Source organism: Phyllostomus hastatus, unplaced genomic scaffold (assembly GCF_019186645.2).
Source record: "Phyllostomus hastatus isolate PE091 unplaced genomic scaffold, TTU_PhHast_1.1 phas_contig_17, whole genome shotgun sequence".
Classification (NCBI taxonomy): Eukaryota; Metazoa; Chordata; class Mammalia; order Chiroptera; family Phyllostomidae; genus Phyllostomus; species Phyllostomus hastatus.
In genome coordinates this window covers 20,989,391-21,109,368 of record NW_025333664.1, presented here as the reverse complement: position 1 = coordinate 21,109,368, position 119,978 = coordinate 20,989,391, and the positions used below count along the sequence as shown (strand labels likewise).

General features: G+C 50.6%; 4 protein-coding genes across 6 annotated transcripts; 3 read left to right on the top strand and 1 right to left on the bottom strand.

The window, feature by feature from the left end:
* The first annotated feature begins 3,670 nt into the window (after positions 1–3,670).
* On the top strand, positions 3,671–40,246 carry TTLL9 (tubulin tyrosine ligase like 9). The gene is made up of 15 exons (XM_045833488.1): positions 3,671–3,685; positions 6,629–6,672; positions 9,512–9,604; positions 13,325–13,436; positions 14,197–14,382; positions 20,984–21,052; positions 21,701–21,775; positions 22,962–23,052; positions 24,888–24,928; positions 25,788–25,875; positions 32,387–32,445; positions 33,267–33,463; positions 34,788–34,901; positions 36,100–36,224; positions 40,170–40,246. Exons 1-15 carry the CDS (start codon positions 3,671–3,673, stop codon positions 40,244–40,246), a joined length of 1,386 nt encoding a protein of 461 aa, XP_045689444.1.
* A 2,013-nt stretch (positions 40,247–42,259) lies between these two features.
* PDRG1 (p53 and DNA damage regulated 1) lies at positions 42,260–47,421 on the bottom strand. The gene is made up of 5 exons (XM_045833687.1): positions 47,268–47,421; positions 45,633–45,708; positions 44,513–44,587; positions 43,824–43,904; positions 42,260–43,223 (listed from the first exon to the last, which is right to left on the bottom strand). The coding sequence occupies exons 1-5, from the start codon at positions 47,352–47,354 to the stop codon at positions 43,141–43,143; spliced, it is 402 nt and encodes a 133-aa protein (XP_045689643.1). The 5' UTR covers positions 47,355–47,421; the 3' UTR covers positions 42,260–43,140.
* Positions 47,422–61,805: 14,384 nt separating this feature from the next.
* XKR7 (XK related 7) lies at positions 61,806–85,077 on the top strand. Its single transcript, XM_045833523.1, has 3 exons — positions 61,806–62,389; positions 82,628–82,830; positions 84,077–85,077. Exons 1-3 carry the CDS (start codon positions 61,806–61,808, stop codon positions 85,030–85,032), a joined length of 1,743 nt encoding a protein of 580 aa, XP_045689479.1. The 3' UTR covers positions 85,033–85,077.
* A 10,804-nt stretch (positions 85,078–95,881) lies between these two features.
* Positions 95,882–110,074, top strand: CCM2L (CCM2 like scaffold protein). Of its 3 annotated transcripts, none has more exons than XM_045833717.1 (10): positions 95,882–95,970; positions 96,475–96,639; positions 98,904–98,987; positions 99,084–99,267; positions 100,075–100,544; positions 103,650–103,785; positions 105,762–105,825; positions 107,523–107,652; positions 107,935–108,073; positions 109,008–110,074. In XM_045833717.1, exons 1-10 carry the CDS (start codon positions 95,941–95,943, stop codon positions 109,319–109,321), a joined length of 1,716 nt encoding a protein of 571 aa, XP_045689673.1. In that variant the 5' UTR covers positions 95,882–95,940; the 3' UTR covers positions 109,322–110,074. The 3 variants fall into 3 exon arrangements, with proteins under 3 accessions (XP_045689673.1, XP_045689675.1, XP_045689674.1); XM_045833718.1 differs by lacking the exon at positions 95,882–95,970 and adding an exon at positions 95,997–96,127; XM_045833719.1 differs by lacking the exon at positions 105,762–105,825 and having other exon boundaries at positions 109,008–109,143.
* Positions 110,075–119,978: the final 9,904 nt, after the last annotated feature.

Here is a 119,978-nt window from a genome sequence, read left to right as displayed (position 1 = left end):
CAACTCTCTCTGACTTCTGATTTTGCACAGGCCATTCCCTCCTCCTGGAACGTTCTTCCCATCCCCTTGCTCAGGCTAACTCCCATTTCCTCCAGGCTGCTTTGCAGACCCCAGTTAGAGCTGGTTAGACCCCACTGCTATGCATTCCCGAGGCACCCTCGACTTCCTCTGTCATGGTGCTGATTTTCTTTCATTGCTACATCTTGTGTGCTTTTGTTCAGAAAAAAATACCCCACCCCCCAAAAAACCCCAACAAATCCAGATAAGAATACTTTGACCTATTATTTGCTTCAAGTGCGTTGTTTAAATAAAACATTCTAAGTAAATTTGAAGTGTTGAAGTTCCCTCCCCCTCTTCTCTTCCCCAGAGGCAGCCACTGTTATGAATTTGGTGAGCAGCCTATCAGCCTATATTTTAAACTTTTAATACCTATATACCCATAAATATATATAGACCATACTTTTGCATGTGTGTTTATAATATAAATTGTAAATTTTAAAAGTATTTACCACTCTACAACTTTCTCTTATTTCCTCAACAATAGGTTTGGAAGATATTTCTTATTTATATTATATTTATATGCTGACTTATTCATTTTTATCATTGTATAGCATTTTATTACTAGGATCTACTCCATTTTATTCATTCATTACTGTAATAATGGACATTTATATAGTTTCTATTATTTTCCACTATTATAAAGAACATTGCAGCCCTAGCTGGCGTAGCTCAGTGGATTGAGTGCGGGCTGTGAACCAAAGTGTCTCAGATTTGATTCCCAGTCAGGGCACATGCCTGGGTTGCAGGCCACGGCCCCCAGCAACTGCACATTGATGTTTCTCTCTCTCTCTCTTTTTCCCTCCATTCCCTCTCTAAAAATAAATAAATAAAATCTTTAAAAAAAGAATATTGCAAAGAACACCCTTATACGTGTGACCTATGCACAAGTGTGAGAATTTCTTTAGGAAAGGTTGTCATCTTGCACTTTAGTGGCAAATGATAGGTAGTTCATGGGTTGTACTTGGAGAGCTGGTAAAATACAGCCAACAGCACAGGATTGGTGCTTAAATAGTGAAATTGGTGGGTTATAAGCTGTGTGCATTTTCAACTTTACAAGATAGTGCCAAATCACCTTCCAAAGTGTGAGTTTACGAGCAATATATATGGTTCCCATTGCCCTGCATGCTCACAAACTCTTGGCATTGATATATGTTTGTATTTATATTTAGCTGATCATAAAAATCACATCTGATCATTGTTTCTGTGTATATATCTCAATTTGCTTATTGGCTATTTAAGTTTATTCTGTTTGAAAGATCCTTATTTATATCTTTTGTCCATTCTCCTTTTCTCTTGAAGGTTGGAGGAAGTCTTACTTAATGGTGAGTAGGAGTTCTTTGAGTACTAGTCCTTTCTTATACATGCTGCAGTTATTTCCCCTTAGATCATAATTTGTCTTGTATTTGAATTTACAACATCTTCTGTTATATGGCAGTTTACACTTTGAGAGAGTCATAGATCAATTTTTCCTTTATGAATTGTGCTTTATTATTGCTTATCCAAGAACTCCTTCCCAATCTTGAGATCATAAAAATATTATATGTATGCATATACATATTTCTAATAGTCTGACATATTTATTTGCCATATTTATTCCTTAATCCACTTGCATTAGGCTTCTAGTTTTCATTCCCAGGAAAGCCAGTTCTTTGGTACCATTTACTGGGTCCTCCATCCTTTCCCCACTAATTTATGATGCCACCTCTATTGTACATCAAATTAACACACACACAGACACCCACTGTGTCTGTGTTTAGGATCCCCATTGTATTCCATTGATATTTGCCTCTACCTGCATTATACTAGGGCTGATAGGCACGGAAATGTCCCCAGCTTCCACACATACACTTCATTGTTTTGGTTTGACAAGAGGTCTCAAAATTCCTGATTGGATTTGGGGGAATACACATCTTGTGTAGACATTGAACCTTCCTATCCATACACATGCTATATTCCTCCATATATTCAGGCCTTCTTCTTTTACTAGTTCTTCTTTTTTTAAGATTTTATTTATTTATTTATTTATTTCTAGAGAGAGGGGAAGGGTGGGAGAAAGAGAGGGAGAGAAACATTTATATGTGAGAGAAACATGAATGGGTTGCCTCTTGCAAGCACCCCAGCTGGGGCCTGGCCCTGACCAGGTTAGGAATCAAACTGTCCCCTTTTCCTTTTGCGGGATGACATCCGACCAACTGAACCACACTGGTCAAGGCTATTTAGGGCTTCTTTAATGTCCTTCTGTTAGGACATCAGTAAAATGCAGGAGGAAAGTAGGAGGGGATCCACAGTACGCAACTTTAAAACCCTGTAACTTTAATTAACTGTCCCTGGTCACCTACCTGTTTTAGAGTGAATGACAAAAGTGGGCTGGAGTAGAGGTAAGAGTCTGGGTTAGCAGCCCTCCACACATACCTATGTTCAGGTGCTCATGTCTGTCCCTGGGGGAAGCTGACTCCGCCTTTACCCCTCAACCTATATGCAACTCCCTCACCCCCATCCCACAAACCATACAAGTCCTCAGGACAAAGGACCTGATGCTTTTTGCCCCCCAAGCCTATGCCTTTCACTCCCACTGTGGCCCATTCTCTTCCATGAGAACTTATCACTAACTTTGCTTGCATACTAACAGACTTGCTGATCTGTAACTCTTTACTGCATTGGCAGGAAGAACCGAGTTTTCCCCACAACACCTCAATGTTTTGTCATTTTCTCTATGAGAATATAAACTTCACAAGGGCAGATGCTTGTTGATTTTATTCACTGCTGTCTCCCCAGAGTCAGGAATGGGGCATGACATAGGGAAGATGCTTAATAAGAATTTGTTGTTTGATGAAATATCTTGCATACATTTTGTTAGTTGTATTCCTATATGCTTATATTTTGGTCACTATAAAGCAATAACAAAATTTTAAAAACTAAATCAGCCATGATTGGTATACAGATCCTGGGGTAGTGGGGGAGTGAGTAAGGGGAAGCACAGGAAGCCAGTGCAGAGTGGGATGACCAGTAAGTTGCCATTTCAGGGTATATGCAGGGGAGAGACAAGATCGGGTGTTGTTTTAAAGAGCCCTTTGAGTGCAGTGTGGAGAATGTTACGAGTACACTGGTTGGGCAGGTGGCGACTGCAGGAGCTGAGATGAGTGCTAGCAGAGTTGGCACTCAAGAATTACAGTCACTGGGAGAGAGCAGAAGTGACTGGGCCCGTTACCAACTGATTAGCAAATGAACGAGGTGACAAAATGAGGGCCCCAGTAAGGACACTTAGAACCATTCCGTTTACCAAAAAAAATGACAACTTTTCAGACTCAGCTCTCTTAGGTCAAGCGAAATTCAACTGGAAGAGGCGTTAGGCAATGAACGACTGCGGCAGTCTGGCCGGGAGGGCCCCAGGGTCGTGGAGGCACTGGGCTGCGAGAAAAACGTTGAGGGGGTAGAAGGGTCTGGGCTGGAGGCGCGCGAAGACTGGCAGCCGCTTGGAACTAAAGGAGTGCTCTTGGCTCATCCAATCAGAACAGCAGATCCCGCGCCCCCCTCCGTTGCCTTGGCAACGGGACGCACTGGCTCGCGCCGGCTAGGTGGCGGTTTGAATCAGGCCCTGGGGAATCGCTTCATGTCGCGACCAAAGGTAGGAGTGCCCCTGGACCCACGTGCTTTCATCGTCCCTAAAGAGAGGAAGGCAAGCTGCGGAGGGATTCAGAATTTGGGATCCTCGCGCAGAGATTCCGATGGAGTGGGAGAAAATGATCAATTCAGAGAAAAGACTACAAGTCCCGGCAGGCCGCGAGCCGCCACAGCCTCTGCGCGTGCCCATCGAACCAGACTTGCTGGAGGGAAATTTACGAAATTTGAGGATTATAAACTGTACTCTGCAGTGTGCGTGTCCCCAGGAGGAGCTCAGAATTTCGGATTTTCTGACTTGGAAAACCTCTTAAGAGATCTGTTCATTCCTTCTCCCATTGCCTACTCATCCATACATTCATAATCCACCCATCCACCCCCAAAGCATTAATTCTTTTCCAAGCGGAGCCCAGTGCTGGCCAACGGGGCCGCAGAGGTGAATCGAACTGCGAGAAGTCCTGACCTCTTGGAGCGCACAGGCCGCCTCCCCCACGTTAAGAGTGTGTGAAGGAAGGCCCAAACCCACTGCTTCTTATCCCGTGCTCCACCTCTTATGAATGACAACTCCTTTCCTTAATTCCCTTTTACAATTAAAAATGAGTGATCACATTGAGTTTACCCAGGTAACCTCGAAAAATCCAGAATAATCAATATTTTCAAGTCAGTTAGTTAGCAATCTTCATTCCATCTGTAATCTTAATTTCCCTTTGCCATAAAATGTAACATATTTATAGGTTCTGGGGAATAAGAAATGGACAGCTTTTGGGGGGGCATCATTCTGCCTACCTCTATACTGTCATTGATTTTAAAATAAAATTTTAAAAATACTCTTTACAATAGCATCACAAAATCAAATTCCTATGAAAATTAGTTTAAAAAGTTCAAGACATACACTCAAAACTAGCAAATATTGTGGAAAGAAATTGAAGAAGACAAATTAATGGAGAGACCAACCATATTCATGGATTGGAAGACTCAGTAATTTACTTCTCCTCAAAATAACCTTTAGATTGAATGCAATTCCAATCAAAATTCTAACATACTATTTTTAAAAAGAAATTAGCAAGCTGATTCTAAAATTTATATGGAAGGACCCCAAATTGCAAAGATAATCTTTTTTTTAAAAAGTGTATTTTATTGATTATGCTGTTACAGTTGTCCCATTACAGCCCCCCCTTCATTCCCCTCCAACCTGCACACCCTCTCCCACCCACATTCCCCCCTTTAGTTCATGTCCATGTGTCATACGTTCTTTAGCTTCTACATTTCCCATAGTATTCTTGCCCTCCCCCTGCCTATTTTCTACCTACCATCTATGCTACTTATTCTCCATACCACGAAGACAATCTTGAAAAAAAAAGTTGGAGAACATGCTACCTGATTTCAGATGTACTGGGAAGCTACAGTAATAAGAAGTGTGACAGTGACATAAGGACAGACAAATAAGGAAATAGAACAAAATAGAGACTAGAGATTGACCCACATGTAGAGAGTCAACTAAATTTTGACAAGTGCCAGTGCAGTTCAGTGAGGAGAGGAGGAAAGACTGGGGCAGCTAGGTAATCATACAGGAAATAGAACTGAAAACACAAGAGGGTATAAAAGGCATAATCAAAAAGGACAAGGACACGACTTGTTCTGGGGGAGCTGGAGGGCCTTGAATGGACAAATCAGACAAGATTGCACTTCCTTCTGTGGGGAAACTTGCTTCTGCCAGTTTTGTAGATATGTAGATACCGCTAAAGGCAGTATCCACATCTCCCTCCAGCAGCTCTCTGTGGCTAGAATGGTGTGGTAGGCAGAATTCTAGATGGCCCCCAAGATTCCCACCCCCAGTGTATACCCCTTATATAGTTTCCTCCCCTTAACTATGGGTGGAGCATGTGAACTCGATGGGATAGTTACTATCATAATTACGATGGGTTGTATGAGATTCCATCATGGCTGACTTGGAGGGGCAGGATTGAAGTCGGAAGACGTGCTCCTGCTGGCCTGGAAGGAAGCAAGTGCTCCTGTTGTGAACTGCCTGTGGGTGCCAGCACTCTCTAGGAGCTGAAAGCAGTCTCTAGCCAATGGCTAGCAAGTAAACAGGGACCCTAGTCCTACAACCCAAAGTAACTGAATTCCTCCAAATGATCCGAATGATCTTGGAACAGGACCCATGCCCTGGATGAGAACCCTAACCCCCCCAGGTCATTGCCTTCATTGTGGCTTTGTGAGACCTGAGCAGAGGATCCAGCTATGCCATGCCTGGCCTCCCGGCTCATGGAAACTGTGAGATACAAATTTGCACTGTTTCACACCATTAAGTTTGTGGTAATTTGCCATGCAGTAATAGAAAACAAACGCAGATGGCAAGTCTGCCCAAGCCGCAGAGGTCACCCTGCACAAGACCAGTTCCGATTTCTTTTTTCATACCTGCCATTAGGGATCAGTTACACCAGTGTTGAGGGCCAAGCTGTTTTGGACACGGTAGAAGCAAAGTAATACTCACCACCCTCTGAGGATTTAAAAGATCCAAATTGGATGGGAAAAATTAACTTCGCTCGGAGTCTTTGACCCAACCATCTCCTGGATCATGAATCTAAACACACATCCAAGGTTGGAGTAAAAGGTCTTCTTGCAAAGACTGTTCAGTTGGATGCTCAAGGCTGGGTTTCAGGGTTGGACCTTTGGAGCATTGAAAACTAGGTAGGCACTCTCCTGGTCATGCCTGCGGAGCAAGGCTACAGTGAGGCGGGTGTTGGACACTTGGGAATTCATTCCAAGGACCAAGTTGCTGGGCATATGGTGACTGATGAGAACTTGGCCAGACTGGACCTTACTGTCTCAGGATCTGGACAGTGTTGAGTCTGATGGTTTGAGCAGGTTAATATCTGCAGTAAGTTGAGCTGAGAAGGCAAGGTGGATATTCACAATTAGTTGCATCACTTTTCTTATCTTATTGCAGAATCAAAATTACAAGGCCTATGGATCATCCAAAGGAAAGGAACGGTGAGTGGTCCCACCCATTCCAAAAAACACAGAAATAGCTTCCTTCCTTCCTCCCCTTCATCGATCCCCTCTCCTTCTCCTTAACTTCAATGATCAGAATGATGATGATGATGATAAACAATAATTGAGCATTTGCCATGTGCCAGGCCCTGCACTAGTCATTTTACCTGTATTATCTCATCAAATCCTTATCACGATCCTTTGAAGTAAATACTACTATCATGTCCACTTTACAGGTGGGGAAACAAACCCAGAGACTATGTAACTTGCTCAGAACCATACGATTAGTCAGTGGCAGAGTTTTGGGACCCCAGAGCCCATGTTATATCTAACTATGTTCTCCTGCTTCCTTCAACGACCACGTGAAAATGACTTGATAACTCAAAGTTCAGCTCCATCCTGATCCTCTGTTTCATTCCATATCAATAACCTGGGAGTGAGCTCAGCCCCTTTTCGGACTTCCTGAGCAGAATCCATTTGCACAAAGCAGGAGTGAGCAATGTCGACTCAGCTGAAGATTTTTGTGGGGAGTTAGGAGAGGTAGTTGACTTTGTACACACCATGGCAAATATTTTAGGTATTTCAATTCTTTATTTTTTTCATTATTTCTGTTCTCTCTCAAGTCCTTCCTGGCTACACCCCCATCGTGGGGTCTTCTTTCCTGCACTGCACGTCTTTGCCTTCTTTCGCTCCACACCGACCCTGTCCTATAGATTTCAGCTCTCTCACTCTCTTAAACAGAGCAGTGCAGCATTGTCCCAGATCCTGGCCCTCAGCTTGCACTCCCACTCCTACCCCAACAAAACAAAGAGCACTTTAGTTAACAAGACCCATCCATGTATTTTATTAAGGCAGAAATCAGTTAGAAACAGGAAGCCCAACTAATAGCAGCTTTAAAAAATGGTATTTCTTTTTCTCATGTAACAGTCTGGAGGGCTGGCATAGTGATTCAACTGTGTCAGAGCTAGTATCTGTGGTTGTCTTGACTTGTTGCTTATGGACACCAAGTGGCTGCTAGAGCTCCAGCCTTCATGTCACGATCCAGAAGGGAAGAACTGGGGAGGAAGACACAGTCAGTCTCTCTCTCTCTCTCTCTCTCTCTCTCTCACACATACACATAAAAAAAAGCCACAAAACTTCCCAAGAACCACTTTTCTCAGCAGTCTTATGTGTTTAACTTGTTGACCAAAACTGTGTGACATGGATACCCCTAGCTGCAGGAGTGGCTAGGAATATAAGTTTCATAAGTGCCATTATACTGTGATCATCACACACCCTGTTTTTGTCCCACAAAATCTAATTTTCAGTATTTATCATGTTTACACATGTAGGTCTGATACATTTTACTCCATACGTTCCACTGTGCACCACAAGGTATTAATCTATCTTCCTGTTAAAAGGCATTCAGGTTGTGTCTTAGCATTGGTTTCCTCCAGAAGCCAACCCTGAGACAAGGATGTGAGAACAAGTCATTTATCTGGAAGGTGATTCCAGGAAGCGCTGGCAGGGGAGTGCGGAAGTGGGACAGCTAAAGGAAGGGAACCAGTAAAAGGTACATTACTGACAGGTTACTCCTTGGGCAAGTGGGGCTCAGTCCCACTGGGGATTCATGGGGGATAGCACAGAACACACCACAGACTTAACTCAGATGAGAGACGAGAGAGCTGGACGACTTACCCATCAACTCCAGTTATACGCTGTTGGGGGAGGGCATTCACTCCCTGGTCCTCCAGATCTGCTCCAAGCGCTAGCTGAGCAGAGCCTGGGGGCCAGGAAAAGCCCTTTGGCCAAGAGCTGCAGGTGCTGGCGGTGGGAAGCCCGCGGGCTGGCATGCACAGGAATGATGAACGCCAAAGGGAAGTGGGCGGGCCACCAACAGTGTATGCTACAGATTAGTTCCGTACAAAGTAGTAACGAGTATAAATGAACTCCCTTGTACATATATTGCCTAGTACATACATAGAGTATCTACTACAGTATTGAACTAGGATAGAACTGTTGGGTGCCGGGTACATGCTCATTTATGCATATTTAGCTGTCCCAAATACTGCCTCGTGGATCTCCAAAGTGCCTCCTACCAGCAGGGGAGGGAATTTCTTTTTAGCACATTGTCGCCAAAACTTGGGCTTTGAGATTTTTGCCAGGCTAATGTGTATGAAATTGTATGGGATGACTTCAATATGCCAAATCACTCTCCAAAGGTTCATCCAGTTTACATTCCCATCACGACTGTAGAATAATTACTATATCCCCACATGCTTACGAACACTTGGCATTTGTCTGATATTAAATATTTTGTTTTTACAGCTGGGATCTACAAGCCAAAAAAAAAATCATGCAGAAAATTCGCCACTCTGCTGTTCCTTGGGGGCTAAAGCCCCCAGCTGGTCTACCTCCCTTTGTCCGTCTTACAGAGTCTCCTGTGTTTGTTTCATGTATAGTGCCCTGGGGTTTTTGTTGCACTTGTAGGAGGAATACAGAAAAGTGCATCTGCTCCATCCTTCCAGATGGGTGCCAGGAAAGGGGGGTTGCAAATTCTTACTGTGAAATAGTAGGATGAGGCAAGGCACGTGTAAAGCAACCAGGCCATGCCTGGCACGTCGTAGGCACTGAATGAAATGACTGCTATTACTTTTCACTGATTCAGGGTCTATAACTCTCAATTTGGTTATTTGAAGTGTTGCATGCTGTATGCTAAATTCTGAGATTCAGTAATTCTAATTTGGGGCATTTCCAGGAATGCAGTTTGACCTTTTTTCCTTCCCCCTTTTTCCCATCCCCGGACCATCCTAGAGAAATAGTTGGTCCTCAGCAAGCATACTGTTGCCTTGTCTTTCAGAGAGCAGAGAACATTGGTCCGGTTCAAGACCACGTTTATGAATACCCTTATGGATGTTCTTCGCCACAGGCCAGGCTGGGTGGAAGTAAAGGAGTAAGATTCCCCCCTCCTAATCCTCTCCCTCCCCCGCTTTGTCTCACAGGCCTTTGTCTCCCTTGGTTTTTCTCCCAGTTCCCCTAGGCAGCTACTGGGACTTGTCCCAATTTGGCTGTGACAGGGGCCAACATTTATTTAGCACTCACAATGCATCAGGGACATTGTTGATGTCATCTCTGTCTTATTTTTAAGCATTATAAGCATCCAGCAAGATCTGATTATGTTCTGTCTGAGGTATTAAGCCAATTACTTAAGGTCACACGGCAAATAAGTGGGATTCAAACCCAGTTCAGTTATTCCACAGCCATGCAGAGTCCCAGGCTCATCTCTGCCCTGTTCTAGCAGCGTCCCATGGCTCTCTGTAAAAACAAGGAGTGCAGCCATCACAGACCTGCTGGCTTGAATGTCAGGTCTAGGTCATGTCAGGTCAAGTCCAAGGTCCGGTGATGTCAGGTCCAGGTCAAGAGCTGATCTTCCCCGACCACTTACTACTTCTGTAACTTTGAACAGGTTACTTGACCCCTAAGCCTACATTGCTCCTCCTATGCTGAGTCCTGAGGATACTGTGATGCGTAAGCTTGCAATGCCTGGCATGTAGTAGGTGCTAATATTAGTTACCAGGGTTGAGGTTTGGATGCATGTAGCAGAGACCCAAAGTAAAAGAGACTTTGATGCACTAGAAGTTTATTTACCTCTCTCACTGAAGTCCAGATGTGGGATGTTTAGAAATGCTACAGAAGTGTGGGATCCATGTGCTTCCCTCTTTACACCTCGCTGTTCCTTGAGTGAGGTCCTCATCCTCCATGGTCTGAGGTGAAGCCCCAGCCTTGCATCCACATTCCGAGAGCCATAGGTAGGAAGGAGGCAAGAAAAGGCATGCCCTGCCCTTGAAGAACACAACCCAGGAGTCCCATTTCAATGGCCAGAACTTAGCCATGTGGCCATACCTAGCTGCAAGGGAATCTGGAAAATGTGGATAGGTAAATGCTCAACAACAAGCACTAAGCCCGCTAGACACTCTGCAGCACTTCACGTACACAACCTCTTTGGATTATCCAGCAAACCTCTTATGTAGGTGCTATTATTATCCCCATTTTACTGATGACAAAACAGGACACAAGAGAGTAAAAAATGTCATGTTTGAGGTCAATCTGCTTGTAAGGGCTTGTGCTAGGATTTGTTCCGCACCTGTCTGCAAAAACCCAGGCTCATTTCTGCCCGCTTCCAGCAGCCTCAGAGACTGAAGGGACAAATGAGCCAGTGGATGAATCTGTGAACTCCACGGATGAATGGGATGAATTCCCATTGCCTGGTGTGATAGAGGATGCAGGAGGGGTTGGGGGTTGAATTAGAGGAGAGTGAAGTGACTGGCACATGGGGGTGCCAGGGGATTGGAAGGGGCTCTCTCCTGACTTCCTATGTGACCTCAGGCTGTTCCCAGTCCCTCCTCAGCCTTCTTCATGGTAGGTCTGAGGGTCTGAGGGTTTGTCTGGCACAGATGGTGCAGGAGACCATGAAGTAGGTTTCTTTATAACTGATCCCAGATTTCCTCAAGGGTCCTCAAATCAGGAAGGGCCAGAGGCCAGGGCCATTACATGGGACATGACTCTATGAATGTAAGGCCCCACCCTTTCAGACCTAACTGGGAGCCTGGGGTCTCCCGATAGAATGAGGTCTCAGTTCAGACTGTCAGCCTGCCAGGTCAGAGTGTGGAACAGGTATGGCCAGAGCTGTCCCTTCCCTTGCTTGCCACCAAGAAAGCCGGCATGACTCCTGGAACTGCAGCGCCCGTCTTGCAGCCCGGAAGTGACGAGCAGGAGGACATCACATTGGGGACGGCAGACGGGGAAGGTAGAAGGACCTGAATCCCTGCTGCCCTTCTTGAGCAGTTTAATGTCTTCCTGGGTGACCGAAGAGCAACTTGACTGTGATGATCCTGAGGATGGTGTACAAACGAATGAACTTTCAGAATTAGAAAAGACTCCACAATCCGCACCATGGGCCACCAGGCCCTTCCTGGTGGGGCCCTACCCCACTCTTCAGCCTCACCCCTGACCTCCCCCACTCCACTCACGCCTTTCTTCACGCCCTTGAACATGCCCTCTTCAACCCCAGGGCCTCACTTCCTGCCCTTCCCTCTCTTAGATTCCTCTCCCCACTGCTCTTGACCTGGCTGTTCCTCCTTACCCTCAGTCCTCAGTCAAAATATCACCTTCACACGGTGATCTCCCCACAACACAGGTCCCCCAGCTACCCTGCCTCGTGGCCTCCTGCTGGGTTACTCACGGCACATTTCACAGTTCCTCACTGTAGAGTCACTTATTATTTCCTTGCCAGTTGTTAACCTTCACTGCGGCATTATATGCATCACCTGGCCTGGACATTTGGCTCCTCCTGCACCCTTGCACCCAACACTGGCTCTGACAGCAGGACAACCTCCACTCAGCTGTGTTGGATGAATGAGCGAACAATGCATTACTTATTCATTCATCTATTATTTATTCATTCATCCACAACAAAAAGTCGATGGAAAAGCAGGTTGTAAAAGGACATAGTCAGGACTGGTGCCAACCACAAGCTTGGACTCAGAAGCCTGATGACCTGTATTCAAATCCTGTTCTGCAACCTACTAGCTGTATGAACTTCGGTGAGTTCCTCCACGTGTCCGTGCCTCAGTTTCCTCATCTGTAAAATGGGTTTAATAATAGAATTTAACACTTAGGATGGCCAGGAGGGTCTATGAGTTAATATTTGTAAGGTATTAAGAACAGTGTCTGGCAGTATTAGCTGTTAGAAAGTTTAAAAATATGCCACACAATACCATGTACTATGTCCAGATACACACATATGTACATATGAAATCTGTAAAAATACTCGTAGAAATGATACACACCAAATTCAGGCTAATGGCTTCCCCTGGGACAGGAGAGAAGATAGAATCAGGGAGGAATATACATGGGGCTCCAGTCATAGCTAACATTTTACTTAAACAAGTTAGAAGCAGTCATGGTGGCATTATTTTATTTCACCTCTTTTTCAAGCACCTCCACCCCAGCTGTGGTATCAGATTATATAGATTAGTCTGGTTTCTGTCCCTCTCCCTGGCACGTCGGTGAAAAATGAGGTCGGCATTTGGAGTCAGGCAGGCTGGGTGTGAATCCTGCTGCTGCCCGGTTCTGGGGGAGCAAGCCACCCTTGTCCAAGGGCTCCAGGTGTGAGCCTAGTCCCTTCCAGGGCTGTTGCGCTGAGGATTCAGTGAGAGGAGGGAGGGCCTTTGGAACTGGGAGGGGCTTGCAAATGCTACCTGATTCCACTGCTCGGTAATGTGAGCTGGGGGGTGGCGGCCCCAGGATGCTTCCAAGACCCAGGCAGGTAACAGGATCAGGTGAGGTTGGCTGGTGTCCTAGGCTATAGGGAGTGATGGCGGCTGTGACTGGGAGAGAGCGCCCCATCTGACGTGGTAGCTGTTCCTCAGTCCAGCCAATAGGTTCCAGGAGGATCTGGGCTCACCGGAGGCCAGCGGCCTGGATTTTTTGTAGCTATATTTCTCTAGTTTTCATTCTAGCCTAAAAAAGCAGGTTATGGTTAGTGATGGCCCATGCCCACCTCCTTGAGACCCCTACTAGACGCACTGCTGTGTATCCCTCAGCTGTACCTCCCTGGACCCAGCAGTGCTGAGGTCCTCTGGTCATGACCTTTGTCCCACCCCACCCCCAGCGAAGGGGAGTGGGACTTTTACTGGTGTGACATCAGCTGGCTCCGGGAGAACTTCGACCACACCTACATGGATGAACACGTGCGGATCAGTCACTTCCGAAACCACTACGAGGTGCGCTGGCTGGGCTTAGGGGACTGAGTCAGTCACCTTGGGTTCCTGGGTGTGGCAGTGAGCAGGAGCTAGCCTGGGGTTACAAGGACAGGAATGAAACATGTAAGGGGCTTTGGGATACGTGCCAGGGGGGGAGTATGTACGCTAGATGTATGGTGAGTTAACTAGTGAGAGGGAGTAAGGATCTCAGACCCAAGGAACAGGTTGTCTTGGGGTGGGGTTCCAGGGCTCGGGCTGGTGGGTGTTTCAGCAGTAGAGGTGCGAGGGTCAGGCTGGTGTGGAGTGCGAGGGCCAAAGGAGCTGGAGGCTTGGGCGCTTATGAGGACCTCAGGGCAGAGAGGGGTTGAGCAGTTTAGAGTCTAGAGACCAGAGGGAGGCCCAGCAGGAACCAGACCACAAAGATGAGAATGGAGAAGGCAGTGGTGGGAAATTTTAAAAGATTAGTGCAGCTTAGCGGTTTGAACATGAACTTCAGAGTCAGACAGACCTGAGTCAAAGCCTGGCTATGCCTCCCGTTAGCTGGCTAGCTCTGGGCAACCAACTTAACTTTTGTGAGCCTCAGTTCCCTCACCTGTCAAGTGGGGAGAATTGTAGAACAGCCGGCTAAAGTTACTCTTAGTCAAAATTACTCTTGCTGTTACTGTTAGTTTGCGGGCCAGAGTACGGAGGCTGTGGGGGCGGCTGGGATGGGTGGGGTTGGGAGGAGGAGCGGGGCTCTGGGCTGTGTGCCAACCGCCGGCCCGTCCATCCTTTGGCCCAGCTGACCCGGAAGAACTACATGGTGAAGAACCTGAAGCGGTTCCGGAAACAGCTGGAGCGCGAGGCAGGAAAGCTGGAGGCAGCCAAGTGCGACTTCTTCCCCAAAACCTTTGAGCTGCCGTGCGAGTACCACCTGTTTGTGGAGGAGTTTCGCAAAAACCCAGGCATCACCTGGATCATGAAACCTGTGAGTGCCCGGTGCCCGGGACTCGGGGGAGGGGGCTCCCAGGCACCAGCGCAGGGATGCTCCCTGGCGCACATCTCTGGACAGGACCCTGCCTGGTGGTTCAGCCTCAGACGCCTCCCTGAAGGGTCGATGTCATCTCCTCCCTTCTGCAGTGTGTGGGCCCAGCGGCTGTGAATACTAGTACGCAGTAGGTGCACAATAGGAGTTTAGTAGGTGAACAAGTGACCCTCAGGGCACCAGGGCAGGGAATTCAGGGCCTCCTCAGACCCCTGCCTTTCTTCCTGCCAGGAAGGAAACCGAGGCGGGCTAGGAGAAGTGCTGCACCCGCACTGCCGGGCTTCACAGTCCTTGGAAGGAGATCCTACCCCCCACCCCCACCCCCACCCCCACCCCGCACTGTAAAGAGGAGGAGCCCAAGACCTAGTTATTCCAGCTTTCCACAAACACTCATGGAGCAAAGGCTGAGCCAGGATTTACCCAGGCCTCCTGGCCCTCCCCTGGCGAGGTCCGCGGGGAGGCTGGCATCCCTTCCCGGAGGCACAGAGCGGAGGGCCCACGAGACGGAGCGGCAGGGCTGAGGCAGAAGAACACTGCAACCCACCTGCGGATTCCAGCTCCCAGCAGGCATTATCCGCTCAGACAAATGATAATTTGTGCTAATTGGGAACGAATGAGCAATCACACATTAAGCTGATTCCTGTCCCAGCCCCCGGCCTTCACAGCTGTAATTAAGAGGAGGAATCTCGGCTCTGTGTGCACGCAGGCGCCCGCCCTTGCCCTCCCTTCCGAGTGACTGAGGCAGCCTGTCCAGAGTGTAGGGTGCGGAGAGTGGGTGCCACCAGTCAGACCAGCCTGGGTCCTGGCTCTGTGTCTGCCTCTTATGTACAGCCCTACACAGGCCGCTCAGCCCCTCGGTCCATTTCCTCCTCCGTGAGATGGAATTGATGAGTGTGCCGCTGCCGCTGGCCCCCGAGCAACACTTGGAGTCATGAGGCTCTACTGAAGTCATTCTTGACCTTGAGAGTGCATCAGAATTTTCTGGAGAGCTTATTAAAGCGCCCCACTCCCACAGTGTCTGGTTCAGTAGACGCAGTGTGGGCTAGAGCTCAGCTGTCGCTCCTAGGGAATATAAAAACAAACCCAGTCTGGAGCTAAAGTGCACACACCCAGACTTTATTTCCATCTACGCATTCTCCCCTCCCGCCAGCTCAGCCCCTCTGGGTTGACAGGCAGGTGGGCAAGACCCTGGTGGTGGGCCCGCACTTGCTCCTCCAGCCTCCCTGGCGCGGCTGGGAGGCAGGTGCCGGGCTGTCAGGGCCCAGGCCTGTCCGCCAGTCTCTCGGGGACTGCAGAGCTGGTTAACACCTCCCTCAGGGTCGAGAACCTGGGCAACCCGTTTTAGGGGCCTCTTTCCAAATGGCAGGACAGGAAGAACCACATTTTTGTGTTCTGTTTTACGAGTTTACCCCAATCAAAACTTCTCACACTTTTTCACTGCTGTCTCCTAAGGGCTGGGATGCTTTGGGCAGCAAATAACAGAGAACCTAACAGCAGCTCAAACAAGGGGGCAGGGGTTCAGAACTGTCCTCATGGCCGGGGCCTCTTCAGCATCTGGTGAAATGTGAGGACCCTGGCACAGGATAGTGGTTATAAGAGCAAACAGTAAAGTGTATTTGATTATAAAAGAAAGCAGCAGTATGAAAGACAGTTATCAAACTGTGTGTCCGGGTCCTCTGAGAAACATGCCAACATAAGATCCAACTTGCCAGAGCTTTGCCTGTGAGAGAACAGGGCAGGGATTCAGGGAGGCTGAGAGAGCGGTTGGACCCCAGTGGAGGAAGGAAGGAGGGTTGGGGAGAACCTCCTAGCCTGCCGTGCAGCCCAAGGAAGTTCAGCGAGGCGGAGGGGAGGCAGCAGACCCATGCTGCCATCAGAGGAGCCCTCTGTCTCCCAGGCCTGGCCAGCCTTCGTGTCCTGCCGTCCTCAGCTGTAGGCTGGGGCCTGAGTATGGCCTGGCCAGCCCAGGGCGGGCATTAGCAGAAGCAGCCGCTACTCCCAGGCATTCACTGTCCTATAGTTAACTACAGGCCTGTGAGTGCGTGCTGACGGCCACCACACAGACTATTAAAACATCCTTTAGCTGTGCTAACTAATATGTGCTTTTCAGGAGCAATTAAAGAGAATCTGACAGCAGGCCCAATAGTTACCATAATTTCAAAGTCATCATGAGCACAGACAACATTTGAGATATCTGCAGCAATTATAATGCAATATGTAATGATAACTGTGCCTTCCTCTGAGAGCAGAGTCCCAGGCACGGCCAACATTACTGTGACTTGTGGCCTGTGCTCATAATAAAAGGAAACGCGACAATCTGATTGGGGGTTAATGACAATAAAGATGAGATTTTCTTTCTTGTTTGAGTTTGTGGACCCCAGGGAATGTCCTTTAGCGATGGGAGGTCGACTCCAGGGGTTGTTCATGGGTCACCCAGACGTCCTCGTCATCAGTTCCTGACTCAGCGGGCTGGCCGCTCTGCTGGGGCATGGCACGGCCGCCACAGCTCCCGCCTCGCCTTCTCGAAGCTTCCCCCGCCATGCGATCAAGGACCACCCTAGTCTGCGTCCCTTTTGAAGAAGACACAAACTGTCCAGAAGTCCCTGCAGCAGAGTCCCCTTGGCATCCTGCTGGCTGGAGCCTGAACCAATGGCAGGGGCGTGGGACCCCCGCGAGGGCTCGGACCTCCTAAGAGGAAAGGGCCCTAGAGGAGGTCATCCCAACAGGGTTCTGTGGGTAGGAAAAGGGGGCGTTGCTGGGGAGGCCACCAGCCACATCTGCGGCACCAGATAATGCTACACAGCGAATGCCACATGAGGAATGGCGCCCAGGGGCCAGGCAGGGCATGGCAGGGGGTGGAGGGCTGTGAGTGGCCACAGCTGGCGCAACGTCAAAGTAGGGTTTGTTCTAATAATCCAGATATTGTTTTCCAGTCCATACCATCTCTTCTTATAAAAATAACACAAAAATCGTTTCCTCGCAAATTGTCAAGCTAAGACTGTCACTCCCAGAAGTGGCACCATGTTTGTCATTTGATTTCGCGTGCTCCCTGGCCCTGGAGGGTGCATGAGCACCAGCCTGGTGAGGAGCAGATTTGATGAGTGTGTATTCATCTCCTGCTGGCTGGGTAACCTCGAACAGAGTGCTCGGCCTCTCTGTTCCTTGGTTTCCTTGGCTGCAAAATGGGAACCACGTAATGCCACATGTAGGGTCTCATTTTTAAAGCTTTAGTGAGGTCCTGTGTGTAAGTCCTTGAACCCGGCACATGGGAAACACCTGAGAGGTATCAGCTGCTGGTGTTTCTGTCATTACAGACCATTTTCCTACTTGGTGCTCTGGTCCTACTGCTGCAGACCAAACCCAGGGCCTCGAAACCACAATCATGTCTCATTTAGCCCATGAGCCTCCTGTTGGGCAGCACTTGACAGTGAAGGCTCATGCTGCTCCAGCATCTACTGGGCAGCTCCTCTGAGGGCTGCAGGCTTCGCTGTGCCAAGCTGGCTCACGCGCTCGGCTGCAAGGTGGGGCTGGCTGTTGGCTGGGAGCTCAACCAGGCTTGGGGCCTGGAGACTCAGTTGCCTGCTTTGTGGGCCTCTCCCTGTGACCTGGGCTTTCTCACAGCCTGGTGGCTGGGTTCCCGGGTGCCCCTCCCCGAAGAGAGAGCTGTGTGGATGCTGTATTGCTTTTTATGACCCAGCACTGGAAGCCACACAGTGTTGCTTTTGTCATACATAATTAATTGATACATCATTTAAAGGCTTACCCAGATTCAAGGAGACAGGGCAACGACTTTACCTGTTGACAGAGGGTGGGGGTAGCAAGGTCCTAGAAAAACACAGGGGATGGAAATATTGTTGTGATTGTTTTAGGAAACAGCAGTCTGTTGCAGCAAGATATTGGGCAACTTCCAGTCTTAACGACCCCGACATACACCACAGAGCACTCTTTCCCACTCTATGGCATAGTTCCCTTGGGAGATTGGTTACTAGCAATGCTTTGAACAATAAAGACATTTCATCATCTCAGATAACAAGGAACCTAAACTGGGAAGTTCTGGGTTTGGGGTGTGCTCAGCAATGCTGCTAAAAACCCAGGTTTCTTCTCTTTGCTCACTCTGCATCCTCAGTGCGTCGGCTTTGTGTCATCAGACTCGTCACCTCATCAGTGTGAGGCGGTTGCCGCAGTCACAGGCATCACCTCCTCAGACTAGTATTCGGGGAAAGGAAGAGAGAAGACAAGCATTTCTTTCTCTCTCCTCCTTCCCTCTCTTCCTCCCTCCACACATATTTCTCTCTCTCTCTCTCAACCTTTTTCTTCCTCCTCCTCCTTCCCCTCTTCCTTGTCAACCCCAATGTTTTTAACAAGGAGGAAAATCTTTCCCAGAAGCCCCAAAGCCCCACACAGACGTCTCCTTAGGTCTCATTGACCAAAACAGGTCACATGGTTTCCACTAGCTGCAAGGGAGGCTGGAAAAATAGCTATCTGGTCTTCCCAGCCTCCACGGTGAGAGGTGGGCTTGCCAGCCAGGAAGAGGAGGAAGAGGAATGGCTATAAGGAAGGCAGCCAGTGGTGGGAGTGAGGTTCCTAGATCAAAAGGTATGAGTCTTAAAAAACTTTTTAATTGAAGTTTAATAAAACAGAACATGTCTACCTTTCAGGGGTACAGCTTGATGAATTTTCACAAAGTGAACACACTCAAATAACCAGCACCCTGACCATAAGCAGAACATGACCAGCCCCTCGGCTGCTCTCCTCAGAGCCTCGTCCACTCACTATACCCTAGTCCCTCGGAACGCAGAACCGTAGAACCGTTTGCCTGCTTCCATACTTTATGTATAATCGGAATCATGTAGTATGGCTACATTGTGTCTGGTTTCCCTCCCTCAGCATCATGTTCATGACATGCATCCATACTGGTGTGGCTAACTGTGAATTGTTATTTATCATTGCTGTTTACTACTCCATTAAGTTAATATTTATCCATTTGGGGGTTCTGTGGTTGGAGCTGTTATGACTTGTACTGCCATGCACGTTCCTGTACATGTTTGGGGGCGCCCACGTGCACATTTAGGCACCTGGAAGAGGAATTGCTGGGTCATGGGGCGCCTGTGTTCAGCTTTGGTGGTTGCTGCCAATGAGTTTCCAAGCAGTGTACGCCCCATCAGCACATGTGAGAGTTTCTTCTTCCCCACATCCTCTCTGGCACATGAGACTGCCTGTCTTCCACTTTAGCCATTCTCAGGGGCTGTGGAGTGGTATCACATTCAGGTTTTCATTTGCATTTTTCTGAAGACTAATGAAGTTGAGTGCCTTTTTATTGTTTACACTGAGTAGCCCTCTTTTGTGAAGTGAATTTAAATCTTGCATGGCTGCGAACTCTTGTGAGCCCTTGATGCACACCGATTATTAGCTGCTTTCCAAAACAGCTGTGTGTGTGGCTTCCCCTGAGTCACTACAGGGCTCCACAGTCTTTTGGGAACCGCCCCCCACTCTGGGCACACATGACCCTGAACCAGGGTGCACAGCACAGCAGGCAGAGCAAGGCTGGGTTTCAGCTCCCGTTGCCCCAGAGACCAGGGTGGGGAGCCCTTCATGCAGTGGACCACCTGTACGGCAACGCCTGACAACTCTGCCCACCCCTACATTGTACAGAGGGCCCCACAGTGACCAGCTGGGCTATGCTCAGAGGAGACCAGAGAGAAATGAGAGTTTGCATTTGCTGGGTGCCTTTATGCTGGAGGAAAAAATGGCTCGGGGGCCTGCTCAGTGGCTGCAAATGACTAAAGAACCCAGGAATCAGATTCATGTTGGAGGCCCTCGAGGCCAAACCCAGGCAGGCAAAGTTTAGCTCAGTTCAGGCCAGGCTGTGAAAACTCCCCAGGGTCTGGATTACTGGTGTGGCATGACACCTGGCACACAGTAGATACCGACTATATACCTTTTGGATGACTGCTTAATAGAGCTATTCTGCAACAAATGGTCTGTGTCTGGATGCTCCCTGGCACTGTGGAGGTGCAAGGCCTGGCAGGTGACCGTGGCAGAAGACATCATAGGAGGAAGTAATGCTTTTGCTGCTGACTGCTCTGCGTGATATTAAAGATTCTCCTAGCCTCTAGACTCTGTGAAGCTATGAATTATCCATGCTGGCATTCAGCAGAGGCAGACCGATTTCAGTATTAGCTGAAGGAAAACCTAATTAGGAAGGCAAATTGATTTCCAAAAAAAGAATTGGATGATATGTTCCCAGGACTGTTAGAAATGGTTTTTTAATTGTCTGTTCTTTTGTATTATTCATGCAATTGATGCCTTTGTGAGCTAAGCTGGTCCTCAGTTTTCTCTCTGCTTCTCTCTCCCTCCTGCCAGGCTTAGAGCCTTCTCTGTTCCAGCCCCTTCAGGGCTGGGCTGGGCCTCTCCTCTGGGGCAGCTGGGGCCCCGTGAGGGAGATGGAGACAGAAATGCTGGGGGATGGCCCCAGGCATGGGGGTGAACAGGCAGCCACAAAGAGCTGAATGCTGACCTTTCTGCATCTGCCACCACCACTCAGGTAGCCAGGTCCCAGGGGAAGGGCATCTTCCTCTTCCGGAGACTGAAGGACATCATGGACTGGCGGAAGGTGAGCTTACCTCTCCCCCTTCCTCCCTAAATTCTCTGCCCTCACTGGGAGGAAGGGCCCCTGTTTCCCTCCCTGAAAGCTTGGAGGGCTGGCAGAGAAGTTCTGTGCACAAGTCTGCCCATGAGTACTAGAGATCTGGAAGCAGATTGCCTGGGTTCAAATCCTGACCTTGCCACTTAATAGCTGTGTGACCCTGGGCAAGTTACCTCACCTCTCTGTGCCCAAGTAAATAAGGGCTAGTAATAGCACCTGCTGAGAATGCAATGCGTTAACTGAAAACATTGCATTCTTCACCTGGACCTCCTACTCACCGGACAGGAGAGAGTTTAGCTAACTTCCACTAAGTCCTAGACTGAACCTGAGGTAGCTCCCTTCCTCCTCCTACCCCCATCATATCCCAAGACACAGATCAGTAGAAATCCTGGTTCTAATCCTGCTTCTACCACTCAGACGCTGTGTGGTCTTGGGAAAATTGCTGAAGCACTCTGAACCTTACAGATGATGACGGTGCAGGGTGGGTGAGAGAAATAGGACAACCAAACTCACGCACAGCCAGCACCTACTGCGCCAGCAGGCCCCTAGCAGGTGCTCAGTAAATTAATTTTCTCCCTCCACCATGTGACCTGATTCCTTCCACGAAATGGTCAGGGCACTGCTGGGAAGAAGCCCACCAGCTTGGAGGCCCAGCAAGCCCGGGGCGCTGTCAATCCTTCTGGCAGCCACGTGAGTATATGTGGGGGCGGCCAGTGTCCCAAGAAGAGAGGCCTGGCTGCCCCTGTCTTGAAAGAGCTTGGGATGGGAGGATGTCAGAAACCCCACCCTGAGGGCAGGAGCCCTGGGTTTCAGTGCCCCCTGCCACCGGTCTGTTCTGTGACCTCACCGAGTGTGTGAGACTGGACTTCGGGCCTCGGTTTGCTCACCAAGTTCCTCTGAAGGCAACCGTGCCCGGGGGGGTGTGGGGGGGGGCAAGGGCATGGCAGACGGTGAGGTGCTATGCATATGTGAGGCCCTCGCTGTCCTCCTGAGCCGGGCTGGCCGGCAGGGAATGGGCAGGCAGAGAAGGGAGAGGCAAGTCCCCGCGGGCCTGTGTGGGGCGCTGGGCAGCACTGGCCGGTGGAACTTTCCGCAGTGGGGGACTTGGTGAGCATCTGTGCTTTCCGACATGGTGACCACTAGCCTGTGTTGACACTGAGCCACTGAAATGTGGCTAGTGCGACTGAAGGACTGAATTTTTTTATTCGTTTCCTTTTTATCATGGTAACTAATATGTAGTATTTACAACTTAACTATATTTAAGTGAACACTTTTGTGACACAGGTCACCCTCGCATTGTCATGCGACCGTCACCACGAGCTGTCCTCACAACCTTTTCATCTTCCCCACGGACACTCTGCACCTGGTTACACGCTGCTCACTGTCCCCACCGCCACCCCCCCAGCCGGTGGAAGCCACCAGCCCACCTTCTGTCTCTATGATGTGACCGTCTAGGTGCCTCACTTGAGTGGAGTCACACCCTATTTGTCCTTTCCTGTCTGGCTTTTTTTACTTAGCATTATGTCTTCAAGGCTCATCTGTGTTGTAGTGTGTAAGTTCATTCGCTTTTAATCAATTTAAGTGTGTGCAGCCGCATGTGGCCAGTGGCCGCCCTGTTGGGTTAAATGCCCAGGTTCTAGACCCAGTCTGCGTGGGTCTACTTCCCAGCTGTGCTACTGACCAGCTGTGTCACCTTGGGCAAGTCACCCCCCCTCTCTGTGCTTCAGTTTCTCATCTGTAAAACGGGGACAGCAGTACTTCCCTTATAGGGCCAATTTAAGGATCAAATGACATACCCCAACTAGCGTGCCTAACACAGAGGCTCATACTCAGGATGTGCTCCATAAATGTTAATAATTGTTATTATCACAACTAGGACTCGAGAAGTTCGGATGACCAGAAAGAAGAAATCCCCGTGGAGAACTATGTAGCTCAGCGTTACATTGAAAACCCCTATCTGATAGGAGGTGAGCTGGCTGTCCCCGCCCCCTGCTCTCCCACTGGGCAGTCCAGTGGTCAGTAGGCAAGCACTGACGAGCAGCCTGCTGTGGGCTGGGCATGACACCGGGCGTGACGGGATGCAGAGATGGAGATCCACCCTGCGCTTGCCCACCTCCTGGCTGTGCCCGTGCAGCTCCTCTGCCTGGCATGCCCTGCCCACTCCCTTCTCGGTTCACTGTGGTTCCCGGCATGCTTCATGAGCCAACCCGTTCATGCCTTTCTCCTGCAGATATTTATAAAGAGCCTGCTCATGGCCAGCCCCTGTCCTGGGTGCTGGCTGCCCACCCTGCTCTCACGGAGTGGAGACCCCAGGTGAACAGAGCAATAAGCCAGACGCAAACAAATAAGATAGTTCCACAGAGTGTTATGAAGTAAATCAAGCTGGATGGTGGGAGAGAGAGGGAGGGAGGGCCTCTCTGAGGAGGTGATAGGTGAGCTGAAACCCAAATGACACCTAGGAGTCACCTGTGGGTAAATTTGGAGGGAGAGGGAACAGCGAGGACCTAGGGCCTGAGGCGGGCTGGCAGAGAAGCTGTGTTTGCAGGGCTGTCGATGGGTGCAGGGTCCTTGAAGCCAGACTGCCTGGGTTCAAATCCTGACCTTGCCGCTTAATAGCTGTGTGACCTTGGACAATTTATTCACTTTGCCTGAACATCTCTTTTCCTGTTCTTTAATAACAGCTTTATTGAGATATACTCACATACCACACAATCCATCCAGCCTACATATACAACCCAGTGGTTTTTATCATATCCACACAACCCAGTCCCTTCCTGCGCAGCCTCCACACATTTCCCCAGGGCGTCCGCATATCTGCTTTTCCCACACGGGGTCCAACACGCAGGCATGTCAGTCCGTGTGTGACAAGGGCTGTAATTCCAGAGGGTCTTGTCCTCTGAGAGGGGCCAGGTGCTGGAAGGGGCATCACTGAGTACCATCAATCCACTTGCCCCCCTCACCTCCCTGAACAATGTCCTTCTCCAGGGGCAGCCCTTGGGTCCCTTCTCCTTCTTCCCCTCCCTCTCCCAGGTACCCCAGCCTCTCTCTCTGTGGCTTTAAATGTCACCCCGTGAGTCCCAGCTTTCTATCAAGAGCTTGCCCCCCACATCCCAAATCCTGACGTCTCCTAGTCCGTGACATCATCCCCTTCTGGGCCTCTCCCGGCAACTCAAACCCAAATGCCTAGAATCCAGCCCTTGTCCTCCCCCGACCTTCTGGCTCATTCCCCAGCCTCCCCATCTGAGGGGACGACCCCACCACCCCCTTGTTGCTCAGCCAGATGTCAGAGACTGTCCTCGGGGTGCCCCTCTCTTCCCCTCCCACATCCGTTCTTCCCCAAGCTCCCAGCTCTAGATTCTGTGTGGCCACCTCCATCCCTGTCCTGGCCACTGTCCTCTCCTCCTGTGCTGGCCTCCTCACTGGTGCCCACCGCTGCTCTGGTCCCCTTTGGTCCTCTCCAACACAGCAACCAGAGGCATTGGATACCCTTCAGCGGCTTCCCCTGGTGGGTGGAACAAAATCTAAAAATTGCACATGATCCAGCCCCTACTGACCTCGTCTCCTTCTACCCTGCTCTTGGCCCAAGCTCTTGGCCCTGTCTGGGGCTCTGGTCCCGCAGTTCCTCCTGCCTGAGGGCCCTGCCCCCTCTGGACCAGGAGGGCACTTATACCTTGTGTGGTATGTTGGGATTCATGTCTGTGAATCTGCTGGACCTAGCACAGGTCTGGGTATCTCCCAGACCTAGCACAGTGCCTAACAATCCATATCTGCTACATGAATTGAGTGTTTCCTTGCCTCACAGGCCGAAAGTTTGACCTGCGCGTCTATGTGCTGGTGATGTCGGTGAGTAACTGAAGCAGGCGCCCTCCTCCGGTGGAGGGTAGGGGCGGCTGGACTCGGGGACGGGGGCAGAAGCCGTTCTGGGCGTAACTGTGTGAGCTTGTCTGACTTTGCCCACCTGGGAGAGCCCAGACGGACATCCGAGCGTGGGTGGGGGGAGGCAAACAGATCTTTCACCATCTTAGATACCCCAGCATGTGGGTTTGCCCTCCACATGCCCTTTTTCATCCATGCTGTCATCTGTGGCAAACACAGCTAATGTTTACCGAGCTCCTACTAAGTCCCAGGCACTGGTATTTAGCAGGTTTTATCTCCTTCAGTCCTCCAATAACCAGGGAGATAGGTTCTATTATCCATTTTACAGATGAGGAAACAGAAAGATTGAGTGACTTGCCCAAGGCACACAGCTGCTAAGTGAGAGCTGGGATTAGAATCCAGGCAGCCTAGCCCCAGAACCTAGTCTCTTAACCAAGGAGTTGCTATACTCCCTCTACCCATTCATTCGTTCATTCATTCAACAGACATTTAAACCTTCACGATACTGGGCACAAGGAGATAGGCTCACCCACTGTCTAGTGGGTGCTGTGAACACACCCTGAAGTGGGGCAGTCACACGTGGGGGTGAGCAGAGAAGTCCCTTAATTTTGTTTTCTTCTGCATCTTGCCCCCACCCCCGCCCCTGGGAAAGAGGGAATAGAATCAAAGGAGGCTGGTGTTTGGGCAGATTCTTGGAGAGTGATGCGGGAAAGAAGGAAAGGCATGCCAAGTGGACGGAACAGCAGGAGCAAAAGCCTGGGGGTGTGAAAGTGCATGTACTTACTTTTTCCCATTCTTCTCTTCCTCCATTCTCACTCTGTCACAGTACATCCCCCTGCGGGCCTGGCTGTACCGGGATGGCTTCGCCCGCTTCTCCAACACCCGCTTCACACTCAACAGCATTGACGACCAGTGTATCCTGGGACCCCACCTCCCCAGCCCACTGGCGCTCCGCCCTTCTTGTCCTCTCGCTGTCCCGAGAGAGCACATCCATTCCACAGATTCTTTCTGCGTGCCTGCTGAGTGCTGGGTTCTGGCCCGGGCACCGGACGTGCGGCAGCCGTGAACAAGAAAGGCCTGGTCCCTTCCCTCCGGGAGCCGCCAGCCTTGCAGGGGCGGGAGGTCCCCCAGGGACCTGAGGAAAGCAGCCTGGCCCTTCTCGGGGCAGCTCATATCACACAGTCCTGCCTAACGACTGGGTGGGCGGTGTGCTTGACCTGCACCTTGATGCGCGTTCACACCCGTTAGAATTCACTGGATGGAACAGCCTGAGCCCCTGTGGAGAGCGTTTGCATTGTCCTTTCACGTGCCTTTTCTCCCGTGCCTGCTCGCTGGCTCCCTCCCTCACTCACATGCAATGCCATTGCCACCCATCAAATTGGCGGGGCCAGAAATGTGCTAAGACGCTGTGTTGGCAAGTCTGGGGCAATACATCCGTTGTTGGCGGGAGTGTACATTGGTACAACTTATTAGGAGGCGATCTGGAAAATGTCTATTGAAAGGCAAATGCACATACCCAGCAATTCTGCTTCTGGGACTTTCTCCTGCAGGCACGCTCACCACGTAGGAAAATGGAGGTTTAAAGGTTATATTCATTGTGCAACCTTGTTTGTGAGGGTGAAACAAATAGGAAACACGTAAATGAATGGTTCATTTCTACAATGGAATGCTGTGCAGCTGTCAAAAAGGAATGGAGCCTTTATGTACTGATGTGAAATAATCTCCAAGATGTATCATTAATAGAAAAAAGCAAAGCATAGAACTCTGTGAAATGTCTACTCCCGTTCATGTTAAAAGTAACTCTATTCATGTTTGTATCTGTGCATAGACATCCCTGAAAGGAGGTACAAAAAAACTGTGCACAGAAGTTGCTTTTGGGAGGAGAAATGGGTAGCTGGGAAGGGTTTGGAAGGAGATATTTCCTTATATACTCCTTATACCTTTTGGCTTTTGAACCATGTGAATATATTATCTGGTTAAAATATCAACATCAAAAGATGTGTTTAAGATTTTTAGGCCTGAGCATCGGAGGAAAAGGGGCAAACAGTGTGGAAACATATCGGAGATGAATCAGCGGGACCAGGTTACCTGCAAATGGGAGAGACGGAAATGGAGGGCGAGGCTGCCACGCTCTGGCTTGGACGGTCCAGCGGAGGCTTTTACCCAGTCCCCAGCCCTCTGCCTTGATTTCAGCATTTGATTAGGTGTCTGTCCACGGTAATGCATTGCCTCGCCTGCATGTCAGAATGGGGGTAGGCCCTCCTGAGAATATTTTATAATTTGGGGGGTTTTTCCTACTTGGCCAACTTCAGCATTTCCAGTGTGTTTCATTTTGTAAATCTAACAAGCATTTATGAGTTGCAAGTCATCAAATTTTAGTTTTGTTTTTGTTTTGCATCTCACATTTAAACAAATTAAAATTAAATGATGTGAGTAATGTCCTCAGAACAGTGCCAAGCCCAGGGCGACTACTCAGGACAAGCAGGGGTCCCTCCGCCATTCGAAGTGCTTGCAGACCTCGGGGCGCCGTGGGGTCTTATTAAATAAACCCAGGCTGGCGCTCGTTTCTATTTAATGAGGCTTTACTGTTTTCATGGTGAGTGACTGCATGTAATTTCCCACCCCTTCTTTTAATTGTTTTACATTTTTAATATTGAAAGATTTAAAAAAAAAATTTAAACTACAGAAAAGACTATAACAGAAATCTATGCATCTACCATCCAGAGTGAACAGAAATGAATATTTTGCCACATTTGCTTCAGATATTACACACCAACTTTTAAAATAATAAAGCAACCTTGAGTCACAAAATAGTAAGACACGTTTTTAACCTGACTTTAATAACTGTGCATTAAAATATATATAGTTCGATATGTATGAACATTATGTATATAGTAAAAACGTGCACACAAAATACAAAAATATTCACCTTAATACTGTAATAGTGAACAAGTAGAGCCCTGGCTGGTGTGGCTCACTGGACCGAGTGCTGGTCTGCAAACGAAAGGTCGCCAGTTCGATTCCCAGTCAGGGCACATGCCTGGGTTGTCGGCCAGGTCCTCAGTAGGGAGCATGTGAGAGGCAACCACACATTGATGTTTCCCTTTCTCCCTCCCTCCCTTTCTCTAAAAATAAATAAAATATTTTTTTAAAGAAATCTCAGAGTATTAAGCGAAAGACAACAAGCAAATTGCGGAAGTGGTGCATCAATAATCCCATTTTTGCTTTTAAGGAAGTATGCTTCTGTGTAGAAGGAAGTATGAAAGGGAGGGAGGGAGAAAGGGAAACTGGGAAGGATTAGATTCAGGTCAGGAAACATTTATTTTTTACTTTGTGCGTTTTCCTATATTATGAGTTGTTTTTACAATTGCTATGCATTACTTTAAGAATAAAAATAAAACATTTAAAGAATATAGCTTTCATAATAGTATAGCTCTTTAAAGATAGTCAGAAAAAGCAGAAAGGAGAAAAAAGACAAGACACTTGTCACATTTTCTGGAGATAAGTACTTCCTGTTGTGATGTATTTCCTCCCAGGTTTGTTTGTGCAGCTTTTTTATTGTTTACCATTGTATAGATATAACCTTTTTTTTTTTTCACTAAATAGTATATCAGCATTTTCCTTGTAGGCATTTTTTATTAGTTACAGAATATTCCACTGAGTAGATACACTGGTTTACTAGTCACCCATGCTGCAGGCATAGGGGAAGTATTCAGCTTATTCCTAGTATGACATACAATGCTGCAAAGAAACATATTTTTTAATAAAGCTTTTACTATATTTTTCCCCCTTTGGATGATGTCACAGGGGTGTAAGTACCAGGTTAAGGGCATCTGGTCAGACTGGTGTCTGGAAGATTGTTTTATATCTGTGCCCTTGCACTGGCAGGCCCCTCTCACCCCACCTGCCCGGGTCGATCGCTACCCAAGGTCGTTCCTGAAACAGCCGCACATCTGGGCGCAGCGCACGTGGATGCAGCGTACGTGGGCCTGTGCTGCCCTGTCCCTGCTGCTGCTCTGGGGGTGCGAGCTTTCTCCAGATAAAACGGTTAACAAAAATGTGAGTGACTTGGGGAAGCAGGGTTTTGCCTCAGAATTTCCCTCTCTTCCCATTTGCATTTTTTCCCCATTTCGCATCCCGTTAAAATGGTATTTTATGTCCCAAAATACAATTACTAGAAACCTTGGGCACTTTCCCAGATGGTCTTTACCAGTTATATTTTCTCTTTTATGTTTCCATATCCTTTATTTATCTATTAGGGTCATAAAATTTTATTGCTAACGATTTATGTGGAAGTTTCCTGTGACAAAAATATCAGCCTGTCGTGTTTGCTACAAATCTTTTCTCTGGTCGTGTTTGCCTTTCACTTCTGCCTGGATGATCTGATTATTTTTATTTTGGCATAGTTGATTCTGTCCACTGATTTCCTGTGGATTTTTACTGTTGTACCTAAGCTGTGGAAATTCTTTTCCCCCAACAATTTCACAACGAATAGGTTCCACTTCTCCAGGGACTGGTTTCGGTTGTTCGTTTACTCTTTGCTGCCTGGCTGTTTGGTCAGTATCTGTGCAGAGGGGAGGCTCGGAGGCCAGCTGAGCAGTCACCCTGTCTTCTCTCTTAGCCCCCCACGCCCACCCCAACTAGGGAAGCCCCTGGTTTCTCCTCCCTGCAGGCAGGGGCAGTATGTGAAGGGATGGGAACAATGCTCCCTCCGTCACAAGGAGTGAGGCCCCTCTTGACCCAGTAACTCCCTTTGCCTGAACATCCTCTTTCCCTATCTTTAATAACAACTTTATTGAGGTATATTCACATGGCATAGAATTCACCAAGTCGAAGCATACAACCCAATGCTTTTTATTGTATTCACACAAACATCCCCATGAACAGGCTTAGAATTGTCATCAACCCCCAAAAGGAACCCCAGACTCACGAGCTACTGTTTCCCACTTCCTCCACCACCACCCCTGCCCCAGACCTAAGCCACCACTTTCTGCCTATTTGCCGGTTCCAGACATTTAATATGAATGGATTCAAACAGTATGAGGTCTTCTGTGTCTGACTTCTTTCACTTAGCTTAATGCTTTCAAGATTCATTCATGTTGTAGCATTGATCAATGTTTCCTTTTCATTGGCAAATAATATTCCTTCTATGGATCTAACACATTTTATTTATCCATTCATGAGCTGATGGATGTTTGGGTTGTTTCCATTCTTTGGCTGTTGTGAATAATGCTGCTGTGAATGTTCATGTGCAAATTTTTGTGTGGACATGTGTTTTTATTTCTCTTGTGTATATGCGAGAAGGGGAATTGCTGGTCATGTGGTAATTCTATGTTTTACTCTCTAAGAAGCCTCTAGACCATTTTCCAAAGCACTGTACCATCTACATACCCACCAGGATGGTATGTGGGTTCCAGTTGCTCTACACTTGCCGACACTTGTTACTATCTGTTCTCTTTCTTATAGCAACCCCAGGGCGTGTGAGTGGTTTGTATTTGCATTTCCCTGATGACTAATGATGGTAAGCATTTTTTCATGTGCTTGTTGGGCATTTGTTAACCTTCGCTGGGTAAATGTCTACTCAAAGTCCTTGCCCATTTTTTCAGTTGGATTATGTGTCTTTTTAATTGTTGAGCTGTAAGAGTTCATGTATTTTTAATACTCCCTTCTCAGACACATGACTTACAAATATTCTCTTTCGTTCTGCGTGTTGTCCTTTATTTTTAAGGGCTATTTTTGTAGCAGTTTTAGGTTCAGAGCAAAACTGAAAGGAAGGTACCGAGATTTCCCATATGCCCTCTGTCTCCACACGTGCATTCTCCCCCCTGTTATCAACAACACCTCCCATCAGTTAGTTACAATTGACAAACCCATATCGGCACATCAAATCACCCCGAGTCCATGACTTACACTGAGGCTGTGCACTCGATGGGTTGGATAGGTGTACGGACACGTGTCTGTCAGTATTGTATTGTGCAGACTCTCGTCACTGCCCTAAAATCCTCTGGGCCCCACCTCTTCACGTGCTTGATAACATCCTTTGAAGCACAAATGTTTTAAATCCTGATGAAGTTCAGTTTATCCATTTTTTTTCTTTGGTCACTTGTGCTTTTGGTGTCCCATCTAAGGTCATGACTTTTCCCTGTATTTTATTCTAAGAGATTTACCATGTTGGCTCTTGGGTTTAGGCCCACGGTCCATTGGAGTTCGCTTTTGTCTATGGTATGAGGAGGGTTCCAACCATATTCTTTCACATGCGGGGGTCCAGGCATCCCGGCCCATTTGGTGAAAAGACTGTGCTTCCCCGTAGAACTGCCTTGGCATGCATTTCGTAAATCAATTGACTATGAACTTAAGGGCTCTTTGATTATTTAGTGGTTTGTTATGTGCTTATTCTTTTGAAATTAAGGTAGAAAAACTCTCAGATAAATGTGAAAAAAGAAAAATCTTTGGAAAGCTCCTAAGAAGCTAGGAGAAGCACCATGCTAGGATAATAGAGCTAAAGAGGATGCCCACCTCTCTCTTGAGGCCGAAGCCGCCTTCCCTGTCGGACACGCTACGGACATGGAGCAGCATGTTTTAGGGGGATTAGACTTGGGTTAGTGACCTAGAGCTCTACCTCCCCATCTTCGAAATGTCCCGACAAGTCCTGGAGAAAGTTACATCTTATGGTCATTTCATGAGGTTTGGGGGCTTCATCCTCCTCCGCTGTGGGGGGTGGATGATGAGGAAGGGCCATTCTGAATGGCTGTCCCTTAACCTCGCTGCATCTCAAAGGTCTCTTCTTCAAGACGGGGACGATCTGGGGAACGCAAGAGAGGATGCGTGTGAGCATGCCCTGCAAGCTGCAGAGTGTTGTGCGGGTCTCCCTGGTGGTCACCACGGGGATGGCAACAAAAGGCAGACTTTCAGAGCTGGGACATCAAAGGCTATCTTGACCCCGCCCCAAAGCTGGACCATCTTTCCAATGTTCCTACAATGTGGCCACCCAGCCTGAACCCCTCTGGTGACAGAGAGCTCCAGATGTCCTGAGATGGCTGTTCTGTGTTTAGTCTCTCTACTAGTTAGAAAACGTTCTCCTCTTGAGCTGGAAAATCATGATATAAGACCAGTTATGCTAGGCAACTGTAAGAGGTGCTTCTCTGCAGAATGTTGTCTGATTTTTCAGATAACCCTGGAGGCCAGTATACTATTAGGTACTCCCATTCAGTAGGTCGGGAAAAAGACTCAGGGGCCCAGTAAAGATGCGGGCAGGATTTGAACCCAAGCACCTCTGACTCTAAAGCCCATACACATGACCTCTGGGCTGTTTGTCGTCTTCCCCATCAATTCCCAAGGAAGGGCCTTAGTTTGGCCTCTGGGGTCTAATGGAGCAGGACTCACCCTTCTTGTCCACACTGATCCTTGACCACTGACCTCTGCCAGATGTGCACCTCACCAATGTCGCCGTGCAGAAGACGTCCCCGGACTACCACCCAAAGAAGGTGAGCATGCTGGGCTTCTGCCCTCCAGGTGCAGCCCCTGGGACTGGCGGGGGTGGCAAGTTAGCGAGTCAAAGAGCCCAAGACAGGCTGTCTGCCTTGCGCTCATAGTTCACAGTGAGGTCAGGCCCCCCTTCCCATTTGCAGGGCCCATGGCCGAGAGTACAAATGGAGGCCCATGCATTGTGTCTAGGTTTCTAAAAGTTACCAATCAAACTAACACACCCTCTGGCATATGTGTTACTATCCTCCTGCCTCGACAGATATGCTTCTATCTACCTATCTCTATCTATCTATCTATCATCTTCTATCTAATAACCTTCAAGGCCAGGTTCAGATTTAGAGTTCTCAGAATTCTCAGAGGTAACAGAACAGAGGTGCACCAGGAGAGCTGGTCCCCTGCTCACACCCACACAGTGGGGGCCTCCTGCACACCCACCGACCCTGCCACAAACAGCTGTTGATCGTCCCATGGGCCGTGGGATGCAGCATGGTCGGTGCGACCCGTCTTCAGGGAGGCGGCAGGCCCAGGGGAGGGGGCTGAACAGGACGTTGGTGCAAGAACTCCTGGGGCTATGGGTGCCCAGGCTATGCTTTAGAACGAGAGGCACACACACTGGACTGGCGCATCCCCTTGGGCATGTGGTGTCTTTGCCCCAAAAGGAGGGACATACTTGGGGTTCTCCTAATCACAGCCCTCAGGGATGGGCTCCCCATGTCCGAGCCTAAGGGCCATGTTGATGGCAATTGTCGGAGAGTCCTGGCCAACCAGGTCCCAGTTAACTGGGGCTCCCTCTCCCCGAATCCCAACACACGGGCCCCAGGGCTGCAAATGGATGCTGCAGCGCTTCCGGCAGTACCTGGCGTCCAAGCACGGGCCAGAGGCAGTGGAGACGCTCTTCAGCAACATGGACAACATCTTCATCAAGAGCCTGCAGAGCGTGCAGAAGGTGATCATCAGTGACAAGCACTGCTTCGAGCTGTACGGCTATGACATCCTCATAGACCAGGACCTCAAGCCGTAAGTGGATGGCCCAGTGGCCCCAGGAAGCCGGGGAGGGGAGGAAGTTTTCCACACTCCGCACCAGACTGCCTGGGTTTGATCTCAGCTCTGCCACTTCCTCGTTGGACACACTTTGTGTTGCCTCAGTTTCCCCACCTGTAAGATGGCGGTTGTGCTTGCAGGATTGTTACGAGGAATGAATGAGCTATTGTCTGTGGATCACTGAGCCTGTGCCTGGCACGGAGAGGCCTTTCCTGAATATCTGCTGAGTCAGGGACCCTCCCCTGGTGCCAGGCAGGAAAACCCCCCTGGGAAAGCCCTGGTGCTTTTGGGACGCAAAGTGTCTCGTAAGGGAGTATCGTTACCATGTAAATCCCTGTCCAGAACTGGGTGCACTCCCTCGGTGTCCATGAGGTTGAGCTGATGAGTAGAACAAACCTGAGGTGACAGGGACCACAGCGATGGCCCTCCCGTGAAACCAGTGGGGTTGTTCTGGGAGCTGGAGGTCACACAGTAAGTCAAGGGCAGAGCCAGGCCCCCGGGAACTATGACCTGAGCCAGCCCTGAGGCTCCTGGATCCAGCCCCTCCCCAGGGTCACTGTGTGGTATTGACGGGTTTTCTGAGCCAGAAGTAGGAGTCAGAGAGCAAGACTTCAGTCGGGCTCAGGTTCAGGAGGAACAGGGTCCTGGTACCAGTGGGTCTCTCTCCTGTGCCCCCTGGGGTAAGGTGTGGCCGTGGGCATCAGAGTGGACGCTGATGGGGGACACAAGCTGGGAGGAGGCAGCAGATAGTAGGAAGTGGGGCCCGAGTCTCCCACTGACCTGCTAGGGGAGCCCTTCTGTCTCTGTGCCCAGCTCCTGGCTGCAAATGCACAGGTTGCACAAAACAAAAGGTAGTAAGCTGGAGGCCCTTGGGTTGCTTTTGGTCCACAGACACTTCGCATCTGGCCTTCAGAACACCTCTTGTTTCTTCTTCACTGAAATCCAGTGACAATCTGTAAACACTGGCAGATCTGGATGTCTGGCTTTTCTGGAGAACTCAGATGATCCAGTGATTCTGGGCTCACACTCCCACAGGCAACCCTGCCCGGAAGCTGGCCTCAGCCAGCCCTTTAAGTCATGGAATGCTCTTTCCAGCGCACCTGAGCCGTGCCCCTGTGGGGACAACAAATCTGTGACAATTGTTTTCAAAAAGCTTTAGCCACTGGAGCCTTTCTTCTAATGGAAAGTGGAGGGAGCACTCCGGTTGAATAGAGGGTGGGGCCCAGGCCCCCCATCTAGCCTCTCAGTGAAATTCCAGGGGCTCCAGGGCCTAAGGTTCTCCACTGCCCTCCCCGCTCAGGTGGCTCCTGGAGGTCAACGCGTCCCCATCACTGACAGCCAGCAGCCCGGAGGACTATGAGCTCAAGACCTGCCTCCTGGAAGATACCCTGCACATCGTGGACATGGAGGCCAGGTGAGGGCGGGGGGGGAGGGCAGCCTCGCTCCTGCACCCCTGCCCATGACAACTGGGGCTCCCACCAAGGAAGAGATAGGACTCAGGGCCCCGGGACGTGGGCAGCCCGCAGAAATACCCGGCCTGCCCTGCCTCTCTACAGATGGAGCAACCACGATGGGCTGGCCACACGGGGTTCGGAGCCTGGTCCAAGGACTCAGCCCTTTGGGGGGTCAGAGCGGGGCCCTCCACCGCTTTCTGGGACTCGGTCCAGTAGACTTCCTTGACACCCCGACTGCGGGACCCAGGACCAGTCTCCTCGCCTCTCTGAGCTTCTTTCCTCCTCTGGAAAATGGGAAACATTGTGTCTGCCTCTCGGGAGTGTTAGGTTAATTTACCGAGATCATTTATTGTCAAGTGCCTATCAAGTGCTCCGTAAGAGACCATGTATTGTTATAACAATGTGTATACGATGGAAAAATCCAGGGTCTGACTTTGGTCAGTATTGGTTTGTCTGTCTCCTCCCTCCCTGCTTCCCTCTCGTCTCTTTCTGCTCTATTAGATGTTTATCAATTATTCCAGCAGGAGTTTGAGGGCTGACTTTCATGCTCATGGGTAGGGACTGGGTCACATGCCCATCTCTGAACCAATCACTGTGACTCTGATTGACAGGCCTAAGTCTCGTGTCCACCTCCCCGGGGGGGGTGGGGTCAACCTCCCTTGAGCCACATGAGTGGGAGAGGGAGGAGTGGTCCTCAGAGGAAACACCGAGGCACCCGTAGGCTGAAAGAAGGTGAAATGGATGCTGAGCAGAGGGAACATCGGGTGCCCACTATATCTACTATCCCTTATTCATTCAACAAACATTCGAGCCCCTACTGTGAGCCAGACCCTGTGCCACACACTGAGGACATGGTAAAGGACAGGACAGACCCATCCCTAACTTCATGGAGTTTATGGCCTGGGAAAGGCAGCACAGTTTAAACAGAAAGCAGAAGTAATGAGGGCAAGTACTTGAGTCAAGGGACGAAAATGGGGGATGACCCCTCTGAGACCTGTGTGGGCGCCCGGGAGACAGCCAGTGAATGGGTGGAGAAAGGAGGGAGTTCTTACAGTGTTGGAACCCGCACGGTGCTGGGGTGAACTGGGAACCTGGCTCCGGTCTTTGGGCCACGGCCGTGCACCTTCCTTAACCCTTTTCTGTCTCCTGCCGGGCCAGGCTCACAGGAAAGGAGAAGCGAGTGGGAGGCTTTGACCTCATGTGGAACGATGGCCCCGTCAGCAGAGAAGAGGGGCCTCCCGACCTGTCAGAGACGGGGAACTTTGCGACCAACACACACCTCGGTAGGTGGGGCCAGGAGGGGAGCGGGCACTGAGGATACGTCGGTGGGGGGGACGGTGCCAGGTAGTCTAGGACTGGTAGCTTGGCACAGCGGTATGACCTTGGGCCATGGACTTAAATTCCTTGTTCCTCATCTGTAAAATGAAGATTAAATAGTTTCTATCTCAATACATGCCTAGAACCCTGGCTGGCACATAAGGGAGAGATATTATTAATCTGTCAGGAGGTAGATTTCAAAAGGCTCAGAGAAACCACCAAAAAAAAAACACCAGGAAACCCTGCATGACAGGTTAAGAGAAATTAAGGACTTTGGGGCTTGACTTTAAACTTGGTGTTTAAAAAAATGAAAATTCTCCCTGATTATAAAAATTATTCACACTTATTGCAGAATATTTAAAAACTAAAGAAGGAAATAAAAAACATTCCGACATAACCATCTTTAACAATCTGGTGTATTGCCTTGCAGTTTTTAAAAAACGCACACGCTCATCCTCCCTCTCGCACAGAGCTGGCACAGGGCCGCGGCTCCGAGTCCCGCTTCCCCACGCAGCGCTCCTCACCATTCAACAGTATTAGTAAGAGCCTGTCTTTTGGAAACACTTGTTTGCCAGGTCTAGCCTAAATATTTTACATACTTAATCTCATTTCATTTTTAGACAGCTTTCATGATCAGTTTACAGAGGAGGAAATGACCTCCAGATGCTACACAGCTTGCTTAGAGCTGGTGAGCTGGGACTCGAACTCCCATCTGTCTGATTCCGAAACCTGAATGCTGGACTGCTAGGCTCTCCTGTCCCTTGGCACAGTTAGAAACGAAATTACCACATGGCTACAAAATATTCCAGCTTGTAAAGATGCCAGGTTTGCTAAACCAATTTCTTGTCATTGAGCACATGGCATGATTTCAACTTTTCACCTTTATAAACAAGGCCGTGGTCAACGTCCTTTCACAGAAAGCGCAACTGAAAAATCTGGCTGTTTCTTTATGACAGATTCCTAGAATCTAACTACTGGGCCAAAGGGATGGGCTTATTACAGCCAAATGGTTTTCTAGAAAGATTACACGAATTTGCCAGCTCTGAATTAAAAAGAAAAAAAAATTAACAACTTGTGCATTGCACTGATTACTGGTGAGGTTTCAGATTTTCAAATTTGCATTTCTTCTTTTGTTAGTTGTCCATACTCTGTTTTCCAATGGGTTTACATTTTTCTAGATGTATAAAGGCCTTGGATAGTGATGTTGAGGATATAACCCCTCTGTCGAGCTCATTGTAAATATTTTACTGAGTTTGTAATTTGATTTTAAATGCAGTTTGTAGCATCTTTTTTTTCTTATGAAAGGTTTTAAGTCTTTTTTCAGTGATTCAGGATTGGGCTGGCCACAAGCCACAAAACAGCCAGCTAATAGTTATCCAGAGAGGGACTGAGTTGTCTTGAGTCACAGGAAGTCTTGGGGTTGGCTGTGCAGGGCTGACACAATGGCAGCAAGATACCCCCAAAGACCCAGCTCTTCCTTCTTTTTGCTTTGCCACACTTAGCAGGTTGTCTTGGTACTCGTGCTTGTTGCCTCATGGTTGCAAGATGGCTGCTCCAACTCCAGATACAATGTCCTCATCCCAGGCAGAGAGAAACAGGAAGGTCCAAGGGCCAAAGCCTTTCCTTCAAGCTTTGACTGTTTATTCCAGGAGGGAAGCCCTCCCGTGGACCTCTCCTGACCTTTTATCCATCAGGCCTGGCTCACGTGGCCACCTGAGATGCAAGGTTTGTGGATGGCTTTTCCACAGCAGATCCCTAGTGTCTGCCACATTATGTTCTTGGAGGATGACAGCATAGTGCTTTCAAGCTGTGCATACAATCACCTGGAAATCTTGTTAAAGTGAAGTTTATGATTCTGTGGGTCTGGCATAGGGCCCAAAACTCTGCATCTCTGGGAAGCTCCCAGGGGACGCTATTAGTTAACTGTTACTGTGTTACGAACTTTCCCAAAACCTGACAGCTTAAAACAACTATCTTATTTGCTTCTCATTCTTCGGATGTTGTCTAGTCACTCATAGGGCTGCAGGCACCTGGCACATTTACTGAGATCTGATGGCCTAGGACAGCCTCACTGACATGTGGTGGCTGATTCTGATTGTTAGCAGGGCCTCTCCTTCTTGGTGGCCATTAGTCCTCTGGAAGTGCTGCCCTGGCTTCTTCACGTGGTGCTCCCAGGGATCCAAGGCAGCGAGAGAAGACGTAGCAAAGCTTTGAGGGCTAGGCTTAGAAGACCCACAGTGTCAGCCTGCCACAAAGCATTAGTTAAAGCTAGTCCAGCCCAGATTCATGGGGCAAGAAAATAGACTCCACCTCTTGGTGGAAGAAAAGCAGTCACCTTACAGAGAGGTTTGCCTATAGGCAAGGGAGGAGCCGTTGCAGCTTTTTTGCTAACAGTCCACCTCAGAAATCGATGCTGCTGCTTTCTGGACCCTGTTGAGCAGCAAAGATCCAGAACAGTGTTGCTCCACCTCAGCTGCATTTTGGAATCACATGGGAGCTTTAGAAAACACTGATGCCTGCTGGAGAAAAAGATACGGGTGGTCTGGACATCAGTGCTTTCTAAGATCTCCCAGATGACTCTGAAGCACAGCCTCAGTGGAGAGCCGCTGCTCGGGAAGTCTCTACGGAATCATTGCCAAGTACCTAGTGGAGTGCCTGGGCATATGGTGGTGAATGCAAGGGATTCACCGGGGGGGGGTGCTGGTGAAATGCATCATGGATGCGTTGAGGGATTTCCCGGTAAGAGCAGATACCCCAGAGACGAGGGTAGAACTCCGAGAAGAGATCTGCGTTGGATGTTAAGACTTGGGAGTTACGAATAAGTCAATTACAGCTAAGGCCAGGGTTCCACGGAACCCTGGGGAGGTGTACAGTGGGCTCGTAGCTCAGTGAGGCCTCGATGAGTGGTGAGTACGTGGGAGTTGGAAACAGGGCCTTGGGGTGCTAAGAAAGATGGCCGACGCTGCCAGATCAGTAGTTGTGGCCACATGAGCTCATCACTCAACCAGCAGTTGGGAGTGCCATCAACATGCCTGGCCGGGTGGTTCAGCTGGTTGGAGCATCATCCTGGACACCAAACCGTGGCAGGTTCGATTCCCAGTTTGGGTGCACGGAAGGCAACTTGTCAATGTTTTTCTTTCACATCGATTCTCTCTCCCCCTTAAACCAATAAAAACATACCCCTAGGTGAGAATTGAAAAAGAAAAGAGAATGACCATGAAGTTGTTCCATGAATGTACCTGGAGAACAGGTGTCTCAGAAGCTCATGTTGGCCTCTCAGCGTGGACTGGCCGGGGCACACTTCCATGAGAGTAGGGGTCGCTTGTGGGAAAGATTCATCCCTTACCCAACTGCGCCTGACACAGGGGTTGCATGGGACAAGAGAGCTAGCATTTAGCCTATAAGGTACCAGGCACCTGGCTAGCTTTCAATGCATTGTCACTGAGGCCGGAAGAAAAGCAATGTGGGGTAGTGGTTAATAACTTGACCTCTGGAGCTAATTAGTTTGGTTCAAACCCTAGATCTTCTGCTTAGTGTGTGATTTGGAGCAAGTTACTTTAGCCTCTCTGAACCTGTTTTATCTTCTACACGTCATTCTGATGAGAACTCAAGTTAATCTACATTCAGCACCTGAAGTCCCTGGGTTAGTTCCCAGTGAAGGCCCCCTTCCTCTGATGACCCGTACACTGGCCCCATAAAGCAGGTACCTGGCTGACAGGTGAGAAAACTGCTGCTCCAGGAGGGAAACAGCCTGAGGGCCGCAGCAGCTGAGGGTGCAGACCACAGGCCATCCTACACACCGCTGCTGTCCCCTCCTCCCACCAGGGAGTGGGAGCCCAGGCCGCTCCACTCTCCCGAACCCCCTGTCCTGAGGACAGGCCTTCCCAGCCAACACTCCACTTCCCTCCTAGGTTGCATCAACGATCGAAAAGCACAGCTGAGGCAACTGTTTCGCTCCCTTCAAAGCCAGAAGAAAGCTTCCAGCTAATCCCAGCCATGGGACCCTGGGAGGCACCACGCCAGCCAGTCCTCCCCTCACTCCATTTCCAGCACCGCAGCACCTCCGACCATGCACCTCCCTCCCTCTGGCTGGGCCACAGTTGCTGGCTGCTGCTGGGCTGGGCCCCCTGGATTCCCTGCCTGATCCCTGGGCATCTTTGCCCTGGGAGACAGCCAGGTCCCTGGACTGGATGGGTTTTAACCTTGACAGACTGGCTCGGTGAACAGGTCCAAAGAGGAAAAACTCAGCAAGTTCTACTACCCCAGAGATCACAGCTCTGTGTGCATAATAAATGAGTACAGGCCATACTAGTACTTGGAGTTACTAGGCACCAGGCTTGGCTCAGGGATGCTGCTGGCAGCTGGCTTTGACCCTTTGATGTCTCTCAGGTTAATGGTGAGAGTCCTGCAAGAGCGAGGATTCACAGGCTAGGAAACTTGTCAAGCAATTGTCAGACTGTGTTTATTGGGGGTCTGGAGGACTGAACCCTAAGTACATTCTTCCATCCTTGCGATTCCCTGACCTCTAGTGTCAGGGGAGCCCATCTGAAAGCCAGCAGGCCAGACTACCCCCATTTCTCAGATGGATATAGTAAGACCAGGGAGACAGAGTTGCTTAGTAAGGATCCCTGCAAAAGAAAGTGCCCTTATCTAAGTCACCTGGGTGACGAAGGTGCCTCTCTGGGCCTTCTTGCTTGAAGCTGGGAGCTGAGCTTTTTAAACCAGAAAGCCCTGGGGTGGCAGACACGGAGATGGCTTAAGAAGTTCGGTTAAGTGAAAGTTTCTGCATTTTCCACATCCCTATATTCCTACACTTCCTCTCGGTTTAACAGAAGCTCCAAGTGGGCTAGTGGGGTGCCTATCATGAGACCCCAGGCAGCTCCCCCTGCCAGTCTCCCTGCTTCAGCGAAGTTCTTTCAGCTGCAAATAACAGAATCTGACTGCCCAGGAACGGGAAGGGCTTTGGAAGGAACATACTGGCAAATCCAAGATGGGAACCAGTTAGCTTTGGGAAGGCGAGAAGCCGGGCCACTCTGGGCCTCCTGCCTCTAGAGCAGGGTGTTCCCCTCCATCCCTGGGGCAAGCCCAGACAGCCCTGGGCACGGGCCTGCCCTGTCCAACAGGATCCAATTGGCTTTTTGGCCTGGCATCTTCCCTGCCAGACAGGGAGGGGCAATATTCAGAGAAATTGTGAGCAAAGCAGTCATGCCAGATAGTACCTACCAAAGTGAATGCTGCTACTCCCTACTTTTTAGATTTTGTTTTAAAACATGCAATGTAACAGCAACATGCTCTTCCCTTCCGCCCCAACCATCCGGTTTCTGTTCTGAGGGAACCACATGGTTAGTGACTGCATGCACGTCATCAGTTTATCGGACCCCTGCCCTGCCCCTTGCTCTGTCAGTCCTGGGGCTGTCGTCCCAAATCGGTGCTCGGAGTGTGCCCCTATCCTTGATTGCGTGGCTCTGCAGTGCCCCACGACTGGGGCCACCAACTCCTTTTGTCTGCTGTGGACATCTGGTTTCTGTTTTTCTTCATTTAGTCCCCAATTCCATCTCCCTACTCTTAGGGTCATTGTGGGAAAAACACACAAATTTCTACTAAAAACTTAAAGAGGATGCAAAATAGTAGTTCTGGGCCAAATCAGATCCAGAATCAAATTTGTTCAGCCAACACCAAAGTTTTTAAAGACTTTGAGTCAGTAATATTTAAAAGACAGAAAGTTCAACTTAAAAATCCAAAGTGCCAGCTCCTAACAAGAAAACACAAGGTCTGGCTGGCCACGCCGGCCTGGGCTCCCACGTAACTGCCAGCGGGGCCCAAGTGTAGTGAGGGGAACCGAGGCGCGCCCTCTCCATTCCGCTCTGCTGTTACTGCCGGTCCGATCCTGCTGTCATTTCGGGCAACCACTGGCCCTTCCCAGCTGATATCCCCGACCTAAAGGGAGCAGTGTGCTCTCCATGGAGGACCAAACGAGGTAAAGACTAGAAGCTGCCATTCATTCATTTAGGTAACATTTATTGGGCCCTCAATGAACAGGAACGACACCGAGCTGCCCTCACAGTGCATTCACACTGAAGGTAAGGAAACTTGGAGCAGCCCTGGCCCTGCTCTCAGAGGTGACCTGGTGGTGGGGGCAGGGCAGGGCAGGGCAGGGGGCATGCTGAATGCAAGAAGCGTGTAAGAGGCAGTCTCCCTCGCCCGTCTCTGGTGCAGGAGTCTGCACGGCCTTCCTGACCAGAGAGCAGCTGTGGAGGGTTGACAGCAGCACCCACTCCGGGCTGTCTGGAAGCAAGCAGGAGAAACAGGCCGAAGTGGAGCCAGCGAGGAGAAACAGTATGTCTGCTCCACAGATAGTTGTGGCTAACCACGAGCACCGAGATTCTGTCCTTCCTTCAGAAACCACCTGTGAGCCTCCTGCTTTATTCCAGTTCTGTTACACACGCTGCCTGAAAACGTCTCGCTTTCTGAAAGGAATGCGGGAATGAAGCTCCCACTCTTCCCCTCTCCCTCCTTCCCTGCCCGGGGCCGTGCAAACAGCAGGCCACTGTTGAGAAGTGCCGGTTGCAGTCCTTCTCATACCCCCACCGGCGCTGCCCATGCCCACCCACTGGTGGCTGCTCGGGACTGTCAATGGGTCTTGTGTCTTTCCGGCCCCCGCGGACAGGCCCGGCAGACACTGGAAGGCTGAGGGTTCCCTCCCGCTGTCATGGATCAGTCGAGTACTACAGAAAGAGACTTCATACAGGAGCCATGGCCAGATGCCTGTCCCCTTGCAGGGCAGACACCATCTTTGCAGGTTTCAAAGGTTGGAGAGTTCTGGGTCCTACGTGACCCCAGGGGGGATTCTGGCATTAGGTCCCCTATGTTGGTTCTTGAACTTCATCCTTTCAAGATGATCTTGAGAGCTTTAAGCTCATCCTGGTTGAGGGGGTTCAGGTTGAAACCCTTCAGCTCCGGTTTGCCTAGGGGAAGAAGACGATCCATCAGCGAGTTCAGGCCTCCTGCTGGCCCAACTATGGGCCCTGGAGCCAGGCCTGGGAAAGGAGCTTACACCGTGTGCACGCTGCCGACCACCTGGCTTTGAGGTCTGACAGTGAAGGGCCTCACATCTGCCATGTACTGAACAGCACACATCGACACCCCTCCCGAGTCACCAAGAGCCTGCAGAATCATGACTCTGCTGCCCAGAAGCCGCTGAACTTCTGCCGTACCGGGGATCGGTCTGGAGCAGTGAGGTTTACCTAGAAATGCAGCTTTCTGAGCCAGAGCTATCCCGGTCCCCACACCATTCCCTGGCATAAAATGGAAGCTACCCCAGGCTGTCCCTGGAGCCTGGAAAAAGAACTGTGATAGGAACAAGACCCCACAAACTTCCCTGTCATTCTATCTCGGGGTGGCTAGGGACAACACTGCCCACTGCCTATAGCTTCAGTTCCACTCGCATGCAGTCCAGACCGCTGTCCACCTGGGAGGGGCTTCCCACCCTGCCCTCTAAGTCTGTGATGATGATTACGAACCCTCCTGGTTTCCTGTCTCCCCTCTCACCCAGCCCAGGCCAATACCTTGGGCCTCAAACAGGCGGTTGACCTTCACTTTAAGTTGTTTCCGGAGTTTCTCTATTTCTTTATCCAGATGATCCTGATCTGAAAAGTAAAGCAGGCAAACCGGATGAGGTTATACTATAGACAGAATGACCCAAGGGAGTTGGGGGTGCCAGCCTCTCCCTAGCCCCTCTGACAGCAAGGGCCCTTAGCATTCAGGAAGGAAAAGGGGACTTCAGAGACCAACTGAGGAAGGAACCAAAGGCTAGAGACGCAACGTGACCCACCCACCACCACTGAGGGAGCCCAGGGTCAGGCTGAGCAGACCATTCCCGATTCTCAGTCCTCTGACCTGTGCACAGGGAAGGCCACATTGGGACTTTAGGTCACCACTCACAGTGAAGTCAGGGAAAAGTCAACTGTTAGAACAGAATGAAGAGCCTACACCCCCACCTACCCGAAGATGGCTGGGAAATGGGTGGCTAAGGAATCAGAAAAGCCCAAGTCCATCAAGGGGTTTTCAGGAAAGCATGACTGTGGAAACACATGACCTAAACAATCAATGGGCTGGCTGAATGCTCAAGCTGAACCTGATTAGCCACGGTGAACAGAAAAGGCTATCCTACCTCAGCAGACTGCACCTGAAAGCAAACAGCACTATGAGAAATGGAAGCTACAAAGCTCAAGGATCCACGCCCAGGGAGTCTTACCTTTCTCAATCATTTCCTTAGTCTGAGGGTGAGACATCTTGATAAACATGTTCCCGAAGCAAACCATCACATCCTCTGAAATGACAAATGGTCATTCATTCAACAAACATTTTTAGCACCTACTACCTGATAGGCATTGTTTTAGATGCTGAGAACACAGCAGAACAAGACAAAGTTCCTGCATTCCTAGAGCTGACGTCATGGTGGAGGAGGGGGAATGAACGCGCAAAGGTATCATCTCTCAGTCCCTGACAGGCCCAAGCACTGTAGAGACACATACAGCAGGGCAAGAGGGATGAGGAATGCCCGAGTTGGCGAGGGGCTTGTTATTTATACCAGGTGGTCTGAGAAGGCCTCGCTGACTATTTCACATCTGGACAGAGATTTGAAGAAAGCGAGGGTGTGAGCCCTTCAGCAAAGGCTAGTAATGTGCTTGGGGTGTTAGGCAGAGCAAGGCCAGTAAGGATGGAGACAATGAGTGAGGGCAAAGTCGAGACGGCGTTGGGGAATGTAAGGGGGTCTGGAATCCACGGGGTCTTGCAGGACTCTGAATTTCAGTCTGGTGAGAGTAGAAGCAACCAGGAAGGTTTCAGACCTTCCAGTGCACTTTAAACGACATTCACGCTTCTTCCCTCCACTATGGCCTGGCCCCTGCCCATCTTCCCAGCCCCTTCACATGCCCTTCCCTCCTTGCTTACTGTGTCACCGCCACTTGGCCTCTAAGAGCCCCCATCCCCTCCTCCAACACCCACCCCACCCCACCCCCAGCCCCTTCTTCTGCTTTCTCACGATTTTCTATGATATATGTATGTTGCTCTGCTCAGTCGTAGAGAACAAGGCCAGGAACCACACTGTTTTTATGCCACCCTCCCCACCCCACACCCTCAGGACTCTCCCAGTACCATCAGTGACAAGCCAGCACCTAGTGGCCTGTCACGGAGGTGAGCAACTAAAACTGTGAGCCAGTCTGTGTCAGACCCATGAAAATGCCTCCCCTATCTCCACGGGCTATGTCACACACCTGTAGCTTCCTGCCTGGTCTCTAACAGGGACAAGGCAAAGACCTTAGAAGGAAAACTGAACAGGCCTCCTGGGCTGTAGTGAGGAAACCCTGACTTACCAGAGAGGCTGAGATCCTTCTGCAGGGCCCTCAGGCCCTCTCGGTTCTGATTCCTTTTCATGTCCAGGTCCACAATCTGAAAAGCACAGGGCAGGGGAGGTCTCAGCTACGTCTTGCTCCAGCCTGTCGCTTCCCAACAGACCCGCCTCTCTATTAGAACCGACAAAGACAACAAGGCATCGTTGCAGGGTTACTTCCAGTGTCCTGTCTAAAATGGACTGATGTGTAAATGTATTTCTTCCCCCATCCAGTTTCCAGGTCCTTAAAAACCACGCGTTGTGCAGGGGTTTCCCCCCAGTGCAGGTGCTGGGAAAAGGCTGACCAAACAGATCATTTTTCATTATCCGCTTGAGCGCCAGTTCTCCAGCTTTAGGGGATTTCTGAATCACCAGGGAGTGGAAACCTCTTCCTGGGCAAGCTCCTCCAGCTGATTCTAACCTAGTGTCCTGAGAGCCCACAATACTAGACTGGAACAGACAGGGTGGGGCACGGAGACAGTGGTACCGGCATGACAGCTACTGAAGAATGACAGGGAGTGTTAACACGCTGCTTCAGAGCACTGGCCCTGGAGTCCTAATACCCAGGTTTGAATACCACTCTCGCTATGAACCGTCCAATTTCACCTTTCTACTTACCTCTCTGCAAAATGAAGGTATGAACAGTACTTACTTCATAGGTTACTGGAGCAGGAATGAAATGAATTATTAACACAGCACCTGACACATGGTAAGGACTCACGAATTTTAACAGCCGTCATTATCGTGGCTCAGCACGCCTTCACGCAGCGTTTCATATTTCACAGGCTCTTCTCCCAAGTCTCATTAAATACCCGACAGACCAACCAGCCAATCCTTCTAACTGAAGAGGAGTCATGAATCACTCTTGTCTCCTCCTAGCCCCTCACCTCTGTATGTAACCGGAATCAAGACCTACCACGCTCATCTCCAAAACACATTCTGACCCATTGGCTGTCTCCATCACCTCCATTGTGGTCCAAGCCCATACCTCTTCTGGACCCGGGCCGGGGACGGGGTCCTTTTAAAACCGGAATCCAACTACCTCGTCTTCCGCCCCCTCCCCCCATGAACTCCCTTCAAACACTTGGCACCCGGAGTAGAACCAGACCCGAGCTCCGTGTTGAGATCTACAAAACCCGCCGAGACTAGGGTCCCACCCGCGTCCCCACCCCTGCGCCATCACACGCCACTCAGATCTCTTCGATGTTTCTCTTCTCCCCTCAGGGCCCGGACTGGGGCGGCGCAGCCCAGGTCAGTAAGGGAGCCCCGGAAGTGCATTTTGAAGAGGTTCAGGTAAAAATGGTTCGGGATCCGGGGGGCACAGTAAGGGACAAAGGAAGGACGGAGCGAGGGGATCGCTAGCACAGAGCGGGCGCCCCGCTAGTACGTGCTGTACAGAAGGGGGAAGCGCGGCGCTGTGCCAAGCACTTGCCCACATTACCTCAAATTACCGTATGTTTGTCGTCACCGTCACCGCTATTCGAGTACCTGCCCCGGGTCAACCCAATGCAAACGAGTGCTGGAACCAGATTCCGGGTCCCGCGCGCTCCCCTACGGGCCCCATCAACAGGCCCCAACCGCTGAACCCGGGTTCCTGCTCCGCGGACGCCCCTCCTACCTGCCGCTTGTCCGCCAGCACTGCCTCGGCGAGCTCCTCCACTTCCACCAAGTACTGCAGCACCCGCTCCGCCTCTGGTGCCAGCATGGTGCCCGGCAGCCCTGACGGCGTTCCTCCTGCTAAACTCCGCTCCAGCTCGGCCTGCGCACGCGCCGCTCTGACCGGGCTTCCGGCGCGCATGCTCAATTAAAAGAGGCCGGCGGCGAGCAGCTCTAACGCACACGCGTCAGCTGAACCCGAGACGCAGGGTCTATCTTTGGGGGCGGGGCTGGAGCGCCCCCTGCAGGCCCAGAGAGCATAGGCCTCGGGGCGACGTCTTAAGCTCTCCGTTCCTCCCTACATGCATTTCTTGAGTACCCGGCTATATGTCATGCACTTTCAGGAGTTGAGAATGCAACAGTGAACAAAACAGAGTCCCTGCCCTCGTGAAACTTCATCCTAGAAGGAAGGGCGACAATTAATGACCACAAAATTAATTACATACTATGGCAGACCGAGAGAGGTCTGAAGAAGTGTAACTCATTCTTTCCCTGTTTGAGGAACACCAAGGAAACCCATGGGGCACTGTGACTTATATTTAACCTCTGACACCTTAAGTTTCTAATTTATAAAACAAGAGTGAATAAAAGTCTCTCTCATCATCTCTCTGCAGGATCAGAAGGGGCAGGAATAATTTTTTATTCACTTTGACCAGTGCTTAAGGGCCCCTATGTTGGGCCCAATGTGGGAAATAGTGGACCTAGACCCAAGGCAGGTGCTGGAAAACCATGGGCAGTGAGCAGTGAAGTTCTGTAAGTACTGAAAGCAAATTGGTGTGGGCCGTAGGATCGGGGAGGACCTCCAAGAAGAGGCAAGTAGGGAAAAAGTTGCTGTCCTTTAGAAGCAGAGCGTTCCCTAGAGATCGTGCCCAAACCCCTCATTGTACAGCTGGAAACCAAGGCTCAGGGAACAGAGAGGACTTTAAAAAGTCAACAGCAGACCTGACACTAGAACTCTGACCTCCTACCTCCCCGAGTCCAGAGTTTTATTCCCTCCTTTTGGCCTCTTGTAACCAAGCTCTTTCACATCCCTTGCCTTGCTTGAATTTCACGACCTTTGTAGGGAGGCTTCCTCCTGCCCCATCCCACAGCTGCAAACTGAGGCCGGCAGCAGGGCAATGCTGTGTTACCCAGAAAGTCAGGAGCAAACGTGGGTGGAAAAGCTCTGTGGTCTCCATACCACAGCTGTCTCTGAGCCCTGAAAAAAAAGCCCTCCCTCCCTGATACTGTGGCCTTTCCTCTTTGCCTAGCCTTTGGCTGCCTTTAGCTGCCAGAGGCAGAGCTAATTTTCCCTGAAGCTGCCTGGTGTGGGGAAGAAAGGAGACTCATTAAGGGTTTCTCGCTGAGGGTGAATTTGTCCCCAAACCCAGGATGTTTTGTATAAACACCTTCTGGTTCAGAAACGCTGACACAGCCCTGGGAAGGAAGTGGGGACCGTTTACCAAAGAGGCATGGCTCAGCAGACATCCCTGGGGTGCGGACCCCAGAGCTGGGTCTCCTTCACCGTGCGGCCCAAAGATAGCTGGACAGGGTCAACTGACCACTGACCCCTGCCAGATGAACCTGGATGAAGAAAGGCTGATTGGAAGGAGGCTCCCAAATTGGCAGCTTCTTGGCTGTGACTGGCCCTTAGAGGGTACCCCTGGCTTTGGAAGTGTTGGGGTGGTCATATCCAAGACTTTGAGACAGTCAGACCTGGAAGGACTCTTGTTTCAGAACCACTTCTGTTTCAGAACCATCAATTACACAAATATTTATTGACTACCTTAGCCCTGTTTTAGGGATTCTGCCATGACCAAAACCAAACATGGTCCTTGCACTCAGAGGCTTCCAGTCTGGTGAGAGAGACAGACAATAAACATATGAACACATAAATATATCATATTAAGGCTGGTCCGAAGGTAGTGAGTTATCTCAATTGATCATCACAGTCAGTTACAGATTTAAATATATCATGTTAAGTGATGATAAGTACTCTGCAGAACAACAGAGCAAGGCAAGGTGGGGAGGAAATGATGCTTTGGGAGCTATTTGAGATAAGGTGGTCAGGGAGGACTTCTCTGAGGAGGTGTCATTGGAGCAGAGAGCAGAGGTGGAAGAGGTGAGAAATGTGGATTTTTGGAGGAAGAGAATTCAAGGCAGAGGGAACAGAATGCAAACGTCCTGGAAGTTGGAAGAACAGCAAAGCCAGTGTAGGTGGAACTGAATGAGCAAGGAAGGGAAGGCAGGAGCTCAGATCAGAAAGGGGAGGGAGGTGCCCTTCCCACACTGGCAAAACCCTCCCTGGAGGTCACATGGGGACATTGCTGTACATGCCTGCGGCTTCCTGCTTCTCTGCTCGTGGATGCAAGTGGAGTGAGGAGTGCGGCACGTTAACGCCCACAGCAGTGGCCCTCAACCAAGAAGAGAGAGGAGTTAGAGGCTACATGCCCCAGCTTCTTTGCTCCTCTGTGGGAGATCCAACGGGAGACTGCTGCAGTTACTCAGGGAATACAGGATGGTCGCTGGGCCAGGGGCAGAATGGTGAGCACAGTCGGGATTTTCAGGGACTTTGCATACACTCCTCCATCAGCCTGGATTCTTTTTCTCCACATACCCATGTACCTGTGTGACCACTGCATGTCTCCCACTTATCAGCTCGGTGTCACCTCCTCCCACAGGTCAGAAGTCCCCTATCACCCTGGCAGCTTCCTGGGCTTCCCCATCACTGCCTTCGCCACACCATCTTTTTTCTCTGGTCATCTCCCTCTCCTGTCAGGAGCTCCTCCAAGCAGGGACCTTGTCTGTCTTGTTTTCTTCTGTGTCGCCAGAACCTAGCATGATGCCTAGCACACAGTAGGTGCTCAGTGGATGCTGACTGAATGAGTGAATGGACTCAACATGAAGCAGAGCTTTGTACAATCCAAAGTATCCAAAAATGAACAGAACTAACTCAGGGATAAGTAGTTCCCCATCCCAGAGGTACAGGGATGCCACATAGGTGGGATATTGTAGAGGGTGAATCCCTCCGCTATCCTGGATGGGAGTGATACCTACTATGTCTTTCCTAATCAAATAAACTCCACTTGGTCACACTGGGGTACCCCCCCCCCCATCTTCAGCCACCTAAAGCCCAAGCCAAAAAGGATGTGGCTGCTGCTGGGACTTTGGCATTTGAGGACTAGAGTCAACAAGAGTGATGCTTCGCCCATTCCCCTCAGACCCCATTTCACCATGTCTGTGAGCCTTCCTGTAAGTGTTCAGTGACCAGCATCCACTTCTGTCCTCAGGGAGGACACCCCTCAGACTTCTGGAGCCCCCTGGGTGACTTACCCTCCCCACAAGCTGTACCCCATCATTTCAGGGATTTGAAGGCCCACCTTCCTTGCCTGGGCTGCTGGCAGGGGTGTGGGTAGATAACTCTGAGATATAATTACACTCCAGAGTGCCCTGTGGGATCGGGATGAGGCAGCCACCCACAAGACATCCACAAGCCCTGCTGGCTACCTCTCCTTCCCGGTTCTGCCTCTCCCACTCCCTTATGGCCAGAACCCTCCGACGCTCCCCACTCACTCAGTAAAAGCCTGACTCTCACTGAGGCCCCTGCGGCCACACATGAGTGTCCCTAACTCTCTGAGGCATCTCTAACCTCTCTCCTCACCTCCTTGCTGCTCTTCACGCATGCCAGGGGCAGTGCCCACCACAGGGCCTTTGCACTGGCTGCTTCCTCTGCCTGCACTTCCCCCTGATGTCACCTGTCTCCCTCCCTCCCCTCCTCTAAGTCTTTGCTTAAATTTCCCTTTCTCAATGAGGCTCACCCTGATCATCCTATTTTAAAATGCACCCCCTGCCCCTCTAGTACTCCTCCTGATCAACTTCCTCTGCTTTACTTTTTCTTAAAAAAAAAAAATAGCACCTGCCACTTCCTAGCATGCTGTTTAATGCATTTATTGTTGACTTCCCTCTGCTATAAAGGAAGCTCCACGAGGCCAGGGACCTTCATGTCATTTGTTACTGATGTATCCCAAATGCCTCAAATGGTACCTGGCCTATATTAGGTACTCAATAAACATTTTTGAATGGGTGAAGGGATGAGGAAAAAAGCCAGAATTCTAACCAAGGCAGATTTTCTCTGATGCCAGGCTCTTGACCCCCATGCTGGAGGAGGGGGCGGGGAGCAGAGAGGGGCAGATCAGGCCAGGCCTTGTTGGCTACGGTAGGGGGGTTGGCCTTTGTTTTCAGATCAGTGTGAACCTACTGGAGGGCTTTGAGCAAGCTCAGGATGTACGTGGGTTTTCTTTGTGGAAGCCCATTCTGGCTGTGGGGATAAAATGAGCTAAAAGGGGCAGATATGGCGTGGTCTTTGTGTGTGGGGGGGGGAGTGGGAGGGTGATGATGGGGACTTGGAGAGGTGGCAGAGCTGTGGCTGCACTGAGGCGGAGAGCAGCAAGAAGCCAGCTCATATTCATTTCTCCAGGCGGCCTGGGCGGCTGTGCCACAGGCTCTGGGCTGTGGGCAGTCCGGGCCAGCTGCGAACCACATGCCCCTGTCCCACAGATGGGCTGTTTGCTCTCCTGGGTGGTCCCCAGCTCTGCTTCCTTTGCACCCTCGTGGGCTTGGCAGGTGGTAGGAAGGCCTCCGCTCCCTGACTCCCCTGACCCAGAGAATAATCTCTTATATTCATGGGATTCTCCTTGTGTCCTCATTTCATCCTCCCACATCCCCTGGTAACACAGCAATCTGGTTCCCATTGGGCAGATGAAGACATTGAGGTCCGGAAAGGGGATGGGACCTCCCAAGGTCACTCGGCCAGATGGGGACTCCGGGTGGAGACCTGTCTCCCAACTCTCCACGCCTCAATTTCATCAGGCAACAGATGGCCCCAAGACTTGACTTGAAAAATCTTAAATGACCTGAAAAAGAACACAAGCCCAAAACATTCCAGACCTCCCTGAGCTGGTCTTTACCATTACCTTTAATACTAAATCCATTCATTTTCAATTCTATGAATAGATTCTTATCAAAAATGAAAATATTACAGAAAAGAAAGTTTCTTTTTGACACCCTCCCCCATCTCAGTTCCTTCCAGAGGCCCAGTTTGGGTGCATCTTTTCAGAACTGATATTCATTTAAAAACATAGTTAGGTCCTGGCTGGTGTGGCTCAGTGGACTGAGCGCCAGCCTGCAAACAGAGAGATCACTGATTCAAATCCCAGTCAGGCTCCGTGCCTAGGTTGTGGGCCAGGTCCCCAGCTGGGGGCAAGTGAGACTCTCACATATTGATGTTCTCTCCTTCTCTTTCTCCTTCCTTTCCCCTCCCTTTAAAGGCAAATAAATAAAATATTTTAAAAATATTTTTTAAAAAAGGGTGTAGTTAGAAACCCAGAGAACAGATGCAGGACAATTATGTGTGAGGCAGGGCAGGGAGCTGGGGTGGAGGGCCCTGTGCACAAATGTATCATTCTGCAGCCCGTTTGCTCCGGGACATCTTTACCTGTTCCTTTTCCATCTGTCTCCTACTTTCTTACAGCTGCAAAATGTTGTGTAGGATAAATACCATAGTTCATTTGTTTATCTAACTTTATACATTAAACTCTACATTTATTTTTCATGCACTAAAGTGCAGAGGGTTCATTAATCCCACCTTTCAGTTCTCACCATGTGGTCGTGAGATAGTCCACAAACACCCTCTCTTGTTCACGGTGTTCTCTCTCTCTCCCCACAGACCTACTCCATGCTGACCTCGCCGAAACCCTCTCTGCTGTGTTTGATATATATTGTTAAATGTTCGAGAGTTCTTACACAATGAACAGTAATTATTTTATGTGTTTGTGTATTTTTAAATGTATTAAGGTATAATGCACACAGAAGAGTGCACAAACAAGTATACACTTTGGAAGTTCCTAAGTGTACAGTTCATGAACTGTTGAAACCTGGACACATGTCACTAGCACTGGGAGCAAGCAGCAGAACGTCAGCAGCCCCTCAGCTGTCCCCTTGAAGTCCCCGCCCACTACTCCAAGGGTAACCACTGCCCCGACTTCTAACACCATACACTGGTTTTGCTAGTTTTTGAACTTCGTACAAATGGGATCACATGGTGTGTGCTCATTTGGGCCAGACCTCTTTCTTTCCCCATTTAGTTCCTGAGATGTAGCTCTGCCATCATTTGTTGCTGTAGATCGCTCACTCTCAACGCTGCAGAGTAGCCCGTTGGACACCTGCCCTACAATCAGACTGTGCGGCCGCTGGTGGACAGAGGGTGGTTTCCAGCTAAGAGCTGTTACAGATAGTTTGGCTTGAACACTCATGTGTGTGTCTTTGGGAACATGCACGCATCTAGGCATTTCTGCTGTGTGCATACCGAGGAATGGGGCTGTGGGGTGTGTTCCGCTTTAGTAGCTACTGATAAATTGGGTATGTATTTTTAATCCACATAAATATTACTGTGCTGGAAGTGGTGTGCATTTCCTACTTTTTTTTCCTCTTCTCATCCTGGCATTTCTCTGATCTATCCATGTACCCTGTGTGCCTTTCTCTGATTTATCCATGTACCTTGTGTGCCTTTAGTCCCTTGCTCCTGACAGCTCCTGAGAACCCAGAACTGCTTTCCCCACCCTTTGCTTGTCCTCTCCCTTGGTTGTGGATGCTTGAGTTCCCCCTTCCTCCCCCTCCCCACACATGGTCTCACACTGGACGCCCTGATGCGCTGTTTCCTGGTCGTCAGACATGCGTATACTTGTTTTTCCTAAGCACTGCCACAGTCCTCTCCAGAACGGCCGTATTCAGCTTCTACCAGTGCTGCGCATCCTCACCGACATCGGGTACTGTCCATCTCTCCACGGCCTGCCAGTGTGGTGACTGTCAGCATCACGGCTACCGAACACTCCCTGGTGGACAGACATCTAAGTCATCTTTGTCCTTCAGGACGATGAGGAGTGCCGCTGCAGGGGTCCCGCAGGGGCATGGCTCCCGGCGTTTGTCTGCTTGTCCTTCTCCACCTCATCTTCCGCCGCTGTTCTTGGACCCTAGTTCCCAAACACACTCTGACTGCCCCACTCTCAGCCTTTGCTCTGGCTGTGCCCGCTGCCTGGAATAACCTTGGCCTTCTTTCTCCACTTGCTGAGTGCTGACACCTCCCGGAAGGCTCCTCTTCCTAGAAGACCCTCCTTCCCTGATCTGGCCTCCCAGGAAGGTCACTATTTCTCAGATTTTCCAGAGGGACTTGGGTCCTGGTGTTCTCCAGGCACCCATCACTTTCCTCTTTTGGAATACTTTTTTCCCTCGCCATGATTTTGGCTTTCTTATCAGCCTGGGAGCCCACTGAGGCCAAGGGCTCCATGGGCTTCCTCCCAGGGTGCCCAGGACCCCCAGAGGATGCCTCAGCAGAGGTCTGCTGAACTCTGAGTGAGGCCTTCACCTAATCATGCCTTGGAGGGATTAAGGGTCCAGTCTGTCTGTCTCTCTGTCTGTCTCCTCTCCTTCTTTATCAGCCAGACTTCTCAGGAGTAATTCATTCCGCTGGAATGAAGGTGGAACATGGTGTTAAGACTTCCCCTCTCTTGAGAGGGGTGAGTGACTTGACCCATCTGTGAAATGGGCGTTGGCGAGGTAGGGGAGAGAAATGTATCCCCTTTGTACCTTTGAATTTTGAACCATGTGAATGTATTAAGTATTCAATAAATAAATACAGCCTTGTTTGTTTAAAGGACTTTCAGATTCTATACAGAAGAAAGTAACATCAGAACAGAGAAGACATCTGGCATTATTGAACCAAAAGTGTCTTAGTGACCGCCTTGTCTTACAAGTGAGGAATCTCAGGTCCAAAGAGGTGAGGTGACTTGCTCAAGGTCACCTAAGCAGGCAATGGCAAAGTTAGGACTGGCTATCACCTGAATTGTCACCTGGGCCTTTTCATGTCACCGCTGGCTCAGGATCACTAAGCATCTATGTGCCAAGCTCTGCTAAGGGCTGAGGATACAGCGGGGAACAATACAGGCATGACAGATTTTATATTCTAGAGAAGAAACAAATAAATACATATGAAAACATCATGTAGTGATAAATGCTTTGGATAAAAAATGCCCTGACTGAGTGGCTAAGTTGGTTGAAGCATTGTCTTATACACCAAAAGGTGGTGGGTTTGATTCCCAGTCAGAGCACATACCTAGGTTTCAAGTTTGATCCCTGGTCGAGGAACTTACAGGAGGCAACTGATCAATCTCTCTCTCTCTCTCTCTCTCTCTCTCTCTCCCTCCACTCCCTCTTCCTCTCTCTCCCAAATCAATAAACATATTCTCAGGTGAGGATTAAAAAATAATAATAAGGCAGGTGAGGGGATAGAATGTGGAGGAAAAATTATCGGGAAAGCCCTTCTGAAGAGGCATCATTTTAGAGAAGAGGAAGATGGAGCCTCTGACTACCTGGGGGAATTGCAGGAACAAAAGCCAGGGGGGAGGGAGGACACTGAAGTGTTAAAGGAATGGCAGGGAGCCAGTGTGGCTGGAACGGAATGAGCAAGGGGGAGGCGGATGGAGGTGGGGTCAGAGAGAAGAGAGGGAGAGAGACTGCAGGCAGGACAGAAGACTTTGGCTCCAAATGAGGTAGGAGGTAGCCAGAGGGTTCTGAGCAAACATGGGACCTAACCAAATTTCTTCTTTTCCTGAGGCCCTTCCGGCTAATGGTGGAGATGGGACTTTAGGAAGGGAACGAAGGGCTGCAGGGAGCACAGGGATGAGGCTGATGCAGTCCAGTTGTCCAGGAGAAAGGTGGCAAGGCCATGGCCTGGGGCGCTGGGATGGGGAGCAGCAGTGGGTCGCCCTGTCTGTGCAGCAAAGGGATGGGATGCGATGGGCCCATAGGGCCTTCCGGGCTCCGGCACTTTGTGCGATAATTTGGTGGGTCATCTCAGCACACACCCAGTCGGTGCGGCCAAGCCCCTGCTTTTCTTTTCTCGAAATCTCTCGGTTTCTCCTCTCGGATTCCAAATCTCAGCAGAGCCCAATGATCTGAGGCTCGGAGCTCCTTCTCCTTTTCACCCCCATCACTGCCAGCCCCACTCCTGTCCCCACCTCCCAGGGACAGATGGGTGGGCAGCAGGAGGCAGCTGGGCCGTGATGCCTGCAGGGCCCCAGGAGAGGAAATTATCTGAGAGTTCATAACCCCTCTCTGCCTTCCAGATCTTGAGTTAAAAGCCCCAAATGTCACAGCCTCAAGGGATGAGGGTTGGGAGGTGCCAGGAGATGGGCAGGACACGTCGCCTTTCTGTCTGCAGCTGCCCACGAAGAAGGGGTGGAGACCTGGGGTGCTGAGAACTCCCGCCCTGGGAGCAGGAAGCCATTAGTGCTGAGGCTAAAAACCAGTGGCCTTCAGGCCCAGTCTGACCCACTGACCTATTTACTTGGCCTGAAAAGTGTTTGAGAAAAAAAGCGGAGCCAACGGTTAAAAATGAAGAGATTTTACAATACAATCCAGATTTCTGGCTCCTCTTGAACAATTAGAAAATCTGACACACCGACTGCCTATTCCCATATGACGACATTCAGCAGTAGCTGACTAGCAGCTGTCCCCATTATTATATTATTTCGCTAATAGGTAAATACATTCGCATGGTTCCAAAACAAATTATAAATAGGCATATAATGAAATCTCCCTCCCAGCTTTGTTTCCCTCCTGCCCAGTGCACCCTTCAGTAATCTCATTTTTCTATGTATACTTCCAAAGTTTCTGTGTGCGTGTACATACAAATACAAGTAGTGATTATGCCTCCTTTTCACTCAGCTTTGTCTCCTATTCTCTCCCTTGCTTTTCTCCATGGAGGCCTCTCTGTATTAGGAGATAGAGAGCCTCCTTTACTGCCACATGCTGTTCCATTGTCAGGAAGTCCGTGATTTATTTAGCCAGTACCCCACTGATGGGTATTTGGGTCATTCCCAATATTTGCTGTTAGCGACAATGCTGTGTCAATTACCTCGTGCATACTTTGCACAGGAACAAAAGGAATATCGTTAGAAACTGGTCCAAACTGAGGGTAAGTAGGCATGGACCGAGCTCTCAGTTAATTGAGAAAATGCGACAAGGGCTGTTCCCTAGAGGGATTCCCAACGAAGCCCCAGAGACCATGCCCCTGGCGACCAAGGAAAGGCTCCCAGATTTGCTTCTGCCACTTGCTAGATATGGGGCCTCTCTCTGGGCTTCAGCGTCCTCACCTATAAAAGAAGAGAGCAGCTTGGGGAACTGGATGAGATCCTAACAGGTCAGTTCAGGTCAGCGGTGGTACACTTTCTCCCTCTACACCTGCCAGACCCAGCCTCTGCTTAGCCTTTGAATGAGCCTGGCTCAGCCCCATTGCAGGGCCTTTGCCCAAGAAGTTCTGCCCCCCATCCCCACTCCCCCCACACACTGAAACATCCTTCCTGTGCTTCCTTATTGGATTATTCAGATTCCTAATCTGAATCCCAGATCTCTGCTCTCAGGCCACTCAGAACACACCAGTACAGACTGCTCAGGGCAGAGTCCCCTCTACAGTACCATTGACAGGGGGGTCACCCCAACACCTTAGATACCAGATCGAATCCTTCCTCTGGGTCCCCTCCCCCGGTTGTCTGAACTAGAGTTCTTGAATGCCAGCTGTGCTATGTCCTAACAAATGGCCTTGGGCAAGTGACACCTCCCTGAGTCCCAGCTGCCTCACCCAAAAAATGTGAGGAAAACATGTGGTCCTATCAGTAAAGTTCTTAATGCCCCTCCTGACCCACAGAAAGGACTGTTAATTCCATAAGTTACTGCCCTTGTCTGAAGCAGTTACCTTGCTTATAAAATGGGGAGAATAAAGGAACCTATTTTATAAGGTTGATCATTCATTCATTTATTCATCATTCATTTATTCAATCAATGATTTTTATAGAATACCTGTTGAATGCCACGCATTGCATTGGGTGCTCAGCGATTTCTTGGTGAAGAAAATAAATTAATCCATCCTGGCCAGTGTGGCTCAGTGGATTGAGTGCCGGCCTGCGAACTGAAAGTTCGCAGGTTCAATTCCCAGTCAGGACACACACCTGGGGTGTGGGCCTGGTCCCTGGTTGGGGGCATGCAAGAAGCAACCAGTCGAGGTATCTCTCACACATTCATGTTTCTCTCCCTCTCTTTCTCCTTTCCTCCCCCTCTCTAAAAATAAGTAAATGAAATCTTTTTTAAAAATATTTTATTTATTTATTTTTAAAGAGGTAAGAGGGGGAGAAAGAGAGAGAGAGAAACATCAATGTGTGGTTGCTGGGGGCCATGGCCTGCAACCCAGGCATGTGCCCTTACTGGGAATCGAACCTACAACACTTTGGTTCGCAGCCCACGCTCAATCCACTGAGCTATGCCAGCCAGGGCTAAATGAAATCTTTTTTTAAAAAAGGAAATAAATGAATCCCTTCAGTGTAGCAGCCATTGGAGAGCAGCAGATATGGCTCCACACTACCCCTGGCTGTGGCCCACAGCAAGGGCTACAAGGTAAACAAGGGCATGAGCCAGCCGAGGCAAAGCTGTCCCTGCCCAGGGCACCTCACCAAGCATACCCAGTTTGTGCAGAACATGATCTGAGAGGTGTGCAGCTTCACCCTGTATGAGTGGCATGCCAGGGCACTGCTCAAGATCTCCAAGGACAAGCAGGGCCTCAAGTTCATCAAGAGAAGGGTGAGGACACACATCTGCACCAAGAAGAAGAAAGACGAGCTGAGTTATGTTCTGCTGGTCAAGAAGGACTGAGCCTCCTCCCCTCTGTGAATAATAAAACCTTTTCAGAGACTCTGACTGGTGTGGCTCAGTTGGTTGGGTGTTGTCCCACAAAGCAAAAGGTCACTGGTTCAATTCCTGTTCAGGGCACATGCCTGGATTGTGGGTTTGGTCCCCGGTCAGGGCACATACAAGAGGCAACTGAATGATGTTTCTCTCTCACATAGACATTTCTCTCCCTTTGTCTCCCTCTTTCCCTTTAAAAATAAATACATAAAATCTTTGGAAAAATAAAAAAACCCTTCAGGAAAAAAAAAAGCCAAATGAATGGTCTCAACTCTCATGGACCTCCCAGGTCTCATGGAGCTCCCAGGCAATTCCAAACAAGCAAACATAAAAAAAAAATAAACTCCCAGTGTGCTGATGTTAAGAAGGAAAAGAGCTCTGGCTGGTGTGACTCGGTGGAATGAGTGCCAACCTGCAAACCAAAGGGTCAGCTGATCGATTCCCAATCAGGGCACATGCCTGGGTTGCTGGCCAGGTCCCCAGTGGCCGGCACATGAGAGACAAACGCATATTGATGTTTCTCTCCCTCTCTTTCTCCCTCCCTTCCCCTCTCTAAAAATAAAGAAATAAAATCTTTTTTTAAAAAAGGAGAAAAAGATGAAAAACTCATAATGGGGTTGGGGTGTCAGGGAAACTTTTCTGAGGGATACAGAGCAGGGCATAGCTGGCATAAAAGTATGTCCTGGGCTGCTTATTTGAACAGGACAATCTTGTTGTAGAGAGACATGGGAGGTAGAGGGGCTCCCTCTTTGGGGTGGGGGGTGGGGCAGAGGTGGGAACCTAATTCAGTCAAGCCCCATCCAAGACTTGTGAGAGGGCAGAGAACCAGACACACACAGAACTGGCCCAGGGCCAGGAGGGAGTCTGGGGTCAGACCTGCCCTCTGCCCAGGGCTCTCTGCGTTCCACGAGTCTCCCTGCCTAGGGTTGTAGGAGAGAAAGAAAAAGAAAGGGAGATTGCTCCTGCCTAAATCACTTTAGGAATCAGACTCCCCTGTAGCCCAAGGCACAAAAACTCCCACTAGTCTACACATGCCTTTGGATAGGGATGGTCAACTCTGAAGCCTGGAAAACTCCCTTAATCCCTAATTTTTCCTCCTCCATTTTCAGCCTTGGGCAATGGCTGGCACGCCAATCTCCAGAGCATTGCTGGAACCAAAACAGCCCCTGGACACGAGCAGGATGCTGGGCTGCACAACTGCAGAGAGCTACTCCTTCCTGACCCAGGGCAGCTGCCTCCCCTCACCTTCCCTTTTCTGCCACTCTGAGGCAGGGTGGTCCTCAGATCGCCCCTCCTCCCCTCTTCTTTCCTCCCCATCTTACCTAGCTCTCCTCCTCCCCTTGAGAGGTAGCAAAACCTATTCTAGAGTCAGATTATGGGTTTGAATCTAGCTCCAGCCCTTACTGTGTGATTCCAAACAAATGAATTAGCTTCTCTGTGATTCAGTTTCTTCATCTGTAAAGTGGGAGGAAAAAGGCAAATTATCTCACAAACAGTGAGGATAAAATGAGTTAGTAATTGTACAGTGCTTAGGATAGTCCTGAGCAGAAAAGAGACTGCTATATGAGTGTTTATATAATGAATGCCCTGATATATCCACTCTGGGCGAAGGGGGTGGGGAGCTGGGGTTATCCAGGATGTATGAGAGACACTACCCCCTCCTGGATTACTGTTACAGTCTTCATCTAACCTCTCCATCCCCAGGCTACTTCGCTGTGAGCACTTCTCTCCTCCGGGTGCAGGGTCTTCTTTCAGAATCCTGACTTGATCACATTACCCTCTGCTCAAATTCTGCAGCGGTTCCTCATATGCTTCCTGGATAAAGCATATCTTCTGGCTCTTTAGGATCTCATGCCTCAGAACTCTCCAGCTCCATCTTTCTCAGTTTTCCACTTCCCTGGATCTGTGATCCAGACTTCCTTGAAAATATGCCTTCCAGCCTCAGGCCTCCAGGCCTTCGCACTGGCTCTTTCCTCCACCGAGTGTTTTCTCCCATCAGCAGCAAAGACAACCCCATGTTGTCCCCTTCCCCTCCCCTAGCTACCAGGGCTGTGGCCAGATGAAGGCGGGACCTGAGCAGGGAGAGTGGGGAAGAGACAGCAAACTCTCAGAGCTGCAGTGTTCTCAGCTTCAAAACAGTAAGAAAAAGACAGTGAGAAAAGGGACCTCTCAAGATCAAAGAAGGGGATGAAACAATGTGCGAATACTCTGGGAACTAAGTAGTGGCCTGTTAGCACGGAGTGATTGCTAGTTACTGGGGTGCCCGCTAAGCAGCGCCTTTCAAGCTCCTAGTCCCTCACCCTCCTCAGACCCAGGTCATTGGAGGTAAACAGAGGAGATAAAAGCAAGAGGAGTAGATGGAGAGGGGCGCGGCGAAGAAAAGAGAAAGGAAGGAAGTGGAGTGGGGTGGGGGGGGATGAGAAGCAGAGAGCATGTGGCTGGGGCCCCACACCTCTGAGGAAGGAAAGAGAGGGTGACCTGGGATGCTCTCCTCTCCCCTCTACATCTCCCTTCCCAGGGGGCGCTCCGCGATCGGGCCACAGCCCAGACGGGGTGGGGGAGGGGCGAGGGCGGCGCCCGGGGTAATGAATAATTGAAGTAGAGGGGAGGAGGAAGAAGAGGAGAAGGAGGAAGAGGAGGAGGCGGGAGCCACCCGCACAGGGTCCTCCCCACTCCTCACCCCACCCCCTCCGCCTCCCGGAAGTCGCTCCCCGCCTCCTGCTCCGCCAACATGGCCGCGAAGTCTGATGGAGCGGCGGTCGTGGCCAGCCCGGGGCCGGAGGGGGCGGCCGGGGGAGCCCGGGGCAGTGCGTGCGGGCGTGGGGAGGCTGCGACCGCGGCCGGGGGCCCCGGAGTGACCGGGGCGGGAGGCTCCGGGCCGCGCTACGAGATGCGGGACTGCTGCTGGGTGCTGTGCGCACTGCTCGTGTTCTTCTCCGACGGCGCCACGGACCTGTGGCTGGCGGCCTCCTACTACCTGCAGGGTCAGCGGACCTACTTCGGCCTCACGTTGCTGTTCGTGCTCCTGCCCTCGCTTGTAGTGCAGTTGCTCAGCTTCCGCTGGTTCGTCTACGACTACACGGAGCCCGCGGGTGCCCCGGGACCCGCCGTCAGCACCAAGGACAGCGGCATCGGCGGGCCCTCTGTCAGCACCAAGGACAGCGCCGCCGCCTTCCGGGCCAAAGAAGGCAGCCCCGAGCTGGGTCCCCTGCCCGCGCCCTCCTCGGCCAGCGCCTACCACCGCCGCTGCTGCCGCCTCTGCGTCTGGCTGCTGCAGACTCTCGTCCACCTCCTGCAGCTCGGCCAGGTCTGGAGGTAGGAGAAGCGCAGGCGGAGGGAGCAATTCCAAGGAGTGGGGTTGGAGAAGGGCTGCCTCCCACCCCAGCCCTCTTCTGACCTCTCTAGGCAACCTTAGTGTCCTGACCCCCGCCCCGCCCCACCCCAATGCAGCTCTGATATCTTCTCTGCCAGCCTCCTCCCTGACCCCTGCCCTCAAACTCAGACCAACCCTGGTGCCATCCTCTTTAATCTGACCTTTGGGGGAGGAGGGGATGGAGCAAGGAGAGAGACAGAGATCCTCAGGAGTGTGTGAATGAGGAGGGCCCTGGGCTGATGAGGATGCGTGTGCAGCTTGGAACAGAGCCCCAGGGCTCCCTCCAGCCCTGACCTACACTCCCTTCTGCCTGAATGCTGAGCCTGGGTTTAGAAAGAGCTCAGAAGTCCTTCCCAGCTCTCAGAGACCCCAGTTCAGAATTGCAATCCATGCCTAACCTCCAAGGAGAAACATGGAATTTGAGGCAGCTAAACAAATATCCCGCCCAAACTTTTTAGACTTTTGGGAAAGGGTGTGTTGGACCCAGCTGAGAAACTCTCTGGCTCCTATTTCTTAGGACTCCCCCAGTGTCCACCTCCTGCCCCCACCTCAGCAAGGCCAAGGGAATTGGGGATCTTGAATCTGAGATTAGATGGCCACTGGCTGCCCTTTAATCCCAGGACAGTTACACAAAACTGAGGCTTTGTACAAGCAGCCTGCTTCCTCTGCCAAGTCTGAGGGTGCCTGCTGCGCTGAGCTGAGGAAATTGGAGACAGGGGGAATTCTGAACCTAGGGCTCCCCTTGAATCAGGACTGCTCTAGTAGCTTAGGCTCCACTGTGCACTGACAGAATGAACTTGCCTACTCTATGATCTTAAGCAAAACCCCTCTTCCCTCCAAGACTAAGTGTCCTCACCTGTGAAGTGTGGGAGACTCCCTCCTCCTCATCTCAGTGTCTACCATCATATTTTTCTTGCCTGGTGGGTGGTCAGGTGAGAGAAAATCTGTGTGAAGGCCATGCAAACTGCAATATGTTTAAGGAATGTAATAAATAACTATGATTATCATAGATGTGGGGACAGCATGGGAAAAGTCAAAGTCACAGTAGAGATGTAAGGGGTGATTATTGCTGTTCTTACATTTATTCTGCTACTTGTTAATTCATTCTGCTTAACTCAGAAGATTTAGATCTGGGCTGAGGGTTGGAAACAAGACACCCAGGGTTTGTCCCAGCTGCTCACTTGCTGTGTCACCCTTGTTGTGTTGCCAAAGCTCTCGCTGCCTTGGTTTCCCCATCTCTGCCTTGCCTACATTAATGTGTATATTCCATTTAGCTGTCCTGGGGGGAAAGGGGAGTGAAGTTGTATCCACACAAAATAGTGTTATTATTATTAGCTTGACACATAAAAATATTCATGTCTACATCCAGGAACTAATCTACATTTACCATTCTGTGCCTGAGTGGACAGATGGTGAAAGATATTTTTAGATTCTGAAATGGTAACTTCCTATTCTTGGTAGCCAAATCTTCATCCCCTTTCCCTTCAACCTAGAATGGGCCAACTGCCCTTCGACTCACTACCTCAAGCCCCTCTCTTCCCCCTTTTCAGAATCTACTTGCAAGAAACTGATACTTCTTTTTTAAAAAAATATAAACTGAATTTCCCTCAAACAGGGCAAAAAATGACCACAGACTGAGGGGTGGAACCTCACAGCAGTGGCTGGAAGTAGCTAAGGGTCCACTCAGCTCCATGGTTTCTTAGGTAAAAGGGCTAGCTATTCCCACTCTCCCCTATTTGTAAAGTAAGGTGATTGGGATGGCAAACTATTGGCCCTTGGAATTGTTTTGTTTGGCTTGCATAATATTTCAAAAATTGAGAACTCCTAGCTTCTCTTGAAAAATAAAAATAAAAATAAATTTAAAAAAGGAATCTAGTAGTATCTGGCTTGTAACAATTTAGACAGGGGATACATGCTCCAATTTGTCCAGCTCCATTCACATATGCATCATTTCACCTAAACTTTAGGGGCACAAGAGCCCTCATTTACAGTTCTATGACAATTATTTCATTCAGAAAGGGCATATCCTTGCCCAAGGTCACACAGCTAGGGAGTAGGAGTGCTGGGACTCAAGACTCTGCCTTCAAAGCTCAAGTTCAATTCATCCACCCTGCAGTTCTGCCACTAAAATGTCTCCTAAGCTCAAAGAATTATGAGTCTGAGATCCCAAGATTCCAGGATGATAGAAAGTCAGGGCTTCTGCTGCACTGAGATAAGAATGTGAAAGGAGGGGGAGGGAGTTGGACCATGTGGGCAAGGATGGGGAGACAGTGTGTATTGTGGGGAAAGTGCTGGATTGGGGGCAGTAGATCAAGAGCTTCATGTCTCCTTCCAGGTTTGTAACTAGCTTGCTAGGTGGCCTTGGATGTTGCTTTTCCTATATCTGAGCCTCAGTTTCCCTGTATGTCAAATGAAAATATTAGATTCGATCCCCTTAAGAACCTTCCTTATTCTGTAATTCTGACTATGGGTCTCGTTATCAGAGCTAAAACTTCTGGGCACCTGTCCCAAAAGCTTTGGCTTTTAAAATGGCTGAGGGTCTGGGTAAATGGAGGAAAACCCAGACAAATTCTAGAGAAGCCAGCAGGGCTGGCATTCCTAGAAATTCAGCAATGTTGGTACAACAGGCTTGCTTACCACATGAAACGCTCCCACAGTGAACAGACTCCCTGTGTGGCAGGACTTGGTGCAGATGTTCTGAGTGATGAAACCCTGGGTGATGAGGAAGGAGACGTGTCTGAGATCTCCAGGGTCAAAGCCAGGAGACTGGCCAGTCACTCACCTCCTGATCTCAGGCCCCCAGTTCTGCATAGAATAATTTCAGTCATAAAGATATCTTTCAACTCCTCATGCTTGTGCAATGTTGGATCGAAAGCTTAAATACTTTGAGAAGCCGGGGAACACAGACCCATGACAGCACGTGGGGGTCGGTCTTGAGGACACTGTGGGGGAAGCAGTGTCCTGGCTGCAACTGGCGGTGCCATGAGAAATTGTGGACCTGATAGTGTCAAGTCTTGATTTCTCAAGAGAAATGGATTGGGGTTTTTTTTTGGTGAATTCTTCCCATTTTCAACTACTAATTAAGGTTTTTAAAAATAGTGTCAATGAAAGGAAACACATTTGTGGGACTCTCCTCTTTCTGACCTCTGGTCTAGCTCTTCACAATTGATAAGGTCTTTTCTTATTCTATTCCCAAACAACCCTGCAAAACGGGTGTTGGTACTATTATTTTTAACACAGAGTGGGGCTCTGAGGAGGGGGTGAGGGGAAGGAGTTTGTGGACACCTTGCACCCACTGTGTCCCAGCTAGCCCCATGCGAGGTGCTCAAACCCTGAAACTGTCCCTTTGTTGGCGATTGATATACCCATTTATCAGACAAAAACATGAGGCTCAGAGAAGTCAAGTAACTTGTCCAAGATCACCCACCAACAAAGTGGGGGAGAGGTGAGGTGCCGACCCATTTTGCCCAACTTCCAAGCTTCATCCCTGGCACCACCACGCCACCTGCTTTGGGGGTTCCTAGAACAATGGCCGTGTGCCGAGGCAGATTGAACGCCCAAGAGAAGAGCACACAGATCCTTTGGTGTGACATGAAGCTGGCTGTGGGCGGGACACCAACCTGTGTTTTCATCTCCTCGCCCCAGCCCTCTGAGCTGTTAAGCCACTCTGGGCTGTTAAGCCAATTAAAGTCCTAACCCTCTCTCCTCTGACCCTGTGGGCAGCAGAGCAGTAAGCCATGAATCCTGCTTTTCCTAATCGTGAATTCACTGGCCTCCAGCTTTGCCCAGATAAGTATGGTTTGCTAAGCCAATTACTGGAAGATGATCTGGCATGGGATTCCTCCCAGGCTGTCAGGGGGATCTGGGGACCCCAGAACAGGGAAGGAGGGAAGCAAACTGGGCTTTGAAGAACCTCCTTCTAATACCCTCTCTCTGTCTGAGCACTGCTCCCTCTGCCTCTTCAGGAACCTTGCACTCAAGAGAAGTTCTGAAATGAATTAGTGACCTGCTTGGTGTGAAAGTCAGGCTCTGTGTCTCCCCTGTGGGAAGCCATATTCTCGGAATAATGGTTAAGAACGTGAACTCTAATTCAAATATCCTCGGTTCAAATCCTGATCCTCTCATTTCCTATATGTGACCTTGACAAGCCATATAATCTCTGTCCCTGTGCTTCATCCCTTGTAAACCAGAGATCATAATGGTACACCCCTTGGGCTGTTTGGAGGTTTAACGAGATAACGTGTGCCAAGGGTTTAGCAAAGGGCTGGCCCCATTGTTAAGTATTCAGAACGGTTGGCAGTGATTAGTGCCATCAGCCTGGGCTTTGTTCTCTGCAGAAGGAGGTTTGTTCATTGAGCAGGTGGCCAGGGAGGGGGCAGGAGAGCAAGAGGGCCTTCAAGGGCCCTGAAGCCATAAGGACACGACAGCTGTTCATTTAATCTGCAATCATTCATTCAGCAAATACTTATGGAGCACCTGCTGTATACCAAGCACTATGTTGAATGCTGGGAACAGAGTAGCTCAACAGTTTAGTGGGGGGAACAACAAACAAGCAGAATATAATATGTATTGTGTTGTAGGCAGGTGCAAAAAAAAAACAACTTTCCTCCCACCTCCTAAATTCCTCTAGATGGGCGAGTAATCAAATTTGATCGATTAATGGGAGAAATTGTCCAAAGTTTATTACAGATGTACATGTGGGGATGCCATGAGATAGGAGATGGGAAAACCACGGGGCAGCTGAGGTTTCTAAGGCACTGTGTGGACAAAGGCGAAGGGAGGCAGAGGCCTGGGGTTCCAAAGGGAAAGCAGGTAACTCACAGGGAGGCAGCATGTAGTAAACAAATTCTTGCTGGGCCACCCAGAAACAACAGGACACAGGGGAATCTAGCAAACAGATTTTTGTTTGATTCTCCCTGTCTGCAACACTTAATTCACATGTGCTCAGGTAAATTCTCTTCTTGAAGCAAATTTTTCTTTCTGAATTCACCTTTAGGCGGGTAAGGAGGAGGGTCCAAGTTTCTTTGAGTATTTTGTTTCTAAATAGCCAGCTTAAAATCAATATTACAAAATGCTTATTTGGGGGTGGCAAAACTTTGGGCACTTTCAGTATGCATAATATAAAATATAATGGATCAGACAGCAGTAAGTGCTATGGAAAAAACTGAAACAGGGCAGGAGGCTACAGAAGCTCAGGGAAGAGGGAGTGGCTCTTGGAGATGAGGTGGTCAGGGCAGGCCTCTGGGAGGAGGTGGTGCGTGGGCAGAGGTCTGGATGAGGTGAGGGCTAGCTGTGTGGAGGTCTCAGGAAGGGTGTTCCAGGCAAAGGGGAGGAGAAGAGCAAGAAGACCTGTGCGGCAGAAGCGGAGAGTGTAGGAGATGGTGGTGGACAGGTTGGCTGGGGTTAGATCACACAGGGCCCGATGCGTGAAATGGGGAGCCCAAGAGGATATGAGCAGGGGAGGAATAGGGGCTTGACTTATGTTTTCCAATGTGCACTCTGGCTGCTGGACGGAAAATAGGCTGGAGGGAGGCCAGGGTAAACCTGGAGGCCCATGAGGAGGCTTTCCGATGATCCAGGTGAGAAAAGATGGGGGCTGGACCACGCCAGCAGCAGCCAGGGCAGGGGGTCTGTTTCAGGCAGAGTGGCCGTGATACCTTTCCTTCTCTGGTCAATTTCCCTATTGGAGCAGGATAGTTAATGGGGAAGAACTCCATTTCTGGAATTAACCATATTCTGTGTCGCCACTTTCTGTGATTTTGGGTGAATGGAATAACGTGTGTGCCTTGATTTTCTCATCTGTGAAACAGACATTCTAATAGCAGCACCTATGGCATGTGGCTCGAGGGAGTCGTACATTAAACAATGTATATATAGTGTTTAGCACAGTGCCTGGAATACAGAACGTGCTCAAATCTCATCAGCCATTACTATTTGTATTATTATTTATAAAATGAGCCAGGGGTTGTATTCCATTGTGGTTTGCAAATTGTATTTCACAGCCCTTTCACAATCATTTCGACCTGAGTATCTCTGAGTTTCTCTTTTTTAATATGTTGGTTTTGTTCTAAGATTTTGTTCAGTCCCTCAGCTGAAACATGTTTACAACCTCCTGAACTCCATGACTCCTCACAAGGTTCCTCCCTGCTCTCACTTTGCAGGGCTGTGCCAGTTCAGCCTCACCACAGCACCTCCTGCGGGACCCCTCTCCATGACCCCACCCCCACCGTCCTCCTCTCCCCGCCCACCCGCAGCAACAGGCCATTAGCGCTGCTCCTAACAGACACCGTGGCGGCAGTTGGGCCTAGCGTCCCCTGTTTGATCTATAAAGACCACACAGGAGAAGCCTTGCGGGGAGGAGGGAGGGCTGCCAGGAAATGGCTTTGAACCCAAAGCTAGGGCGAGAGTCCCTGGGGAGAGGAAGGAGGATGGGTTGGGAACTACTCTGGCCTCTCCATTCATCGCCCTGCCTGTGTTAGGGCCTCGTAATTCCTCCCCTGGGAAATCCTATCAGCCTCCAATTCCCCCCTGAACCCATTCCATCCCACCTCTACCGGTAATCAGAATGAGGGCTCTAAAGCTCAGGTCTGACTCTGCCATTGTGAAGCCAGAAGGCTGGCACGGCCCGCCTCTGCCCCTCAAGCTAGTCCAAATGCTTTAGCGTGGCCCCAGGCCCTTGCCTCCCGCTCTTTCCTCTCCTTGCTGCTCTAGCCATCCCCTGCAAAGAAAAACAATAAACAGCACACTCCCTTCCCTCCCAGCCCTGAGTACTGCCTGCAGTCCTTCCTCCAGCAAGCCCCTTTCCCATTCTCCTCTCAGTAGAAGTCTGCACATCCTTCAAGGCCAAGCTGAAACACCACCTCTTCTGAAAGGCCGAATAAACCCAACATGTGCCACCCTCTGCCTCTCCGACCTCCCACTCCTCAATCAGGCAAAAGTTGTGTTTTGTGGGTTTTTTTTTCAAAAATAAAAATTGCTTTCCTGTTTTGTTTATAAAAGAGCAGTACACTTTTGTTGAAACCTCAGGCAGCACAGAAAAGATCTGAAGAAGACTCCCCTCCACTCATTATCTCTGGGGGTGAAGAGGTGAGATTAGGGGAGATTTCCACTTACTAATTAGATCTTGTACAGCTTGAAGATTTTACCCTGGCTTTTAATTAACCAGGAAATATATGCATACATGCATCTGTTATTAAAAAGTCAAATATTGCTGAAAATTATAGCTCCCATTTATGGAAACTTAGATCGTTCTTCTTCACGACAATCGCATCAGGGAGGGAGTGCGGTGAGGGAGAATAAGGGTTGTGGAGGCCCAAGCTCTGGCTCTGCCACGTATATGCTGTGTGACCTTGAACAAGTCACTGAACCTCTCCAGGCCTCAGTTTCCTCCTCTGTGAAATGGGATAATAACATCCCTATACAAATGGCCATTGCGGAGGTGTATTAAATTAATATACAGAACATGCTCTCCACATCTGTAATATAAACCAGTAATGCTGACCCACGCTAATTGAGTTAGTGGAAACTGAGGCACGGAGTGGCTAACAGCCTCCTAGTTAGTAAGTTGCAAAGCCAGGGTCTGGAGTGATACAGCCCAGCTTACAAGCCCATGTGTGTGACCACCACGTGATGCCACCTTCCCCTAGTTGAGTGTATTAGCCATGTATTGCTTTGAGAAGAGGAAAAACAATCAGAAAAATAGTTTTAAGTGTTGATTTCAATATCAAATACACACTGTTAACTCTCTGGCTCCTTCCCCTCAGACCTTCCCCCAGGCGCACTTACTGTTCCTCTTCAGGCTCACAGTCCTGATCACATTCCGCTGTGATCATCCACCCACCCACCTGGTTCTCCTACCAGATCCCAAACCCCTGCGGAGTTGCAGTCTTGTCTTTTCTTCTCTCTGTCCCCTATGGTGACTGGCCTAGAGCAGGCCCTCTGTTGCTGTTGGTGGCCTTGTACCCAGCCTGCTCTGGCAGGTTGTTAGTACTTGAAGCCCATTGAGGCAGGCTTTGCATCTGTGGCTGACGTAGCGGGTGCTGAGGCAGTGGGGGAGCCCTTCGCCTTTGCGGACATGGCCCTGTGGGCCTGCATCCACAGGCTTTCAAACTGTCATGGACAATTGAAAGCTAAGAGCAATGTATTTGTACTTGTATAAGATGTAAGGAAACAAGCGTGGGCTGAGTTTTTAGGAGGGTGAAGGTGTGTGGCTTACTTTAGAGATGGGAGAAATAAAATTCTTCATATGCAGTAGGTGCTCAATGAATGTTTGTGTCAACTGAATAGAATATGAATGAATGTTTGTATGAACTGAACATACTTCATTGCCTGGGGTCCAGTTACCGCATCTGTAAGGTCCTGCTGGAGGTTTGAGAATCCTAGAAGAGTTTTCCCAGGGCTCAGACAAGATAGCAGAGTAGCCGAGGCCTGGGGCACTGGTGCAGCTCATGGCTCCGTGATGGCCCAGCTTTGTGACCTTGGGCAAGTCACTTCACCACCCAGAGCTCTAGTCTCATCTATGAAGTGGGGATAATAATAGTATCTACCTCCTAAGATTCTTATAAAGATATTGGGAGATAATATGAATGCACAGGGCTTGTCACATACTACATGCTCAGAGAATGTTAATTAATATTACTGTTATTATTAGCCCAAGTTGCAGCCCGTCCTACTTGCTTAGTAACAAGGTAGGGAGTGGGAGAGGGGAATGGGGCGTCCTAATGCTCATTAGCTCTCCCCCTGACCTCCCTCCTTTCGAGGAAGGAGATTTGTTCTATGGCCCCGGAGGTGGTGTAGGGACAGATGACGACCCAAGGTCAAAGGAAGGTAGAGTCTGTTTAAATAGTCTGACAATAGGCAAGAGCACTCTGACAGTCAGGCTGCCCAGAAGCAGAGCAGGCTGCTCCCGAGGGCGGGAACTCCACACCACAGATGCACGCAGACAGAAGTGGCTGATTTTGGCAGGAAAGCTGTAGCGGCTCTCCCAGGTGGGACCGGAGGATAAACCGGATGGATGATCTCTAAAGCCCCTTACAGGTTTAAGAGTCTGTGGATCTAACTTGGGGGCTTTATGATGCTTGACAGTCAGGCCACAGGTTGCAGTTCAGTAGCCATGGACAAATCCAGCCCGAGGATGTGTTTGGCCTACACAGTATTCCCCCCCTGCTATTTAATGAAACTTGTTATTATGGAAAAAATAAATGTATAAAAGTAGAGGGAACAGGATAATGATCCCCCATGCACCACCACCCCGGCCAGCTTTGCTTTATCTGGGCCAGCACCAGCCACTACAACCTTCTGCAGCGATGGAAATGGGCTATATTTTCACTGCCCATTACACTACATTGGCCGACATGACTACTGAGTGACTGAAATGTGCCTAGTGTGACAGAGGAACTACATTTTAAATTTTAATTAACTTTGACTAATATAAATATAAATAATCATCTGTGGCTAGTGCAGAACATATAGGTGTTGGGAGCATAAGTCCAGACCCCCCTCCATTTCTTTTCTTTCCATGCTACTTTAAAGCATGCCTCAGACATCATATCGTTGCATTCATATGTGTTTCAGTACATCCCGAAGGTCACCGGTTCAATTCCCAGTCAGGGCACATGCCTGTTTCGCAGGCCTGATCCTCAGTTGGGGGTGCGCGAGAGGCAACCGATCCCTGTTTCTCTCACACATTGATGTTTCTCTCCCTCTTTCTCCCTCCCTTTCTCGCTCTCTAAAAATAAGTAAATAAATAAAATCTTGAAAAAAATAAAGAGATAGACTTTTAAAAAATATAACTAATATGATCACACCTAAAACAAGGAATAATAATTTCTTAATTCATATGGTATTTTTAAAATTAGTTGCCAACATTTCCAAATTGGGATGACATTTTTGCATAAATGTCTTCATTTCCAGCTTTTCTTTTTTTTTAAAGATTTTATTTATTTATTTTTAGACAGAGGGGAAGAGAGGGAGAGAAACATCAATGTGTGGTTGCCTCCCATGTGCCCCACACCAGGGACCTGGCCTGCAACCCAGGCATGTGCCCTGACTGGGAATCAAACTGGCGACCCTTTGGTTCGCAGGCCAGTGCTCAATTCACTGAGCCACATCAGCCAGGGCAGTTTCCGGCGATTCTTGAAAATTAAAATTCCAGCCCCACTAGGCTCACATTCTCCCAGGGCAGCAAGCAGCTGGAGCTGAGGGGCAGCTGCCTTTTTGGAGAGGGCACCCCTCAGTCCTTCTCCAGAGTCCCTCATAATGATACCAGTTTAGCCCCCCTGTCACCTAGGATCTCACACCCAGACCAGGGACAGATAGAAGAGGTACTTTCTCCCTACCTTGAACTACAAGTTCCCTTAGGTGATCAAAGTTAGGTGAAATCTAACTTCCCCTCCCCCAGCTGGCTCATGATATCCCAACTCTGCAAGGAATATCAGGAAAAGAAAGAAGGGACTGGGAGTCTTGCCCTAGAGTATGGGATCCTGGGTTCTAGTCTGCTCTGTACCCATTTCACAGGTGGGGAAAGTGAGGCCAGAGAGGAGAGAAGATCCAGCCGCAGCCATACAATGAAAGATGTAAGGTGGGAACCCAGTCCCAAAGGCTTTGCTGGAGAGGAACTGCCTGCTTAGTTGTTGGGCAAAAAGAAGGGCCCTGGCTGGGTGCTGCTGGCGGTGGGTTGGATAGGCCAGGGGCTCAGCTCTTTAGCGGAGGCTACACTTAGTGGCTAAGAAATATTTGGCTTCAGCCCAGCAAAAAGAGGTGCTATAACTCTCCAGAGGGCTGCTAAGGAGGAGGGAGACAGCCCCACTCCCAGCACCACACGAAATGGGAGCCGAACGTGTAAAATCACATTCTTTGCTGGCATTTATGACTCATTTGGCTGCCAACCCAGGAAGGTCCTATTTTGAATCCATGCAGGAGTGCTCAGCATCAAGGGGCCAGCAGACGGGCAGGGGGCCTGATAGCCATTCCCTGCAAGAGCTTCCTGGGCCACCCTGCAGATGAGGTAGCACAGAGAACCCACAGGCAGCGTCTGGGTCCCCAGGGCCTGGCTCAGCTTCATTTATACCCTGTGGAGGAGTTAGCCACCCTGCTTAAGATGCCACTCTGATGCTATTGGGCAAGTCCCTTCTCCAGATGCTTGCTAAATGTCTCTGGAGACCATTGCCTTCTGGGGCCATCCTCACCTCTCACCTGGGAACTGGTCTCCCACCTTCCACCCCTGCCTCCCTCACTCCAATCTGTTCCCCACAGCGAGTACTGCCTCTAAAACCCAGAAGTGCTGTCTAATCCTGTCACTCTCTTGTTTAAAACCTTCCTGTGGCTCCCCAGCAATCTTAAGATAAAGACCAAATCCTTCACCATGGCCCATTCATCTCTTGCTTTCTAACCTCCTCCTCAAAGCTACAGTGGTTTTGACCACTTACTGCTTCCTCCCAACTCAAAACCTTTGCCCATGTTGTTCCTCTGCCAGAAACTTTTTCCCTCCTGCCTTCACCTGGTTAACTCCTGTGCCTGCTTCAGATCATGGCTTACTAGCCACCTCCTTCAGAAAGCCTTCTCGGGTTGCTGCCCCCTTCCCAAGCTGGGCCAGGCCCTCCTGCAGTAGCACTGCTTTGCTCAGTGCTGGAACATGGAACCCTGTTTGCAGCAGGTTCGGAACCCATAGAATATATTTGTTGTTCCATGTTTACATGATGATTTAATTAACGTCCAGTTTTCCCCACAGACAGTAATAGATGGGCGGGGCCTGTCTCGTTCAACATTGTGTCCACCAGCATTTTAGCACAGTTCCTGGCGCACTGCAGGTACTCAGAAATGCTGGGTGAGTGAATGTCAAATGAACCTCCTCTTTTCTGAGACTCAGTTTCCTCATCTGGAAAATGGGGATCATGCTCACAAGAGCTCACAGGGCTGCAGTGAGGATTTTAGCAAAGTCCATACAGAAGGTCTTTGATGAGTGACAGTTATTTTCAGAGGGAGACAAAGACCCCAAAGAAGCCCCTGCCCTGTGAATTTGCCCCAGAAGGACTTCTCTGACCCGCTCTCTCCCCTGGACAGATTCAGTGAGCACCAGGGAAAGCCAGCCTACGAGCGGGTCGCAGCTGTACCAGACGCTAAACTAGAAACGAGAAGGCCTCCTCTTCCTGCTGGGGCCTCAAAGTCAGAAAACTGCTTAAGTTCTCCCATTGGTTGCACATCCAGCACTGGGCTGAGCATTTTACATTGTACCACTACTTACTGATTTCATAGCTACTCCAGAAGGTGGGCATTAAGCTGAGGGGTTCAAAGAGGGAAGCGACTTTTCCCAGGATTACACAAACAGTGAGTGATGGAGCCAGGGCCTGAACCTGGGTCTCCCTGACCCCCAAGCCCAGGTTATTTCCCTCTGCGTTTGGCTGCCTTCCTCGGGAGCTTGTAAAGTATATTCACACTCTTCATTCACTCACTCACTCAGAAAACAAATATACGTTGAACATTAACTATGTGCCTGCCACTAGCAACATAGCAGAGGACAGGAGAGCCGTGGTCCCCATACCATTGGGGAGACATACAATAAATATGTAAGCAAGTCATTTAGACCATTTCAGGTTGTTATATGTGTTGTTTAGAAAAAAAAGTTAACACATCAGGAAGTGGCCAGAGGGGTGAGCAGAGTGCTTTGGGAGGGGACCTAGGAGGGTCTCTCTGAGGAGATGACACTGAGCTGAGGTGGAAAGAATGGGAATTTGTCAGAGGCTGGGGGAGCCCCTTCCAAGCAGAGGCTGGAATGAGCTTGGGTGTTCAGGAAGCAGCAAGGCCAGTGCAGCTGGAGAGGCGGAAGGTGGGGAAGTGGGGGTCAGTGGGGGGAGGAGAAAGATGCTAGAGTTGGGCAAAGGCTAGATTGCACGGGGCCTCAAAGGGCACGGTAAGAATTCTGTTCTACTCTTAGAACAGTAGCATGCACTGATCTGAGATGTTACAGGATCCCTTGGGCTACTGTTTGAAGAATAAGCTCAAAGAGAGCAAGGATGGGAGGAAGGGCACCAGCCGGGGTGGAGGGAGGCTGCGCGGCTTGGAGTCGGCTGGCTGGGACCAGAGTGGTGCCATCAGGGCAGAGAGAAGTACCTGGGTTCAGGACACAGACGCTGGGCCCTACGGTTATAAGAATTGGATGGGTGGGGAGACGGGCCTGATGGAAACCCCTTGTGGAGGCCAGAATCGGGGTACCTGGGCCCATTCTGTAGAGGAGGACCGAGGCCCACAGAAGGGTTGGGTTTCCCCAGAAAGGACTTGAGCCTGGGTCTCCTGACTCTAAGTACTGTTGTCACCCTCCCACAGTGTTCTCTAACCCCTCCTGATGCCCAGCAAAATTTATAGGTCCACCTCTGTCTGACATGGGTCCTCCTGGGCGTCTCTGCCTGATATGGGACTCCGTGCGACTGAAGCACCTTTTCTGGGGCAGGGGCCCATGGAGAACCACGTCTGAGTCCTAGGTGTGACACTAACCTGCTGTGTGGCTTTCTACAAGCCCAGTCCCTTTCTGGGTCTCGGTTTCTTCATCTATTAAATGAGGATAATAATAGTACCCACCTCAAAGATTTGCTGTGAAAAATGAACAATATGTATAGAAAGGCTTAGCGGAGCCAGTCATGCAGTTGGCGCTCAATAAATACGAGCTATTAACAGTATCATTAACACCTGCCCACCGTCCCCTACAGACCTACAGAGCAGTGATGGGCCCGGCTGGTGTGGGGTGTCCTGCTCCTTCCCATCAGCCCTGCTTCCCCGGCCCCGCCCTGCTCATATCCAGAGGAACACTGGCGAGACTGCCAGTGTTCCGCTGTCCTCCCCTGCCTGCGCATCCTCTCCCCGACAGGCCTATCCCATAGGGGAGGCCAAGAGCTAGCCAAGGCAGGGGGGAATTTGGGAGGTGGGGCGGGGGGGTTCCTGGATGGAGCAGGAGCAGGGGCACCGCTGGAAGCTGCTGTGCTTTTGGCCCAGAGTATGAGGGGGAGTGGAGAGGGGCGAGAACACACACTCAGAAACACGGGGACCGACAGATGGAGGCGCTGAGGATGTGAGAGACGCAGACAGACAGAGAGAGACCCGGAGTCGGGGAGAGGATGCGCAGGCAGGGGAGGACAGCGGAACACTGGCAGTCTCACCGAGCCGTGAGCTGAGCAATAGACCGGCAGATGGACCCAGCAGCCAACAGACTGACAGATAGACAGATGACAGGCAGACACGGTATCCAAGAGACAGACAGAAAGACAGACTGAAAAGCAGACCGGTATCCACGAGGACGGACAAGCTATCCTGGTATTCAAGCGACAGACAGACTGATGTCTCCGGCCTCTAAGAGCAGACAGACAGACAGGCTTACACATGATCCTGGGCCAGACGACTAACAAATGGACATAGTATCTAAGAGACAACTTGACCCATAGTCCAAGGTACAGACCACTGGACTGACCCAGGGTCCCAGGGTGAGGCTGACTGACAAATAGATTGACTGACTGACAATAACTAAGGAACAGATAAATAAATAAGCTGACCCTGCATTCAAGGGACGGACACAATACGCTGGACTGAGCCACAGACAGAAGAGACAGTGGCTCAGGCTCTGAGGGTAGACGAAGGGACAGGTCCAGCTTGGACACAGGTTGGACCATCTGCATGGGGACAGAGGCCCTGGCCAGAAACCCCGGCCTCGTCCCAGAGACTCGGGGCAACCCAGGAACAAAGAACAGCCAGACACTGGGCCCAGAAGCTTCCCAGCTTCTCAGATATATGGATCCTCTCTTCCTTCCCCATTAGAGAGGAGCCCCCCAGTCCCAGGGGATGCTGGGAGATTTCTGGGTCACAAAGGCAGCCACATCTGGGAGGAGAAAGTAAGCTGTGTCCATTGCTTGACCCTGCTGGCTGCTCACGGAAGCGATGGGGTCCAGAAGGCACAGCTCTCTGGATCCTTGAGTGCAGGGATCTCACACCCTAACTGCTGGCTTCTCTCCTCTCTAGGCTTGGTCCTGTTTGTTCCCAACCCCACCTTCAACAACACACACTATCTGTTCTTCCAGCTTCCTCCCAAACATGCTTCTTCTCTGAGCACAAGGCTGGGAGTCGGCAAATTAGATCCCAGATAGGCCTCTGAGCACCTCTATTTCCTCACCCGAAAAACAGGCAGTGAGGCGAGTGGTAGAAGCTGTCTGTTAGGTTCGTTAGGCTCTGGCTCACGCTGCCCTCCGGCAGCATAAGGCTGGGAGCTGTCAAACATGGCCGGGCCCAACCAGGCTGAGGAAAGTCAGGGAAAGCTTCCTGGAGGAAGAGGACAGAAATAAGTTGGTGAGGACAGGAGTGGCCTGCGAGGTGTCCTGGCTCTATGCAAACTCAGGTCGAGCAGCTCCAGGGCCTCCAGGGTCAGGAGTGAGACACATACAGACACATTTATTCATCCAACATACGTTTATTGAGTGCCTACTGGATGTGCTAATGCTGGGGACACAGTGGTGACCAAGACAAAAAAGGTCCCCATCCTAATAGAGCACAGTGGTTAAATAGAAAAACAAATGTGTAAATTAACACATGAGGTCACTTTATGGTGCATGTTAAGAAAATAAGGGAGGGCAGTGTGACAGACTAGAGTGATCTGAGAGAGCAGAGGGGATGACTTGGGACTGGCGACCAGGGAGGCCACTCTGAGAAAGGGACTCGGGAGCAGATCAGGAGCCAGCCACAGGAGGATCTGGGGAAGGGGTGTTCCGGGCAGAGCAAGTAGCAAGTGCAAAGGCCCTGAGTCAGGTACGAGTTTGGCTGGGTTCGAGGAAGCTGGGGTGGGGCGGGTATCTGGAGCGCTGAGAACAAATGAAACAGTAGTTTAGGAAGAGAAGGGAGAAATAGGCAGGGCCAGAGGGTTCAGGGCCTGCAAGCCAAGGGGAGACGCTTGGATTTTTGTTCTAAGTGTGGTGGGTGACCCTTGGAAGGTTTTGAGAAGGGGAATGACATCTCTGACAGGTTTTCAGAATATCCTACTGGTTGCCATGTGGATGTGGAGAGCCCACCGAGAAGGTGACAGTGACAGTGGCCTGGACCAGGGTGGTGGCGTTGAGAGAATGAATACACTGGGGATGGTGTTTTGAGGAAGAGCAGATACATCCCCCCAAGACTGCCTTCCTTCCCCTGAGACAGAACTTCCTTCTCTGGGGGTGGCATCAGCCCCATTTGCGGTGAAGATCGATGTCTTCCAGTCTCCTTTCAAACAGAGTGGAATGGGGTGGGCTTCCTGGAGGAGGTTTTAAGAGAGGCTGCTTGGTGAAGGAGGGGCCAGAGGTCTCTATCCAGCATATGCTCCTCCCCCTGCTCCTCCCCACCCCCCACCGTGTACACATCCCTCTGCAATTTACGAATGCTCTCCACAAGGAGGAAAATGAGGCTCAGAGAAGCAGGGAGAGTACCCAAGGCCACATAGCATCCCGGGCAGGGCTGCGCAGCTCCCACAAACTCAGAGTAATTGCCATCTTGCCTCTCTGATCCTCGCAGGAGGAGCTGTGATGTAGGGAGGAAGGTGGTGCCAACCCCTTGTTAGAGAAAGTGAAACTGAGGCTCAGGGAAAACAGTCCTGGGCAGGGCTGTTTTAAGACCTCCACATCTATCAAGCATGTTAAAATGCAGCCATAGCAAACATCAAACGTATATTCTGTATAACCAGATAAAAGCCAAATTGCCATTGACTGCCTGGTATCATGTTCTGTTTTGCAGACATTTAATTAAACATTTATTAATTTTGATTCTGCAGTTTTTTTCCCTGTGTTTTAGAGCCAATTTCTTTTTCCAGGCCTCAAACATTTTTCTAGGCCCCTAAAAACCTTGCAGGCCTTTGGCAGTGAGCATGCAGCGTGGCTGGCAGGAGCAGCCGCAGATTTCGGTGCTCTTGCCAAAGCAGGCAGAGTATTGTTGAACCCCGGCCCTTTCAGCCCCAGACTACCACGCGATCCTCCTACACTCCCCGCTGACCCCACGTTTGTGGCTCTCAGAGGCCTTCTGTCTTCCCCTCCCCCTTCCCTGCTCTGGCCCACTGTGGTCCTGGGCTGGGTGAGTCCTTTGTCTGTGGTTAGCGGGCGTGGGGCTTTGGGAGCTGGCAGGAGTGGGCGGGGAGGTGGGCAGGCAGCCTGTCAGGTGGTGATGGATGCTGGCTGGGCCGGGGCCTCCCTCATGCTGACCAGGGCCAGGAAACAGATGGTCTTCCAGCCTGAGAGAAACTTCCAGGGTGTCACCCTCCCCCAACTCCCCAGGCCCCTTTGAGTTGGACCAGCTGGTCTCTCCTTCCTGTTCAAAGCCAGAGCCATGGGAATGGGGAAGGGAACTGGGTTGGGGGAAGATGCAGACTGGGAACGGTGGTCTGTGCTCTCAGCCCTCAGGAGCTTGGGGGGCCATCTGGGTCTCTCCCTAAGCACCCCCCATCTCTGGCCATCTCCAGTTCTGTTCTCTGCCCCTCCTCTGTGCCCTGCCTTAGCTCAGCCCTGTCATTTCAGGCCTGGACCAAACTCCAGCCTCTCCTGGCTTCCCTCCAAGCCAGCCTCCAGAGCAAGCTTTCTAAGCCACTGAGCTTATCACATCACCCCTGATTCTGGGATAGAATTCAAATTTAGAATAAAATATGAACTCGTCAGTCCAGAATTTGATGCCCTTCACAATTCTGGTTTTCTTATATCCCTGTGCATGAAAACCCTGCCCTCCAGGCCTGCAAACCACTGGCCGTTCATTCCCCTAAAAGGCCATGTTCCCTCATGCCTCTACACTTTTGCTCAATGCTTCTTCCACCTGGAATGCCCTCGCACTGCCTGTGTGCCTTCCAATACCTGCCCATGTTTTAACACTGAGATCAAATGCTTCTTCCTCTAAGTCTGCCCTGACCCCCCTCAACCCCCAATTAAAGTTACCCAGCTCTCCTCTGGATTCCACAGCATCTTAGAGCATCTATTTCAGCTCTTTATCTCCTTCCCATGGGAGTGAGAGACACTTAAGGGCCCAGGATGTGGCACAGAGCTAGTGGTCAGAATGTACTTGCCAAGTAAACGAACGATGCCGGCTGCAGGGATTCTTATGTGGGGCGTAGGTAGGGGCCCAGAGAATGAAAGTTACGAGGAGACAAATTTCTGTTCATCAAAGAAACACAATCTGTGTGAAGCTGCTCAGAAGCGGAAGGCCCTGCCCCAGGAGGTGGGGACTCCCCACCATGAAAGTGCACGAGCAGAGAGAGTAAACGCGCAGGCTGGGAAATGCTAAAGGCGTTTCAGCACTGGATGGGAGAATTGAACTGAGGGACCAGGGATGGGGAGGAGAGCCCTGGATGGATGTTTCCAGCCACATTTTCAGGAGAGAGTTTGGATCCCAGGACGTTAGCTCTGAAAGGATCTCCAGAGCCGTCAAACCCCTCCCTCTTGTCGGCAGATGGAGAAACTGAGGCCCAGAGACGGTCACACCATTGCTGAGACCAGGACACTCTCTGGGGAAACTCTGGGTCTGTCAGCTGACCCCAAATTCCAGGGAGCACTGTGTTCCTTGGGCTGGCAATTCACAATGGAACGCCACTGGCCTCCAAACCACCTTCTGATCACGTCAGCGCTTTGCATCCGGGAAATACCTGTTGCCCCAGTTTGTGATTCTGGCAACAGGGGCACTGAATCTGTTGGGATTTTTTCCCCTGGTTTCTGGGGAGATCCCTTCTAGAGGAACCATCTTTGGTTTCAACAAAGGGCATGCCTGCCCCATGAATCAGAGGATTTGGGGGTTGTGGGGGCTAGTGTCTGTGATGGCAACAGCCAGGGGTGGAGCTGCTGGGCAAAGCACCAGGGCAGAGAGGGGAAATCAGTCCCTGAGATCTGTGTGGACAGGTCCCTTGTCACCCAGTGGACACTGCACTTTAAAGCTGCAAAGTATCTTCTTGTCCATTTCATCCTCACGGCCACTTTGGCAGGGATTAACGAGGGCTCAGAAAGGGTCTTCTTGCTCAAGATTACACAGCAAAGTCAGAAATTGAACTCAGGACTTCAGGATCCCTTCCATGTCCCCTACCGTGTTCTCATTCAGTGAAACGGACTTTCAGTCATTCACACATTCATTCATTCAGCCAACACACAGATCGAGGGAGCATTGACAGTGCTAAGAACTGAAGAGGCAGCAGTTATCAAGCTGACCTAATCATTCTCACAGAGTTCACAGTCTTGGGGAGACAGATGCATAAACAGGCAGTCACAGCCCACTGTGAAAAGTGCCGGGTGGGAGGGCAGCCTACACTCCAGGAGGAGTGTAGGAGGAGAAGCCCCTACTCCAGGTGGAGGGTGGTCAGCGGAGGCTTCTGGTTGGAGTCATGTTTATAAGCTGAGCCTTGGTGGGGAAAAGCAAGAGTAATCCAGGTTGGGGGCTGGAGTGGAGTGGGGGGCAGGACAGGAGAACAACTGTTGCAAAAGCCCAGTGGTGAGGGGGAGCATTGTGAGCTGGAATCTGACCTGTGCAAAGTAGCTGCAGACAGGGAGTTTGTTGGGAGAAGTGACATGAGAAGCAGCAGCAAAGCCTCAAATGCCAGGAGCTCTCTAAGCAGCTTCCTGGTGCCCTGTGGGGAGAACTGGGCACTCAGAGGGGGAATTGGGAACGGGCCAGGAAGTGGCTGGTGGCGACAGAACTGGGGGCTGGCACCAGCAACTGTTCCTCATGTGGGCGATGTCTTTATGGCACACAGGGAGAGGCAGAGTTGCTTAACGGTTAGAGGGGGAGCCCTGAAGCCAGGTTGCCTGGGTGTGAGTGCTGGTCCACTGCTTCCTAGCTGTGTGATCTTGGGTCTCAGTTTTCTCATCTGTAAAATGGGGATTAAAAAATGACAGCGTGCCAGGAACCCTGTGAAGAAAGCAGGCCCCAATGTTCCAGAGGAATAATGCTGATGAGAATGCTGTAGTAAGTAAGCACTTACTTTGCATCACTGCTTTAAGCTTAGGAGCCCGCTGGGAGCTCCCCATCCACCGCCCCAAGGAGTTCATTGATCCTTTCAAAATGCCCATTTTATGTCTGTGGGAATAGGGTCAGCGCAGTCAGTGACTTGCCCTGGGCTACACATGATCACCCTTGCCCTTTGCGCTTGCTGGGTGGCAAGGGGCGGCTTGGGAGTAGGTGCCTGAGCATGAGCACCGCGTCCCTCCCTCCGGCAGGTACCTGCGCACCATGTACTTGGGGCTGCAGAGCCGCTGGCGCGGGGAACAGCTCCGGCGCCACTTCTACTGGCGGATGCTGTTCGAGAGCGCCGACGTGAGCATGCTGCGCCTTCTGGAGACCTTCCTGCGCAGCGCGCCGCAGCTCGTTTTGCAGCTCAGCCTCCTGGTGCACCGCGGCGGACGTCCGGACCTGCTACCCGGTGAGCCCCGCTCCCTCCGCCCCTCCTGCCCGCTCCGCCCTCCTCGCTCCAGGCTCTGGGGACAGAGACCCCTACCCCCAACCCGAGCTCACTCACCTTCAGTATTCAGTATTCTGACAACCCCACGTGCCAATGCTCCCAGCTTCAAGCCCCCGGGGGATGGCCTGTGCACCCCCTCACCCCACCCCACTCACTATCAAAGCCTGTTGTGCAGACCTTGCCCCTTCTACTCTCACCCCCCTCCGGGCCTCCCCAATGGCCCACTTACTCTCAGTGTTGGAAGAGACCTAGCCCCTCCACCTCTTCGTCTCCTCCCAGGCCCCATTGGGCCCTTCCTCCCTTCCCTATTATCAGGGCAGACCAGACCCCGTTTCTGCCAAGTTCGAAGAGGCCCTTGACCCCATTACCACACCACCGGCCCAACCCTGCCCCCTTCATTCTCCAAACTCCCCCCAACCCAGCCTACATCTCCTGGGACCCCCTGTCCATCCACCCTCTCACTGCTCTTCAGCCCCTGGGAGCCCCTCCCAGGTCTGGCTCTGGTCTCATCCCTCACCTCCACCTTGCCCCTTCCCTCACTCTGACAAACCAGACAAACGCCTTTCATGTCAGCAAAGGCCACATCCCGTCTCCCGGGCTCCCCATGCTCCTCCCACCCAGACTCGCCCAGCCCACCCTCAATGTCCTGAAAGACTCTCACCACCTCTCAGGTACTGGGCCCCCATCAAAACTCTCGCCACCCTAGATTGCTTCCCATCCCCTCAGCTGTGCTCAGGTTCCCATCCCTCTTCACAGCCCAATCTCATCCTGCTTACCTATAGCTTCTAATGGTCTCCTCCTGGCTCCTCCACGCCCTAATTGTGACCCCCCCCCCCAACTCTTTACCTCCTTTTCCACTCCCAGAGTCCTATACCCTAATTTCCCACCTTTCCACCAAGCCCCTGAACCCTAACAGTCCCATACTAGCAACCTGGGCCTGACCCTTATGGAGACCCAAATCACTCACCTTCCCTTTCCCTTTACGCTCCTACCCCTGCAGAAGCACCCAGTTCCACCCACTCTTTCCCCCATCATCAGTCTTGAAGACCACCCACTAAGACTGTCCCCATACCCTGCCTGATTAATAGACCCTTCCCTCACAGGCCTCAGAACCCAGCTCCTGACCCAGAACCCTCCCCTTTACCCAGCCCCCCAACCCAGACCCACCCCTAACCCAGCCCACCCCGCCCCTGCCCTGTCTCCACAGCCCTCTCCACCTCCGCCTCACTCGTGTCCCTGGCCTGGACGCTGGCCTCCTACCAGAAGGTGCTGCGGGACTCCCGAGACGACAAGCGGCCACTGTCCTACAAGGGTGCGGTGGCCCAGGTGCTGTGGCACCTGTTCACCATTGCAGCCCGCAGCCTGGCCTTTGCGCTCTTCGCCAGCGTCTACAAGCTCTACTTCGGCATCTTCATCGTGGCCCACTGGTGCGTCATGACCTTCTGGGTCATCCAGGGTGAGACGGACTTCTGCATGTCCAAGTGGGAAGAGATCATTTACAACATGGTAGTGGGCATCATCTATATCTTCTGCTGGTTCAATGTCAAGGAGGGCCGCAGCCGCCGCCGCATGACCCTCTACTACTGCATTGTCTTGCTGGAGAACGCAGCGCTCACGGGCTTCTGGTACTCAAGCCGAAACTTCTCCACCGACTTCCATTCGCTCATCCTGGTCTGTGTGGTGGCCTCCAGCTTCGCACTGGGCATATTCTTCATGTGCGTCTATTACTGCCTCCTGCACCCCAACGGGCCCATGCTGGGTCCCCAGGCACCCGGCTGCATCTGCCCTGAGGCCTCAGAGCCCTGTGGCCCACCAGCGGACGCTGTCACAAGTCCCCCAAGGTCCCTGCCGAGGACTACAGGCGCTGAGCGGGACGGGGCCTCCGTGGGGGGCGAGCGCGCAGGGACCCCCACACCACCTGTCTTCCAGGTGCGGCCCGGCTTGCCTCCCACGCCAGTGGCCCGCACCTTGCGGACAGAGGTGCCTGTCATTCGGATTGACCTGCCTCGTAAGAAGTACCCTGCGTGGGATGCTCATTTCATTGACCGCCGGCTCCGGAAGACCATTCTGGCGCTGGAGTACTCCTCGCCCGTCACGCCCCGGTTGCAGTACCGGAGCACGGGGACCTCCCAGGAGCTGCTGGAGTATGAGACCACCGTGTAGGCCACAGTTCCCCCCGCCACAGGGGTGGGCTCGGCTCATCCCACTTCCACCACAGTGTTGAGCCTGGAATTTCAGGGCCACCAGGCTATGGGGACATGGGTCTGTGGGCACAAGGGTAGAGTGGCTCCACCATTGGGTTCTTTCAGGGGAGGAGCAGCCTGGTGGAGACCCCGGCCCTGGGCTACATTTTAAGCCCTATGGCCCAGTTTCTAAGCCCCCCTTGGACCAGGGCCCAGGGAATTAACTGGTGCTACATTCCTCATGAGCTGCCCTGCTTTCACGAAGGCCTCCATACCACCTCTGGTGCTGGGGACCCCACACCCTCCCCCCTGCCTGGAGTTGCCCACGTGTCACCTGTGGTGGACCTGTCAGAGAAGGGGCGCTGTCTGGGGTCCATGACCGAGGCCCTGTGCTCCTGAAGGGGTGCTGGGGGTAGGATGCCCCCACGGTGGGAGGAGGTCTCTGAGGATGAAGGAGGCTACAGAAGGTGTGGGGCGAGGTGGGAGCGTCTGGTGGACAAGGTGGGTCCAGTTCCTGTGGGCCCAAGGTCTGGAGCCTGGGCCAGAAAGGAATTAAAGGAGGGAGTCGGGGTGGGGTGGGGCACTGGGGGTGGGGGGCAGAGAGTACTAGAGCTGAAGGGGAAGAAGAATGCTGGGACATCTGAGGGGTTCAGGCTGGCTGAAACATGAAAGGTAGCAGACTTGGGGGAGGGGAACCCTTGGTCCAGAGCACACGGCATGTTCCCCAAATGAGCTCCTCCAGAGACAGCCTCTGTGTGGGCTCTGTCAGGGTTGGGGTTCCAGACACTTGCGGTGAGATGTTTCCAGAAGCCTTGCTTTGTTCTAGGTGAGCACCCAGAACATGTCTTGTAGAAAAAGGTCTTGAATGCAACAGATAAAATGTCTAGGCAGATCCACACTACCTGGGCTCGATCACAGATGAGGTTCTAGCACATTGGGCAGAGGAACTTCTTAGAGAGACATTCCTAGTCCTGGAGAAAGTCCTAGAACGCTGTCCTAGGGAGTCGCCGATCTGGGTTCTGTCGCGAGGTGAGCGCACTGGAGCCCTCCCGCTGTGCCCTGGGGGATTCTAGCCCCCGCTGCTGTGCTAGCGGAGGGATCGAGGACCCCATGTGTGTGTGGGGTGTTCTAGGAACAGGTACTCCAGTTCTAGATTTCTGGGGTTCATAGGAGTTCCATGCTCCTGTCCACCTTGGTCCATAGCCATCTTCCCAAGAGGAAATTGTCCTTGGGAACCCCTGGCACATTCCAGCTGACGACTGACTTCCAGGTATAAAAAATGAGCTCTGGGGATGTGACATAAATCTTGGCTCCGCGCCACCCTGCAGATGTGGCTCCCTTAGGCAGCAGCTGGGAAACTGTTTTGTTTTGCCCAATCCTCCGGGGCTTATGGTCCATTCCCATGTCCCAAAGACCCCATGGTGCCCATGACATCATTCATCCGGGGCCCCTCTTCTCTACCTGGGACAGCCGATCTTGGACTGAGTGGGGAGTGTGGGAGTAGGCAGTCTGTAGGGGTGGGGGCAAAGCCTCTAGGCAGAGCTTAGAACACCCCACCTTGTCCCCACTCCCCCATGGTCCCTAAGGTGTGTTCCCTGCAGGGGCACAGCAGATGATGTTAAGGCCACCTGCAGACCTGGGCTGGGGGTGAGGTGGACCATGAGAATCCTAGACTATGCAAATTAGAGGAGCATTCAGCCTTCTCTGGGTCAGCCTCCCTGGGGTGATAGATGGGAAACTGAGGCCCAGAGTGGCAGCTGGTCTCACAAGGTCCCAGGCTCCTGGCCATTCCATCAGATAGTGATGGGTGATAGTGAGCGGGCTGAGGATGCAGGGAGAGGACAACACTCAGGGTGCAGGGTGACCCCGGAGGCAGAGCGGACAGGACCATCCACGTTACACACACACATAGAAGCACACATCACACCTGTGACACAAGTCACCTCACGCCCCAGCACACACGCCGAGATGGTGTGTGCATCCCTCCCACACACAAAGAATGCTTTCCCCTCCTTCCGCTTCCCTGATCCCTAAGAAGCCTTAGGAAACAGGCCTCAAGGTGACAGGTGGTGGGGGAAGCCTGAGGCTGTCCCAGACCCGCCCGGTGGGTCCGTCCAACCCCCTTGATCTGCCCAAATCAGTCTTTGGAGACCAAACTTCACGGCCAGCTCCACACCTGTTGAAGCCCTTTGTGAGATGGCGCATGCGTGCGCGACGCAGACCCAGATCCGCCTGTTTCCCCGGGGCTGACCGCGCGGGGAGTTTCCGCCCCATCTCATTTCACTTAAACTTTCCGCTGCTTGCAGCTCCCCTCCACGAGAGGCGTTGTCAACCCATCTTCCAGAGGAGGGAACCGAAGCTCAGAGATGTGGCGTGAGCGTCACCCTTGGCAAGTTCTTTCACTCCCCAGTGTCCTGGAACGGCTCCTCCGGCTGCCCCGTTCCCCAGCACCCTAAAAGGGAAAGTTCAAAAATATCTTTCCTGGGAGCTGGGAGTTCTTTCTGCTCCAGGAGACACCAGAGCACAGGGCTGAGACCGAGCCGGCAGTGCTGAGGCATGGCTTGAGGCTCTCAGAGAAGCCGTGGCCACATTTTTGGACCTTACTCCATCCCCAACCCCCTCACCTTGTCAACATCTTGTCAATCCCACAAAACCGTCGCTCAGAATCTGCATGCCAGGACATCGGAGCAGCAGAAATGGCCCTCGGAGAGGGCTGTGGGCACCCCTCATGCTTCTCACCCTCAGGAAAAAGTTTAGCCCCTCCACCACCCAGGGACTCAGGACCCCATCCCTCCAGGGCCTGAGGTCCCCCTTCACCAGCCCATCCCCCACCTCATCTGGCTCCTTGTTCCATTAGGTTAGAGAAGTCACCATGGAGAAGGGCACCGCCCCATTTGAGCTGTTGTTTTGCATTTGTTTCTGTGACAATCTACCTCAGCCAGTCTCTTCCCCACCAAAACTGGGTCCCCTGAATCCCTGGCTCTGCTTCCCATATTATACTCCCTACCCCAGCCTAGCTGCTCCGTCGTCCCCAGAATCCCTGCAGCATCCTCATGTGAGAGCAGGTTCCAGAACCACACTCCGGTGGAGCCCTTGGGGTCCCCTGAGCCACCTGCCCTTTACTTCCACTGTAAAGGGGAAGTGGAGGCCTGGAGAGGGCCGGGGACTTGCCCAGGATCACACAAAGTCAATGGCAGAGTAAGGCTTTTCCTGGAGCTGAGATGCAGTTGGGTCTGTCTTAATTTTTCCGGGAACAGAAGAGAACAGGACACTGGGTACCCAGAATACCAGGCCCTGCTCTGCCCTCAGTATCTCCATCCCCAAGAGACCAGTGTCCTCATTCCCAGGACAGACTTCCATCTCAGTTCTCTGGAACTGATCCCTCCTACTGACTGTGCTCCCTGAGCCTCTCCAGGCACCACACAGTCCTCATACCTCCACGCACTGACGTACCACGTGCCTTGTAATCGCCACCCCGGTTAAACAGCGCAGACCTCCACCCCGCCCTAGCAGGAAAGGCTTTTTTGGTTCCCTCCTCTCATCTGCCTCATCCCCAAACTCCACCTGTGCCCCAGCCAGCTCCCTGCTCCACTAGTGTCCCGCAGGGGTGTGTCACCCACGAGAGCTGGAGGAAGCAGAGGGCAGGGAAGGCAAGGCCTGGGGAATGTCCAGGCCCCGGGGTGAAGGTCAAGGCGGCTGGGAGTATCCAGGGAAGGTCTTGCCTGGCAGCCCCGGTGCCCTTCTAAGGGCCAGTGTTCTGCAGGTCCTCCCCTTGGAGCTCAGCTGGCCTTGGAGTTGACAGCAACCTCAGACAGTGGGGGGAGGTTTTCTAGGGTAGGTGCAAGCTCCAATGCCTTCAGGTAATGAAAATGAGAATGTGGCAAATAAAAGAGTGTGTATCCTGCCTACAGGCACTAAAATTCCAATTTTTAAAAAAGCTAGTGCTGGCCAAACTAAATACTGGATATTTGGGCCATGAGCCACCAGTCTGAAACCTCTGGTTCAAAACAAGAACATTCTGTGGAGCCCTACAGAGTCTGGACACCCCACTGGGGAAGTGAAGGACAGAGGCCCTGGCTCCCTCTGAGACTTTTCTAGTCCAAGCCCAAACTCTCACCACCCGGCCACCTGAGGTTTGGCCCCGCTGCCCTCTCAGTTGAAAAGGCAAGGGAAGTTAGGGTGTCCCTGGGTCCCTGGTTTCGGGACCACCATCTGATAAGGGCTACAGACCCCTCCAGTGCCTGAGCAGGCTGGTTTAGGGGCCAGGTCTTCTCTAACGGGGCGGGGAGGGGGGCTCTGGTTGGAGGAATCTGTGTTGGGTCGGGGGAAGTCCATAGGATGAGGTCTGAGGGCCGGAATCCATCTGCTCCCATCCTGTGCTGGGCCCTGCCATCCTTTGGCCCGTCTCCCGTCCAGGTGAAGCTGGACCTAGGGCCTTCAGGGGGCAGAGCTATTGATTTCTGTACCAATGTGCTTTGTGACTCGCATGAAAGGGACTGAGTGCCAAGCCACTAGGGCAGCCGTGGAGATGGGGCCGGAGTACCTCTTCCCACCAGAGGGGCTTCTGGAGCTGGAGGGAAAAGGAACTGTATGTGCCCTTCTGTTTGGGGATAGGACATTTGTGGGTTCTTGGTTGCTTCAGGTAGAGGCCAGGGGAGGAAGAGCAAGGCATTGTGGAAGCGGGAGAGAAAGGCTCCTTCCAGGATGGTCTGGCTCCTGGAAGCAGAAAATTCCCCAGGGAGAGAGGAGTGGTCCTCCGTGCCTGGCCCTCTTCACCCTCACCTTCTCACTGCAAGGAGGGGCTGCCCTCCCCCAGCAATCCTGGCCTTTATTCTATGCACAATCACTGTAAGGGCACCCCAGGCCAGGATGAAGGGGTGAGGGCCCTGAGGCACCTGCAATAATCCCAGAATGGAGGGTAGCCTGAGACAAAAGGGGAAGAGAAAGGGCACCAGACAGGACACCGATATCCCTCCACCTCCCTCTGTCACCGAGTCCCAGACTCCCAGCCAGGCCAGCCTCCGTTGGGCCAGACTGTCAAACTTAGGGGGGCTCGTAAACAAAAGCCCCCCACCCCTGGGTTTCCTGAACCAGTCATAAACAGCTGGAAGGGACTCGAACAATTCCCAGAGCCCCCTCTTATTATTTTCACCCCCCAGATCCTAGAGTTTGGGAGATTTTTTCTTTCTTCCAAACAAGCCTCAATTCTTGAAGAATAATTAATTTTCCCATATTAAATTAACTCAAGCTGAGCTTTTGATTGCAGATAAATGCTGCCAAGACCTCAAGTTAGCTTCTAGGGCTTGAGGGTTGGGGAGGAGCTGTGTCCTGTTGGAGTGTTTACACAATTCTCAAGCGCACCAGTGGGCCCCCATTTCTGCCTCTGCAGACCAAGGCTTAGGGCTCCAAGGTGGAAATCAGCGGTGCAGTCGCCCCGCATCCTGCTCTACTGAAAGGGTAGGCCCGGAGAGGCAGCCAGCCCAAGGTCACACAGTGAGCTGGTGGCAGGCAGGCGGGGTGTTCCAGAGTGCCACTGGGGCACCCCTAGCCCTGACCCCTGCACCCCAACCCCCCACTGCAGGAACCACTAGCCATGCCTGGGGGGCCGATTTCCCTCCTTCAGCACAATTCCCGGTGATTCTCCCCTCCGGATTCTCTCTTTCCCTGCCCACGTCTGTTCCCTGTTCCCATCCGACCTCCTGGTATTTACTACATCTGTGCCATCCTCACTCCTCCACCCCCAATCACGCCTCTGCGCTTCCCCCGGGAGGGGGAGGGGCCCCGCGCTGGGGCTTCTGTACTGAGACTCTTTTGTACACCACAAACTTTTTGTATATTTTTAATTTTACTGCGACATGAGATATTAAAAGTCATTTCAGTACATGTCGTCTGTGTCCTATTGTTTTGCTGTTCTGGGCCAGAGGAAGGAGATGGGGAGGTGGGGGAGGTGGGAGTGTGGAGGAAGGATGTCCACAGCCACAAAGACTTTCAGCTGGGAGAGGTTGGGTTGTTACACAAACTCCCTGTTGATTGGACAGAGCCTCAGTCAATCAACCAGAAAGAAGAGGGGTTCTGCAAAAGTTTTAGGAATTATTTTCAAACTCTTCATTTTACAAATAAGGGGGGAAAATGGGGTGGAAGCCAACTTGCCAGAGGTCAGGGAATGAGTCCATGACAAAATCAGGACCCAGACTGACGTTTCTAAGGCCAAAACCCCAAATATTTATTGAGTACCTACTATATGCCAGGCACTCTTTCAGGCACAGCGAAGGGAAAACTAAAACAGACACGGTCCCTGCCGTTATGGTGGTTCCACAAGGTCTCCCTGCCTCGGGGTTTTCATCCTGTAATCCAGTGGCTCTCGAACTTCAAAATGCACCAGAATCCCTTGGGGTAGAGGGGCTGTGTTTTAAATGCAAACTTCAGTCTCCATAACCAGCAAGTGGATGGAGCCTGCCTGGGAATCTGCATTTAGAAGACTCTGGCGCAAGGGGTCTGAGGACCTCACTCGGAGGACTGCTGCTTTGAAGCATCCTCCTACAGATCCAATCGTGACATTTCCCTGCTTTAGCACCTCCCGCATCTCCCCAGGACTTTCAGGATAAAGGTCAAAGCCTGAAGACTTTTTCACAGGCTGAGCCCAAATTACCTCTTGCACTTCATCTCCAACATTACCCTGTCAGGCCCCTCACCCCACCCCAAAAGCCTCTCCAAATCACCCATCTTTCTGTTTCTGTGACACTCTCCCGGTTGCCCCCAATGGCCTCTCTCAGCATTCCTCTTCCCTGCAGGTAGAGCCCCACTTTCCTAGAGGGCCCCATCCCAAGTGTTCAGGGAATGTATTCTCACCCATGTGGTCCCCAAAAGAAAGTCACAATTGGCCTAAGAGTTGTTCTCAAAGTGTAGTTCCCAGACCAGCAGCACCAGGGAACTTGTTAGAAATGCTAATTCTCAGGCCCTGCCCCAGACCCACTGAATCCGGCCACTGTGGGGTGGGGAACTGCATGCTTTTATAAGCTTTATAGGTGATTTTGATGCACACATAAGTTTGAGAACCATTGGTCCAAGATAATTGCCATGATGGAGGATTGGTGGGATTGGGGGCATGTGACCCAATTCTGTGAGGCAGAGACCACTGTGTGTCCCCCAGGAACCACCCCTTTTTCCATAAAGGAATTTTTAGCGGGGCATATCCATGCAAGCTGCATTTCCCAGCTTCCTTTGCAATATGTGCTGCCATGAAAACAAGTTCTGGCCAATGGGATACTAGCAGTAGAACTTCAGGCTCCTTTCAGATCATCCCTTCAAAATGGGGGTTGTGCTCTCCCTGGCTCCATTTACCCTTCTGCTGGCTGGGCTGCCGCTGTGGGGAGTGCCATCTTGAAGCTGAGAGCAAAACCCTAGTAGCGGGCAGCAAGCTAGGTAGCCCCTGGGTCTTGCGTACACGGGGCTCCCACACCTGCCCTGGACTACTTTTGTGATAGAAGAGATAAGCTTCTATCATGTCTAAGCCACCATTATTTAGGTCTTCTTAGCAGCCGAAATATGTTCCGGCTAATATAGCTGGCCTTAGATTCCTAAGAGAAGTCTTTTGAAGAATTTCTGGGGAAGGTTTTTCCTCGTGATAAAAACACACAAAAAGGAAAAACCGTGGGCCTCATCAAGGGTTGATGGCATCAAAAGCCTAATAATAATAATCCTAAAGCCGCACAGCCATCTTGCCAGCTGTACGAGTTTTCTGGGGCTGCCAAAGCAAATTACCACACGCTGGGTGACTTGAACAGCAAAAATTCATTTTCTCATAATTCTGGAGGCTAGAAATCTCACATCAAGGTCTCAGCAGGACTGGTTTCTTCTGAGACCTCTCACCTTGGCCTGCAGATGGCCACCTTCTCGTGGTGTCTTTACATGGCCTTCCCTCTGTGTGCGCACATCCCTGGTGTCTCTCTGTGTGACACACGTCCTCTTGTTCCAGCAACACCAGTCAGATCAGATTAGAGACCCCTCTCTGGCTTCATTTTAACTAATCTCCAAAAACAGTCACATTCAGCATTCAGAGGCACCGGTGTCCATGCTTCAACATATAAATTTGGGAGACACAATCCAGCTCATAATACTGGCAGAGAATGAATATAAGGAATTCGCTGCCATTTTTGAGCTGCTCCATTAACCAGCCCTGAAATCACCATTGAACTTCCTGTCCTTATTGTCTAAACCACCTTTGATAGAATAGTCTATTTTTTTTTGCAGCCCAAAGTGTTGCAGTTCAGGCACTGTGTGTTTGTTCAAGCTGTTCCCTGTGTCTAGGGGGACCTTCCATACGTATGGCCTTCAAGTATTGAATGCCATGGGCTTGTCGAACGGCTCCTGATTCTGCCTTCCCCAGACTAGCCACTTGCCTTATATCAGAGTTCTTTACCTACATGTGTGTCTCTCTAACCAGGGGAGGGTCAGCAAACGCATTGAACACCAGATGCCACAATCCCCCCTCCTGTCCCACGGTGGGCACTGGTAATCAATCCCTTTTTCATGCTGGGAGCGGATCTGGTGTTTATAATCCTCTACACAGAGCTCTGGGCAGCCCCTGCCAATCAGCTGGAGGCAGTTCAAAAGAGATGAATACTATTTGCCACAACCGCTAAGTCTTTGAGAGCAGGGACTTTGTTTTACTCATTTCTTTTATGATTCACAAGCTAATTTGAATAGTAAATGTTATCATTGTATTCTTCTGTTTCCCTTTAATCCCTTTGGCAGTCTTCTGAGGCAAGCACCAGCGTTATCCTGCCTTTGACACGTGAGGATTCTGGACTCTGGGAGATGGACTAACTACCTGTTCAAGGTCATAGACATTTAAACCCCTAAGGGCCACCCATCTCCACCTACTTCCACTGACATTTTCTAAGCACTTGATCTGTGTATGGCCTTGAGGTGGGCACTGCAGGGAATAAGACATAGATAGTTTGCTGTTTCTAGTGGCGCTCAGAACAAGTCTTGTCCTGTTTGAGATTCCCAGCAGTTTGGTGATGGTTGCAGTCAGTCCAGGAGTAATAGATGTCTCCATTTTACAGACAGGTGAAACTGAGGTGCAGAGAGAGGAAAGGATTTGCAGAAACCGGCCATGGAGGTGCCAGAGCAAGAAACCACTGTGCATTCCCTGCTGCCACTTGGAGGGTGGGAATTCAGGACTTGCTCAGAAGGTTAATTGGGAGTTTTGATGTTGGGAACCGTCAGGAATTGGGTTGCACAGCCCGGCCTCTTCCTGTTGGCCGGCAGGCTGATGGAGATCTTTCTTCCTGCTGCTGGGAGGTGGCAGGATGTAGGGTGGCAGGAGCAGGAGGGTGTGGCTATGTGAGCTTGCACTGAGCAGCCTGGGCCATTTCCCCTCCCTGGAAAGGGGGAGGGAGGTAAGGGGAAAGGCTGGTAGCTGGCAGTCTCCTGTGGCCTCCACACCCCAAGGCAGTGGGAGCTCTGACCTTCTCTCCGATGGGCACTGGCCTGGCACACCTGTGCTTTCAGAAAATCTTTCAAAACTGTCCTATGCATTGTTTGGCCCCTGCACTTCACAGTTTCCAACCACTTTCTCATCCAAGGCCTGGTGTCTTTCTTGCTACATCTCTGACTGCAGGGCAGGGCTTTGGGATTATCGTTCCCATTGGAAAGATGAGGAAGCTGAGGGCCAGAGAGGTTATAATAAGCAACCTTCCCTGGATCATACAGCAAATCACTTCCAGAGCTGGGTCTCCAGAACTCAAGTGTCATAGCGAGGGGAGAATGGGCCAATCAGAACCTTTCCCCCTGCCCTGGGTGGGGCATACAGAGTGCATAGGCCCTAGAGGTAAGGAATGAGGCTTCAGATCCAGACCAGGCGGAAACCCCAGGTCCTCCTCTTATTCACTGTGACCTCCCTGAGTCAGCCTCTGCAGTTGAGCCTTTAAAAAAAAATCTGTATAGTGAGTCTAACAATGCAACCCAATGTTGTGAGGAATAAGTGAGATGAAATACGTGAAGTGCTCAGCACGGACCCACAAAGGGAGCCTTTTACTGTCTCCCAAGAGAGAGTAAAATAGCCCAGCACACACAGACACATGGATAAGTAAATAGTTAATATTTATTGAGCACTTCATGTGTGCCAGGAGCTCTTCTAAGTGCATTTAATCCTCTCAAGGGCACTATGAGGTCAGACTGGTGTATATGCCCATTTTACAGTGGGGGAAAATGAAGCACAAGAGGTTAAGGGACTTGCTCGAGGTCATAACCCTAGTAAGCGGCAAAGCCCGGATTCAAATTCAGACAGCCTGTCTCTGAAGCCCATGCAAGACAGCCTCCCTTAATAGAAATGATTAATTTTTTAAATTATAGCTTTTTGGGACACATTATTCTATAGTTTATGAAGCATTTTCCAACCCATTCTTTCATTTAGTTTTCATGGCAGCAGCCCAGAGAGGGAGGCACTATTTACCCCCAATTTAAAGCAGGGAGGGGGAAACTGAGGCTGTGAAAGGGGGAAACAACTTGCTTTGCTAGGGTCACACAGCAAGGTCAGTGGTAGAAGTGGGGGTGGAATCTGGGATTTTCTGACTCCCAATTCAGGAGAGCCTTCCTTCCCCAGCCTCACTCAACTCCTAAGCCCCCTCAACGGCCAGCTCTGGCTGGAGGCTGTGAAGCTGTCTCCGCAGGTCAGTTCCTCTGGCTGGGCTCCCACTGTAGAGCTGAGGGGTCCCAAGGCTGCATCCCGCCCCCTCCACCTCTGCTCACTATCACACAGGAGGGGCAGGAACTCCAGGGCTGGTGGAGTTTCCGACCAGGCAGGAAAAAGAACAAAGGAACTGGATGGGGGGAGAGGCTGGAGGGGGTGGCCAGGAGGGCAGCAGGAACAGAACGCTGCACCATGGAATATGAAGTCAAGAAAGGGAAAAAGGTAGGTGGGAGGCTGGGAGGGATGCGAGGCAGAGAACTGTCCCCGGAGCTGGCGAAGAGGGAAGCCTGGCATGGAAGTGAGGAGCAGCAAGGGGCGAAAGTAGGGCCTCTCTTCTCATTTCGAAGGGCCTTCCTCTCCACCCTTGGGCAGGCAGACAGTTGAGTTCCAAACTCCCTAACCTGTCCTCCCTGTTCTCAGTGGCCTCTGCCATCCCTAGAATCTGCAGACAGACAGGACCTTCCAGGGAAGCCCAGCCAGATTCGTTTGGGAGATACTCCCAACCGCCTTCCTGGTATTCCTGGGGGAATTCCTCCTGTAGCTTCTCTGACCGAGGGCCAGACAGACACCAACCCAATAGGTCTATTCCCCTGCTCCCTAACCCCCAAACAGAAGGACCTCAGCCAGAGCAATTCTGCGCTCTAAGGCTTCCCATCCAGGCTACAGACGCCTACCTGCTCCCCCGCTGGGTTTCAATCTAGCCTGCCCCTCCCCATCTTTACACAGGGCCCGCTCCTAAGGCTTATGTTCCCAAAGGCTGGGCGCCGAGCAGGAGCAGCCGTTCGGAGCAGTGTGAGCCGCCGGCCCCTGCACTCGATGCCCCTTTATCCCCCTGACTACCTCATCGACCCCCAGATTCTGCTGTGTGACTACCTGGAGAAAGAGGTCAAGGTGCGTGCCGAATGAGGAGAAGGGGTGGGTCCAATCTTGGGGTGAGAGGTGCAGAGGAGGAAAAAGTTTTCCTTGACCCTCTTCGTGTCCCTGGCTGGGATTCACGGGAGAAAAGCATACATATTTTATGCAAATTTTACATGTCTGTGGGCGCCTTCACAAGAGAATGAAAAGCCCAAGAAGTGACCAAAGCAGGAAGCTTTGATACCTTTTTAGACAGAGAAACAATAAAGGCGTGAAAAAATGACAAGGGAGAGAGGTTTGGGCTAAGACTAGTAAAGGGTGAAGAAGTAACGAGGTTTGTTTACGTAGTCTTCTCAGGCCTAAAGCTGGTGATAAGGATGTCTGTCTCCTCTTCCCGGTACAAAGAGGGCACCTTTCACACAGATTCATCTCCTGCTTTCAGGGGAAAGTTAGCAGGGAGGTCAGAGTGCCTTTCTCAAACTCCTTCAGCTTTAGTTACTCTCAATAAGGTGCTGTATTTGGGGATAGCATGTCCTGAACCCCATCCAGAGAGACCTTACCTCCCCTTCATTTCTATCCTTGACCAGTCCTGTCTCATACAAAGGAGGCTCAGGGGGGAAAGGACTGGGCAGCCTTGCCTCTGCCTTATGCTGTGGGCCCTCAGCAATGACCTCCATGTGCTCAGTCTCCGTGTTCCCAGCTGAACGTGGGGCTCAGAACCTACTCCCAGGGTAGTGCCAATGGGAGAGAGCGCTGTGTACGGAAGAGCCACACCTCCCTGTGAGATTTCACTGCAGCGGTGTTGTTGCTACTCAGTGTCCAGGTTAAAGGAACCAACTCAGTTCAGCAAACCACAGGGGACTTAAAGAACTCAAGGGTTTCTATTTCTTTCTTTCTTTCTTTCTTTTTAAAATTTTTGTTTACTGATTTGAGAGAGAGAACAACATAAGTTTGTTTTTCCACTTATTTATATATTTATTGGCTGCTTCTTATATGTGCCCTGATGGGATCAAGGGCCTCTATTTCATGAAGACCATGAAGGAGCAGTGAAGAATCCTCACCACCCAAGGCAGGTTGATATGGGGTTGAGTGTCAGATTTGGCAAAAACAGTTAAATTTGAATTTCAGACAAGCCGTGAATGCTTTTTTTTAAAAAAAGATTTTTATTTATTTAGTCTTAGAGAGAGGGGAAGGGAGGGAGAAGCAAGAGGAGAGAAACATCCATGTGTGAGAGAAACATCAACCGGCTGCCTCTCACAAGCCCCCAACCAGGAACCCGGCCCGTAACCCACGCATGTGCCTTGACCCGGAATCAAACTGCTGAACTTTCGCTTCCCAGGATGACACCCAACCCACTGAGCCACACCAGACAGGGCTGAATACGTTTTTAGTACTAATCCATGTCCCAAATACTGCATGGGTTGGCGGGGGGCTGTTTTAAAACATATTTGTTGTTTATGTGAAACTCCAATTTAACCAGCATCTTGTATTTCATCCAAAAATCCCATGTGGAGGGAAATGCTAACAAACAAATCCATTTAAAATGAGGGGACTGAAATTTCATGCAGAATAAAAAGAAAATGGTTGATTAGTGAGATTCACCTAAAAAAATAAAATTAAAATAAAGAAAAAAGTTAATTCTTATGTTGCTGGAATAACATATAAGTTAAATGAGAGCTTTAAGTTATAGCGAAGAATGAATGAAGAATCCATTTATTGATTCGGGGCATCATTTTTTCTGACAAAATTATACACTAGTTTGATATAACATTTGTTCCTTTTCATTTGACTTCTGCAACAAGATCACAAAGAGGGTGAGTGACTTGCACCGTCAGTCAATCCTGGTGCTTGGGGTGGACAGAGCATCTCAGGCCAAGCAGGAATTCATAGGTGGTCAGTTCTTTCGAACGACGCCAGTGACTTTGGATTTCATCATAGCTGAATAACTGTGTTCAGGCAATAAAAACTAGCAGTGAGAGTGTGGACTCTGGCGTGTGGAGTCACTCTGCCGTTTCTAGTGATATACTCATAGACTGGGCATGCTACTTACTTATCTTTGCTTGCCTTAGTTTTCTCACCCTCAAATGGAGGATAATGAGCGAATGTGCACAGAGCTCTCAGGACAGTGTCTGGCTTCCATGACTGGTTCAATAACAGCTCTGGTCAGGTTCTTATGATTAATTCAGATATTTCTATCTCACTGTGTTAGTGAGGAGGTCAGGGTCCTCCAAGACTTCAGAATGACCTCTTTCTGCCCTTCTCCCACCACTCTCCCCACCCCATCCTGGTTTGCCATCTAGTTCCTGGGCCACCTCACCTGGGTAAACTCCTCACTGAACCCCTCCAGCCGGGATGAGCTCCTGCAGCTCCTGGACACTGCCAGGGTGAGCCTCTGGTGAGGGGAGTGGGCAGGGGCTGTCCCCTTCTCCCTCTCCCACCCAAGGACCCTGGGGACTCAGGAGATCCGATCCACCCCGCAGCAGCTGAAGGAGCTGCCACTGAAGACTACACCGGAGCAAGACAGCATCCTGAGCCTCTCGGCTCGCTGCCTGTTGCTCACCTGGCGCGACAACGAGGAACTCATCCTGCGTATCCCCACGCATGAGATTGCCGCCGCCTCCTACCTGCAGGATGACGCGCTGCACTTGCTGGTGCTTAAGACAGGTACAGCGGGTGGAGCCTGCAAGGGGACAGGGCCATGAGGCGAAGGGGAGAGAAAAGTTTCAATGTCTTGTTTTGGGAATGTGTGTGACACGGGGCAGGATTGAGGCCTGAGGCTGGATGATGAGGTGACAGGAAAGTCCTGACCACTCTAACCTACTACTAGGGTCAGTCCATGGCCGTACGCAGGAAGACCAAGTCCAAGGTTGAGTCTGAAGAGTGGGCGGCCTAACTCACCATCCTGAGGCCAAGTGGTGAAGCCAGGAAAGGATGGAGAAGCCAGAACTCTGCAGCAGGCGGGGGAAAGGGCAAAAAGTTAAAGGGCATGGTGAAGGGGGCGTGGCCACAGCCTTGCGAGGATGGGTTGGAGCTTCGGGCGAGGGGAGGAGTCTGACCTAGAGACGGGGCCAGGCTCCTCGAGCGGAGTTCGAAGCTAGGGTAGCCTTTGGCAGACATCACATCTCGCCAATTTAGGCGCAGGGCCTGAGGCCAGTGGCGCCGTGGAGGGCCAGCCGGAATCTAAGGAGGGGGACCCTGAAACCAGTGAGTCCGAGTTAAGGATACAGAGGGAAGGGACAGCATGACCACCCACAGGCCCTACGGCAAGGTCTGAGGCTAGGGGCACCGAGATGGGGTGGGGCAGGTGTGAATGCCCAGCGGAGCCAAAACCAGGGGTGGGGCCTGAGGCCAGGGGCGGGGCCAGGAGTGGCTGCACAACAAGGCGGCACCCTCAGGCCCCACCCCCGGTGGCCTCTGGAGGGCGCTCTTAGCCCGATCTCCTGTGGCTGACAGTCACTCGGTCTCTTCTAGGTCTGGGCGTGGATCCGGTGCCAGCCGGTGTAGACGCCAGCCCCGGCGGGTCCGGTCGCGACACTGGCCCGCCGGGCGCTGCTCCCGAGAAGCGGCGGGTGGGCACCACGGAGCGGCGTCACACCATCTGCAGCCTGGACTGGCGGATGGCGTGGGGCGGGGGCGCGGGCGCAGAAGCCCGGGCCGCGGGCGGCGGCGGCGGCGGCGGGAGCCTAGAGCGCCAGCGCGCCGGGGCGCGGACATCCGGCAGCTGGGAACGGCGTCAGACGTTCAGCGGCAGCTGGGAGCGGCGGCACGGTGGCGGCGGCGGAGGCGCGGGCAAGCTAGGTGGCAGCTGGGAGCGGAGGCAGGCGGGCGGTGGCGGCGGCGGCAGCTGGGAGCGGCGTCACCCGGGCTCCAACCCTCTGGACCCGCAGGATCCCAGCCCCGACGCCTACTGCAATCTTGTCATCCTGGCTGTGGCCAACAGGGTGAGCCCGAGGGCACCCCGCGCCCGTGCGCTCTGCCTCCCGGAGCGCGCCGCTCCTCACCAGCACCCCGGCCCAATCACGAGGTTGCTGGTCTCTACCCTAGCCTCTTTCCTTCTCCCTTGTTCAGCCCTGCCTAGGATTTCGAGTATACCCGTGTGCTCATGACGCCAAAAGGCTTCTTAAAGCCTAGCCCTGGACCCCTCCAGGACTCTTCCCCCTTGCTTTCCCAATGAAATGAAAACTCAAAATGGCCCAAATAGACTTGACCTAATCCCCTCTCCAACCCTGCTTTTCGTCCAATATCGTCAATGTCCCCGCTACCTCAGTAACAATCAGGAGGACACTAATCACTGGCATGAATAGAGTTGCCAACCCATGCCAGACACAGAACGAGCATTAACTTATGTCCTTCTAACAGTAAGGTAGAGACAAATACTTCGATCATCCCCTTTACATAAAGAAGGAAACCGCGGCCCAGAGACTAACTTGTGCAAGGTCACGCAAGAAGCAGGTGGTGATTTCAACATTGGAACCCACGATGTTCAGAGCCTGTAGTCTTGGTGACTAGGGGGTCAGCCAAGGCAACAGCCTTTCTGCCATCCTTTCCTCACCTATCCTCCCTCCACCCATCCTCCACCTTCACCCTTGCTTTTATTCATTTGACCGTATTTACTGGGCTCCAACGTGTGCGAGGTATTGGGCTAGGTGCTGTAGATACAGAGGTAAATGAGACATATTTGGTGTCCTCCCTTAGGGAGCTCACAGTCTAACAGACACCTTCAAAGCCTCAGGCTTCAAAGATTTCTCTCTGACCCAGGTCCCCACCTCCCTCTGTCTATGAACCATCGTGAGCAACACCCACGGTGCCTGTCCAGGGAGAGACATGGATAATAGTCAGTAAACTTGGACTCTGGAGCTGACTCGCTCTTCCCTGAAACACTTTCTCACTTGGCTTCCATCTCCTCCTGGTTTTTGTCTTACATCCCTGGCTGCTCCTTCTCAAGAGCTGCTTCCTCCTCTTTTCAGTCTCTTAAGTTTGGAGTGCTCCAGGCTTAGTCCTTGATCCACGTCTTTCTTACACCCATTTCTAGGTGGTCTCCTCTGGTCCTGGGGCATTTAAAACTCTGAGAACTCCCTGAAGTTTCTCTCTCACATCATATATGCCAACACATTTTCCACTCCGCTGCTTCACTTGAAGGTCTATGACATCAAAAGCTGAGCTCCCAGTCGTTTCTCCTAAACCTGCTCTGGCCTGGGTCTCCCTGTCTTGATTCATGGCAGCTCTGTCCTTCCGTTGCTCATACCAAACCTTTGCAGTGGTTCCTGGCTCCCCACTCTCCTTCCCACAGCCCATGTCCACTCTGTCAACAAATCCTCGGTCCTATTTTTAAAATATAACCCAAACCCATCTATCTCTCCCCATCCTTCACTGTCTCCACCCAGGCTCATGCCCCATCTGTAATCTGAATGATGCCATCACCTCTCATGGGTCTGGCCCTTGCTTGCAGCCTGTCCCCCGCCACCCCACAGTCAGAGCAGTTCTAGTTACATTTAAGTCACATGATGTCAATGCTCAAAATCTTTCAGCGACTCCCCGTTTCACTCAGAAGAAAAGCTAATGCCCTTACAACTGCTGAGAAGGCCATCTACCTTACGACAGTGGCTCCAGCCACCATCCCCATTTCCTCTCTGGCCGCATCTCTTTCTACCCTCCTCCCTTATTTGCTCTGCTCTAGACAGACTGGCCTGCTTGTAGAGTGCAAGGGCCCTGGGGGTTCTGGGTGGCTCACTGTGGTATCTCCGGCTCCTAGAATATGTGCCTGGCACATAACAGGTACTCAATGCATGTTGAATGCATGGATCGATTCAATCATATAATATTAGTATACCTTGTGATAGGGACCAACAAGAAAATAAGCAGGCTGCAGTGATAATCAGGGAGGAAAGTGAGTTTGTGCCCTATCTTAGCAGACTGGGAGGGTTTTAGGGTACAGATTTCATCTCATTCACCTCTGAGATCTCAGAGCCTGACCCAGTAGCTGCCACACAATAGAACTAAATGAGAATTTGCAGAATAAATGAATAAATGAAAAGTTGATTTTCAGGGTTATCTTAGTCTCTGCCTCTTGTCTGAAGCATTGTGGTCCCAAGGAAGGCACAGGAGTTAGAGTCAAAAACCTGGGTGCTGATATAACCAGTGGCTGGAGCCTGCTGTGCCAGCCTGGGCAGGGCATTTGGCCAGTCTAAGCCTCGGTGTCTTTAACGATAAAATAGGGATCCTTTCTTCCCTGTCCATTTTGTAGGGTTATTGGAGGGCTCAGTCCTGGTATAATGATTAGTACACTCTCCATCCCAACATGCCTATCTGGGTTACATTTTAATTTACACCTGAGCTTTTTTTAGAGACACACAATTGGAAATGCCTTCATGGAGATGGTCTTTTCATCATTTATGGTCTTTCTGTGTCTCTTGCTTGAAGACATAAAGAGGTTGGTGAAAGAAGCAAATTCTTCTTCAGATTTACAGTCTCTAAAAAATTTCACCAAAGAACTTAAACTCTTTCTTTCTACCAGAGACTGAACTTTATGTATTCATCCTGCTTCCATTTTTGCCCTGGGTGGCAGGGAGCTCATATCTAAATATGGCATCTGGTAGTGTAGTAACTATGTTGATCCTAAAATTGTTATACACTTAATTCCTCCTCCTTCAACTAGGTATTAGGAGATCTGGGTTCTAGTCCTGGCTAGTTACTGTACCTCTCTGGGTTTCAGCTTCCTCCCTGTAAACTGAAACAAATTAGGGCTTATTTTAGATAAGCTCCAGGTAAGTCCATGAATTCCCCCAGAAAGTGGGGGTACATGTTTGCATTTTTTCAGGGCAGAAGGGTTAGAATCATCACTGTATTCTTTAAAGGGGTCCAAGACCCAGAGAGTAGCCATTCTAGTGGGAAATAACTTTGGTGGGAAATAACCTCAAAGCTGGTTTATTTAAGGCCTTTGTAGGTGTATGTGTGCCTCCGTGAGCCCCCTCACACTGTCTTAGGAAGCAGGGGCGTCCTGGTGCCAGGAGAGAGCCTGAGCTCTACCCTCCCCCTCCCCGAGCCAGGATGCTGCGGAGGAGTCCTGCGCCCTCATCTGTCAGGTCTTCCAGATCATCTACGGGGACCAGAGCATCGAGTGCGTGGACCGGGCTGGCTACCACTACACGTCCACACCTGAGCGACCGTGGCTCTGCAGCCGCAGTGAGTACTCCCCTCCTGTGAAACATCGCAAAAAGCCAGGGGAAGGGGGTGCCCTAAGACTTGGGGCCAATGAAAGCCGTTAGGGGTTCTGATCTCTATTGCAATTACAGTGTACCCCTGATACGGAGTTTTTAAAAAATGTCAGTTTTCATGATGACCTCAAACCTAGCTTTTTCATAGATGTTCTGGTTATCAGATTCAGAACAAGCCCCTCACAACTGGGCTCTTCTCTCTCTCTTTTGTGTTTTTGTTTTGTTTGGGGAGGGGCTGTGGTTTGTTGTTGTTTTTATCCTCATCCAAGGACATGCTTATTGATTTTAGAGAGAGGGGAAGGGAGGGAGAGAGAGAGAGGGAGAGAAACATCGATGTGAGAGAGAAACATCGATAGGTTGCCTCTAGTATGCACCCCAAGTGTGGACCAAACCCACAACCTAGGCGTGTGCCCTGACCGGGAAACCAACCGGCACCCTTTCGCTTTGAGGGACAACACCCACCCAACTGAGCCACACCGGCCAAGGCTCTCCCTTTTGTTTGTGGTATCCCTGCATTTGCAGAAGCCTAAGATTGTGCATTGTCTGTTTACTAGCCCAGCTAGGACAGTAGGTCAAAACCAAGATTTGCTGACCAGTCCTTGAATTCAGTCAAGGGCTGGAATGAGAATGAGACCCCCAGAGGCATTTCCCAACCACCAACTATGTGCCGAGCGCCGTATCAGCATGCCAAGTCTTATTTAGTCCCTGCAGCAACCTTGTCTGTCCTGTTTGCCACTGCATCCCGTGTGTCTAGTACGGGGCCAGGGACATCGCAGATGCTCAAGAAGTCTTTTTTGAATGGATGAAAGGACTTTCTGAGGCCTTACAATTCCCATTTTACAGATGAGGACATTAAGGCTCAGAGTAGACAATACATTACTCAGGTGCACACAGCTAGTAAGTGGCAGGGTCAGGATTCAAACCCAGGCGGGTCTGATTCTAAAGCTTCTATCTGCAACAGCTTCACTCGCATGCTGCCTTCAAGGCCACTTAATGAATTTCCTCAGTCACAGCCCACTCAGTGTGGTTCCCATTTGTATCATTCCAGCAACAAAGAGCTGGCTGTTTACTTCTGGAAGTACTCCCATCTACAGGAATGGCGGTGTGGTGAAGTTGAGATAATTCATTGACTATCTCAGGGATGATAGGCAAATAAATGAGATAATGCAACAAACATTTCAAGAAATTCATTCATTCAACAAACATTTATTGAGCACCTGCTATGTGTTGCATTCTGCTGATCACCAGGATATACTGCTGAGGAAAACCAGATGGCCCTGACCTCAGGAGGCTTGCATTGCTGAGATCGTGGGACAGTAATTGAACAGTTACAACATTACAATGTGCCCACACACTGTGCTATGAGAACATATAATGAGGAGCCAGCCTAGCCTGGGGAGTCAGGGGACTGTCCCGAGGAAGGGACACCGAGTGAGCCAGGATCGGAAGGTGAGGCCAGTACCTGAATTCAGTGAGATAACAGGGCTAGGAACAGAGCAAATTCTCTATAAATGGTGATTCTTTCCTCTCAAGATTTTGAGTTCCCTCTCACGATTCTTTTTGGTCTCACCTCAAGCACACAGTTTATAAAACACTCCCTCACGTGTTCCCACATCTGTTACACCCAAGACCCCCCCTGAGGTAGACAGGAAGATGATGTCCCAGTGTTGGGGAGGTTGAGGGCCGGGAGATGGAGGTGAGTTGCCTGAGGTCGGCTGTGTGTCAGTGGGGTGGCGGCAGGGGGAGGCAGGAATTGTGGTCAGAAGTTTCCAATAGCTGCCCATTTCTGAGAAAAAGCTAACACCCTGATGACTGCTTATAAGGCCATGTAGGTTTTAGCCACCCTCCCAACCTCAGGGTGGCACTGAGGTCGTGGCCTCAGGAGCCAGGGGTGCCGGTCCCTGCTTTGCTTCCTCTGACAGGCCCTCTGTCTGCTGGTCGCAGGTGAGAGCTGCCGGACTGACGGGACTTACGCCTATGATGCCGACTTCAGCTGCTGCAGCTCCTTGTGGGTACCTACTTGCTGGGGACCCCATGCTTGCCCCCCCACCTGTACATAAACAGGCTTGCTCTTCTAGGCATTCTTAAGACTCCTGTGGGCGAGAAAGTGCGGGAGAAAGTGACCTCACTTTGATTGGTTCTGGGACGCTGGGCATCGAGGGCGGGAGGTAAACTGAGCTCCGATGGGCTCATGGGATCCATGCCCCTGAGAGACCCAGGGTGCAACCGGAACCCAGAAGTGGGCCCACGTGGGCCTGAGGTTCTCTCCCAGCCATCCAGACACAGTGGCCTGCAGGGTCCGAAAGCTGATGCCAAAAAAAACATGTTGGTTCACTTGGATTTTGGCTCCGTGTAATAGAAAACTCTAAAGAAGAGTAGCTTGAACAAGATGGAGCTTTTTTCCTGTCTCCTACATAAAATACATAGACTGGGAGTTCACGTGTGGTCCCATGGTTGTCAGCGGCCTGGGCTTCTCCTTCCCTCCCTCCTCAGCACTGGCTTCCATCCTCAAGGCCACCTCCTGCCCCAAGATGGCGGTGGTAGCCTCAGCCACCAGGGTAGCACGCCTGGGGCCTCTTTAAAGGGCTTTGCCAGAATTCCCACGGACAACTTTTGCTCGCATCTCACTGGCCAGAACTTGTCACATGGCCATGACTGGCAAGACTGGAAAATGTAGGATTAAATTGTTTTTAAAAAATCTCACCACTAAACTACACCGTGTCCCTGGGAAGTGGTTCTGGGACAGTGTAGAGACCAGGAGGCAGGTCGACTTCTTATTAAGCAATATTTATTGGGTGCTCACCCCATGCCAGGCACTGGGCTGTGTGCTAAGGTTACAGTGGGGAGCAAGACAGGGACGAGGCCCGTGCTGAACACGTGGTAGGTAAACAACGAAGTAAGAAAACCAAGGTTCCCTGCTCTTGCATGGCTCACAGCCCAGCACAGGTGACAATGAAACTGTCATTTAGTAGTCATGCGCACTGACGAGAATACGCACTAAGAGAAGTTCAGAGCACCGAGAGAGGGGCTGTGGGAGTCGGGAAGGCCTCTCAGAGGTGACAGCACTTGAACTGGGCCCTGGAGAAGGAGCTCTCCGGGCAGAGGGAACAGCAGGGGCGAGGACTCTGAAGCAGGATGAAGCCGGGTGTGTCTGACGATCAGCCAGGAGGCCACTGGGACCGCAGCAGAGGCTGTGAGGGAGAGAGTGGTCAGAGAGGGTGTTTGGTGGGGAGACCTGGGGATTCTTTGCATGTCATGAGGAGACTTAAAGACCCTGTGACCACATTTGACAGAGGGTCTAACCCAGTCTGCGGGGATCAGGGGAAATTTTCCTGAGAAGGTGACATTTAAAATCCAAGAATAAATAAAAGTTAGCTGAGCAAAAGATAGGGGAAGAGGGACGGTTGAAGCTGAGGGAACAGCATGTGCAAAGGCCCAGATGTGAAGAGGTACTTTGAGGATTAGAAGAAAGGGGAGAAGGCGGGGTGGCCTGAGCACAAACAGCAGAGGCGAGAAGAGGTTTGAGAGGCAGCCAGGGGCCAGATCATGTGGGGCCAGACAAGACAGGGCCTTGAAGGGGAAAATGGGACACGGATGAGGCCTTGGGCCCAGAGCACCGGTAGCTATGCCCTCTCACGTTCCACCTGCCACAGGGGAGGAACTGGAGAGAGGTGAGCGAGGGCCCCCTTCTGCCCGTCCCCACAGCAATGGCTCCCAGGACACATTTGAAGCATGTTACAGCGGCACATCCACGCCCTCTTTCCACGACTCCCACTGCAGCGGCAGCGACCACAGCGGCCTGGGCTTCGAGCAGTTGCAGGATTACATGGTCACGGTGAGCTTGGGGACCAACGCAAATGGCACAAGCCACAGCCTGTAAATCGGAAAAAGCACAGGGTGTTCCAGGAATCATGACTAATCCTGGATGGGACTGAAGTATAAGACCCCAGAGGTCAGGGTGGGGTATGAGGTTAGGGACATGAGCTTTGCGGAGGCCAGCTTGTTCAAAGGCCTAAACTAACGTCAGCTAGCATTTTCAGAGGAGGGCTCTGGGCCTTTCGGGCGGGGTTGGATGGGGGTTGCTACATGGGATTGATCCTGAATGGTGTCCCCACAGCTGCGGAGTAAGCTGGGGCCCCTGGAGATCCAGCAGTTTGCGTTGCTGCTGCGGGAGTATCGGCTGGGGCTGCCCATCCAGGATTATTGCTCAGGGCTGCTGAAGCTCTATGGAGACCGGCGCAAGTTCTTCCTCCTTGGTGAGCCCCCTGCCCCGCCCCCCAGCGGTCAGCCAAGGCCACTACATGGTCCGTGGCATTCCTGGTCAGTCTCCAGGCTGGGAGCGTTTGTTTATTCCTGATCTCTCTTCCCCTGATAAAGCCAAATTCATGAGATCCATGGAGCATATCAGGAGACCAAGTCCCTGCTGAGATAAGGGACTTGCCTGCAGGCACAGAGTTGATAAGAAGAGAGCACTAATATAGCCATTTCTTCTTCAGGGCAAAGCTGGGAGAGGGAATGATTCTTCCCATCTTACTCCACGAGGAAATTGAGGCTCAGAGAGGCTACAGAATTTATTTGAGGTCCCACAGCTAGTAAGGAGAACTAATAAAACAAAAATGGGAATGACAATATGAATAAGTTACCATGTATTTGGCCGCTACTGTGTGCCAAGTATCATCTAGTTAAATGGCCTAAATTCTGGGAAGTAGATGTTGTTATTTGCCCCCATTTTGCCGATGAGGAAATCGAGGCTCAGAGAAGCAAAGTACTGAAGTTACATACTGAGTAGCAACGGAAGTGATATGAGTTAACTTTTATGGGGCACTTGGTGTGTGCTAAGTACCTTATTTAATCTTCATATCCCTACCGGGAGAAGATGTGTAATTATCTCAATTTTACACAGGAGGAAAGTAAGGCGCAGAGTAGTTATTTAATGAGACTCACGCACGAATAATGGGAATATAACAATTGTGATAATAATAACAATAATAAGCTAACGTAATGAGCACGTACTGTGTTCCAAGAGAATGTCATTATTCTCTGGCTCAGAGAGTCAAGGAGCTTGTGGAAGGCCACACAACCAGTGAATGGCAGGGCAGGGATTTGAACTCAGATCTCCAGGGAAGGTGATACCTCTGTGGGAAGGGAAAGGGCTGAACCCTGGGGAGTCACCTGCCTCTTGGCCTGCAGGGATGCGACCCTTCATCTTGGACCAGGACATTGGCTACTTCGAGGGCTTCCTGGAGGGCGTGGGCATCCGCGAGGGCGGCATCCTCACCGACAGCTTTGGCCGCATCAAACGCAGCATGAGCTCCACGTCGGCATCCGCCGTGCGTAGCTATGACGGCGCGGCTCAGCGGCCGGAGGAGCAGACCTTCCACCGGCTGCTGGCAAACATCACTCATGACATCGAGGCGCTGGCCCCGGACGATGACGACAGCACGGATGAGGAGGCCCAGGGCTCCCCGGGTGGGAACGAGGCAACCGAAGACAACTACCTGTAGCCTGCCGCCACTGCCCAGGCGGAAGGCAGAGAAGGGGTGGCCCCGCCACCTCGCTTTTGAATCTCACTCACTCTGGTCTGGGGGGACTGCTGGTCACTAGGGCCCCTCCCCACTCCCAACCCGAGGCCTGCATTCCGAGTCTCAGATGGTCCGGGGCCCTAAAGTCCGGGGCAGTTGCTTGGGGCTCAGCTGACTCCTCTGCGCGCCCGGGATGGGCAGCGTCATCCTTTGTCCGCCTAGCCCCGGTGCCCCAAACCTGGACACCCCCTCCTCCCTGGACGGCGCTGCTAGCTGAAGGCCAAGGGAGGGGTGGTGCGTGCGCTCCCCCTGCTGGCGGACTGAGAAAAGAATTTCCAGAGCTTCTCTTACCAGAAACCGAGATTTAAAAGAGGGAAAGGGACTTGAGGGAATCTCCTGATTCTCCTGAGATATTACCTCAATCGACCATAGTCCATCGTGTAGAGAGTCTTTTTGAGGCTCTAAATGGCAGGGTCTCTTTCTCTCCCCACACCGCCCTCAGTTGGATCAAAAGTATGAAGAGGGTTTTTTCTCTACTGAGAGTTGACTCAGAGGAAGGTAATCTTGATCCCAAACCTGGTCCTAAGACTCCACACAAGTTGCTTGTTGAGATCTTGGACTTGGAGGAGGTGGGCCCCACCTGCCTCACGGGGTAGTCATGGGGATTAGCAAAGGTCAAGACCTTAGTGCTGGGTCTGCCACATGATAGGCACTCAATAAATACTATTCCCTTCCACATCTACCCCTTCTGACTCCGTTTGCCTGTCTTTACCCTGTGTGCAATGAGGTGGGAACTGAGGTGGGGGGTGAGATGTAAGAAGACCCTTGGGGAGCACAGTGTGGGCAGAGGAAACAGGACTTGCCCCCTCACAGCTCCGCTAGAGCCTGGCTTCATGCTTGAGCTGGAAAAATAAAGTACCCAGCCCTCCACAGAGCCCTCAGCAGTCGTGGGTAGCTAAAGAAATCTAAAGGGAGGTTTGGAGAGAGAGAGGTCGGCATCAGGACAGCATGCCACACAGCCCAAGTAAAGGCGAGGAGGCTAAAAGAAAGGAGCGCTGAAGGGAGACCAGAGACTTGCCTGGAAGACCTGGGCAAGTGTATTTGTAAAACATTACAGACCCCTCCATGGCCACACACATGGCACTTACCATGAGGCAGGTACTATTATCACTTTTTTTTAGAGAGAGAGAAAGAGCGTGTACACGAGAGAGAAATGTTGATTTTTGTTGTTCCACTTACTTCTACATTCATTGGTTGATTCTTGCATATGCCCGACCAGGGATCAAACCCACGACCTTTGCATATCAGGACAACACTCTAACCAACTGAACTACCTGGCCAGGGCTATTATCACCCATTTTAAAGTCACATTATTATTATTAGGGCTTCAGGTCCAGAGAATTCCATTATTCACACTCAGTTTGTGGCAAGTAACCATTCCATCATACTTGGTTCATGCAAGGCCCTTCTGATATTTTGCTTTGTTTTATTTTCCCCTTGCATCTACACATTCCCCACATTCCCCGCCATAGCTCCCACTCCTGTGTGTTGATATATGTCTCTGCATATAAAATATACATTGCTTTGTGTACTTGTTTATGCTACACACATGCATAAGAGGTATTGGGTAAGGATCTCATTGTGTTGCTCCTTTTTCACTTCATATGTTTTTAAGCTCTACCCTCTTGCTGTTGGAAAATCTAGCTTATTACAAAATATCCCAAGCTGAGCCCCAGCCAGTGTGTCTCAGTTGCTTGGGGTGTTGTCTCGTAAACTGAAGGGTTGCAGGTTCAATTCCCAGTCAGGGCACATGCAGGGGGCAACTGATCAATGTTTCTCTCCCACACAAATATAAGTATATATATTCAAGCTGAGCATCCATTGTTTTGTGTTTCATGCATCCATTCCCCCAGTGGTGGGCACTCATGTGGTTCCAACCCCCTCTTACCACAAACTGCACTGTGATGAACATCTTGCACATGACCCTTATGGGGCTACATGAAAATTCCTTTGGGCTCTACATTTGAGTAGAATTACTAGATCACAGGACATACAGGTTTTATATGTCACTAAATTCTGCTAAAATGGCTCCACCTGCAACTCGTGAAGGATGCTGCCTCCCCACACTTTCATCAGCTTTTACAGTATCCGACTTTGTCATTTTGCCTACAAATTGGGCAGTAAGGTGACATCTCATTTTAACTCGCATTTCTCTATTAGTCCTGAGATTCAGAACCTCCTCCCGTGCTTGTCAGGCATTTGGGCTTCCTCTTCAGTGAATTGCCTGTTCAGATCTTTTGCCGACTGTTGATTAGGTTTCTTGTCTTTTTCTTATTGATTTGCAGGAGTGGCTTATAAATTTTTGATATTAACCCCTTGTTGGCCGTCGATGTTCCAATGTCCTCTCCCAATGTGTCACCCGTCTATCAGATTCATCTACGGCAGCGGTTCTCACACTTCAGCAAGCATGAGAATCTCCTGGAAGGCCCGCTAAAACACAGACTGCTAAACCCCGCCCTGAGGTTCTGGCTCGATAGAGCTGGGTGAGGCCAGAATTTGCATGTTTAACAAGTGTTCAGGTGACGCTGACGGCTCAGGAGTCACACTTGGAGACCCACTGGTCTATGGTGCTTTCCTTGGACCACATTTGTTCCATTGAACAAATCCTTCATTTTGATGTTTCAAGTCTGTTTATCCTTATTTTATGTTTGAGGGAACTGAAGCTCAGGGAAGGGGAGGGAAGGGAAGGGAAGGGAAGGGAAGGGAAGGGAAGGAAAGGGAAGGGAAGGGAAGGGCCCAAGCTCATACAGAGATGTGGACCCCTAACTGGCTAACCCCAGAGCCCATGCTCCTAGTTGCCCAGCTATCCCGTCTACCAGACTTTGGGATGCAGTGATCTCAGACTGGGGCATTTGGATCAGAGGCTTTGGGCCGCGGTTGGGGGGGGGTGCTTAGTAAGTTCCTAAGTGAAGCAGCCATAGGGACTGGGGCCAAAGAGCTAGAGCTCCCTCTTAAAGGGCTCAGGCCTTTGCAAGAGGATTGAGCTCAGAAATTACTCACAGTGCCAGCCAGCGTACAGTGACAGGGCTGCTGAGAGGCACTGAGACAGCTCTTACTCCACAGCTCCAGCAATGGAGCAACTTCCCTCACACCCGAGGAAATCCCCACCGCCCCGGAACTACTCTGTTACCAAAGTCCTGTAACCAGTAGTTACTGAAGTCCACAGGGCCCTGGCTGGGGTGGCCCAGACTCTGGGCATGTGGACTCTGGCCACACTTCCTCCTGTGGTGTCCAGACACCCAGCCAGAATCACTTCCCATCACGGTTCAGTTCCCGTCACTGCAAGAGGGGCAAAACCCTCTGGGTGTGGGACAGCTGATTCCCCAAACCTCTAGGGGTGGTGTAAGGGTGGAACTTCCCTACCAGCTGGACCCTCTAGGAACAGAACTGCCCCATGGACAAGGGGTGATGTTAGTGAAATTGTCTTTACCCCTACATGAAGCCCCTCCTATTTAGGGACCCTGCAACTCCCTCCCAGCTTCCAGCTGGGGACTGGCAGTCCATCACAACTGTGCATTGGGGAGGAGTCCTGGGGCCACTGTCATTGGTCACCAAATATTTAGAGAGCACTCATTCTGTGTTTGACATTGCCCCAAACTGGAAGATGATACAGGACAGCCTCTGCCCGCTGGAGGGCTCTGGGCCTGATAGGGAAGGAACATCCTCACACAACCGGAGCAGGAAGTTCTCAGCTGTAAAACCAGAGCGAGAACACAGCTGTTTCTGGGGAAGATGGAAAAGGCTTTGCAGAGAAAGTGACTTACGAGCAAGACTTTGAAGGATGAGCAAGATTTGGAGCAGGTAGGCAATACCGGGGGAGCTTTCCAGGGCCAATGTGAGCAAAGACCAGGGAGCTCGAAGGAGCAGGGCACACTCGAAGACCAGTGACCAGCTGGCACCAGTGCAGTGGTTGGACGCTGCACCCCGAGGGTCAAACTGAGAGAGTTTTGGATACCAACTCTGACATCTGCTAGTTGGGTGACTTTGAGTAAGCCCCAAAATGTCTCTGGCCTTAGTTTTCTCATTTATAAAATGGGAATAATAATAGCATCACCCTTATAGATCTCCTAGATTGTTGTGAGGCTTAAACAAGGTAATCCATGTAAAAGTACATACAGTAATTGTTCAACACGTGTGACCATCAGTATTGCTGGAGGAACACTGTGGGGTGTGAGGTGGGGGGACAAGGTGAGGAGCTTCAGAGAGGAAACCAGAGGAGTAGGCAGACTGAGAAGTCTCTTCAGGGACAAGGAAGAAGAAGCAATGGGGAGTGACCTCATGGGCTTACATCTTCCAAAAGTGAATCTAGCTGCTTGGAGAGGAGGGTTGACTGGGGGATAGAGGAGAGCCTGGGTGCTGCGGAGTGGCGCAGGAGGCTGGGACGATGACCAGATGAGAGACGCCAAGACCTGACTCAGGTGGGGTAAGAGGAAGGAAGAGGAGAGGGCAGGTTCCAACAGGAAAGGAGGAAAACAGAGCGTTCCCTCTTGGCTCCGAAACAGCAGCCTCTCGCACCTTTGATTAGATTCATTCATTCATTCATTCATTCATTCATTCCACAACTGTTTTTTTAGCACTTGAACCCTGATTTCATGGAACTTCCATTCTAGGGAGTTTATATAACTACTAAATAATTTATTTGGTGCTTCCCGGTGCAGTAGCCACACAGACAGGCCTAACTGGTCAGAAACTGGCAGCCCTACTGATGGGTCCTCTCACTTCTGACTTGTCCATCTGGGCCATTGTAGATGAAGGGCAAAGGGTCTGTCTTGCCCACCTTCTGCAATGGGGACTTCACTGTCTTCTGTGACAGCCCTTCCCATCAAGCACAAGAGCTAGCAGCTCTCTCCTCACCTACCCAGCTCCCCTACCCCCACTGCCAGGCCCTAGTGCTGCCTTCTGGAACTCTAACACAACACAGCCGCTTCCTTGGCCCTCGGATCCTGCAGTGATGCACAAAAAATTATTCGACCTGTGAAAACTTCTCATTTTTGTCTAAAAGCAACTTGTTAAAAAATTGTTTTTGCAATTTATCGTGTAGACAAAGGAATAGTACCTTGATGTATAGAGAAGACATTCAAATAAATATAAAGACACATAGCCCAATAAAAAAATAGGCAAATTACTGTACAGTACACAGAGAAGAAAATGCAAATGACCCTGAAACATGTGACAAGATGTTCAGCCTCACTCATCATAAGGAAAATGCAAATTAATACTACATTGAGAAACCATTTTTCAATGACTAGACTGGCAAACTTGGGAAAGCTTGATAACTTACCACGTAAGTGTAGGTGTCAGGAAATGGGCACACTCACACATTGTCAGTGGAAGGGTAAGTTGGTAAAACCCTATTCAGCAACAGCTACTGATATTTTCAATGCATAGACCCTTTGATCCAAGAATTCCTCTCCCAGGAATTTCTCCTACATTTATGTTGACACAAGTGGAAATGGTGGATGTCATGGCTCTGTTTCTAATAACAAGAGATTAGAAATAAATAAAATGTTGCCCCAGCTGGTGCAGCTTAGTGGATTGAGCGCCGGCATGTGAACCAAAGGGTCGTTGGTTGGATTCCCAGTCAGGGCACATGCCTGGGTTGCAGGCCAGGTCCCCAGTTGGGGGCGTGTGAGAGGCAACCACACACTGATGTTTCTCTCCCTCTCTTTATTCCTCCCTTCCCCTCTCTCTAAAAATAAATAAATAAAATATTTTAATATATTTTATTGATTATACTGTTACAGTTGTCCCATTTCCCCCTGTTTATTCCCCTCTGCCCTGCACACCACCTCCCACCCACATTCCCCCCCCTTTAGTTCATGTCCATGGGTCGTACATATAAGTTCTTTGGCTTCTACATTTCCTATATTATTCTTAACCTCCCCCTGTCTACTTTCTACCTACCATTTACACTACTTATTCTCTGTAGCTTTTCCCCCTCTCTCCCCCTCCCACGGCCCTGTTGATAACCCTCCATGTGATCTCCATTTCTGTGATTCTGTTCCTGTTCTAGTTGTTTGCTTCGTTTATTTTTGTTTTTGTTTTTTTAGGTTCAGTTGTTAATAGGTATGAGTTTGTTGTCATTTTACTGTTCATATTTTTATCTTCTTTTTTTAATTATAAAAGAAAGAAAGAAAGGAAGGAAGGAAGGAAGGAAGGAAGGAAGGAAGGAAGGAAGAAAGAAAGAAAGAAAGAAAGAAAGAAAGAAAGAAAGAAAGAAAGAAAGAAAGAAAGAAAGAAAGAAAGAAAGAAAGAAAATGTTCAGTGACAGGGAATGGGTTCAACAAACTGTGGCTCATACAGACAATAGAATACCTTGCAGCCATGAATTAGAACAAGGTAGCTTTCTATGTACTGATATGAAATTATTTGCAAGATCGAGTGAGAGAAAAAAAAGTAAGTTACAGAACAATGCACTTTGGATAGTACCTTTTACTCTGTTTAAAGGTGCAGGGGAATGTCTTTGTGTATAAGCATGGAATAGTTCTGGAAGGATGTACAAAACAAGCGATCATTGTTGCCTCTGAGCTGGAGGGGTTTATAGTATAACAAGGGCAGAAGGAAACTTCTTTTCACAATCTGTCTTAAATGCCATGCCTTGAATATAAACCATAGAAAAGCAATTTTTAAAAAATGCCATTTGCACTCTGGCTGGTGTAGCTCAGTGTATTGAGCGCAGGCTGTGAACCAAAGGGTCACCAGTTCAATTCCCAGTCAGGGCACATGCCTGGGTTGTGGGCCAGGTCAGCAGTATGGGGCGTGTGAGAGGCAACCACACATCGATATTTCTCTCCTTCTCTAAAAATAAATAAATAAAATCTTTTTAAAAATGCCATTTGCTATGTTTTGCATCCTATAACACCGTCGGTTTTCATGCCTGTCTGACCTCCCCCCCACCCTAACATACACACAGACTCACATCTTATGACAGGAACAGGGAGAGCTGGTTCTGACTCACCCTTACACTCTGCAGAACCCAACGCAGCACTCAGCACAAAGCAAGTTCTCAGGAAAGTCGGATACATACTCACAATGACTACCTTCTCTACAAAGCCCCCAGTTAGTCTCACCCTCTGGAATTCGTGCTCTCGCATAGAGCTTCCCATCCTGAGTGGGAATGGCCTGTGTGACCCATGGGAAGCTTTGCTCAGCTGTCCTGGATCACACACTCTGGGGACTGCCCGGCACTACGTCATGAGCACAGTCGGCAGCCCCCTGGAAAGGTTCACGTGGTGAGAACCCGAGGCCTCTGGCCAACAGTCATGTGAGTGAGTCACCTTGGAAAGGGACCTTCCTACCCACGTCAGTCCTTCTGAGGACTGCAGACCAGGCTGACCTTGACTGCAGCCTCATGAAGACTCCAGACTAGAACCACTGATCTAAGCCAGATTCTATCCCAGAATCTATACCAGATTCCTAACCCACAGAGACTGTGTGAGATAGTAACTGTTTATATTGTTTAAGCTGCTAAGTTTTGGGCAATTTGTCACACAACAATGTATAACTAATACAATCCATAAATCATTAGTAAGCATTTATTGTGTATCAGTTCTGTGGGGAATGCAAGAGAGAAACTCATGGTCCTGCCCTCAGGGAAGCAGTCCATCTGCACATCCACTCCTAGACTTATTTATTCCTTCAACCAACATTTATTGAGCACCTACTATACACCTGGCCCTCTATTGAATGCTGACTCATAGAACGTTGGCAATTAAAATGCACTTAGGACAAGAGGGAACTTTCTGAAGGGATGGAAATGTATATCTTACTGAGGTTGACATTACATCGATGTATGTGCATTTGTAAAAATTCAGCAAATGAATGCTTAATCTTGGGCATTTTGCTGTATGTAAATTTTGCATTAAAATACTGTAAACAACATTGAACTCTGATTAATAATAATATGTATGCTGAAGTAATTCACTTTGAAATGCATTTTTAAAAGACAAATTGATGGATGTACAGAAGGACAGTGATAAAGCAAGTAAAATGTTAATGGCAGAATGTACGTGGTGAGCATGGGGTTTTATTATAAAAGTCTTTCAACGCTGCTGTATGTTTGGAAATTTTCATAATAAAATATTTGGGGAAAAGGACCCTTGATAACCATATATAATGATCCTCTTTATTATCATTTAATTACAAAAATAAAAATGAATATAGTCCATTTTAAATTTTTTAAAAAACAAATAGAGAAAAAGTCACCGTGGGGTTCTCCCTTATCCCAATGTTCCTTTGTTCTTCAGTGGCAACCTCTGTTCTTGTCGGCTGTGGAGTTTCCAGACCTTTCTCTATGTGTATACATACAGATGTAGATAAATACAAAATCATATTATTTTTAAAACATGAATATACTTTCTATACCATTGTGCAGGTAGTCTTGGGGATCTCTCCATGTCAATTAACGCACATCACCTCAGTTTTAAATTGCTGAGTAAGGATGTGCCTTCTCACTCAGGACGCAAGGCTAGGACAAGAGGTCTTGCTCAGGGACGACAGTAACTTAGATCTGCTGGGACCCTAAGCCCTTCTTCGAGGTCCAAGGCCTGGGCGCACCCTGCCCGCGCTTCGCCACCGCGAAATGGGGGCGGGGCTGTGGCCCAGGCCTTTTTATTTGGGGGAATGCCGGACCGTGGGCAGGTCCCGCTCTGACCCGCCCTCTCTTACCCCAGCCCCCAACCTGCCTGGGCTTCGGGACAGCCGGACCCAAGAGGAAGTCCTGTAAGCGCTTCCTCTTTTCTTGGCCTCTGGGGACACTGCGGGGAGGGAGGGGAGTTGTGAAACCGAGCTGTGCCCCACCACCTGGGGGTACCCGTCAGCTGGAGGGGGCCACGCAGCTGGGGGCAGAAAAACAACTTCACCGGCACCCCAACATGCCCATCTCTGCCCAGTCTCACCACACCCCTGAGCAGTAGGTTAGCCGCCTTTAGGATGGTACCTGGGTGGGCAAGCTCGGGAGAAACCCGTAGGCGAATTCCTCCAGCTGCCTGCACTGGAAAAACCCAGTTCCTAATCAAGCTGCTGCCGCCATCTCCAGCCTCGTCTTCCTTCTGTCTGTGTCCCCAGCTTCAGGCACTAAACACAGAAGTGTTTGTGGTTCACCAAACAAGCCAGGCTGTTCCTCCCTCAAGACCTTGTCAAGCTGCCTCTTCTGTTTGGAATGCCCTTTGCCATGATATACTAGCACCCTTTAAACTTCAATTGATCACCTCCTTCGAGAAGTCCTCCTTGATGCACTCCAGGCTGAGCCGTGTCCATCTTACATCGTCCTACAATACCACAGCATTTTCCACTCTGAATTTAAGTTACTGGTGTAAGTTTTTGTCTCCTCAGTTGGATTGGATGTTGCTTGAAGCCCAAGACTATCTTGTTCATTCTTGGTGTATTCCCAGCCCCTAGCAGAGATGCACATAGTAAGCCCTTCATAAACGTTAGTAGAATCGGTTTAAGAAATGAAGGGTTTGGCTCTCAGCGCTAGCATTCACTGGCTGTTCATAAACCTTGAGCTTCAGTTTCTTCTTCATTTGTAAAACGGCAATGTGAATAGTACCTGCTTGGAACTTGAAACATGTAGGAGACAATAAGCAGATTAACATGTAAACATGCCCTATAGTACCTGGTGGTGACAAGTTCTCTGAATTAAAATAAGGCAGGGAGGAGAGCTGGAGAAGATGGAAGATGGAGGAGCTTTTTAAGAAGCTGGGTCCAGGACCTGCTGAGGGCTCTTGGGAGTTTCTCAAGGGCTATTCTTCTCAGATTTTCATTTGCTTTCCTCGGAAAATGAGGCCAGCAGTGACCTCCTGCCTGGAAGGGTAAAGCTGTGAAATGCACACTGGCTGCTTTGCAAATAAAAGGGGAAATATCTGAGCCCTGAAATAGTGATCGTGGCTCTCTTCCTCATCCCCCATTCTGTTTTGAATATAGAACAATCAACAGTGGTCCCAAAGAATTTGAAATATGAAATGCAAATGCTCCCGGAAATAGGAAAATGTACGGGGGTGAGGAGAAGTAGGCTTACTGTTGTAAATACATGAAACACAGCATGTATTCTTGTGTTATTATTTGTTAACTACTGTATTATTTGTTTGTATTACAACTGTACGCCCACCCCCGTATTTTTGAAGGAGCCAGCCTCTAATCCACTATGTAAAGTGAAGTCTGCGTGTTTCTTAGCACCTGCCCTCCCTCCAGGGCGGAGCTCTGTGTCCTGTCCTTTACTGAGCATCGCTCTCCCTCTCAGTTTCCAGAACACACATAAAATCCGTGTAGTCATTACAAACACAGCCACTGGAAACAACTGGAGGCTCACAGACCTGGGTTTGAACCCCAGCTCTACTGCTTGCTGGCTGTGTGACCTTGGGCACGTGTTTTACCTCTCTGAGCCATCTGTTTATACTCATCCCTGTCTCAAAGAGATTAAATGAGCTGATGGAAGGGCACAATAATAAGAGCTCTTTGTGCAATAGTACAATGACCAGGTGAGGTATTTTCACTTTGCAAATGAGGAAACAAAGTCACAGCTAGTAAGAGGCAGCCAGCCCAGCCTCAGTAAATTGCTTCCATTGTTCCTCCTGGCCCA

Coding starts and splice junctions, on each gene's coding strand:
- TTLL9 (XM_045833488.1), top strand. Junction 21,776..22,961: donor TCAATCCTTCTGGCAGCCAC/GTGAGTATATGT, acceptor TATCACAACTAG/GACTCGAGAAGTTCGGATGA. Junction 23,053..24,887: donor AAACCCCTATCTGATAGGAG/GTGAGCTGGCTG, acceptor CTTGCCTCACAG/GCCGAAAGTTTGACCTGCGC.
- CCM2L (XM_045833717.1), top strand. CDS start 95,941: ATGGAATATGAAGTCAAGAAAGGGAAAAAG. Junction 105,826..107,522: donor TTCAGCTGCTGCAGCTCCTT/GTGGGTACCTAC, acceptor CCGTCCCCACAG/CAATGGCTCCCAGGACACAT. Junction 107,653..107,934: donor TGCAGGATTACATGGTCACG/GTGAGCTTGGGG, acceptor GTGTCCCCACAG/CTGCGGAGTAAGCTGGGGCC.
- XKR7 (XM_045833523.1), top strand. CDS start 61,806: ATGGCCGCGAAGTCTGATGGAGCGGCGGTCGTGGCCAGCCCGGGGCCG. Junction 62,390..82,627: donor CAGCTCGGCCAGGTCTGGAG/GTAGGAGAAGCG, acceptor TCCCTCCGGCAG/GTACCTGCGCACCATGTACT. Junction 82,831..84,076: donor ACGTCCGGACCTGCTACCCG/GTGAGCCCCGCT, acceptor CTGTCTCCACAG/CCCTCTCCACCTCCGCCTCA.
- PDRG1 (XM_045833687.1), bottom strand. CDS start 47,354: ATGCTGGCACCAGAGGCGGAGCGGGTGCTGCAGTACTTGGTGGAAGTG. Junction 44,588..45,632: donor GAAGGATCTCAGCCTCTCTG/GTAAGTCAGGGT, acceptor TTGTCATTTCAG/AGGATGTGATGGTTTGCTTC. Junction 43,224..43,823: donor CCGCCTGTTTGAGGCCCAAG/GTATTGGCCTGG, acceptor TTCTTCCCCTAG/GCAAACCGGAGCTGAAGGGT.